Below are 123,050 nucleotides of genomic sequence, written 5' to 3' on the forward strand. Positions count from 1 at the left end.
CCCATTTGCCTGACCCCCACTTACCAGATTGGGAGAAAACCAGCATCCCTGTGCATGGCGGAAGCTTGTGCTTCTCTGCATCTCCAAATCCCCAAAGAAGGAAACGGCCCATCTCCATGATCAACCTGCTCATGGAGTATCATGTGGAAGGGCATTACAGGCACTGAAATATTACAGGAAGCGAAGGATACTCTCCTTTCTGCAGCAGTTTTTCATTGGTGCAATTATTAATCATTCTTGCACCCAGAACTGTGCAAAATGCTCTGTAGATAAATGAAAAAAAAAAAAAAAAAGAAAAAGAGACAGCCTTTGCTTCACACTTTTTTCTTTAAACATCTGCAATACGTTGTATCTAAGCGGCTTTGCAATTGCTACACACATGCAGGATGAACTGGAGAGGTGTCGAGACAATGTTGTCTCACTGTACTGAGTGACTGGGCGATAAAATAGCAGATGAAATGCAGTGGTGGTAAGTGCAAAGTAATGTACATGGGAAAAAATAACCCTAACTATACATACATAGACACTGGTGCGAGCTATCGCTTTTGCTGCAGGAGATCTGGAGGTTGAAGTGGAAAGCTCTCTGAAAATGTTAGTGTGGGGCTAGGAAGTGGTCAGAAGGGGGAACTGAATGGGAATAATTAGTAGTTCCCCCCTTAGAAGAGAAGGAGACCAACAAAGTCATAGGACTTTATTGCTCATATGCTTGGAGTTCTTCTGAATGCCTCGGCCATACAGCTCTTGCCTATTCCAGATCTAGCAAAATCCAATAGTCACTTTAGTAGATTCAGAGTTTTAAAGAAAGTAGTGTTTTCTAGTAAAATTAGAAAGGATAAAGAGGGCGGCGACAAAGTTTCACACTGGAAATAGAGAAAACCATATCAGTTTGAAAGAGGGATAGCTGAAGGGAAATCACGGAATCACGGAATCTTCAGAGTTGGAAGGGACCTCTAGAGATCATCTAGTCCAACTCCCCTGCTAGAGCAGGATTGCCTAAAGCACATCCCTCAGGGCTGCATCCAGGCGGGTCTTGAAAATCTCCAGAGAAGGGGACTCCACAACCTCCCTGGGCAGCCTGTTCCAGTGCTCTGTCACCCTCACTGTAAAGAAGTTTTTCCGTGTATTTGAACGGAACTTCCTATGTTCTGGCTTGTGCCCATTGCCCCTTGTCCTGTCGCTGGGAACCATTGAAAAGAGCCTGGCTCCGTCCTCCTTAAACCCACCCTTTAGATACTTGTAAACATTAATCAGGTCCCCCCTCAGCCTTCTCTTCTCCAGGCTAAAGAGTCCCAGCTCTTTCAGCCTTTCCTCATAAGGGAGGTGCTCCAGTCCCACAATCATCTTGGTTGCCCTTCGCTGGACTCGCTCCAGTAGTTCCCTGTCCCTCTTGAACTGGGGAGCCCAGAACTGGACACAGTACTCCAGTTGTGGCCTCACCAGTGCAGAGTAGAGGGGGAGAATGACCTCCCTCGACCTACTGGCCACAGTCTTCCCTATGCAGCCCAGGATGCCATTGGCCTTCTTGGCGACAAGGGCACACTGCTGGCTCATGGATAATTTGCTGTCTACCAGGACCCCCAGGTCCTTCTCCTCAGAGCTGCTTCCCAGCATGTCCGCCCCTAACCTATACTGGTGTTTGGCATTCTTCCGTCCCAGGTGCAGGACCCTACACTTGCAATTAAAGTCTGGAAAATAACGATGGTGAAAAGATTAAAAAAAATCATTTACTGCCTCTATAACAAAAGAACGCTTAATAAAACAGTTCAGGAAGAGGACTTGAAATTGTGTTTACACAGTGAAGACTTATCACGGCACAGCACACTGTGGAAAGCAAAACCACAAATGGGTTCAAAAAGAGTTAAGACAAACTCGTAGAGAACAGGACCACTGGTAGCTCCTAAGCAGAATAGCTTGGATACAGCCCTGAGTTCCAGAAGTCCCTACCTCTCTAGCTGCTGGAAAATTATAAGGTAAATAGGAGAAGAATACATGGTCTATTTTTACACTGTTTTACTAAGCATCCAGTCTTGGCTGTTGGAGACAAGATGCAGAGCTAGATGGATCCAACTGTGTTTTTATATTCTAAAAAAGTAACAGAAACAATCAAGGGTATGCTAATGCTGATAGAGTCAACATTAATTTCACTTGCTTTATCCACTCTAATCTCCTGACTCAGCCATTTGCAAGAAATCATAATCCATATCTAGCCAAAGAATTTGGGATTATCCCAGCGAGCAGAAATGTAAAAGAAGGAAGGTTCACTTCTTAAGAATCTACAGATTCTGAGCCATTTCTTCTGAAAAGAGAAAACTTTGTCACCAAAGCTCCTACGGAGGCTGCAGGAGTGAGTCAGTGTTTGTATTTTGATGATCAGAAATCAGTATAACACAGGGGGCCAAAGGCTTTTGCTGACAGTACTTTATTTATGTTGAAATTCACTGTGGTTTCTTCAGTACATCCGAGAGGTCACTTTTGCTTACAGATTAAATCTGTAGATAAGAAGCAGGTGCAGACTGAAGATAATGAGTGGCTCAGGATTTGGATGAGATGGGCTAAGCCTGTGCTCTGAGATACCAGTAACAAAACTCCCACTCAGTTCTGCTGGAGCAGGACTACAGCGCTGCTTGCAGATCTTGCAAGTAGCAGCTGTTTTATCACCTCCCTTGGTATCCTTTCCAGAATTTCAGCTTCCTCCAGATTTTGGCACTCTACAACTACTTGGGTTGTGGGAAGATGCCCACGGCATTTAGGAAGCACAGGGTGCCTACTCCGGCTGCGTGGCCTGAATAGCACTGGGGTAAATGGTGCGACTCCAAGAAAGACGTTCTCTCAGCTCTTATTTTTGTAGCACCACTTTTCCATGTCTAAATAACATATTATTTTGTGATCTTCCCTAATAGCAATCTTTAATGCTTACAACAAGGGATATTAAAAACCCTGCAACTGATGCCATTCTCATTATTATCAAATTTGAACGACATTTTTACGGCAACCATTGGAATTTGGGTTTTTTCCCCCCTTCATCTCAGCAATAATGTCTGGATGCATATAAAAGCCAAACTACTGACTTAGGCATTCGTCATTTTTCCTGAACATGGATTTAGCTTGCTTTCATAACCGTAGAGATTCCCATTTTACTACGAGGAAAGCATATGCCAGGGCAACTTCCTGACAGTGAGAATATTCTTCTCAATATGAAAATATGAAAAATAATAAAACTTGAGACTGGCTACTGTGAACAAGACACAGTTAAGAGGTATGGGGATAAGAAGACATGAGGAAATTTTATAACATAAAATGCGGGACAAAAAAAGCACGGTGGATGCTCTTCCTACTCAGAATATTAAAATAAGACATCATGCAAAAGGAATGCATGTCAGTGGAGACAAAGGAAGATATCCCACCAGGTTTAATTCTTAAAACAAAAACCAAAACAAGCATATCATTTGATTTAAAACCTGGTTAGTTTATACTGTGACATCTTTTCTTCCATAGCTTGCTTTCTCTTCTGCGTACCGCCTAAAGCAATAGGATCATGGTCAGGGATTTGTATGTTAGGCACAAGGATAAAATAACACGAAATAATAATTACTACTATCTGTTACCTATTATATATTAAAAAGGTAGAAACAAAGAAGAAAGCCTGGAAGGTGTCTAAACCAGATATGCATCAAGGCATAAGTCAGTCCTTAGTTAATGGGACCAGGAAGAAACTCTTCTGCTGCAAATACAACAATCTACAATGCATTGCTCTTAGGTATTTGCAGAGGTGAGGTGGGATACAGTATTGATCTCATTCATTACAACAGTTTTTTCTGCTGTTATTGGAACATGCTGCTATAAATGGCATACATCTTTTTATATATTTTTATCTAATGGAGAATTATTCCTTCCATGGACTTTTTATAGGGTATTTAATAATTATATAGGAGTCTTCTACTTCTCCGTTATATTCTATAGATTTTCAAAGCCATCTTTACAGAAACCTATTTACATTTCTGTATCATGCTATTGATTAAATCCCTCTGTATTACATTCCAAAGCAAAGAGACCGCAGAAAATCAGCATTAGCCTCTGACGCTTAGCAGTCTCGGATGTACAGCTGGAAGAGAGAAAATAGCCCTTCCTTTAATAAAGCATGCCTTGGGGGCATCTGAATGCTTTCCCTTCTTTTTAAACCCATGACTGCTTTTTTTTAAAAATCATGACCACGGCCTTTTTCCACTGTAACGCTGATGTTCCTTAAGAGTCCTACAGATGCACCTTCTGTAATGGGGAGATACGCCTTATTCATCTGTTAGTCTGAAGAAGAGATGAATGTCAACTGTGTCCATTCCAGATGGAGCTCATTTTAAAGGGCAGTTTGCTTATCGGTGGACAGAAGTGGGAATGGTGGTTGGGAGCTCCATCCCCCAGAGGGAATTAGACCACCTACAAAATCATCATGGGCGGCATTAGGAGGTTTGTCACCAAAACCATGGCTAGGTGTGCTGGCACTTTGTGGGCATCCATCCCACCTCTTCTCTTTGCATCCCATCCCACCTCTTCTCTCTGAATCCCACCCCAGCTCTCTCCATCCCATCCCACCTCTCCCCTACTCCATCCCACCCTTCCTCACTCCCATCTGATCCCCCCCTACCTGTCCCTACCCCATCTTGCCCCATGTCTCCCTCCCCTATCCCATCTCACCCCATCCCATTCCACATCACCTCACCCCATCCCACCTCATGTCTCCTTAACTTATCTCACCTAACTTCACCCCATCCCACATCTCCTCATCCCCCTCCCACTACCCCGTCCCATTTCACCTCACCTCTCTTCACCCCTCCTCACCCCCAACCCATCCCACACCTCCCTATCCCATCCCATTTCACCTTACCTCTCTTCATCCCACCCCATCCCACTTCACCCCATCCCACATCTTCCTAACCCATCTCACCTAACTTCACCCCATCCCATCCCTGCTCACTCCCTCTCCATCCCACATTTCCATACTCCACCCCACTTCACCTCTCCTCTCCTCCTCCTCCTCACCTCTCCTCACCATCCCATCCCATCCCATCCCACCTCACCTCATCCCTCCTCACCTCAGGGCAGGGGGCAGGCACCCTGAGGGAGGGAAGCTTGTCCCGCACTAGTACCGAGGACACAAACAGCTGCCTGGTTCCTAGCGCTCCCTGGGTGCCGGGGAGGACGTGAGGCCCTGCTCCGTCTCACCTGTCCCCACACAGGGCGGAGAGACCGCCACCACCCCCGCCGGTAACCGAGACCCGGCGCGAAGCGGCGGGAGGTGAGGGGCGTGGCCAGGGGGTGGAGGAGGCGGGGCAAGTTTGCTCCTCGCGTTCTTATTGGCGGCTCCCGCCTGCCCGTTTGGGCAGAGGGGTGTGCTGATTGGCTTGCGGCGTCCCCTCAGCCCCCTCCACTCCCGCCTTGTCCTCCACCTTCGCCTCAGCGGCGCGGGCAGGCGAGAGGTGCTGGGTGCTCGCTGAGGAGCCGGTGCGGTCCTCGGGGCTCGGCGGCGACCATCAGGGGAGGAGGGTGGCGAGGCGCAGGGCGAGTGAGCCGCCGCAGGTAAGGGCACGGCCGTCGCCGCCGCTGCCTCCCTGGGGGTTCCTTCCGCGGCGGGGGCCGCGCGGTTGCAGCCCTGCCCCGCCGACCTGGCGCCGTGCGCCCGCCCTGGCGGGGTTATGTAAGCGCCCCGCCGGCTCCCCCTGCGGCCACCGCGGGCCGGGCCCGTGGCTTGTGGGGCGCGGGGGGGATGCGGGGGGCGAGCTTGGGGCTTCCCAGCCGGGGAGAGGTCGGTGCCCACCGTGCAGTCCCGGGCGGGCCGGCTGGCCGTGGGCGGAGGTGGAGGCGTGGGGTGAGGGAGAGCGACGTGGCGGCTCGTCCTGCGGGGCCGGTGGTTCCTTGGCAGGGGGTGTGGAGAGGAGCGTGGGGTGAGGGGAGGGAGGCCCTCCCCCCCCCAGTGTGGGGCACGGGGAGGTGGGATGGGGGCTCTGCAGCCGGGCGGGCAGCGCTGGGTGGAGGTTTGAGGGATGCAGACCTGTCCCAGGGCAGGTCTGAATCTTCTCCTTGGACAACTTAAGGCTTTCCTCCTTGGGCAACTTAAGGCTGGTGAGCAGGAATGCAGTGAAGCCCGTATCCCTGAGGGAGCGTCTTCTTGGGCTGCTTTAAAGTTAGCTGCAGCATCCCACAGCGATGGTATTTGATGCTTACATAGCAGGTAGCTCTCTAGGGTTTTTTTCCCCCTCCACCTCTCCTAGGCTTTTTTGTATCCCTTTAAAAATACTTTAGTCCCTTTTCAACTTGAGTTTGGAGTCTAGTTTCCCAAAAGGAAAACGTGTGATAGGTTTATACAACTGAAAGAAATGAGAATCATCGCTTAATCAGGGGTTATGCTTTACATGAGCTTCTGCGTTAGGCTTTCAAGAACTGCGCTTACAAATTGGTTGCTCTTTGTGTTGTTTAGCTAGCTAGGATGGTTGTCCTGTTGAAAAGGAAAAGTCTCTTTCTATGAAAATACAGAACCATTGTAAAGAAGCTGCTGCATTTGTTGTTGCAGTAAAACTAGATTGCATGGTTACACGTCATTCCTGAATACTGTGAGAATATAAAACAATCAGGAAAAACTACAAACGCATCACAGTAAACAAGGACAGAAGAAGATATTCTGTATCTGGTAACTTTTTCAGTTTTAAGAGCAGGAACTGTACAGGGGAGTCCATTCTCCTTAAACCTCTGAGGAGGAGTTGTCAGCTATGTGATGTAGTTTGTTTGTCCTCTTCAAATTTTGTAGTGTGTGTTCAGGTTGAGTGACTTGTTTTGTCATTGTTGGTATTGAAAATGCTTGTCACAGGACTAGTGTCCTTAATGTTTTTTTAAGTTATAAATTACTTGTTATTACCAGCAGAAAATAATTTTCAAGGGAACTTTGAAACTTTATTCCAAGTCATGGTGGTGTCTTGAGTGTCTTCTAGGAGTTAAACACTGTGAACAGCTCCTGTTGTATGTAGTTCTGACATACATGGTTTTCTTCCTAACAGGGAAAGGGAAAGTAGGTCTTGGTAAGAATTGGGGTATAGTTATGAATTTTACATTACAAGCTAGAGGGCTATTAAATGAATGTTCCATTGACCCCTGTGTGAGGTGACAGATCTGGCTGAAGGCCAGCAACGTTGTAATACTGCGTGCCCCTCATAAAACTGGCTCGCTTTAAATAGAGTAGCATAGAGGCCAAGTGAAGGTAATCAGAAAGCTTGTGCTGGTTTCTTTAGCTTTGGGGAGGGTTTTTTGTTCTTTGCATACCTTAACATTACTGTGGTAACTTTAGTGGTTGATTAATCATAGCCCAGCTATGGTGCGATGACCTTATGAACAGCACACGAAATCTTCAGGCCTGGCATTTGTGGTTCAAAGCATCGTCTTCCTATGGTGGAAGGGGGTTGGACTCTTGGCTTAGTAGGGTTGAGCGCCAATGCCTGCTGGCTTGTTCTCTCCGTGGCTGGAGATACAGATTGCTTAGCAAGCCAATGTCAACTGAGTTCCTTTACTGGCCGTAGGATATGTCCCTGGCATGGGAGGCACAGCTGAGTCTTCTGAGCAATAGGCTGGTCTTGAACTGCTTGAGCTTGCCAGCCCTGCTTTAGATGAATAGAAGTGAATAGTCCCTTTGGATGGTAAAAGCTTCCAAAAATAGTTACAAAGTCTTAGCTATATTTAATACGGCTAGAATGTCAATGGAAAGGATTAGAACATTTGGGATTTGCACCAGTTAGCATTAAAAAAAAAAAAATCCTCTTCCTTATATCTGTCACTCTTATAAGAGGAATAGTGGAGACATGGCACTATTTTTGTGTGGCGCTAACCAAATTGGAGTTAAAAGTGTGAGTGGACTTCACTGTACCAATAACTTTACTGTAAGGGGAATAGTTGTTGTCCAGGTGGGCGATGCAGAGGTGAAGGTTGAGGGAAGGGGTGACTGTAGTCTGTATTGCTTTTAAGACTGCAACAGTTCATTAATCCTGTCATGCGAGGTCCTGTTCTGCTCTTTCTAATTAAGTAAAATGTCTCCATTTAAGTCCATGGGAGCTTTCCATAGTGAAGCATTAGCATCGTATAAAAATAATACTCATTTTCAGTGTTCGTTTTGCAGAATGGAATGAAATTTGACTTCATCAGGAGTTGTATCCTTAGGCTAACACTATAGAAACTGGTGACTCTGCTTTCATTGAGCCAGTAATGAAATTTGAAGTAAAAACTGACTGTTTCAGTGAAATCTTAGTAAGTTTGATTCTTCCCCCCCAATTATGGTAAAACTTGCTGTTTGGGTTATTTTTTGGTGTGGGGTTTTTTCTGTGGTGTTTTTTTTATTTGTCAGTGAGAGAAAAGGTGTAATCCCTACAGTTTTTCTGGAAACTTCTAGAAAAAAAACAAAGTGAGAAAAGTTGTAGTTGTTTTTTCCCCCAAACTTTCTTAATTCCTGCAGATTATGGTTTCCAGGTTTGCACTCAGGACTCAATAATACTTTTAGTTTATAGTGATTATATTTAAAGCTTCTATTTGTAACATTTTGTTTGCTTTATTCTATTTTTAGTCATGTTGTTTGTCATGGCAAGCAGTGTTTAATAAAAAAAAAAGTAAAGTTTCCTAGCAATTTCAAGAGATATGTGCCTGTTTCTTGATCTCCCTCAGGGATTCTTTTACAAAAACTCTTAGGACAGGAAAATGGTCACCAAGGAAATGCCTTATTAGTTTCCGTAAAAGCAGTGAATAAATCTATATGTGCTTGGTGATATATAAGGCACTGATCCATTCAAACGCTTCGTGTGCTCAAGTTGTCTTAATTCAGCAAAATTTCAGCTGAAGTTCTTTGCTCTGTGGGGGTCTAACTTCACAACAAGATGTACATCTTTGCCCTTTCAGTTTTACACTAAAAAGCAATACATTTTGAGAACAATTTTTCAAATAGTAATTTCAGTAAGCTATTGCTATTTGCCAATGAATATAATTTTCTGCTTATCTCTGTTAATTTTAATCAGAGATGTACCATGTCTAAAAATAGTGAGGTAACAGAATGAATAGTTGGCTCCCACCTGGAATCTCTACAGAGCTTTCAGTTGCAGTATCTATGGAGTTGCACACTGACATGACCTAATCTATTCCAGTGGGAAGGGCGTTTGCTTCATGTTTTGAACTATCAAAAATTACAAGCTCTTGCAGCCCTTGACCACAGGGGGAGAAATTTTAAATGTGTTAGGTCAGTGTGAAGTGATGCAAATTGTGCTATGAACTGGACAAAAGAAGTGACAAGGAGATTCCACGTAGGGTCTGGAAGGCTGGTGGCTGGTTTGGTTTTCCAAACTTAATAATAGTACTGCACTCTTGGGGTACTCTATTCTCTGTAATGTATTTTCTGACCTGAAAGTTTAGGGTCAAAACCCTACACCAAATTCAGAAATAACACAGGAACACAGATTACATATGGGTTACCTTTATTTTAAGGGGATAAATGGATGTGGCAAGCAATCAGCATTAGGTGGAGGTTGCATGAACTTGTGCTGAGATTTGTTTATGTCTCAGCATCTCTGCCTTCTAAGGGGAACAATCCTGCTACAGAGTTTACTAGTGTGGTCCCAGTTAAGATCTTGGTGAATTAATTTAACACCAATATTGGTGCTGGATGATGCTTTAGTGTATTATTTTTTTTTATGATATTGCCACTTTTTTGAAATCCTGTATGACAGCTTCTAGGAACTTAAGTATTTGAAAAACTCCCTGATTTGGGAAACGAGAAGCAAATGCACAACTTGTTTTGAACTCATTACATTTTAAAATTGAGTACAGTTTACTCTTATATGGATGCCTTTCTATGTTTTTTTTGATGATATAAAAGGGACCATAAGAGGTGGGAAGTTAACTTATTTTTGTCAGAAGCTGTGGAAAGGAGCTTTAATATAAATTGGAATATGATCCAGTGATTGTAGTATAGTTACATAAAAGATGACTTGTAATTGGATTTATTTTATATGGTGATCCAGTTCATAGATTATATGTTATTTAGAATTAATTGTTTTAAGGGATTTGAAATGTAAATTCTTTTATTCTAAATTAGTAGAATAATTGGAAAGAGAACTTTTTTTGACAAGGACAGCCTGAAGTGGCAAGTAAATTCAAAGAAGCCACAAAACACTATGGAAAAACGAAACACCTGAGCCTTAAGGTGTTTGACAGACATACTAAAGGATATGTAGTTATGATTTGTTTTATATATGTGTGTAACATTATTTCTAATGCAGAAAAAGGTAAGACTTCCTGCTTGTGACTGGCTGAAGATAACTTCTGATATAGTGACTTCTGAAGTTCACGCAGAGCTGTGAAAACTTAAATTATAATCTCATGAATGCTTTAAGTAGGTTAGTTGCTGGAAAGTTCAATCCTAACTCTTGCTGTCACCTGTCCATTCCCAAACTTGGCCCTCTCTTTCTGTTTGCTACGAATATTTATACAGCCATGAAGTGAATCAGGTCAGTTATCTACCTTATGGAGTTAAACCCAAACTTTTTTCCTTGGGCCTGGTCTCTTCCTTTAACTGAATCAGTTTGTGCGTTATGCCAAGACTTGGAGCAGGAGATGCTTTCTCCACTACAAGAGGTAGCATGGGGCCTGTCTCTGTAGGAAGTGACTGGTGTTGGGAGTGAGAAGCCTGAGGTGCGTGATGATTATGTTGCGGTTTTTGGCATAAGTGCTAGTTTGTCCAGTCAGAGTCTGAACTTGCAGCCCAAGGGTTTGAAGTGTGCTAACAAATGTTGATTCAAGTATGTTTGTCACCTCTGATTATCATTGAGCTCAGGCTCATATGCAGTTTATTTCTCTTGGGGGACATACATGTCTTTTATTAGTGAGATTTCTATTTGAATTGAGGTGCTGCACTTGATATTTTGCGGTACATGGCCCTCCTATAGCAAAGTAAAACTTGTGAAACGATAGTTATTCTATACAGATGTTCTTCACTGTGCAGGTCCCATCTTAAATTAGGCAGGGGATTTAACAATTAGCGTATTGTAAGTTGACCTGCTAGTGGAGGGAACACTGATCAGAATTTTGGGAATATCTTAAGTGTAGAAGAGGTGTGTGCATGTATACACACCTACCTACAAGTCTCGAAAAAGTGATGGTCAGAAGGCATGCGAGACAGTGACTTTTTTAAGAAGACTTGGCCAGTACCCGAGTCCCACTGAGCAAATCTTCAGTCAACTCTTGAGACAAAGAGGAGCGAGCTTTTCTTGTTGAAGAGCTCTAGCAGAGCAAAACTGCTGCCACATAATGTAAGAGTATTTATTAATTTCTGATCTCAGATGGAACTTTGAAGCCTGTATATTGTAGCATTGCCTGCTATAGTGTATGCTCACTTCCTTGTTGCCAACGAAGATGGGTTAAAAATCTGAACTTCATCGTTGTAACTTAAAATACTGTTCTGTTTTGTTGATTGTCATAGTGGTTTTCCTTAATGCTTGACTTAAAAGCTTCCTTTCCTTTCTAGTATCTCGTAATATGGCTCTACTGGGAGAAAAAATAAACAGAAGAAAACTGTAGACTTTTCTGACTTCTGTTGATATATTGAGATTCTTTACTTCTCTGCACACCCTAATAGCATTGTTATGCATTGGGGAACAGGATGTATGAAATCTGTTAGCTGCCATGAAGTCATCTTCAACAATACTACCATACTTTATAGTGGAAGCGGAGCTTATTTATTAGTCTAAAAAGTACAGCTTAAGAAATCAACTAATATAAATAGAGATGTGTATAGAAAATAAACCAATGTATTGTATTGCCTCTCTTACTCTTCTTTGCTGGCTGAATGGAACTTAAGAGTCAGATTCCTGTTCCATTATATCCTAGGACATTCTTGTAGATCTTAAAGTTTACTACTCCCAGTTCCATTTAATCTCCCCTCTTCTCAGTAGAATGCTTATTGAGTGTTAATGCGTAATCCAAATTCCTATAGCTTTTGAGTATCAGCTTGTATCATCTTTATCCTCTTGAGTCCATTGTGTAAAGCTGCCTTTGAAACATCCCGCTCTGCTGAGTGGACTCTTCCAGCTTCATGCTTGTGGGGGAAGAAGGGTTTTACTCAGTGTGACTATAAAATAGTCATGATCTTCACTGACTGCAAGTAGTCTGCCTGTTGTGAATGAAATACTTCATACTCGCTGACGAAAGTTTGCTCTGACATGTGAATTGTATTTTGTAACATACTGGGCTTGAGGTTTATTTTCATAAACTTAAAAGCAATGAATCTCATCTTGACATAGGCTAGACATGATGACAAACACATTTATAGATGATTGTGTTTGAAGTAGATGATCTATTAATATTTTCTGCTAGAGCAGTGATACGTTCTGAATTTAAGTTTCTTCCCTAGTGGTGGCTGTTGTAAGGATTTCTTATAGTAGTTATCTGGGTGTTTTTACGCTGAAATGTATAGTAATACCAGGCTTATGTGAGTTGGTTCAAATACCAGAGACAACACTGCTGTGATAATGAGTTCCTACTACAGTAATGTATACTGTTGAAGTTGTAGCCACTCTGCTGTCACCTGTTCAGGCTCTCTTCTTTTCACTTAGAATGAAATTCCTAGAATGAAATTAGTTGGAGATAGTTGTGCTAATGTCAGACTGAGTTGGTGAAAATAGCAGTGTGTATTTGATAGACTGAAAACCTGTCCTCAGGTTGACGCAGTAAAAAGAAGCAGTTGGCCTGATGCTTTCATTCTATACCTGCTTCTTTACAGCACTGCATCCTTGTTTGTTTTAAACCCCTCCCTCATAAATTACGTGCATAGAGGATAGGACTAGGAAGCTTCTGTTTTTAGCTGTGTAACATATTTTAGTACCTGGAAAAGGAGGACAGCTAAGATCCTGTGACCTGCCAGATCTCTGCAGATCACTGTATGCACTATGAGCGGTATTGCTGTACAACACTTACCTCTGGACAAGGTCCTGAATTATCCTGGTCTGACCTTGTGGTTTGGACGGGATGACCTCTGAAGGCCCCTTCCAACCTTAGTTGTCCTGGCTAATAAATCTGTGTCTCTCACGTGATTTGAGTGGTAAGTGTGGACTCAGTGCTCCAAACAGATACTTTTGAGCATGACTTAAACTTATTGCTTGTGGACTTCTGTCATTAGCCCTGAGACTTCAGAAATAACAATTACTGACACTTCCGTAACATAAGGTTATGGAAAGATGTGCTCTGTCATCAGCCAAATGTCATTTCAGAGCAGCAGCAGAAATAATGTTATATGAAAGGCACAGGTGTGGCAAATTAGCTCCATAATTTAGCTTTGCTTTATTGAGATGAAGTGTAATAAGCTCATAGGGTTTAATTTTGGACACTAGTCCTAAATAGTGTATTTGAACTAATATTTACAACTATTTATAGACAATAGCAAGTATGCAGTAGAGCAAGGGCAAATCTGAAACAGATGAGCACACTGTGTTTATGTAACTCCTTATGTTATAAGGAGAAAGAGCAGCCAATTGTTATTGCATAGTGTTATTGAAATAAACAAAAAATATAAGGGAATTAATTATTCCTCTGCATAGTTTCTAGACAGCTTGCTGCGGATGTATAGAGGTTGATGCCTTAATACACCTGTACTAAGGACAGGACTAAGGATAAATACCTGAATTTATGCTAAGTAACACCCTGATAACTAATTGGACCTTTAGTTACTCTGCTTGGCTGGTATGAAATTTACTCTTGTATCAACAGTAGGGATAGTGTTTGATGTATGGGCTTGTTATTTCTGTGTGTCTTAAAATTATCTTTCTACTTTGGATTTGGGGTGAAGGCTCCAAAGTCAGCATGATTTTCCTAAAAGGTGGTGAGAGTCACCTCTTGAGTCTCCTCTTCCCTTAGCTTTTTTTTATTTGCTTCCCAATGTGATTAAGATGCAAACAAAGAAATTGTTAATGGGCATGGAAAAACAGGGTACTTCCTGTCCTTAAACTGTAGGGGGGAAAAAAAAAAGGCTTTATTTGTAATAGTGATGTGTCTTAGTTGTACTGTTTTTCAGTGATTCTGCATTCATGCTACTTCCAACAGGGTCTCTTTTTTCCTTCTTTTTTGTCTTTGAGTTGATGCCTGGTATAACTTTCAAAGTTATTTTCATTTTCTTCTTATCCAGTGTATTACACTTTGCTCTCAAAGCTGAGTGCAGGCTCAGAAGAACCAGCCTGCCTTCCCCGTAACAAATGTGACTCTCTCAAACCCAAATACAACATAGTATTTTCTTTTAGAGTAAGGGACACTTAAGTAATGCCTTGCTTCTGGTTGGGTTCAGCAGCTTGTGCTGATATGGTTGGTTTTCTGTGCTAATAAATCAAACTAAAGCAAAGTCCCTATTTGAGCCTTGGTTAAGCTAGTCTCAGAGCCCTGTTTCAGAGGTCAATTGTTGCCTTAAAATAGTGTGACGTATACTTTCTACAAACTGATCTCCCAAACTAAGATTTTCTGGGTCAACTTGTGTATGTGATATTTTTAAAAGTGTAGTATAACTGTCTCTCTTCTCCATGCTGCCAGGGATGAGGGAAGACTCGTACTTCTTTGGAATGCGAGGCCTCGGTCACTATGGCTGCATCCCGGAGGACGGAGGACAGTTCTTACTCTACTCTATAAATGGAGACAACGATTTAAAGAGGTGTTTTGCAGAGGAAGATTTTCATGAAATAATTGACTTCAACGATCTCCCAAATTCTCTCTTTGCTTGTAACGTTCACCAGTCTGTGTTCGAAGATGAGGACAGTAAGGTACAGTGTCAGTTTCCATATTTTCAATGTAAGAGAAACATATACCTTATGTTTGTGTTTATTGTAGTTTCGATGAAATGGATAGATGGTTTAATCTCTCTTGTACAAAGAAAGTGGATCACAAATAAGACTTCTTTCTATGGTGACAACAACACTCTGCCATGATGTTTATTTCAAGATCTTAAAAGCCTTTTTGTCAACTACAGTAAACAAAAATGTTTTTCTTTTGTTCAGACCCGCAGAATACTGAAATGCAGGTATGTCTTCATAGCAACCATAGTTGCAGTCATGATGGAGGTGGCAAAGTCAAATGTGAAAGTTTCTCCCACTTGCTGATCATGTACCACTGTGATGGAAGACTGCCTTTCTTTTATTTTCTCATAGAATCATTTAGGTTGGAAAAGACCTTAAGATCAAGTCCAACTGTTAATTCAGCACTGCCAAACCCACCACTAAACCATGTCCCTCAGCACCACATTTACATGTCTCTTAAATACCTCCAGGGGTGGTGATTCCACCACTTCCCTGGGCAGCCTGTTCCAATGCTTGATAACCCTTTCAGTGAAGAAATTTTTCCTAATATCCATCCTAAACCTCCTCTCGTGCAACTTGAGGCTGTTTACTTTCGTCCTATTGCTTCTTACTTGGGAGAAAAACTGATACCCACCTTGCTACAACCTCCATTCAGGTAGTTGCAGAGAGCAATAAGGTCTCAAATGTTTAAGTTATCTGAAATATTATTTTATCTGGAAAAAATCTAAAATGAATGATAGTGAGAACAAAGACAAGAGGAACTGTGTGAGGATGTATTATTTTTTTTAACTCTGTAGTTAGTCTAAAATGGAATGTTGAAACAATGTTCTCCTAAAATTAAAGAAAATATTCAACTTTTGCAGGAAGGGTTAATTTCCTGTTTCTTAGCCTAGTATTCTTCCTGATGTAGATGTCAGGAATATAAAACTGACAGCTTGTGACTTTACTGTCTGATGAAATTACTTTAGGCTAATTGTTATAGGCACATCTGAGGCTACCTGAGTCTCTTGCCCAGAATTTTCAATTCAGAAACAATCTGACAGTGGTAAAGTGGGTTTTGGATGGAACTGGCTGATGAGGTGTCCAGATAAAACTACAGATTCATTGGAACCAAAGCTGGCCAGGTTGGACAAAGAGTCTTTAGTGGGGAAAATACCAGATGAAAGGGAGATGAAAGAAGACTTTGAAGGATACAGGCTTCCTGTTAAAGGTACTGAAAGTGTTATCTGAGGCTGCGCAAGTAGAATTGTTTTGTCTTAAATTTTTTAGACATCTTTGTCTTCCATAATGATGTCTTCTGTATGTTTGAGTAATACAAGTTAAAAGAAATTAAAAGTTCATACCACAGCACTAAACAAAATGGTCATACTTAAATATAAATAAAAAAATGTTATACTCAGTTGCAGTCGTGGAAGACAGTGCACCAATTGTATTTCAGTCCTTTTGCTAACAAGCATCTTGCACTTATGTTGTGCCATTTTGTGGTATTTTATAACCATCTGGTAAAGAACTTCACTAAAGTTGAAGTCCAGTTTTAAAGGAAGAAAACAGAAGCCTGGCTAGACCTAGAGACTGACTCTCCATCCTGCGGAGATTCTGTCCCCGCTTGCTCCTGAGCTTTCCCTTTTGAGAGCTGTATTCTACTATTTAGCTGATGCCTTGGAAAATGTAATGAGCGATTCTGTAAATATGTGGGATAGTGATCCCCAGACTTGCAGGACTTAAGGATGTGTCTTAAGAACAGCAGCTGGGTTGTGGAGGTGTGTATTCTGTTCCATGTGCATGTCTGTAAACTATCTGTCAATGACATGGATTGAACAGCTCTGTTTGCAGGTAAGTAGTTACTCCCATAAATCTATATTTAACTGGATGGGATTACCTTCAGATTTCTCATTAAATCCAAGGGGATGGGGATTTAATGGGGAGCTGATTATGATTTTTATTATTCCTGTAGAACATGTACTTGTGTTCCTAGTTGATTAGTACTTGTAATCCTTTTTATTATTAACTCTTGCTACAGGACAAGGGTTCATGAATTCAATATAAAATATTGTCAAGTTACTAAGCTAAAGTTTAAAATCTCACACAACCACGATTAATAAATGCTGTGAACAATCATATCTTCAATTATATATTGATCTAATGTATATGTAGTGGTACACTAAATTTCTTCTTAAAGAACATACTACAGTAATGGTTATATCTATGGTAGTTTCATTGTGTTATCCATTCTACAGAAAGTAAAGTTTTTTAAAGTTTTTTGCAATGTATCTTTGACTTTTATTCCTGACCTACACATTTAGGAGGAAAACGGAGGTATGATTGGTTTGGAAGTTAGAAGTTACCTACCAGAGAAACCTGTCATTGTAAATGGTGGTTTTGATTTGGTGTATGAACTTGCTGCATAAATAATATTTAAACATAAACTTCTGATTGGCTCTGGCATGCAGTAGTATTAATGTAAAGAATTCATGCTGACAGCTCTAGAGTTACTTTACCTGAAGTGTTTAAGAGGCTGAACTGTCAAGTTCAAACTTCTAATGCACAAATATCTAAGCAATGTACTCACTAAAAAATAGGGTTTTAAAAGCAAATGCCTTAAAAAAAATATTTGTTTTGATTTGAAGGCACATAGCTACTTTGTATCAGATATAGGGTAAATTCTGGGTTGTGCTTGAGTGTATATATAGGCTTGCAGCAGCCCTGAGGGAGCACTTAGCTGCGCATACACCTGCACCATGGATGAGCTGACTCCCTTTGTCTGTTCTTACTGTATTCTGTATCAGATAGACCTTTTCACCAATATCATGTGGCTGTACAGCACTTCTTAGAAAGGATTCTCTGTTGCCTACCAAGAGTGATGATGGCATCTGCAGAGAGCCTGAATTTGGACCTTCATTTTCTAAAAATGAGGAACTCTTGTGGCTGAAGGCCATCCTTTACGGATGAAGAAACTGTATCAGGCCGGGCTTGAGTTTTCTCCTGGCTGGCACCCTAAGGTCTCAACGTAGACAGAGTGAGTCTTCATGAAGAGTTGTGGGCATGAAGATGAGTGTTGCCATCTGGCTTAAAGGAAGCTGCTGAGGAATGACTGCCTGATCTTAAACACTGGCAGAAGAAAGGAGGAATATAGATTAGTACTGGCTACATGGATCTGATTTTGCTGCAGTAACAGAGCAGCTGGTCAAAAAATACTTCCCTACCTTTCAGACCTGTGTTCTTAGAAAGACATATCTATTTAGGTCAGGAGAATGCCCTGGATAGCTGGGTTCATAATATGGGCACTTAAGGATTTGCACAGGATGGCTTAGCGGCTTCAGTGCGCTAACAGCTTGCTACAACTGAAGGGAGGTGGTTTTGCTTATCTTGACTCCCATTATGGACAGCCTGCTGCTTCGTGCAGAATATGAAATTGTACCTTCTTAACCATGTGACTAGAAAATACTGAGGTTTTTAGTTCAGGGAAGAACAAAGGTGTGAAGAAGTAGGCCAACAGGCCTTTTGCAAAGCTGGGATCACGTTCAGCTGTGTCCCCCATCATGATCCTGTGTGTGATAACTTGTTTTGGCATATAACATGTTAATGGTGGGGGCAGATTTTTCAGGCTCTTTTTGGAGTGTACAAGACTGACTTTCAGTACTTAAAGGGGGCTTATAAGAAAGATGTGGACAGACTTTTTAGCAGGGCCTGTTGTGATAGGACAAGGGGTAATGGTTTTAAAGTAAAAGAGGGTCGATTTAGACTAGATAGAAGGAAGAAATTTTTTACAATGAGGGTGATGAAACACTGGAACAGGTTGCTCAGGGGGGTGGTAGATGCCCATCCCTGGAAACATTTGAAGTTGAAGATGTCCCTGCTTATTTCAAGGACCTTTAAAGGTCCCTTCCATCCCAAACCAGTCTATCATTCTATGATTCTGTGACTTGCTTGGGTTGTGGAAGTCTTATTGTGAAGAAGCTAAAAATAAAATTACTTCTAAACCCTGGGATTTGCCACAAGTCTCTTGGAAAAACTGATGGGACTACTTAACGTGAGGAAGATATAGCAAAATTGAGACTGTTATTTTTGGCTGATAGCGTGACTGGGACGTGCTGCTCCTCTTATCTTTCCTGATAAACCAATTGTGGTGGCGAGCCAAAGGGCATGACTCTGATTACTCCTAAGGGTGGATATGTGTGTGTTTTAACGGTTAATTGCTATGCACAACCCTCAGGCTTTCTGAATAGTAACCCTTTTGTTGTGCTTTCGTTATGCATATATCACTGTTTTGTAAAACCATCCTTTCTGTAACTGTACTGTTACTGTGACTGTACCTTCCTTCAGGCTGAAACTGGTAAGTACTGTCAAAGGGAAGCAGATACCTTTGTCTTTCAGGATGGTTTCTTCAGATGCTTTAGTGCCTCAGGAGATGCTTACACAAAACTGTCACTATTAGAATATGCTTACGTGGGGGAAGGATGTGTTTCCTCAGGCTGCTTAGAGGTTTTTTCTCCTACTTTAGCTCAAATTGGGAAAGGCATCTATTAAACTTGATGGTTTTATTTCAGATAGAGAATGATGAATCAGTTTCTGAGCATTTTAGTTATGGTAGAGGTGCCTAGGAAATGACAGCCAAAGTCCGTTAAGTGCTTTTTCTTGCCAATGTAATTCAAACCAATAGGAGGTATTATTTCTGCATGAGAAAATACAGTGACCAAACGTGGGTCCAGTTCTGGACTTCCTCGTACAAGGAAGACATGGGCATATTGGAGAGAGTCCAGTGAAGGAACTAAGATGATGGACTGGAGTGCTTCCTATGAGGAAAGGCTGAGAGAGCTGGGACTCTTCAGCCAGGAGAAGAGAAGGCACAGGGGGATCTTATCAGTGTGTATTAACACCTGAAGGTAGGGCACAAAAAAGACAGAGATGGGTTCTTTTCAGTGGTGCCCAGTGACAGGACCAGAGCCCATGGGCACAAACTGAAACACAGGAGGTTCCCCCTGAGCATCAGGAAGCGCTTTTTTACTGTGAGAGTGACTGAGCACTGGCACAGGTTGCCCAGGAAGGTGGTGCGGTCTCCCTCCATGGAGGTATTCAAAAGCTGTTTGGATGTTGTCCTGCTTGAGTAGGGGTGGTTGGACAAGATGACCTCCAGAGGTCCCCTCCAACCTCCACCAGTCTGTGATCCTGTGAACACATGTTGAAGTGTATCCTAATCCTTTGATGAGGAGGGTCAGTGTGTGAATGCAAGATTAGGGAATGAAGGTGATTAAAAAATGCATTTCTTGAACTGTGAGCTTAATGAAGGCAGGGAGGGGAAGGGAAGAGTGAAGAAGTTGAACTAAAGTCAATGGAAAAGATAATCCTACTTTAATGGAAGGACTTTATCATGAAAACTGTTATTTTCATGAGGGATTCTTTCACATTACAACTTAATTTACATATATTGGATCACGACTTGCTTTCACTACAGAAGCCTGTATTAGACTTCCTTTGACTTTTTTTCTTAAGATGCGTTATTGGGCTTGAGCCTCTAAAAAGACTTAAGGCTACCTCAACAGACTGCCGGAATATTTGTCCGAGGATGATGCTTTAAGAGAACTCTGTAGCCTTACTTGGAAAGGCTTTTTTTCCCCTCCTTTGTACTTGCCTTCAGCTTTCTCAACAGAGCACATCTTCATCCTGCTATTTTTATGTTTAAGGTGCAGTAAAAGACACTGGACTGTTCAGTGGCCTGCTGTGTTGTCTTTAACTTTTATATGTTAATTCTGGAACTAAAACTTTCTACTGATGCTTTGACTCTGAAGCATATAATTGAAATGTGTCTGTTCAGTACTCCTTCTAAACAAAGTGGAGCCGGTGAGTCTGCTGCCATGTGTGAAATGTTTCTCTGGTTCCCTTTTCCTAGAGGCTAATTCAAGAAGATGCTCTAGGAGGCAGACTTTGTTTCTGCAGGGGAAGATCTGTTCCTCTTGCCTTCATTTTTAAAAATCTAGATTGTGAAGTCAAAACCTTTTTGGTCATATTACATCACTGATGCCTCTAGGTGTTGAGTCATCATTATATTTAGAGGGTGGCACACTTTTTTTAGTCTAATATTAGTATTCAAGCCTGGACTCAGTGGAAGGTCACCCTAGCAAAGATGAAGTCACTGCTCCAAGGCTGGAAAGGAATGCAGGCTTCATTCTGCCTTCCTGGTACACTTGCTGTTGCTTTGTTTTACTTTCAGTTTTTTTACCTTTTAAGGTTGTTGTCTGTTGATATGATAACATTATCAGAAACTGCCACTTGAAGCAGACCATGCCTTGTGCTGTGGAATCCTTACCTACTTTGTTTTGTTCTTCTTTATAAATGACATTAATGTTCTTCTCTGTCATTCTGTATATATGGAAGTGCCTCTTTACTATACACTATATAGACATCTAGTAAAATAAAAATACAGCGAGTTGCAAAGAAAGGCTCGGGATCAGTGTCCTTTAGCACTTCATGAAACATAACTGCCCTCTAGGAATCCTATCTTGCATTCCTTCCTGGGTGGTGCTTTACAGACATCTAAGAACTACTTTTTTTGCATGATTATGGAAGTACTAAAATATAGCTATAGGAAGCTGTTCTTGCTCTGAGAAGTATGCTGTCTAAAAAATTCATTTTCCATGGCATTTATGTTTTATTCTGTAACTCATTTCAAATACTTTTTCTGTGAACCATATCAATGCATTAGTTATTTCAGCTGAAAATGTCTATGTACTTCCATGCTCTGCATCTGAGATCCCATCTTACTGCTGGAGTGATAATCCCAATGTTTTCAGCCCCATTGTAAGTTCTCTCTACAGCCTAAAAGAGCTGTTGATATTTGGCATTCATAAACCTACCTTAGTTTATTTTCTATGGTATAGCTGCCGGACCTTGTTAGTCGACTATGCGTTGACACGTGGCAAGGATGCTGGTGTAACAGCGCCTCTATATAGTTGATGTTTCTGTGCTTTACTTGCAAGTCAGTTGTGAGTTATGTTGAGAAGCTCAGATAGCAAAACCAGTCACTTCATGAAGCTGGACATGCTGTATCATGTGAACTACCTAAACATGACTGGCACTCAAAGCTCCAAAGCATATGAGTGTCTACAGCTCCCTAGGAGGGGAGAACCACAGTACCAGTGAGGTGCTCAGGCTTTACTAGAGAAAGGGCAGTAGCGAAGTTAACCTTCAGTTGACATTTGGGATCTATTGAATGTTCATTCTGGTTTGGGGGAAGAAAATGAATTAATTTTGTTTGGTGTGATTTGTGTCTTCTGAATTTTAATACACACGTGTGTGTGTACATATATATATACACACACATATAAGGAGTTTATTTAAGGTTGCTGTTGTTGCTGTTAACAGGACAACTTGCTGAGGGTACTAAAGACAACTGATATATCAATGTATGTATATAGGGCCTGATGCTAATATTTTCTGAGGTGCTCTGCAGAATTCCTAATGGAGCTGCAAGGAATGATTAGTCTAGTCTGGTTTAGGCATTCCTTCTGTCTTCTTCCATCTGGCTGTTACTGAAAGGCTTCAGCATTTCTACTGTCTTTCTGGAAAAATACATAAGCTTTATGATTTGATAGCCTTAGAAGAAACACCAAGGGTATAACTGAGATTGTGCAGTTGTAACAGCACGATCAAGTTGAATCTGTGCGTGTGTCCACTACATCCCATGCAAATAGAAGGTATACTTGGCCATGATTATCCTCTTGGCATCGAGGAATTACCAAGCTCCAAATATTCCTCTGTTCAATCAATGTTCAATTCCTGCTCTGAAAATGTGTTGGGTTTTTTAAACAACAAAAAAACTTCAACCAATTAAACAAAGTAACAGGCATTTCTGGGTCTGAAATGCCACTATCTGTAATGTGGATGCTGTCTAATAACTTATACAGTACTTGGGGTTATTTTCCCATCCATGCGCAGGGTGCTTGGTAGCACAAATGCCCTTGTTTCGATGGGAGAACGTGCCTGGCAAAAGACCAACTGGGTTAAAGGTAGGGCTGTATTCGTTGCAGCTGAAACTTGGAGTGGTGCTTCAAAGCATCTAGCTATACTAGTTGTTTGTAAATTACAAAAATAAACGGATTAATGTTCTTTCCAGAACATGCAAGACAGCAGTTACTGTCTGCTTTTTAAATTTGGAAACGTACTTTTTTCCTTAAGAGCAACTATGGAAAAATTCTTCTAGTATTGGCTTTCTGTGGACATGCTCTGCTGTGCAGTCTAGAGGGAACGTGTTATCTCAAGAAACCAGGGTGGGTGGGAAGCCCTTCCTGGGAAAGGACCATTCAGGGCAAGTACTTCAATTATTATTTTTTTTTTGTACAGGAATATCATTTTCTTATCAGTTCTGCTAAAATATACAGCGTTTTGAATAATGAGACATTTTAACAAAGGTGTTGGTAAATCTGTGCTAAGGTTTATGAGGACCTTCTGTTGTGGCATGAGAAAACATAGGTTCTGGGAGCTAGAGGGAATTACAAGGTCTTATCTGTAAGTCGGTAAAGAATCATTCTGTTAATTACTCCTTTCTCTAGGACAATGGACTTTGCAATTGTCTGTCTGCTGTAAAAGGTTGAACTAAATTCCTGGATTCAAATGCCTTTTGATCTTTGAGGAAGTTGGATCTGTCCTGGAACACTGAGGCTAGTATGCTGTTCCTCTGAATTAGCTACCGGTGTTAGCTGGGAAAGGGAGTTCAGCCAAGGACTTATGCTGGTGGAGAAGTTTTGTTGTTGGTTTTTTTTTTTTCCCTTCTGCTTGTCCTGCTTGAAAATATTTGAGAGTTTGACTGCATGTACATGGAATACTGAACCTTTTTTTTTTTTTTCCAGGATGATAGCAGGACATCTTGCTTTCTGGGGTGATAAGCAAGAGAACTTAGCAAGGCTATCTTCATGAAATTTTATACCGTTTCCTATTTACCAAGTTTGAGAGGGCTTGATTTGTTTTAACTGGTGATACTTACTATTCTTGGCTCTTTTTCTTGTCTGGCAACTGAAGGTGTGGCATGTTTTTGTAAAGCAATATAAAGCCAAGAAGATAAAACACCAGGTCACACTTGGAATAAACCATAGCAATGACTTCTACAGGAACTTGCTTGCATCCAATTGAAACTTTTATGTTAGCACAGTGTGTATTAAAGCAAGAAGTCAACCCTTCCAGTGTCTTCTGATGCAAGCAAGAGCTACATCTTTCAAAGGAAAAATGTGTTTTTATGTAGTTTATAGAAGTCTTTGATTTGTTCTACTAAGTAGTTCTTATCAGCTAGTATCTGCTAATAGTCACAGACAGATTTGCCTTTCTCTCTCCAGCAAACTGTCATTCTGAAGCCAACAAAAATACTTTTTTCTAGCTGATAGTAATCAAAAAGTGCAGTAAAGCCATTCTAATGTTGTTAGGGCAGCAGCTGTTCCTTATTTGAATACCATCAGAGGTCCTAATCCATCCATAAGTTCTGATATCAGTTTTCTGGCCCAAGGAAGAGGCTTCTAAATGAAGGTCAGCTTTCATTACCGATGCATAAAGACATTGCATTTACAGAAGCTATATTTTGGCTTAATCCCATTAAACCCAGTAAATTTACAACTCTCCCAGTTATTTTAAGGGAATCTCTCAAATGTTTAATACAGAATATATGTTAAGGACACTGCACTGGTGTTTAATGCAATTAATGTATCAAAGATTAATAGAGGTCGGAAAAAAGTTAATGCTTGAAAAGGAATATAGTCGTGGAAAATGAGGGATACTGGAAGGTGATTTGAGGTAATACAGAGTGGAGGAGAGAGAGACAGCAGCTTTAAGATTGTGGCATGGGTTAAGACAAATTCCACAAATTCTCACAAAGGTGAGAGATCATTGTCAGAGTTGAATCAAGGTGAAATTAAATCTCTCTTACTTCTCTGCACTTGAAAACATTTCTTCCATGCAAGATAAATTCATACTTCTTTGTGGTTGACGGACGTTTTAACATTTGCTGCAGTTGTGTTCTCGGATCCAATCCTCAGGCCACAGATCTGCTGATAAACTAGACTATTCTGTCAGCAGAGGATTTTGTTCAAATTCTTAGCTTCCTGTGTAGTATGAGTGTGTGAATGGTTTTAAAAATAAAGTATGTTGTACTACTTTTATTGTCTTGCTTTAATGTGATTGCTTTTAACTGTAGGTTCTTTTGCTCTAATTTCATTGCATTTTAAGGACACTTTACCCTGCTTAAATTACATGACTTTTGTACTGGGCTTTGAAACTTAATACAGGAGCAGAGGCATTGCAAATATGGTAGATGTAATTTGTGTGTCTCGGAGGGATAAGAAAAACCTTTTCCATGTGATGGAGACTAATGAGCTGGAAGTTAAGACAGCAATAGGATGGGAAAAAGAAATTACAGTATCCTTGGCAAGAGAGTAATGAAGGCATCTATTACACTGCAGCAGGGTGGATTCAAATCAGTATGTCTTGTCCTTAATTGGTTTGGCAGTTAGTCTAAAAAGCATAAAGACGTTGTTAGACTGCTGCATGCAATCACTTAGAAATTTTGCATTTGATGGTACTGGAACTAGTATGGGGAGAAATCTAATAGTTTCATCCCTGTGTTTTCAGGGTGGGGCTGTCTTACAAGGGAAGAACAAAACTGAAAACTTTGTAAGATGCTGAGGAAATGAGGTATCAGCCCCTGGCTGAGTGGGAGCAGACCCCTGTTTTCAGGCCTCAGTAACAGACTGGTGTGTACCGTGGGGCTGGCTTCTGAAAGCCGTAATAAAAGTCAAAGCAGGCATGTCTCTTCTGTTCTTATTCTTCATGACTCTTCTGAATGGTGACTGTATATCTATTTCTGAAGATACTTCTTGTTGAAACCTTTGGGTTTCTTTTTTGTTTAACTGCTGTTAAACCAAAGTTGAAGTGAAGGCAGTGGGTATTTTATGTGACTGAGATTGTGTTGCATCAAGACCCAGGGCTATCTCGATCAGCCTTCTGACAGTTTACCTTCTGACAGTTTAGAAACTAGAGGTCCTTTTATTTGACTTTTTTTTTTCTTTAGTTCCTAAGACTGAGAGCACTGATAGAGCGCAGGCCCTGGTCCAGAGGCTGGCTCCTATGCTGTATCAAACGTATATTAGCAAGTTGACTTTATTTTTACAGTGGTTGCTTTCACTTTCTTGCCTTTGCAAAGCTTTTGTGTGGATTCTCCCAAAAACGTCTCTGTAGGATCATAGAATCTTCATGGTTGGAAAGGACCTTTGGGATCTAGTCCAACCATACACACACAAAAAAACCCCCTACAATCTCTGCCACTAGAGCATGCCCTGAAGTGCCACATCTAGACGTTTCTTAAACACCTCTAGGGATGGTGACTCAACCCCCTCCCTGGGCAGGCTGTTCCAGTGCCTGACCACTCTTGCAGTAAAGGAATTCTTCCCAATATCTAACCTAAACCTCCCCTGCTGCAGCTTCAGACCATTTCCTCTGGTCCTGTCATTATTCACCTGGGAGAAGAGGCCAACACCCACCTCTCTCCAACCTCCTTTCAGGGAGTTGTAGAGGGCAATGAGGTCTCCCCTCAGCCTCCTCTTCTCCAAGCTAAACATGCCCAGCTCCCTCAGCCTCTCCTCATATGCCCTGGTCTCCAGACCCCTCACCAGCCTGGTAGCTCTCCTCTGGACACGCTCCAGCCCTGGAGTGACAAAAGAGAAAATTCAAGTCATATAATGAAATATACTTAAATGAGTGACTTCTAGACCCATTCTGTTCTTATTTACTAGTCATCCTAGTCCTCTGAATAAACGTGTGTGGCTGCTTCTCACCATCTGACTTACAGGTTTCGGTCATGGACAGTTCCCAGCTCCTTTAAGGCCTGCTGCTGTCAACAGGAATTGCAGAAATATACCACAGAACAGTGTTATGCTGTCCTTCCTTTCTGTGTCCTTTGCAAATCCCCTTATCTCTTGTATCAGTAACTACAAATCTTCCTTGTTACTATGCCAGTTCATTTCAGGTGTTTCTTTAAACATAGTGTCCGTTACAGTGTGCTCTGTAGTACAGCTTCTGATATGAGCATTTTAGTTTTGTTTAGCAGTTAGAGGGAGAAACACATAGCACAAATGGTACAGGAGTGCTTCTTAGGAAGATAATCTGTCTTCCTTTTTTATATTCCGATTTCAAATGATTTAAATAAAGCTTATCTTTTAATAAGTATTTCCAAAATAAATTGTTTTATTCATTACTTGTTGTCTTTATCACCCTTACAATTTTGAAACTGAAGTTTTTCTGACTCCCTGCTGTTTCATGACCTACATATAGCAGAGGCAGTGTGTGTTGTGTATGTATTTAAATTTTGACAACTTTTTGTGAAGGTGACTGTCACTTACTGAAGCAGAGTTCAGATTATCTATTCAAAACCCTATGTCTTTTGCAAAACCCTATGTCTTTCTATCGATCTACAATGTACGATCGGATTGACATTATGTAGTGACAATGAAAACAAGCATTTAAAATAGCTTGTCCAAACCATCTATCTGCATTTCATGTATTTACTTCAGGTCTAAAGAATTAAATCCTTATCTGATACTTGTCAGAGTCTTAAATCAGAAAGAGATGGATGTATGCCTTATCAGTGCCTCTCCTGAATACACTACAAAATAAGATGAGATTTTTCTGAAACTCATATCTTCCATTCTCAGTATAGTTCTGTATTTTTTTCCAGCCCACTCTTTTCCCCCCCTCCACTTTAGTACATCTTACACTGATCTGCACTTTGAATAAGAATTATTCCAATGCAAAAAACAAACCACCAACTACTCTCTGGTATTATATCTGAAGGGGGGTGGTTGGAGTTTGAATGCAAACATTAACAGACACTGCATTCTCAGAAAATGCTTTAAAAGCTGAAAGTCATGTGAGGACGGTGACTTGTTTTAGTATTTTACATGTACTGCAAATATGCAGTATACGATTTCTGGATAGGCTGGTCTCCTTGAAATACTTCATACCTACCTTGCTTTTTCTTCTACTTCTGCATTAGGAGTTAATACTCTCCATACCTTACTTCACCTTTGAAGGACCTTCAGCTATCCTTTATCCGTGTTCTTGTAGCGTATGGACTGCTACTAACCGTGGACTTGTAAAACACGAGTTGTGTCAGTGTTCTGTGATACTGATTTTTAGGAAAACTTTAGATCCTGTTAATGCCTTCTGTGTGTTTGAGCTTTCAGGTACACCTGAATCACCATCTATATGTAGGTTGTTTTGGGCTTGTGTGTTGGTGTTTTATTTTTTTTTTTTTAGGTCATATCTTAAGTGTGTATAGGGTGGGGTGAAGGAGAGTATTTCAAACCGGGATTCTCACACAGATACATCACTTCTGACAGCTGCATAAAAGCACCAATATTGTGGAATTTCAGATTAAAATTATGAAAGTGAAACACACTGTTCAACTTTCTGATCTCTCCTTACACCTAATAGTCATGCAGCAAGTCACCTTGATAGTGAAGATAAACTTAATTTATACCCACTTAGACTGTTTACACTGTGTAAAGGAAAATTCTGGCTGGTGCAGTAAAAAACCCACACTTTCTGTGAATAGTCCACTGTGTGTGAGCTGAAGGACATCAGAATGTGTGTGCTCGGGTTGTATCAAGTGCCATGGGTGCCATCTGCTGACTCCTTCGTGTACCACGTAGCTCTTCAGATGTGGGAAGAAGGAAAGATAACATATGTTAAGGAATATAGTTTTAAATAACCTGCCATTCAAATACTAGATATAAAATATAATTTTTAATCCATGTTGGTTTTGTGCAATATGAACAACAGTGTTCACCCTAAAAGTATTTGAGTTTTGTTGTAGCCCTGCAAAATTTTTTAGAGTAATTATATTACTGTCAGTGTTCTCTTGCAGTGTTTTTGATTACAGTGAACCTAGATCTTAATTTTTGCACTATATTGCAGCTCATAGTCTGAACTCAACTTCCAGCAATGTGCTTTTTTTATCTTTTCAACTTTTTTTTACGTTTCTGACTTCTTTCCTACTCGTTATATGCCATCTATGGTATCCTGTGCATAGCTAGGAAGTGAGTGTGAAATAATTTCTTTATGTGCTTGCTTGCAAACCTGATAAAATAGATTCTGTTGTCCTCAGTGAACATACCAGCAGTGCTACCAGGTAAGGTGGTATAAATAGTTGGCTATACCTGATTTAGTAACAAAGCTGAGAGGAGGGGCAAACCAGAGGAGTGCAGACTAGCTAGACCCTAGAGTAGTTTATGGCCTATTTATTAAATTGGATTTAAAGGGAAACTTCTGTCTTGCTTGTCATAGTTTTCTTTTAAACCTAAATTGATGTATTGCTTTGGGTCACTCAACTGAATGTCAGTGAGTATCTACTGAGAAGAAATTCAGTCCTAATCAGCATGAAAATGTAATATCTAATGCTGTAGTCCTAGGCCGTGTTGCTGCTGTAAATCAAATAATGTTCTGGCAAGGGTTCCAGCACTATAATGTGAGATAACGTTTTCAACTGAATTGTTAAAATGGTGCATGACATGCTTTTGGCTGAGGACAAATAGTACTTTCCCTAACAACTTCCAGGCATAGTTTGGGAGTCTATGTGGTCCCTGGGATCATTCCCAATAACCGTTTCAGAAGCTAAGAGTTAACAGTTTCCTTGAAATAATTTAACTTCCACTTAGTAGCACAGATGTGGCCAGCATGTGGCAGCTTGCGTCAGGGCCCCAAGTGCACCAATGGGCTTCAGTTACTGTGACCAATCTCACCTCCTACTTACTGGTCCAGGAGCTCCATTTAACCTTAGGATGGGGCCTTCATTGCTGGCCTGAACAATTATATAGGCCTACCTGTCTCAAGTTCTGTCTTTGGACACACATCGTAGAATTAGACTTACGTTGCAGACTTTCTGATTTTGGCTCTGGTCCCATTTCTTTCTCCTCCTGACTCCCTGAGTAGACCTGGACCTGTTTCCATCACTCTCTGTAGCTAGGGCTGTCGATGGTTGCTGTGACCAGCACCCTGCTCTGCCCACCCTGTTCAGATGCTGCCACATAGGCCCTTGTCCATGGGTCCTGTGGTCACCCTCAGCTTCCAGCTAATCCTCATTCATGGGGCAGTTCTGCTCTTGCTAGTCCATGGCAGTTGGCCTCAGGATTTGGGAATGGCCCTTGACACCACTTAACTTTTTGTCATGTAGAAGTAGCTCTAGTGTCCTGATACCAGTCTAAGCCTGCTGGGTTAACTGGAGATTTTTCATGTGATATCTTGGGGTCATGTGATTGAACATATGGTCGGGGTTTAGGCTAGTTACTCGTGGGAAGCATTGCATATGAAATAGGGACAATAATTCTAGTGGGGGACAAAGAAACGCGTTTTAGCGAGTTGTGTAAAATCAAAGGTTTGGGTGCGCTTTCTTTGAGACCCTAGTGTAAATCAAGTGGTGCTCCAGAAATTCTCGACGTAGCTGAAAGCAGAATGCAAAGGCAGATCCTGATGGAAAGTAGTGTGACTGCAACCTTGATGAACTCAATGCTAGAGATGACATGCTGAAGGTGCTTTGCTAGTGTCTGGACCCACATGTGGCTAGCAGTAATGGGCTGAACTTTGGTTGGAGCAGGTAAGTCAGAAATAGGTGTTGAGAGAAGGTGTTGAGAAACAATCTTTCTTCTTGTTACCTGATCTTCCAAACCACAGTAGAAAATGTAGTATCTACAGAGGAGAATAATAGTTGAAAACCTTGGAATGATACCATCAAGACTTCTGTATTTCTTACCCAGCTTTATTTTCATCTAGCAAAACACTTAATGTTCCAGAGTCTTTTCCTTCCTTGTAAGGACAAGGGCAAAACATTTGGAAGTGCTGTGAAGGTATGTGCCTGGGATACAAGAACAAAGACTCTTTTTTCCAGCTTTTTTGACTCTTTCACAGAACTTGAGGCTTGTTTTTGTGCTTTGTCTTTAGTTCGATGGAGCATGTGGTCTGTCTTTTAAATTCCATGTGAATCTTCCATGCTTGAATGATCATGAAACTAATATTTTTTTCCACAAAGAATTTGGTTCTTGATTACCTGAGGTTTTCTACTGAAACCCATTTTGGCTGAACAAAAAAAAACCAAAAAAACAAAACTCAAACTGTGGAGTTCTCATCATGGCCGCCTCCTCAATACTGGAGATAGATGCCTGCCTACTTTGTCAGAAAGATTAGAGAAAACGTCTGAAATAGGAATTCATACAGTTCCTTTACCTTTGCTTTTTTCCTGTTGCTGTTTGCTTTCCTCTGGATCACAGTCCTGCTTCTTGCAGATTATAAGATCAGAGGGCGCTGCTGTGTGCGTGTTCTGTCTGTCATTTCATGATGGAGGTTCTAATTTTCAAATTACTTTCACTTAAACTAGAACATGCTTCATGAAGATAATATATTTTTTAAAAGCTTGTTTGTAGTATCCGTGGGCATTACCATGATATGTGTGGTGGATGCATGAAACTTGAGTTATGTAGAATTTCAGACGGTTTATACAGGCACTCAGAATCTGAATTAAAACACTGCCAACTCGTACACCGCAGTTGAACTGAAGCTGAGTAGGAATATCTGCAAAGCTTGAACAGAACACTTTATGCAACTGAAATTTAAGTGCTCTGCAGCGCTGAAGGCAGCCTTCCAAAAACCCAGTATTGATATAAGCACCACAGGAAACCGATTGCTTCTCAGTGCTTTACATTAATAAATTGCTTTTAATACTTCTTAATTGTCTGCTGAGCTCAGAATCCTAATGTGTTTTTAAGTATCCAGTGTTTAATCTCTGTGTGTGTGTATATATATACACACACACCTCGCACTTTCATATTTATTCAAGATTTTGAGTGTCCTACTGTGCTAGCTAACTTTTGATGAAATAGCTTCACTGCTGTAGTGATAACAGTAAACTGATTCTAGAAGTGTAAGATTTTTTTTTTTTAGACCAGTACTTAATACTGGGTTACATAGTTGGACTATACGAAGTTAGCAATTTTTCAGCGCCTGAAAAAAGATCTTGTTCCTCTAACTTGAGATGAATGGCTGGTATTTTGTAGCTGATTGCTTTTAAACAGGTAGGTCAATATCTGTGGAAAAAAAATGTCTAGAATGTGTTGGAAGGGTTTAGAATCTGGTCCATGGGGAGTGATGATGGCAATCAGTGCATGAAAACTTGAATTACAAAAAAAGAGGCCTGAGGTGCGCGCACACACACACACAAAAGGCACTTTGAACAAATGCAGATCCTGTTCCTGGAGACTTAGTTTTGCAGTCTTCCAGTGCTCCTAAAAGTGTCACTAATGAGCGTGTTATGTACAACAAGAAAGGTCAACCCTCCACCCCCCACCTTGAAACTGGAAGTTTAAATTTCTTTTGCTTTCTTGCCCTGTGAACATGGCTACTTGGCTGCGTTTAAAATAGTTTCAGTTTCCTGCTTACCTTATGTACTTAGGCTGCACAGAACCTACTGCTTAACTAAGAAAAAGAGAGTAGCTTATTTTTTTTGTGAGGGAAGCTATCTGCTTCTCGACATTGATACTGTAAATGTGAGCTTTTATCTAACTTGTAGGATGTTCTCTCCTTTTCACAGTTGGAATCTCTCATCTGTCTGAATAAACTCACCAGAAGGTGGGGATAAGGACCTTTTTAAAAGCTTGGAAAGGAAACATGGGAGCTTTTCCTTTGCTCTTCTGCTTTTTACTGTTACTTTAAATACTCCACTTGATATGTGCCGGTAATTCAAATCATAATGTTGCATTCATCCCTAAAGAAAAGGACTTGGGGGTGCTGGTGGACGAGAGGCTCAACATGAAGCCGTCAGTGTGCACTAGCAGCCCAGAAAGCCAATCGTATCCTGGGCCACATCAGGAGAAGCGGAGCCAGCAGGTGGAGGGAAGTGATTGTCCCCCTCTATTCCACTCTCGTGAGACCCCACCTGGAGTACTGCGTCCAATTCTGGAGCCCCTACTACAAGAAAGATATGGACGTGCTGGAACGTGTCCAGAGAAGGGCCATGAGGATGATCAGAGGGCTGGAGCACCTCTCCTATGAGGACAGACTGAGAGAGTTGGGGTTGTTCAGTCTGGAGAAAAGAAGGCTCCGAGGAGACCTTATAGCGGCCTACCAGTATCTTAAGGGGGCCTACAAGAAAGCTGGTGAGGGACTTTTTAGGATGTCGGGTAATGGTAGGACTAGAGGGAATGGATTAAAACTAGAGATGGGTTGATTCAGACTGGACGTTAGGAAGAAAGTTCTTCACCATGAGGGTGGTGAGACACTGGAACAGGTTGCCCAGAGAGGTGGTGGATGCCCTGTCCCTGGAAGTTTTTAAGTCCAGGCTGGATGGGGCTCTAAGCACCCTGATCTAGTGGGAGGTGTCCCTGCCCATGGCAGGGGGGTTGGAGCTGGGTGATCTTTAAGGTCCCTTCCCACCCTGACAATTCTATGGTTCTATTCGGATATGATTCAACTTAATCTCTCAACTACCCTCACCATGATTTGAAAAATACCCCAAGATTATGTAGGTAAAATAGCCTTCAAATATCTTTTTCTAGTTCTTGGTTGGGTTTTTTTTCTTAACCCCTGTCTAGTCCCTGTCAGTGTTTGACTCCATCAATCTGTTTAGCTGTGGATTGTACAAGTTCTGTTCTTCATAGCAGCTGACACAAGGATATTTGTACCTCCACCTACAAAGGAAATGATCCAAGATACCAAACTATCCATTCAGGATCTTCTACTTCGCATGTACCTATGCTGTGGAGAGGAAGCACAACGGAATGACTGCAGACCTTTTGGGACTTGGGACCCAAACTGTGTTCACAGGTTTATCTTTCTATCCTGAGCAGGCTGCTTTATATGTGTATCGGAGGACTCCCCTTTACTATGGCAGGGATGGCGTTAGGATAAACGTGTCATGAGAATTACTTCAGGCACTTGCTATTACAGGTAGCCTCTCACCATTTTTTATTTTATTTATATCTTATTTTTAATAAAAGGAGGGAAAGGGAAATACTGTTGCATTAAGATGATTAAAATCTGACCCGTGTTTATGCATATTTGTTATCTCATTTGGCAAAGCCCTACTGAAATATATAGGATTACTTGGAAAGCAAGGTAATGCGTAAGATGGATAAAGTTGTAGCCTGGCTAAGATGAATGGGATCAGCTAAAATATGCAGTAGTAAATTATTTAAATAAATTTACAGTATGTTTTGAATGAAATGGGAGGACTGAATCCCTGTACTGTTCATAGCCCAGCCTCGGTAAGGACACTGGTTTTGTTAAAAATATCTTGATAAAATACTGTAGTTGTAACTCTCTTTGTAACTTCTAATTTAAGAATATTGTGTCCTTTCCACTTGACTGCTTAGGGGGATGGGGAGAAATTTTAGGTATTCTGATTTATGGGGCAGGGAGGATGTCCACCAGACATATACAGAAATACTTAGCAGAGCTAATTGGTAACTAATGGATACAGTCACCATGTAACGCATAAAGATAGTTAAGTAAATGAATGAGCTGAAGAGAATACTTCCTGACACGTTTGAATACATCAGTAGTTTTAAATGCATTGAACATAAAAAAAGTAGATCTATTTCAAACCATGCGAACAAAAGGACTGATCTGTTTGACCTATGATGTGATTATTGAGTTTTACTTACCTGTATCAGAAGATGGTAAGTTCTGCTGTTTTTAATTCCTTCTGCTGTGTGCTCATTTAACTCTAGTGCTGAATGACATAAAAGACCTCTAGATAAGCATGCGTTTTGGGATATGTTCACTTTACAGATGCTGTACAGAAACTGTTTTTATACACTTACTCTGTTTTGTACATGGTCCTGGGAAGAAAAAGAATAATATCACTAATCCCTTGACACTGCACTACTTCCTACATGAGAGCATTTTCTTAAAGAAGGATGTAATTTCTTGATACCAACTTCTGTCTCTTGCAGTTCATTTGATACGAGTTGGGGGAACAACTATTTTTTTTGTTTTTGTAACTCTACTGGGAGCAAAACTTGATCCCTGTATTCATACTAAATGACATTTTTCCTCCAGTAGCAGTAGTCCGCTGCATGAAGCTTTGAGAAGCTTATGCCCGCTTAGCGTGTTAAATAGAAGGTTTACCAACAGAAAAACTTTCTCATGATTTATCAGCTAGAAAGTTACAAGTGCTAAGCTAATGTCTTTCTTTTATTTTCTGATGATTTCATTGTTTCACATGATGGTTTACTTCCCTTATCTGTAACTTTAACTGTATCTTAAGTGTGTTAGGACTGTGGTGGTTGGACTGGATGAATTGAAAGGTCCCTTCCAACCTAGGCGATTCTATGATTCTGTGACGCCTGGTAGTACAGCACCTAATACAATGTACCAGACTCTAGAGGAATAAACACAAACGAAATGAATAATAAAGCCCTAGTGATGCCAGGAACACTTTTTGGGTAGATATGACTCATGTCCCTCTTATGTCATTTATTCAACTTTGACTTTTCAATTAATCCTAAGCCACACCATTTATGAACTTCCTGCTCCAAGGCAGTATTTAAAAATGGTTTTACTGTGTGTAGAAGGAATGAGCTTAATACAGTTACATAAACTCAGTGCAATGATTACTTTTTTCTATATTCTGAATATATAAGGGCAGACCATAAGTCTTCCTACCAGTTTGAATTCTTTTTATTCTGCCTTTTTTTTCTGTGTCGCATGCACATACGCATGTAGCGTGTGTGTGTGCATACCTCAGAAATAATTCTGATACGGAAACTAACTGATTTTCTTGGGCTAGCAGGAAAGTCAGTTAACTTTAAGCAAGCCAGTCGAAAGCGTGCTTGCCAGACTTCAAACAAATGAGTTACTGGAAACTAAAATTGAGTACAAGAAATTGGACAAGTATAGAGCAGCATAGAGGAGATGTCACTGAATATTTTTTTTTTCTTATGTGGAGAGACAGCTCATTACTGCAACAGTTACTGTTTTATTTGCAAAACAACTTGCTCTAACTGGAATTCAGTCCTGCATACATGTTATTTCTGTTGCAATGCTGGAAGAGCCTTTAGGCCAACTAGTAAAAAGATGTCTTTGTATACTCAAAAAGCCACTGTGATGAAGTACACTCTAATTCAAAGTTCGTGTAAATGTGGTGGGGTATTTAAATGTACTTACAATGATATTTAAGTGGCAGTCAAGGAGTCAGCTCGACAGAGAACTGTCAAACGAAAGCAAGGCAGTCTTTTCTAAGCAATAAAAAATATATTGTATTATTACCATATTCAGAATTTGAGTTCTCTCTACTTCAGGTTGGTTTTGAATCTACAAGCAGGCGGACCTCCCTGCTTTTCCTCATGCAAATAATAATTTAAGATACTGTAATGAGAAGGTCTGTAACTAACAAATTCCTTTTTCAGTTTGAGAGTGGGAGCAAGTATCCATTCACCTGAGCAGAATGGCAAGTGTTGTATTTGGTGCATCTGTTTAGTGGACCAATATATGCTCTGTTTTCCCCCAGGAGTGTTTCCCAAATTACCGTTGGTGTCCTGAGCAATTTAGTTCCCGCACTGTATCTGTGGTGAATCAGAGGCATTGGTTGGAACGGATCTCTGGAGGCCATCTGGTCCAACCTTTTGCTCAAAGTAGGACTGTTGCCAACACTAGATAAGGTCAGCTGTGACACTTTTTTTTTAATCAGCCCTTGAAAACCATGACACTCTCTGGGTAGATGGCATCTGTGCTGCATTACCCTTCAAGAGAAGAAATTTTTCTCTGATGTCCAGTCAGGACCTTCCAAGCTGTGACTTAAGGCTTCACCCCTTATTTGACTATCATTCGCGCCTTCAGCAAACTTGTAATTTGTCTCCCTGTCCAGAGCACGTAGGAAAATACTGAACGGTATCTACCCCTATACTGACCCTTGTGATATTCTGCCTGTTACTTGTTGCCAAATGGCTGTCGAGTACTTGATTATTAGCGTTTCAGCCTGTCAGTTCTGCAAGTTTTCAACCCGTTTCAACAGTCCGTTCATGCAGCCCATATTTCCTCAGCTTACAGATGAGATCATTGGGTAAGGATTTTGATAAGTTGGTCTTACTCAAACCTCTTTAAAGTGCTTATGAAACAGGTGATATTTGCATTATATTTGAATGCTTAGTTATTAGCATGTTATTTGTTGTATGTGTGGCTTTGTTTTTTAATGGCTGGGACTGGCCTACAGAGAAAGCTCAGTTTGCCTTCTGTGAACTTCTGGACCCTGAAAGCTGAGCTGCTGGGCAGTCAAAGAGAAGTTATTTCTTCTTCGGAGGCAACTGAGTACTAGGAAAGACTTCCAGAATGCAAAGTAGGAAGGAAGAAAGGTTAAGAGAGGAAGAAACCTGCAGCGCAACAGCGTTTTGGGAAGAGCTGGGAGCAGAAACACAAGCTGCAGAGATAGTGGGAAGAGGCTTCCCAGGGAACCAGGGGGCAATGTGTCGAGTTTCGTGCAGTGCAGGAAGCAGCTTTATTATTGCTGGATGGAAAGCCGCCTGAAGGGTAACCCTTCTATCTGTGAGGATGCAGTAGACAGGGGTAATTTGCTTCCAACTGTGTTTCGTTTCTATTTTCTCACTGTGAGACTTCTGTATTTTAAAATGTTCAAATCCTAGTCTTCAGTCGCAGCCAACTGCATAATGTGCTACATCAGCAAGAGCAGAGCCAGCCAGCTGATGGAGGTGATTTATTTTATTTACTTGTGAAGCAGCATCTGGAATAGCATGTCCTGTTTTGGGGCTCTTCTGTACAAAAAAGGTGCAGACAAACTGGAGAGGGACACTGAAGGAACACACAACACGTGAAGAGGCTGTCTGTGGGGGCTGGGTTTGTTCAGCATAAGGAGGAGAAGACTAAGGTTCAGGAAGGATCTAGTCCTCGTTGTCCTCAACTCTGAATGAGTGTCTGTAGGGAAGAGAGCCAGACCTCTGGTGCACAGTGCACAGGTGCACAATGAAAGGACAGAAGGCAGCAAATACAAGTAGTGATGTGGGAAATTCTGACTGGATATAAGGGAAAAACAGTTTTCACAATGGGTAAGCAGTGAATCAAGCTGCTGAAGGAGGCTGAGAAACCTCCATCCCTGAAGATTTTTTGGAATTTGACTGAACAAGGCCCTGAGCAATCTGATTTAACGTTGAAGCTCTCCCTGCCTTGAGTAGGAGGTTACACTAGTTGACCTCCAGAGGTCCTTTCCAGCCTAGATTGTTCTGCTGTCTCGTAAGTCATACGCTTATATGGCACTTTATTGGTGTATCCTGGAAAGTAATGTGGTTTTATGTACATGGGTATTCATTTGCTCTTTGACTTTTGAAGATCATTCAGCAAAGTCAGTATTTCCTTTGTGCTGTGGTTCTCTTCATAACGGCTTTGTAAAGCATTTAATCTTTACACGCAAACACTGTGGCAAATCTGCTGAAGAAAACTGATTCACTAGATGTGTCTGGTGTCAGCTTTTTTGTTGTCTAATTGGCAAATGTAGAACTCCCTCCCATATAAGCTGCCATAGATGGAACATGGTTGGTTGCAAGGCTTTAAAATCATGCTTTCATTTCGACTGCTTCCTGGCCCTTCTGTGCATTGTTGTTCTCACAGATCAGGAGATCTCATTCTTTGCATTCCTTCCCGCATGACTGTGAAGAGATGGAAAATGGTTAGCATCATTCCAACACCAACCTAATCTTTTTTGTGTTGTTGATAAAATTTTAAATTTTTTGCATGATAGTGGCTAAGTACTGCGTGCTTAAGTTCTTACTTCTTGACAGCCTCTGCTAAACAAAGCTGTCTCTGGATTGAGATCTTGAAGGTGTGGGTCTGTAAAGGGAAACGGTTGTATGTTATGTGTATGGGAATGTGGCATTTCAGACTAGTTTTTAATCTAGTTTAAGTCCTCTGGACTGAGAATGCTCATTGTGGTCCTTGAATGCCTCTTCCACTTCAATTTTGTCCAAAGAAATCCAATTTGCACACTCAGCCTGATCACTGGTATAGAACGAAGTGGGATAGGTGGGGGTTTTCAGGAGGCTCACTTCAAAAGCACAATCCTGATCTCAACTAAATGCAAATACTGTTGTATATGTGAAATGTATTGAAGTTGAGATTTTTCTCACCTTCTTGGGGAAACTTAGAATAATAGAGAATACCTGGAGCCATATTAGCATGATTCTTAGTCATGTAAACTCCCTCAAACTCCTGGCCAGCAGGTCGAAGGAGGTCATCCTCCCCCTCTACTCTGCCTTGGTGAGGCCACATCTGGAGCACTGTGTCCAGTTCTGGGCTCCCTGGTTCAAGAAGGACAGAGAACTGCTGGAGAGGGTGCAGCAAAGGGCTACCAAGATGACGAGGGGACTGGAACACCTCTCTTATGAAGGAAGGCTGAGGGATTTGGGTCTCTTCAGTCTGGAAAAAAGACGGCTGAGGGGGGATCTTATCAACACTTATAAATACTTAAAGGGTGGGTGTCAGGAGGATGGGGCCAGGCTCTTTTCAGTGGTGCCTGGGGACAGGGCAAGAGGTAATGGGCACAAACTTGAGCATAGGAAGTTCCACCTGAACATGAGGAGGAACTTCTTTCCTTTGAGGGTGGCAGAGCCCTGGCACAGGCTGCCCAGAGAGGTGGTGGAGTCTCCGTCTCTGGAGACATTCCAAACCTGCCTGGATGCATTCCTGTGCCACCTGCTCTGGGTGACCCTGCTGTGGCAGGGGGTTGGACTAGATGATCTCCAGAGGTCCCTTCCAGCCCTATGGTTCTAGCGATTCTATGATTCTAAACGTTTTAAAAGAAAAATACATTTTTGGTACCCAAGTGAATATCCCATTACTATGGATTATATTCCGATCTGTGCATATCTGTCTAGTGGAGCTACTGAACAGCCACCCGCAAATAAATGTGCTAGGATATGCTTAGTTGAATTTCAGACATGGAGAGACAGAATAAAAAGCAGAGGGGACAGAAAGGCAACTAACGGGGAGAAAAAAACATGTTAAAGATGGGGTTTGGGTCATTCCTTAAATGATAGTGTAAAATGTTAAATATATGGGAAGTCATGCTTGACCAACCTGATGGTGGTCTGCGATAAGGTGACTAGCTCAATGGATGAGGGGAAGCAGTAGACCTTGTTGAATTTAAGGCCTCTGACACTGTCCACTGTAACATCCTCATACACCAGCTAATGAAGTAGGTTCTAGATGAGTAGACAGTGAAGTGGTTCGAAAAGTGTCTCAGCTGCTGGGCTAAAAGGGTTGTGATCAGCAGCACAAAGTCCAGCTGGAGATAAGTCATTGGTGGTGCGCCCAGGGGTTGCTACTAGTGCAGCATCTTCATTAACGACTTGGATGATGGGAGTGAGTGTACCCTCAGCAAGTTTGAAGACAATGCAAAACCAGGGGGAGTGGCTGATAGACCAGATGGATGTGCTACCATTAAGAGGGACCTCAGCAGGCTGGAGAAATGGGCCAATAGGAACCTCATGAAGTTCAGCAAAGGGAAATACCAAGTCCTGCCCCTGGAGAAGAACAACCCCATCTACCAGGCTGTGTTGTGGACTGACTGGCTGGAAAGAAATGGCCCTTGAATTCCTGGTGGACACCAAGTTGAACGTGAGCCAGCAGTGCAGCCTGGTGGCAAAGAAGGCCAAAGACATTCTGGGCAGTATTCCGTAGAGTGATGGCAGCAGATTGAGGGCAGTGATCCTTTCCCTTTGCTCACTCCTATTTGAGTACTGTGCTCTAGAACTAAGAGTTCTGGGCCCCCCAGTACCAGAGAGACAGACATGCTGGAGAGAGTCCAGAAAAGGGCCATGAAGGTGATTCAGAGACTTGAGCATTGTGTAAGGAGAGGCTGAGAGGACTGGGACACTTCAGCCTCGAGAAGGAAAAGCTCAGGGGGATTTTATCAGGGTGTATAAAGACCTGATGGGAAGGAGTGAAGAAGATGAATCCGGACTCTTCTCGATGGTGTTCAGTGAAAAGAAGTGGTGGGCACAAATTGAAAAAAGGAAATTTCATTTAAATATTACAATAAAAACCATATTTATTACAATTTTTTTAAGGTGGTCAAGTGCTAGCATAGCTTGCCTGGAGAGATTGGATTCAATATTTGAAAACTGACTGGGCATGACCCTGAGCAACCTGCTCTAGTTTGACCTTGCAGAGCGCAGGGGGTTGGACTACGTGATCTCCAGACTTGCCTTCCAGCTGCAACTATTCCCTGATTCTTACTTGTCTTTCTCCCCTTATAGAAAGAGTCACAACTTAAGACTGTTCTTATAAAGCATGCCTAGAAAAGCTCTGTATGAAGTAGAATTTTCTTGGTAGATTCAGGAGTGTTGGTATGCTGACATCAGACTTCTCCTAGTTCATGTTTGCCCACACTTAAATCTGTCATTGCAGACCAATTAATTTAAAATGGTCAATTGCTTGTACTGATTTAAGTCGTTAGAATCATTTTATTGCACAAATTTGGGCACTTCTTTGACGGGCACTTCTTGAAGTTTTTACCCAAATTAAGATCAGGCTCTCTGGAAGTAAAATAGCTTCCAGCATGTCTTCAGTTTAGGTTATTAGTGAGCTCCTCTCAGACTTGGATTTGACACTTTATTTCCAATTTACTGATAAGACTTTGTGCCTCACTGTCTCTTTTGGTAGGAACCATCTTTAAGTTGCCTTGGATCATTGCTCTCTTTTTGCCTGACTTCAGTCACCAGCACAAAAGCTGGAGTTGATTCAGCTTCCCAGTTCTTATCTGGCTCCTTAAATCCAGCTGGCCTGTTTTAATAGATGCTTACGTGTGCTTTGCTGACAATGTAAAAACTCGAATGACTGAAACCAAACTCCTGTTCCTCTTCTGATGTCTTTTTTTGTTCTTTTATGCTGAATATGTCACAGTATCTTTGCCCTGATTCCAGGTGACAGACCCAGACAATCAATCTAATTTTACTTATGCTCAGCAAACTTCAGCTTTAAGAACTATTCTTTCCCCCGGCTTCTATGGCTGAAGGAATGTATCTGCTGTAATAATCTCTCAGCTGAGTTGACCATGTGCTGCTCGGGTTTCATGACTCCCACGCTTTCTCCCATACTAATTCATTATTCAACGTTGCTGTTAGGCGTCTTCCTTATGAATCATTGTGACGGTGATTCTGGTGTGTCGAATGATGCAATGTGGTATGAAATAAGATTGAGCGCAGGCTTCTTTTTTACCCCTCCAGCATTGACACTCTTACATATTCATGCCACTGTTTTACAGTTCTGTTTCAAGTTTATCGCCACCTTTGTTCTGCATTTCTTTCCTCCCATACTTAAAAGACGTTTCAAATTACTCTTATCCTTTTCTTTCCAACAGCAATGCCAATTGTGTTGCCCTGTTAGCAACCCCATAGATATCTTGGAGCGTATTATTTAATGACAAGTGTATATTTGTTTGCTATGCCACTATAACTTTTTTATATATTTTTTTTAAACTCTAATGAGTATTGAGCTGAGGTGTTGTGAAGTGACATAATTTGTCTTTCTTTACCTGGAAGTATACTGCTGCTGAAAGCTGGGATTGCATCGGCTTTTTCCAAATGCTCGTTATATTACCTTACTTGTGCTGCTGGTCTGGGATAAACTTGTAGTCCCAATCTTGATCTTCCTTTAATGACTTTGAGCCATTGGCAGTTTTCATAGAATGCGTTGGGCTGGAGGGGACCTCTAAAGGTCATCTAGTCCAGCCCCCCTGCAGTCAGCAGGGACATCTTCAACTAGATCAGGTTGCTCAGAGCCTCATCAAGCCTGGCCTTGAGTGTCTCTAGGGATGGGGCCTCCACCACCTCTCTGGGCAACCTATTTTTGTGAGAACCTGTCTGTTGCATGGGTTGTGCGTGGGTCGTCATTAATGTGTCAGATAAAATGACTACTAATAATCCATTTCAATAGAAGCGGTATTTATAGCCTTCCACTGGTCTGATAGTTCCTCTGTAGGCACTGGAGGTAGTGCTGTCCTCTGCTACACGTAGAAGTTCCTATACCAATCCTGTCTTCTCTGCGTTAACAAACAGCTTTCTGTCAAGCACTGTGGCAGATGATTTATTGTATGCGATCGCCCATTTATTTCCCTGAAATAAACCATACTAGACAAAATCTATTAAAGATTCCCTTCAGAAAGAGGCTAAATTCAAACTCTTGCTGCCTTTTGTAGCATTTGAGTGGATGGATTGCAATGATCTCTTTCAAAAACTCTTCCAAAAATCTCTCGAAGTTGTGTAGGTTTGTGCTTGCCTATCGCGCTTCTACCTATATTTAAGAAAGCTGTGTTTGTTCTTGGCCTGTCATGTGGGTTTATGACTTGGTGACCCAACCCCAAATTGATCAAATTTGAGGTTGACCTAACCCTCTGCCTTTGATTCGAGGTGAAAGTTTCAGATGTTGAGTTTTGGGTTTTTTTTACAATTTGTAAATAACGCACTAAAACAAGAAAGCACTCAAATAATGAGATACCAGAAGTAATGTAAGAGACAGGATGACGTGGTTAGAAAACTTTACTTTGCATAGACAGGATGTAGAGGGGACACAGGAGTCTCCTTTTCTCGTTCAGCCATTTTCGGTGGCTTCCTGGGTTGCAGCAGATTCTGTGCAGTCATAAATGGAGAAGGTCTGAGACAGTGGAAAGAAAGGAGCTTGGCTTTAATTCTCTGTTATCTACCACTTTGAAATCTCTGTCAGAGATCTGTTTCTGTTCTTTCGTTTGAATTTAGAACTTCATGGACTTCAGATCACTCTTATTTATATAAGCTCTTCTGCAGCGTTCTGTTAGTTAACAAATTCATGTTGAAAATAACAGCACCTCTAGCTACCCATTCACCAAAGGAAATAATACTTCGCTTCCAGGCAAAGCAAATTCTGTACATCTGAATTCTCCATCAGTATTACACATAAAAAAATTACAGTCAGAAATAGAAACTAAAAGAAAAATATTGTGTTAGCTGCAGCATGCAACTATCTGTGGATTGCAAAATCACTGTTTGAGGATACAGATTTTTAAACGGTGGAAAAGATACCGCCTCATTCTTCTGCTTCTTTAAATTTATTCTTTTAAAAAAATATTATTTCTCTGCTCAGCTTTTGCTCTAGAGTGCGTGCTAAACTAGTTCTTAACCTGTAATCCCTTCATCATTTTAGGGGCAGAAGGAACTACTTTTGATTTTGCACATTAAGCTTGCATAAATGTTTTACTTCCAGAAACTTGTATGGTAATAAATAAATCAGTAAAAATAGTTATTCACACTCATGTTTATCTTAACAAAATGAAGACTTTATTTAGCAAATTGAAATACAGCCATTGTCATAACTAGGGAATGGTTCAAAGGCATTAGAGGAAAAGTCAAAGATGCGGGCCATTAAAATTTAAATAATTTTTCCGGATCTTAAATTGGTGTGTTTAATTAAAAAAAACAAACAAACAAACAAAACAACAACACACAAATCCCAAACTGTCAATGCCTTGAAGATTCTTTGTGGCATGATTTTGTACCTGGTAACTAACTACTTTGCCTTCCAGAAAAGCTTTTGTTATCTATGTGTTTTCAAAACACCCCGAGGTATTTGGCCCATCCCTGGAAAGATTCCAGGTCAGGTTGGACGGGGCTATGAGCAACCTCGTCTAGTTGAAGATGTCCCCGCTCATGGCAGGGAGGTTGGACCTTTAGAGGTCCCTTCCAGCGCTTCTGTGATTCTGTGATATTTAGTAGCTTTTGAACATTCATTTTACTGTTTTGCAGCTAGCCCACATACAAGTGGATCTTAATATAGAAACCTTTCTCTCTGTCATCCACCTTCTCTTTTGTATCTTTTCAGAAACAAGGCAGTGAGTTTGGGACTATCTTTATGGATGTCAGAATACGTATCTTTATGAATGAATGTCTTTTAGTCCCTGTTGGTTTATGATGCTGTTAAGGTGGGACTGAGAGACTGTGACTGTACCTTGCCCTTGTTTCCTGACCACTGTGCTTCCTGGCGCGTAGCCAGAGAGCAGACCTGATCAGAACATCTTTCGGTGGTTAGCAAGATGCCCTTTTAATCTTTTATGCGCAGATTTTTTTAGACTGTGGCCATCGCTACACCGAATGTGATGCCTTGAAGATTTCAGTGGCCATCCCTTAGGACAGTCTAATAAGGCGCAGACCTGCCTTGCAACAGTCTGCAACCTGGTATAGGAATTGTTTTGCCGGAGAATTTGTTCTTTTTAAAATTTGCTTACTGTATATGGTCTGGTGCATGTCCCTTCAGAAATCTGGCTGCATTCTTTTGTGTATGTAAAATATTTTGTAAATAGCAACCAGACATTACAATAATATTTTAAAATGCTAAAAGAACATTGACGGAACAGGAAATATATAACTCTCTTCGTCGCTCTGTCCAAAAGATAAGAAATTATTTTTCTGTTCAAGCTCTAATTCAGTTATCTTCAAGGAATGTTTCTTGGCTTGTGACTGTCATCAATTACTTCCTTCTGTCATAGAAACATAAACATGCTTGAGATACGCTTAGTAATTTAGAGTGGAAATAAATCTGTATTAGCTGCAGAGCATATCCTTTCCATGAGAAGTGGTTGCTGTCGCTGGATAGCATCCAGAGTTGCCAGTAATTTTTAGCAGTCTTTTAAGAAGTAATTTAAAGAGTTGTGACCACCTTTGGTTATGGGCATTTTGGAGACTGGGTTTCTTGTTTAAGTTAAGGAAAACAGTGCCATGAAATAAAAGTTCCAAGTATTCCTTTGAGAGCAGGTGGTACATCCAAGATGCCTCTTGCTCTGTGTTGTAGTATTTGAGCCTAATTTTCTCTCTGTGGCCTGAGGAAACTGTAATATAATTGGTGGTATCTCAGGTGAACTGAAGCAGAATTTTGCTTGTCCATCATAAGTTGGAAGGGTGAGTATGAAGTTCTGACTATAAAAACTCAGCTTATGGCTAAAATTTATAGATGCTATTTTAGAGTTGCATATGAAATTATAAATTAATACTCGTATATTTGTCTTTTCAACAATGCGCAAACAACTACCTTTTTGCTTTATGCTGTAAAGAAAAAGATTCCTTTCCAGAGGAAAGCTGTGAAACAAATAGTGATCTCCTAACTAATATGATGTCAAGTTTGTATTTTATGGTAAGCATCAGCACGGAGCGCTTTGCATCCGAGGGCATAGGGTGGAGAGCAGTGTTTTCTTTTAGTGAGACTTTTTTTTCCCTTCAGCTGGGATCCTGTGCCTTATGTGAAAACTGAGGCTGTTGGATTAACGCTCAATGGTTTGAAACTTTTGGATTTTGAATGCTTCTGTGCTGGCATTCTTCCTCTTTCTAGCTTATTTGCATTGTTCTAATATAACTGACTAAAAAGCAAATTAAGTGATCTATAGCTATGTGATAAACTTTAATAATATAAAGGAAAGCTGTAGATTCTGTAGCAGAGCTGTATCAGTAATTGTTCTATGAATTGATTCACATAAGTAGAGCAGAATATTACCTTGAGTTCTTGGTAACAAATTACAAAAATAATCAGCAGATTAAGGTTAAATCATCAATAAATATTCTCAGCTAATTTGAAGAGTTTACTTGTGAAGGAATATAAAATAACTAAATGTACATTGCCTGATGATGAGATGAAGGTGATAAGGTGAGCAAAATTCAGAGGGGAAGATAACTGGGGCGCAAGTGGTTGTGATTAGAAATGCAGAATTGAGTAGTAGGTAAATTCATATTGTCCTAACAGATCATTTTAACTATGGTCTTTGTTAAAGAGAGACTCCTCACTTGGATATCTAAATCTAGCTTGGACAAAATTACAGATGGACTGTGCTATAGAGAACAACTCCACGTCAGATTAATGGGTCTGCATCTTTGCGTCTTCATGAGCAGAAGTTAAAGATAGTTGCTTTGGGATTGAAGTTATGACTTTGTGGAATTTTTGCTTAGCATTTTCTGAGATCTAGCAATTAATTTTCTTTTTCATCTTTGCAATTTGAATGTTTTAACATAGTTTTTTTTTTTTTTTTTCCTTAAATGGTGATTAAACTGGTCCATTGGGCTCTACAAACTATCTTTGACTGTTAAAGTCTGGCTGGGAGCTGGGGCAACTAAGAAGTCTTAAAAATGGCATCTACAACAATAAGTTCAAGTATGCTTGTCTACGTAAACGTGGCTAGTAAATTGTTAGAGCGGCCTGAATCTGGCTGTGCTAAGCAGTATTTTCTCCCAGCAGTTCCTGGGTGCGGGTAGAGCTCCACAGCAGTTGATCTTCCCCGGGGGCTGAAGACAGATTTCTTCTTTTGTAGGCCAAGAGCACCAGCCCAGATGTGGACTGTTGTGTGCTAGTTGGTCGCCAAACGAAGCTTAGAGTATTCCTGGTGGACTTAGTTTGCTGATGTAACTGCAGATACAGTTTAGGAAGCAGTCCTAGCTCCAAATGTATGTAGCCACTGAATTTGAAATCTTCAAAAAGTTAACCAACACATTCCCAAAGTCGAACAAGTTCATAAGCTGGCTTTGCCTGGATGTAAAGCAACAGGAAGACCATAAGAAGCTATAAAATAAATAAATAAAAATCTGAGGCTAAGTGTCTTGTTTCCAAGAAAACAAGAAGCTTCACAGAACTTCATAGAAATGTTTGTTTCTGTTTTTTCAAGTCTTTACAGGGACTCCTGATTAAAATCAAGTTACCTAAAGTTAAACGAAAAAAGCCAAAACAAACAAAACCCAAAAGCTAAAGAACAGCTGAACTGCTTGAGTAGTTGGAGTCAATATTTGGGTTCTCCACTCCTGCCTTTGAAAAAAAGCCTCTTAAAAAGACCCTGTTGTCTAGGATTTTATATATAATTAAGAGGCTTTCCAAAGTAAGGTGGTGAGGAATGGCATGTATGCCTTGAGGTCTCGTCTTAACTGACGGTTTGCATCTGCCACGGATGTTGTATGGCACGTGCAGAACTGCTGCTTCAACTGCAAGTATGGCTGATACCATTGTTCAAAGGTGGGAAAAAGCTGCGCTGACAGACATAGAGGCTTCCTCTGTGTTAGGCATTTTAGTGGTAGGTCTAATTTGGCCAGAATATGTAGTGCAGACAAGACTTCCCAGGGGTCTGGATGACTCGACTCGGAAATACTTTAGGTTTTTTTCTTGAAGACTATCAAAACAAGAATGAGTTAGACTTTTTGTATGGAAACGTTCTTCTACTAGAGAATGTTTTGGTTTGTGTAATAGCATACATTTGGGTTCATTGTTTGCAGCTCCACGTTTCAGAAGGAAGCTGGTTGTTTAAATATAGATAAGTTCCTTTGAAATAAGATCAATTTCCTGTAACTCACTTGTATTTTTTTTAATGTATCTGCTATTTAATTACTGTCAATTTAATATTGACGATGCATTGTAACGCCTTTTTATTAGAGAGTGAACCAATGTGTAGAATGACTAAATGATTTGGAACTGTATTAAAAGCATGTCTTCTGAAACCACTGTACTGATACTTCATGTGTGAGATGACTGTAAGGGAAATATCTGTTTTAATATTCACGGAATCACGGAATCTTCAGAGTTGGAAGGGACCTCTAGAGATCATCTAGTCCAACTCCCCTGCTAGAGCAGGATTGCCTAAAGCACATCCCTCAGGGCTGCATCCAGGCGGGTCTTGAAAATCTCCAGAGAAGGGGACTCCACAACCTCCCTGGGCAGCCTGTTCCAGTGCTCTGTCACCCTCACCGTAAAGAAGTTTTTCCGTGTATTTGAACGGAACTTCCTATGTTCTAGCTTGTGCCCATTGCCCCTTGTCCTGTCGCTGGGAACCATTGAAAAGAGCCTGGCTCCGTCCTCCTTAAACCCACCCTTTAGGTACTTGTAAACATTAATCAGGTCCCCCCTCAACCTTCTCTTCTCCAGGCTAAAGAGTCCCAGCTCTTTCAGCCTTTCCTCATAAGGGAGGTGCTCCAGTCCCATAATCATCTTGGTTGCCCTACGCTGGACTCGCTCCAGTAGTTCCCTGTCCCTCTTGAACTGGGGAGCCCAAAACTGGACACAGTACTCCAGTTGTGGCCTCACCAGTGCAGAGTAGAGGGGGAGGATGACCTCCCTCGACCTACTGGCCACAGTCTTCCCTATGCAGCCCAGGATGCCATTGGCCTTCTTGGCGACAAGGGCACACTGCTGGCTCATGGATAATTTGCTGTCTACCAGGACCCCCAGGTCCTTCTCCTCAGAGCTGCTTCCCAGCATGTCCGCCCCTAACATATACTGGTGTTTGGCATTCTTCCTTCCCAAAAATAAAAATATTTTTTTATTTTTGTTAATATCTGTTTAGAGCTGTATTACACTTTCATAAAAACTACTGAAATATTGAGTAAACTGGGAGTGCAAAGCAGAAGAATGGAAGACTGGTTCTGGTCCTGGGTCAATGGAAGACTATTTCTCAAGTCCTAGTTGGGAAAATAAGCCTGTTCTTTAGGGAGAGGAAAAGAGGGAAACTAAATCTGATCTCTTCTGTCCTCGTATAAGATGCAGGCTCTTAAATAGGCCATCGTGGTTGCTTTCGTCTGTTTGTGAAATCATGAAATCAGCCTTGCAGGGAGCAACTCAGATAAAGACATTTTATAGATACATTACACGTTCACTGATATTTTAAATTACTCAGATTATTGTTTTCCCCGCATTATTAGTTATGTGCTGTAGGGCAAAAAACCACACCTTCCTTAACAGATTTCAAATTTCACTTAACAGCCACTGGAGAAGCTTTATATCTGACTTCTGTGTCCCATATTATCTCATCTCCATCTGTCCTTTGAATGTAAATAAAAAAATAATAGGAGAGAATTTGTCAAAATGGAAGATGCTGTCTTCTGTCTGTAATGAAGACAAGAATGGATATTTGCATATGATAAATTTTAAGTATCAACACTATTTTATTTTTTTTTTTTTGTCTGCAGTTGGATTAAGGGATTAACAGAGGGGACTATCTGGTTTAAAGTGCTGCAGCAAAATAAATACCCCCCCCCTTATAATATTAAGATAAAATAGCAATTATGTAAGAAAGCTATTATTCATTGCTTCATTATTTGCTGCCTGACTGCATGCTGTTTGACAGTTTACTTTTTTCTTTTTTTCCCTCTGAACTGGACTGCTTTCGCTGGCTTGGCAGTAAGCACTGTTCTCTCTCAGCACAGCTATTAAATCTCTCACCTGCGTGTCCTGTGCAGAGCTGCAGTCGAGAGATAAGGTTGGTCTCTCTCGCAGCCGCGAGCATTGGTATTCCAGGCTCTTCTTTCAAGGGCATTTTGCTGTGATGAAGCGTCTCAAATGACAAGGAAAACATACAGGCATGTTAAATACCCTTGCCAGTCTCAGACAAGTAAGGGTAAATGGAAATGATTTAAAAATGCATTTTGAAACTGTTAACAGAGTTCATGAATAACTGTAAATCATGTTTTTTAGGCAGGAGTATTACAGGCCTATCCCAACTGGCATCATCCATTAAATAACATAATGGAGAGTAACTGTTTTGCCCATCTTACACTTAAAATTCAAATAAAATACAAGGGCTCTGAGCCCTTCTGCATGTGTACTCCTGTGTGTTCTTCATCCAAGGTCACAAAGGTTGTTCCGTGAAGAATTAAATCCATCTCTTCAGCGTCTTGCTCCTGTGCCAGCCTATGAGCACCTCCATCTTCCCGATGGGAACTGAGAAGGTGCCTGCGATTTTTGGAGTTTCTTGCAGCTCTCAGAGCATTGGCCTGGCATCCTGTGTGCGTGGCAGTCTGACAGAATCTATGTGTGACCTAGCTTTAATTCTGTTTTCAGGTACTTTAAGAGTAAATATATGTAAGCATGTCACCTGTTTTGCAGTCTTTTATAAAATTAAAGATAACGTAAAAATCTATCGATTAGAAATTTGCCTGGGAAGTCTGTTTTACACGTGCTCGTTAACACTGCCATACATCTACACCATAGGTAAGTATCACCGTTCTTATCTTGCCATTGAAGACATTAAGGCACAGTGGTAACATTACGTGTAGGTTTCGGTTCAATGCTTAAGTTTAAATGTCAGTTTATACATATGTACATATGGACAATGTTTAAGTTTCTGTTGTAGTTGCTGGAAATCTAGTTGGCAACCAGTGGAGGTTAGATAGCAAGTCAGCCTGTCCTAAATGACACATCAAGTGACCGACTGGTCATCAAAATCCCACCCTAGAGTCCGTGGAGTGTATTGAACGAGAAACATTCTCTTGCCCAAACAGAGGTGCTTAGTGCTGATTTAAATATATTAAAGCATCTCAGGGCCTTTGGCTGATGGTTCAGAAGAGAAGGGTCTTCCAGAGGTCCTTTATCACGTTTCCATGCATGTGTCTTGGATACCCTAAGGCATCTCACGTTGCTTCAGCATGGATAGCTGCTACAATGAAATTAAGTCCCGAATCTGTCTCCAGTAACGGCAATGTGTGTACCAGGATGTGGAGATCTATGTTTAGTTCTCTTAAATTAAAACTGAAACCTGGGCGACTTATCTATGATACTGTGTAGATAGACTGCAAATAAATTTAGCTTACGCTGCAGGGTGATGATCCTCTTCTGTTATCAGGGATTCACGTGTGTGTTGTGTATTCTGGGGCATGTCATCTGTTCACCGAATGAATCAAGGACGTCCTGAACTTCTGAACTGTGGCAGCTCATTTTATGAGAGGGTTCTGTAGTCTAGAACTACAGCAGTTCTTTATCCTGCGTGGATCTGGCACGGGGAAGGATCTGTAACCATTTCCAGTCGGCAGAAGACGCATGCACCGATTTCCACCCCCTCACACCTCCCCACGTATACTTGGAAGCTCAGGACTATGAATGATACTCCCACATTAAAAGTAATTGAACGATTCTGACTCAGAGTTGAAACTTGTATGTAGCTAAATGAGGCAGCAAAATTATGTTGGCTAAATGACAAAGTTGCTTATTCAGTCACTGAAGTTTTCTCATGTCATCATACGTGGGTCTTTGAGTTGCTTGATATTTATCTTTAATAAAGGAGGCAGAAATCCTTCATGATGTTTATGATTTGTTTTATTTTCTGACTCCTGAACCCTCAGATTCTGAGATGTATAAGTGTGACTAACAGAAAGTTATTACCTACAGAAAAGCAAAATATCACTTATAATACAGACAAGTTACCTTCCAAAAAATCAAGGCCAGCCACGGCATGGTTCAGCTAGGGATCTTCCAAGCTCTAGAGTTTCTGCACGCATGAGGAACTTATTGATTTAGTGTTATTCTAAGTTTAATTAAACTTCTGTTTTCTTTTTTCTCTGGACAAAATTCTGTGTCTTTAAAAATCCTCAAATCATGGGAGTGATTACTTTTTATTAGAAGGGTGGAATCGGAGTCCTTTTTTTGCCATAGTTATTGGTAATTTAGAATTTGTAGAAACTTTAGCTTGGCAGTCAAAGTCATCTTGGAAAAATGAGTGGTTTTGTAGCTGTTGGATAGTTCATTGTTCCTTATTTATTGTAAATGCTAGTTACATTTTCTATCTGAAAGATGTTTGATGTGTAATTCATCTGTTTATCATCTTTGGGGGGGGTCAAAAATGTTCTGGATGCTCCATTGTATATCTTCAATATTGCTGTGTTCCATAGCCTCAGAAAATTCATGGATTTTTGATAGTAATTTAGGACCTAGGAAAGGATAAGTCGGTGCAGATAGGCTTCCTCTGGCTTAACGCGCTCTTGTTTCATTGTTGACTGTCTTCCTGGAGAAGTTTGCTAATGGATGTTAATGGAATCTCAGGCTTTTTCACGTATTACAAAGGGTATACATCAAGATTTAAAATCCTTACAACATTGTTAAGAGAGGCATAATGTAACAGAGTAACATTTGATGGCCATTCTGTTTGTGAATTAAGAGTGGGAATATTATTTCCAGGTAACGGTGAATTCATCTAGCATGGTGATCCTAGCTCATAGCATCCGGTAATGTGTTTTATCTCGTTTGCGTTCACATCTCCCTTAACTTCAGACATCTCTCTCTGAATTGTGTCCTGTAAGTGCCTTTCACCCTTCAATATATCCCAAGCGTAAACTGCAGCGTAGCTAGAGGCGAGGATCGCTCCTCCCCTTGGTTCCCAGTTCTTGGCCCAGATTCTTCTGGTCTGATGTGTTGCTGGTGTACTCCTCTGGCTGGATTTATCTGTTCCTTCCATCCTTTTGGGGGTAATCTACTTCAGCGCGAGTCAGTGCTCACTGTCGTAAGGAAAAAACCAATTACGCATGTTCTTTTTCCTTCTATGGCTGAGCTGAACCCTACTCAGCCTTCAGTATTCCACTTTCTTTTAATGTCTTTATGAAAGACCTCTTTGAAGGAGCTAACTCTGCTCCTGAAGAATGTGTCTGGCTGGTCTTTCTTATCTTCTGCTGCAGACAGGAACTGGAAGAACTGTCTTTTATCTGGGCTTTTTTTCTCTTACGTTACTAAATTTTTATGGGTTTTTAAAAGAATTTATCTTTTACAATTCCGTTAAAAAATAGGATTATATTTGTAAAAGTATGTTTGCAGCGACAGGTATGCAAAGGAGCTCGGTTTAAATACTTTTGACTTGTGTCGTAGGTTGAAAGAGATTGATAAAGATGCACATCATTAAAAGCATTGGAGTCAGGCATGTGAATCTATTTACAGTGTTCCATTCAAGCCGTCAAAGGGTCACTGATGTAGGGTTTCTTTTTATTGTTCTGGATTCCTACAGCGCCTTAATATGATTTGCACCTGCAAGCAAAGCTGCTACAATCCATCTATAACTAGTAGTAATGAGCACAAACTTCACCCAGTGAGCAAAAAACATCACGTTTGCTTCTGAATTTAGCTGGTATTTATGGTTGCAACGTGACTGATGTTACTGTGAGGTCCAGATACAGTGAAGTTTCCCTCAGGATAAATCCGTTGTAGTTTGCTTGCAGAAGGACGGTCAAGATTTCGTGCAAGTTGTTCTAATGACTTGACAGTTGAACTTGAAAAGTCTTAAATCCGCGGTATTGTTTATGTGTATCAAGCTGAGCCATAGCTGTAGCTCTGGTAGCACTGGAGAAAAACAAAACCTCCACGCACAGGAGCAAAGGTTGTAGAGCAGGACTGCATTATTCCATGCGCTGTACAAATCCAGAATGCAAGATCGTCCCCGGCTGGAACAACAGCGCTTATTTTCCTTCTGATTTGGGGAACTTTTTGTCTTTTTGAAGGGGATTGCTGATTCATGTATAAAACTTGATCATCAAGTGTTAGTCATCAGAGAGCCTAGTGATGCTGTGGGATTACGTTGGTTCTTGTGAAGGAACAATACCACCTGGAGTCACGTTTAATCAGTATTATTCTGAGTTCTAGAACCTGTTTGATGGCTATACATGTAACTGTAAAATCTTGGTATTTCCATACTCAGCCCAGATATACAAGTGGGTCTCAATTGCTCTTAAATTCACTCCCCTGAAACATTCACAGTTAGTGAATAGCACCCGTTTAATTCCATGCACAATTGTTACTATGGACAAAACCTGAGATGAACTGAGAAACTTCTGAATGACTGCTAAAAACTCTCTACGTTCTCCCCATTCTCAGAATTGGTGCCTGTGGCCTTAAGCCCAACGTAAAATTGTTAGGGGATGACAGTCATAGAATCATAGAGTAGTTTGGGTTGGAAGGGACCTTAAAGATCACCCAGTTCCAACCCCCTGCCATGGGCAGGGACACCTCCCACTAGACCAGGCTGCTCAAAGCCTCATCCAGCCTGGCCTTGAACACCTCCAGTGATGGGGCATCCACAGCTTCTCTGGGCAGCCTGTTCCAGTAGAGCTATATACTTTAGGAAGCACTTAGATTAGCATTCTAGCTCAGGCTCTTTTCTTCTGAAGTTGTCTTCCACCTTCTGGGCAGATTGCATAAATCAAAGACTCGATACGCTGGGCTCACTGTGAACGTGGGTTCCCTTCAGATGAACCTAAACCGGAGGATGCCTCCAGGACTGCTTCTACTGGGCTGCTGCTGGGCACCAGCCCACAGGGCGTACTAGAGCCAGCCTAAAATGATCCCTCTTGAAATAGGTATATTGTTCATGTCAGGGCCTCAGCACCAACTGTTCTACTTGAAAAAAAAAAATAAATATCTGCTTGTTTTGGTCAGTATTAGTATTCCATATGTTGTCTAGCCTTTAACTTTCAGGTGAAGCTTTAAGTTTTATATATGATCCATAAATCCTCCGGCTTAGCACCCACCAACAAGAGAGCAGCTTTCCTGCTCCCATGTTTGTACAAAAGCTGTGATTTGTGATGATTGAAAGAGTAGGTTATTCGACTATGCTGAAGTGCATTATGTGTCTATATCAATTTGTGTTTATTAAGTATGAGACTTTAAAATATGCATGAAATATGGCTTTATTTTTTTTTTCTTGTGAGTTTGCTGAATTGAATTTAACCAGACCATTTAAAGCCAGAGTTAAGAATTGTTTTGAAAGAAATTGAAAGGATCTTTCTCTAAATTTCATTGAAAAACATGTCTCCCGATCTGGAGAAAGCAGTCAATATCAATCAATTTTAAGTTATCCGATAATAATAAAAAAAAAAATATTAACATTAGATGGGACTGTAAGGAATTGTAGAGTGCCCTGAAAAAATTCTCACATAGAATTATGTCTTGATTTCAAATGAGAAGTGAGTAGTAACAAACAGAATATGACATATATTGAAAGACAGAAGTTGAAGTACTCAAACTCTCTGTAGAGTTCCTCTGTTAGGTAATCTTTGTTTTCGAGAAGCAAAAACAACTACGTTGTCTCTGCAAAGAGCTCACTAAAATACCCCAGTGAGCTAGAGTGGTTTTTAAGGGGGAAAAAATAGGTTATGCTTAGGAACAGGCAAGAAGAAACAAGAAATAAAAGTAAATGTGATCTCAGTAAGGCTTCCTTACTCAGACGGAGTGGAAAAATTGCAATGATTCTATCTTGAAAGAAGATGAATAGTAGAAGTCCAAGAATAATCATGAAGTGGAACAGGTAAGTTCGCACACCACGTACCAGTTTTCATAAGAAGATTTAAGGAGGTGGGCTATTGAAATTGATAGGTGACAGTTTTAAAAATTCAAAAAGGAAAGTAATTATTATGGAACTATCCAGCGTAGCTCTGTATCGTAAGATCTTTTTTCCGTCGCTGCTATGAAACCACACTCAGGCCAGGCACCACTTCAGATGCTTTTCTAAACCTTAGGGATCAGCACAGTCTTAATTCTTGATCTTTTTCAAATGTTTGTTATGTTTTTTTGTCCTATCGGTCCCCGCTGCTAAAAGTTTCATTAGGCTCAGATATACGTGACTCGTCTTTTCTTTCAGTGTTTCCTTCCAGCTCTTTGGTAACCACTTCCCAACTTCTCAGTTTGCTGATGACGTGATTTTTCCATTGCTGCCTGCTTGGAACCTCAATCAGGCATCTTTATGGCTTCTTTCTGATATCACATATATGATACTCAAATGTATGAATAAAAGTTCCTCTAAACATGCACCAAATTCTTTCAAAAAAGTCTTTTCCTATGGTTTATGAAAAAACTTGACTGATGAAGCGACTGGTGTTCAAGACAATTGATTATCATGATAAACCATATTGATTCATTTGCTGCCTTGTACTACCAAGTACTATCAACATTTGTTGATCGGGATAGGCTTAATTTGGAAAGTCTTTAGTGCTGGGATGTGTTTCTGGCCTGGTTCTGGACCTTCGTTTGTGGTAACTGCTCAAGGGGCTACTATAAATGGAAGTGAAAAACTGGGAAAATACTTTAAAACTTGGAAAAGGATGTTCTGGTAAGACACCTCAGCTTTTCTGTATCGGCATCTAACCTTACTGCCAGCTGATGGGGGTCAAGAGTGGAATTCTCAGCAGAGGTTGTTCTGCCATCGGCTGATCTGGAATTCCCTGCGCTCATCCCATTTACGGTGCTGGCGAAAGTAAACCAGGGTGGTTTGAGTCTAATCTGAAGCTGCTGCTGCTTGTAGGTGTCTGAGTGCACAGTTTTGGTGGGAAGCGCTTGATATATTTTTCCCAGGTGTCTTCATTTTGAGTTTCATTAAGGGTGGGGTAGTCTGAAGGTAAACGGTGGTTCAGCGTACGTGTCTGAGATAGTCTGCTACTGGTATTTAAACTGCGTTGTCTAAAACTATGTGTGGCATCAAGGGAGGTGATGCAAGCTGCAACGCCCGTCAGTGGAAGTGGAGGAGGCAGAACAGTCTCTTACACGGAGCTACGTGCTGCTGCTGCTGGGTTTTTATCGATACTTAAATATTTTATTTCTGCCTGTTAATCTGAGTTAGCCATAAATGTCCTCTCTAGGCCTGCAGCAATTAAAAGTAATTTATGGATCACAAAAATGAAACATTAGAGGAAAAATAATGGTGTGAGTCTGGGATAAAGATCAACTTTAGAAGTCCCAATTTTGTAGGTATTCTTTTTCTATCATTAAAAAATAAACTTGCAAACCATAACCAGACCACCGAGTCAGCAGGTGTAAAACTTCTTCACTTTACTTGAATCTGTTCCTTTCAGTTGAATGCTGTTACATTTGTGAAGGAGTAACCCTGAGGACAGGTGGTATAAAGGTTGCGTCGCGTGAAGTCCTAATTTCAAGGGGGATTTTCGTGTTGTGTTCTTCGGAGGGGTATTGACTTCCAGATCACACACAGGCATCCCTCTGATCTTCCTGAAGATGAGTCGGAACGCGACTCGTGTGTCTGAGCGCTGGGATCAAATTTGCGGGACGTTGGTCGCTCCTGATGATGGGAGTGGATGTTCTCTCTAATCTCACGTGTGGCGTTACGAGGCGTGCTTTATTAAAAAAAGATTTAGAGCTATTAAAAGCAGGATGCTGAGGTTTTCATTGGTTTGGTTTTTGTTAGGGTTTTTTTTTTTTTATTTATTAGTGTTCTGCCGTGGGTTTTAAAGTATAATAAAGTAACGAACGTTACCCTGAGCTTAGTGGCTTTGAATGCTGGGTTAATTCACACGCGGAGTGGAGCTTTCAGTGTCAGGCGATCTTTTTTTTGCCAACATAAGCACTCAGCTGAAACAACAGCTATGACTCAGTTGCCAGCGAACGCTGCTTGAATTGATTCAGTCCGGGTTCAGATTTAGCACATAATCATGTTCAATTTGATCCACTGCGCTGCCTTAGAGATAAAAAGGGTTGAGGGGGGGGGAATAAAAAAAAAAAAAAAAAATAGATTTAGCTTATGTCAGTCTTTGTGGTGATGTCATCGCCGTGCGAGATGGAGCAGCGCTGCTACTGTGCCGTGCCTGCTCAGTCGGGGGGTGTGCGAGGGACAGGCAAGGAGCAACTCCGATAAGTGCAAAGAGCTCGTGTGGGAAGCTGGCAGTTATTGCCAGAATCGAAGCAGAATTTTGGACTGTTCCATTGCAGTACTGAATTGAAGATTTTTTTTTCTTTTTTTTTTTTTTTTTTTCCCCCCCCTTGCAATCATTTGTTACTCTGAGGTTGCCTAACTCTGTGTACAAAAGGGGGGGATGCCAGCCCGTAGCATGGACTGTGATGTCTCCACTCTGGTTGCCTGTGGGGTTGATGTGGAGATTTTTGCCAACCAAGAGGTTAAGGTATGCGCCTACAATTCTTTTGTTACAGATGCTTCTTAGAAAAGCCTTTGGGGAGCAATAGGCGTTTGTATGTAGCAATTCAGAATAAGGAGACAGATGAGATTCTGCTTCAGTAGTAAAAGACAGGCAGTTTAAAAAAAAAAAAAAATCTATTAATTAGGGGAGAGAAATATGGGAGAGAAATGTGCCTGCTTTTTACTGTGTTTTGGTAAGCTGAAAGAATAGGCTAGTGTTTACTCTTTAATGATAAAAGAAATGGGTTATATAACTGACATCTGTGCATATGCATGTTTCATATTCATAACAAATCATTCATTGTTAATTTTCTCGAGGTATTTTTAGTCCCGTGTCACTTTTTAGATCAGCCTTACCGTGCATGTTATTTATCGATGTTGATAATCCTCAGATATTTTTACTCTCTTGAACAGTAGCTGTTTCATTTCTTTGGATCCAAATCATGTGTACGAGTATGAATTTTTTTGGTGAAGGGTTACAAGTTTGTAGCGAGTATTTTGGTGCATCTGCAGTGTAACAGAACACAAAAAGTTGTGCATGTTGCGTATCATACGAATACCTCAAAAACAATGCTTAAATCAAAGGCTCGATATGCTGGGCTCATAGTCTCTTAATTAGACAACTGCTGTAGAAAAATCATTGTCTGTAATTGCTTAGTGTTGAAATCAATTATCTTTTTCATTTATTCTCATATTCCTGCGAGAAAATCACAGCAAATTAAGTTTGAAAGAGGAATTTTAAGTATGCTTTTCACAGATCATCTGAAAGAGCTCATAGGTGTCATACTGATATTCAGCAGTTTATTTAAAGGACAAAGCTACAGACAACATTAGTTTCTAATCTGATTGCTCTGGTCTTAGTATTAAAAGAATGGAACAGGGAAAAAAGGATTTACAAATTGGAGGTTGAATTCTGAACCCCTGTTCTGTTAACTCTGAGTCAAACATTGAAGCCAGTGGAAATATCTGGAAATAAAACCACTTTCATTTGCAAGAAGTCATTATGATTTTTGTATCTCTGTTAGTTTGTTACCAGGTGATATCATGTATACTGCTTTTGTGTTGCCAGCAAGGGATTCGTCTTAATTTAAGGAGCTTTTTTTAACAGTTTAATGCTGGATTTAGAGATGAAATAGGAAATAATTCAGAGGAATGGTTCAGGTGACCAGTCGTGCCTGCATTGGGACATGTTTCCTGTAGCATTTTGAAGTAGTAAAACATTTTGTCTGCTTATTTCTTCTTCTGTTTTTTACTTAAGAACATTTTATTTTATTTTTTAAATTTATGAATTACACCTGCATCGATATGAGTTTGTACCTGGAGCAATTGTCTCTTAGTGTCTGGTCCATGTTCAACATAAGACTGTGCAAGAAATTCAAGTTCTAGTGATCTTCTTGTATCCTTATTCATATAACAATAGCAATGAAAAAGCAGAATTTTTGGCTTCCATAAAATCAGCAGAAAGCTTTCCATTGACTTTGGTCAGACTTAGATTAGCCCGATTTAAGCTGCAGCATCTGGGAAGTGTGGCCCAGGAACACGGGATAAAAGAGAACAAAAGGGTTACAGAGACATTACAGGAATTGTAATCCCTTTCATGTTACTTGGACTGTCTGTACTTTGTTTCCTTTGGTTAAAACTGCCTTTTCTTTTTTTTTTTTCCCTTCCCCGCCCCCCCCCCCCTTTTTTTTTCCGATGTCTGAATTAAAATGTTGAGAGCAAAGACTTTGGGTGTATTTACAATGGAGACTGCACTGCAGACTGCACTGCAGCTTAGAAACGGTAAGTCTACTTTGAAGTTGTCTGGCTTAGATGCCAGAAGCAGCCTGTCCTCAGTGGCCCACGCCTCACTGCAGACCAGTCTGCCCTCGGTTGTCAACAAACTGGGCTGCGGGAGGCCGTGCTGGGCTGCTTCCAGTGCTCGAGCCTGGGGATCTGGGCTGATCCCCAGCCCCTCTCTGCGCTGCAGGCTGCAGTGTAGGCATCCTTCTTGGGAAAGTTTCAGCGCTCCTAATGTTTTAAAGGTGGAGAGACCCCTCCCCCAGCTCTTTGCTCCCAGGAGAATTGCAGCAAAAATAAATAAATAAATAAATATACGGGGGTTTTATCTCCAAAAGGGGTTCACTTCAGGGTGGGTTTTCTTGTTGACAGTATGGTCACTGTGAACATAAAAATGTTTGACTTTGATAGGATGAGGGGAACATCAAGCTTTAAAGTTCAAAAGGAAGGAGGCTGTTCCTGAGAAGAGAAGGATGTGGAGGTTGAAGTTCAAAGAGCAAAAGCAAGCACAGAAATCCTGCCTTCTCCCCTTCCCCTCTTCTCCTTTGGGCACCCCTCTGCCCAGCCCTTCTGCAGGTCAGCTGGAAGGCACAAGGAGTATTGAAAACTGAAGTCTAGGCTATTGTCCTTTAAGTTTTCTTCTGCCATAGACCTTTTCATGTAGGGGAAAGGGTTTTTTTTTTGTAGGGAACCTTCTGGCTGTGTGAAGGGAATGTTCCTTCAGCAGTAAACGGATATATTAAAGATTTCATGATATGCCTAGTGCTTGATGAGACTTATTAAAATGAGCTATTAGTCCTGTAGAAGTAGTTCCCCAACCTCAGCAAGGGTTGTGGTTTAGGTTTTAGGATATGCTTGCAGTGTAGCTCATTTTATTTCAGTTTAGGGTTAGGACTGGAGAAGGCTTTGGAGAAGGCCCCCGGCTGTACTGAGCCATCCTTTGCGGGTTGGACGCGCCTGGGCGGCTGCCTGCAGCCAGCAGGCTGGAGAGAGGGGCGGGCGGGAGTGGAAGAGCTTCTTACGTGTTTGGGCTGTAGAGCAGGAGCTCTCGCAGCAGGTGGTGGCAATGGTGACTCCTGGAGCTGTCACTCCTCCAGAGCAACAGCCCTTCAGTGCTGGGACATTCTTACAGACACGGGCAAAGGCTGGGCTCAGGGCTTGGAGTAGAGGGAGCTGCTTAGCTTATTGCTGCTTTTCCGCCTATGCAAGTGACCTTGTTCTGTAGGCATTATGCTCTTAGCATCTGGCAGACAAGCTCGGAAATACTCTTTTTTCCATTTGGCCTCTGAAACAGGAGAGCGATTACTTAGTACTGAAGGCAAAGCTTTTTAGTTTCAGCGTTTGGAGTGGCTCAGCCTTTCAACAGAGGCTTGTATGGATGCCCTGAAACTGGCAGCCGGCCCACAGCGCTGACACCGTTGGTTTACCATCCGTGAACCCATCCAACAGGCCTTTCGGGTTTGATCAGCTGCTGCTTTGAGTTGTCTTTTATAATCCCAAAATTGGGTCAGGCTAATCAACATGCTACTGACTGTGCAGTGCCTGTATATCAGGAATTAGTAAAGTTGAGAAGGCAACCATAGAAATCACAAAGTGCGGTTCTGCTTTGAAGTTCACCTGGATAATTAAAATTCTTCTTTCAGCGCCTCTACATGATAATTTTATGTAATGATGTTTGTTACATATGCAATTAGCTAATGAATATCTTGTTTATTTCTAATAGAGAAATTCCAGACATTACTGAAACAGTGGAAGAGAATTTAAACTGATACTTCTTCCTCTAAGCACCACATGCTTATATTATTAATTCTTCGTGTTCTCTCTTCAGTTATGTTCACATGCGCCGTTCCGCAAGGCAACGAGGTACGGCTGGGTCCAAGAGGCACTACTGTAGCACAGAAGAAATACTAATGATCAGATTGATCGCATTTGTATCTGAAGACAGTAATGTAAAGTAATGTGGATAGGAACATTATCTTAATGCAGGGGAAAAACCAACGTGGACACAAGCCAGGCGGCAAAGAGAAATAGGAGGAAGAGTTTCACTGTTCTGACCGTATTGCTTTGGGGGATTAATCCCCTTTGGAGCAGGATCTCTGTCAATCCGTAAACTCATTATTCAGTTCAAATGCTCCAGTGAGCACACTGCTCATACTGGTTGTTTGGGATGGATGGTTTGGAGATCAGTCATTGCCCTGCAGTTGCCTTTGAGAGCTTTAGCAGTCTAACATCGTATCTAAACTTCTGAGGTCTAGAGGGCAAAAGCTTACTAGGTTCTTGCGGTTTTTCCTCCCCACTTCACTTCTACATTTGTAGAAGCCGCTCATTCACAGAGATGTTCTGAGATTTAAACTTTAAGTGCTGTAAGATTAGAATCCAGTGAAGAAAGCTGTAGAAAAAGGGCGGAGCGTTGCTGCCCCTGTGGATACCGCCAGCTGCCAATGGCAGAAATCATGCCGTTGGGAGAGTTTGAGTTTCTCTTTTTCAGATTCTTCTCCTTAGCCATGTAAGCTTGATTTGTGGGAAGAGGCTGCGTAAGTCATGGGGCTAGGGCTATAAGAGGAAAACAAACAACATGCCAAAAATGCCCTGGTGGCTTGAAAGGATTGCTTTTGTAACTTCTGTTACTATTTAGAATCACAGAATCATAGAATAGTTTGGGTTCATAAAGTTCTCTAGTCTAACGTTCCCTGCAATGAGCAGGGACATCTTCAACTATATGAGGTTGCTCAGAGCCCCGTCCAACCTGACCTTGATTATTTCCAGGGATGGGGCATCTGCCTCCTCTCTGGGGAACCTGGGCCAGCGTTTCACCCCCTTCATTGTAAAAAAATGCCTTCCTTATATCTAGTCTAAATCTTCCCTCTTTTAGTTTAAAGCCATTACCCCTTGTCCTATCACTGCAGGCCCTGCTAAAAAGTTTGTCCCCATCTTTCCTGTAGGCCCCCTTTGGGTACTGAAAGGCCACAATAAGCTCTTCTCCAGGCTGAACAACCCCAACCCTCTCAGCCTGTCCTCACAGGGGAGGTGCTCCAGCCCTTTCATCGTCTTTGTTGCCTCCTCAGGACCCACTCAAGCTCAGATTGCTCACTTGTCACCCAGTGCTACCGCAGACCAAGGTACGCTGGTAACCTGTGTTACAGAAATAGCTTAAGCTTTGTCTTTGTCCTTCTCATTGCCCCGTGTGAAGGCAGTTGAACCCTTAAGAAGTTTCCGAAGAAGAGATGATACAATGGTAAGACTTCTGAGGGTTGTGATATTGCCCTTTAGGCTTACCTTCAATTATTTGCCCTTGCTTTTTGCTTGTCTCAGGCTGTTACACTGGAGGTCAGTGGCAGCTGCAGGTGCTTGTGCAGCTGTGAATATGGCACGCTTTCCCCTTATCAGTCTTCATTCTTCCGTATTAGCAGAGCGAACAGCAGAACAAGTCAGAGGTTTTTGCATTCTTTTTTGATCCTCCTTTCTGTTGGAATTCACATAAAGATATTTCCTTTTCATAAGGATAATTAGACCAAGAGCAATACGCGGTCAAAAAATATGTAACAGCTAGAATGTGTTGCTAGAAGATGCAGCATTAATCCAAGGTAAGAAGGACCTTGCAATTATACTGATAAATGGCCCAGCATATGTGAGGAACAATGAAGAGATGGTGATTTTCTTTAGCAGATTTGAAGAATTAATCAGTACAGCTATAGATTGAGGTCCTTTTAATACAGATGTGAGTGAGATACTGGTTTTTCATTAAATAATGACTTTGGTTAGAATTCCCAGAAGAACCCAGAGAGGTGACGTACCCAAATTCTTTCTGTTTTTCTCAAAAAATGTTTTTCAAGGGTACGTTGTTTTCAAGTCTCTAGTGATCTAGTCTCATTCTTCTCTGAAAGTACTGCGTATGTGCACTGTTTTGTCTCAAGCTTTATTGATACCGTTTGCTGCTTCTGAGCATGATCTAAGCTTTGATACTGAGAGAAGTTGCAGGTTTTGAGGCAGAGGTCTGCACCAGCTTCTTCTGCACATAGACTAACAGATGTGCTTTATGGTTGGACAGCTCTTCCTTTAGTATTTTCTAGGGGTGATTCTACCAAAGGCGATAAATAATCTACTTAGTTTGTTTTGATCATTCGTGTGCCAAACAGCATATTTGCTTTGGAAGATGTTATCTAATCATGTGCTGGAATGCAAACAACCATGACCGTATGGTCTCGAGCAGTGATTTCTTCCTTGGCAAAGAGATGCTGAACAAGAAGAGTGCCACGGTTTATCAAGCACTTGGCCAACACACAAGCTGCCAAGGGCCAGAAGCTGGCCTAGCTAAGCCTCCACTCAGTGCTCGGTAGCTGCAGGATCTTGGTTTTTCCGTACACACATTTATAGTGGTGCCAGGACTGTGTCCATGGGCTTTTCCTGAAAATTTCCCCCATTCATATGGCTACGTGTCAATAAGCACCTTCTCCTTCTCAATGCCAACAGAATTAAAATTTTCCCCATGGGAGACTTCTGAGACTGTACTGCCTAACCTTCCTCAAAGTGACTATTTATTGACTTCCTAATATTGAGTCTTACAGAATCATAGAATGGTTTGGGTTGGAAGGGACCTTAAAGATCATCCAGTTCCAACCCCCCTGCCCTGGGCAGGGACACCTCCCACCAGACCAGGCTGCTCCAAGCCCCATCCAGCCTGGCCTTGAACCCCTCCAGGGATGGGGCAGCCACAGCTTCTCTGGGCAACATGTTCCAGTGTCTCACCACCCTCACAGTAAAGAATTTCTTCCTTATATCTACCCTAAACCTCCCCTCTTTCAGTTTAAAACCATTACCCCTCATCCTATCGGTCCCTCATAAAGAGTCCCTCCGCAGCTTTCCTGTAGGCCCCTTTAAGTACTTGAAGGCTGCTCTGAGGTCTCCGCGGAGCCTTCTCTTCTCCAGGCTGAACAACCCCAAAGTTTGACTTCTGATTTGGTGTAGATCATACAGATGAGCCTCAACTGCTGCTAGCTTGAGGCATGACAGCTTAGTTGCCCTCAGCACTAACTGTAGTATAGGAAATCATACTTTTTTTTTTTTCCTGGCCAAATAGTTAACTTTCTCCCCCCTTTTTTTTTCTCATTGACAATGCTTCCAAAATGCTCATGCAGCCAATCACCTTCTCGCACCACCAGTGTTCCAGTGATGTGTTTAGCTGCCCCTATTTGGAGTCTCTGAATCAAGGAGCCCTTGGGTGCAGGAGTTCTGGTGCAGTCAACAGCCCCACTGTCCTTGCAGGACGTCCGTGCAGCAAACCACGCGTGGGAGCCAGACAGATGGGCCTGTGCAGAGCTGGGTGCTGCAGTCTAACATCTCCCTGGCACTCTGTTTCTCTTCTGCACTCCTGGAGTTACTGAAAAAACTTCAGAGTGGTCTCATAAAGTTCCAAGTATTTGCAGATGGAAAACTAAGGAATCAGGAAGTAAGTTTTCCCATTAGGAAACTGGATTGGAATGTACCGGATCTGGTGTAATTAATAATCCTTGTTTTTAACAATCTATTTCTGTAAATGTTCAATTTGAAATGCTGTTTGAGCACTAGATGCTTTCCAGAGAGCAAGGAGCATGGCTTAGTTACTAGTTGTTTGGGGTTTTCTGTTTGTTTATTTTAATTAGCCCAAACTTGCTACCTTTCAGAATCTGCCTGAGCTTCTGGAAGCATCTGGACAGAGAGATGGACTTTATCTTGCAGGTCGGCTTCATATTTAGCAGGAGAAATGTGCTGCAGCATGGAAGAGCCTCCAGTTTTGCAGCACCAGATAGTCCTCTCTGTTGAAATAATAGTCACTGAGCTGAGAAACACAATGAACCTGTTGTGCTCAGAGCGGTATCAGCAGGCAGCTGCACACTGTAATTTCTTCAGCTCAATTTGTCACTTGTGGAAGTATCTGTCTGCTTCGTATATTGCAGTGAGCAATCTTGATACGTTGGCCATAAAAGGTGGAGGCATTCAGACAGCTGAATCATGCCACAGGAGTTCTGCTGTGTTACACCCGTGTCGTGGCCAGAGAAGTCGTAACCTTGCAGAAATCTCCTTTGTCCTTTTATTCATGCAGGTCAGGTGTGCTGGTGTGCAGGCAGATGGACAAGTCATGGTAAAAGAACTGCTAATCCTCTCAAGAAATGAAATTCCATTTATGGAGGAAATAGGATTGTTTTATTTGCTGTCTAAGTCTTACTCCAATTTTACCAGCCTGAAGTTTCATCAGCCTTTGCTGCATATTCTGTTGCCTGATGGCAAGGTTCATTCAGTTTTGATTAGTTTTCTATGTTTCTGAGAGAAAACCAGTAAAACCAACAAGAATACAAACTTTTTAATTATCTAAATAATTGAACTATAATGGGAAGTTTGTTTTAACTGCCGCTTGTCTGTAGTGGTTGGTTTGGTGGGGGTGCTTTTGTTTGGGGGTGGGTGTTGTTTGGGGGGGATTATTATTTTGTTTACTAATGCTGATCAAAAAAAACCAAAACCCAAAACAACCCACCGTCAGAAATGGCCCTTACGCCTTTCTCCCTCAAAGAGGAACATGCATTTAAGAGAAGCAAGTATCTTTAAGGAGCAGGTCATAGTTGGAAGTCCTCTGTGCTGTGGTTTTAACCTGAGGGAGGAGGAAACCGGTTGGTTATTCAAAAACATGCTGAAATGAGGAAGGTTTCAGAGGAGGGAGGTCAGTATGATGACAGGAGGGGGTTCTTCCCATCAGAAGTGCCTCTGTGGTGCAAGACCAAGAATGGAGATAACTCTTGCAGAGATAACTTTGGAGATAAAGTATCTCCAAGAATGGAGATAACTCCCTGGGGCAGGGAGGTAGGTCATGGCAGGCCTTCCGATTGAGCGGGTGAGGCAGAGGAGTTTAGGATGGAGGGAGAATTGATGGAGAAAAGAATAATCAATGGAAGACCAAGGTGCGAACAGAGGACTTTGACTTCTCATGGTGTTGCGGAATGATTTAGAGACTTTGAGAGCAGAACCTAACACAAGATGACAGATAAAACCCGGCGATGGTTGAAAAAAGAAGGTCTTTTTGACAAAGCTTTCACCAAGGTGTTTGGATCGTTGAAACCTTCGGTTTCTTGAAAGTTTGTTTGCTTTCCTGAAAGCATCTTCCACTGGCTTCCATTCCGCCTCCAGGTAACAAAATCCCTTTGTGAGCTGCTACTCTGGGCTGCTGCCGCTCTCCTTTTGAGTTTCTTCTCAAAACATTTTGCTATTAAATGTCTTAGAAGGAATTAAGTCATTGAATGTGGCTAGACTAAGCTACATATGCACGCCTGGGACAGAATATATTTTGTAAACCCTACGAAAAAGAATAATCTATTCTCTTTTAACATATCTTATTCCTGCCTTCTCTGTCTTCCTTTCTGCTTCATCCTCCTGGAATGCAATAAGGAATTGTGTGTTTTCCCTTGTTGTTTTTGTCCAATGTGGTAGCGGATACTAGAAATAAATAACAATACTTGCGAAATTGTTGAAAGTACCCCAACGGTAAGTGATACACTAAGACATGATATAGCAAATTATGAGAATGTTCTGGGCACGCTTCTTTTGGCAAATGAAGGTAGATAATTTGTATTTGATTTTCGATTTTGATCTTAGCAATTAAGGAAGAAATTAATAATGGCAAGTACTTTTGGTGAAAATTATTTTGAAGTAAGCTTTTGAAATAAAGAAAGTCTGAGATCAGATGAACAAGAAAAATTATTTTTTTAAAAAGTCGCTTTCAGCAGCCTGATGGAGCTGGTAAATAGTGTCTCCTAAGAAGATTATCTGAGAGACGGAGAAGTGCATGAGAATTAGCAGTTAAGGAGGCACTCTTGAATGCATAATGGCGATTATCTGTCCTGATGCAAAGGACAGATGGGACAGACATTAAGAGACTGTTATGGCTACATCAGATACTCCTTTTGCTTTGCAGCAGTTTAGGGATTTATATAAAAAGTGAAAACCAAGTGCGCAAGATCACAAAATTAATTTCAATTAGCAGAGGATTTAAATAACAATAAGGTAAAGTCTTGTGATGCATAAAATGTACGAGGAAAACAATGTGCAAATCCATGAAGAGCGAGGTACCTACATAACGAACAGTGTGGGCAGGGTTACGGTATGACTGATTTCATGTGTGTTACGTAAAGTGCTTGACAGACAATCAGCTAAATTAATAGCTAAAAAACCCCAACCGTAGGAGTGGCCAGAGCAGAGAAAAACTGCAAAAAATAAACAGGTAAGACAGTTATTCAAGCATACAAGACCTGATAAAATCTACCAAAGAATGCTTTAGGATATACTTGAAATCATCTTTCAACTATTTGAAATGATCTTTGAGAATTCGTAGGTTACAGAGACGCTGCCGAGGATGGGAGATGGAAAGAAACGGCATTTGTGTTTAAAAGCTGGAGGGGGAGAAAGGCCTGGATAATTACAGATTTTTTTATCTAATTTGAATTTTGGAAATAAGTTTGTAAGTACTTTGGAAGTAATTAGGCCTGGGTTGTCTAGAGCCAATCATGTCAAACCAGTATGCCTTCCTTGTTTGACAGGTCAACTGGATAAGTGGGATAAAGGAGATGTGGAAGGTAGATATTTTGACTAAAGCTTTCACACTGTTCACGTCATTTTCATAAGTAATCTAAAGTCTAAATATGATTTCCATAAGGTGAGTGCACAGTTGTTTAAAAAATGTCTAAACCAGAAGTGGTTCATTCTCAAATGGTGAAGGCATTTAAGTAGATAAGATCATGTGTTTCTTCCTGGAACCAGGTTGAAATTAATGACGGTAGTCAACACAGAAAAACCTTAAAAATACAACACGTGGTTGACACCCTGCCTGTGGGGCAGGGTCAAAATTCTCAGCAAACTTTAATTAAGCAACAAGAGTGCAAAGGAGTACACCTGAAAAAAAAAAATCAAAATCACAGCTGTATAAAGAAGTTCACGTGTCTAAGCAGTTGTGTGATGCAAATCTCTTGAGTTCTAGTGAATTGCAATGAGTAATAGTCAGCATTATCATACTTTTGTAATCAACGCAAATGTAGAACCACAAAATAGTTAGAGTTGGAAGGGACCTTAAAGATCATCTACTTCTGACCCCCTGCCATGGGCAGGGACACCTCCCACCAGACCAGGCTGCTCAAAGCCCCATCCCAGCCTGGTCTTGAACACCTCCAGGGATGGGGCAGCCACGGCTTCTCTGGGCAGCGTGGGTCAGGGTCTCACCACCCTCAAACTGAAAAATTTCTTCCTTATGTGCAATCTAAATCTTCCATTGTTCAGTTTAAAACTACCGTCCTGTCACGACAGGCCCTTGTAAAAAGTCCCTCCCCATCTTTCCTGTAGGCCCCCTTCAGGTACTGGAAGGATGCTCTAAGGTCTCCCTGGAGCCTTCTCTTCTCCAGGCTGAACCCCCCCACCTCTCTCAGCCTGTCCTCACAGCAGAGCTGCTCCAGCCCTCTGATCATCTTCATGGCCTGCTCTGGACCCGCACCAACAGGTCCATGTCCTTCTTGTGCTGAGGCCCCAGAGCTGGAGGCAGCACTGCAGGGGGGGTCTCACCAGAGCGGAGCAGAGGGGCAGAACCTCCTCCCTTGCCCTGCTGGCCACGCTGCTGGGGATGCAGCCCAGGATACGATTCCCTGCATGTAATTTCTGGATATACGGAAGACAGTGCATATCTCCATCCCTTACTGGATGCAGGGGGGAAAGTTGCAACCAAGGACGAGGAGAAGGCTGAGATACTGAATGCCTTCTTTGCCTCCGTCTTCAATAGTCACACCAGCTATCCCCAGGGTGCTCAGCCTCCTGAGCTGGAAGATAAGGATGGAGAGCAGAACAACCCACCCATAATCCAGGAGGAAGTAGTCAATGATCTGCTTCTGCACCTAGACGTACATAAGTCTATGGGGCTGGATGGGATTCACCCAAGAGCACTCAGGGAGCTGGCGGGAGAGCTCACCAAGCCTCTCTCCATCAACACTCTTGGTCAACAGGGCAGGTACCAGATGACTGGAGGGTGGCTAATGTGACGCCCATCTACAAGAAGGGTCGGAAGGAGGATCTGGGAAACTACAGGTCTGTCAGCCTGACCTTGGTACCAGGAGAGATCATGGAGAGGATCATCTCGAGTGAGCTCTCACGGCAAGTGCAGGGCAGCCAAGGGATCAGGGCCAGCCAGCATGGGTTTAGGAAGGGGAGATCCTTCTTAACCAACCTGATCTCTTTCTATGACCATGTGACCCACCTTCTGGATGTGGGGAAGGCTGTGGACGTTGTCTATCTGGACTTTGGTAAGGCCTTTGACACCGTCCCCCACAGCGTTCTCCTGGAGAAGCTGGCGCATCATGGCATAGACAAGTGTACTCTTCGCTGGGTTAAAAACTGGCTGGATGGCCGTGCCCAGAGAGTTGTGATTAATGGGGTGAAATCCTCTTGGCGGCCGGTCACCAGTGGTGTCCCTCAGGGCTCAGTTTTGGGGCCGGTTTTGTTTAATATCTTTATCAATGGTCTGGATGAAGGGATCGAATGCACCCTCAGTAAGTTTGCAGATGACACCAAACTAGGTGGGAGAGTTGATCTGCTTGAGGGTAGGAAGGCTCTACAGAGGGACCTGGACAGGCTGGATCGATGGGCCAAGACCAACTGTATGAGGTTTAACAAGGCCAAGTGCCGGGTCCTGCATTTTGGTCACAACAACCCCAAGCAGCGCTACAGGCTTGGGGAAGAGTGGCTGGAAAGCTGCCCAGCAGAAAAGGACCTGGGGGTGCTGGTGGACGGCCAGCTTAACATGAGCCAGCAGTGTGCCCAGGTGGCCAAGAAGGCCTACAGCATCCTGGCTTGTATCAGGAACAGCGTGGCCAGCAGGAGCAGGGAAGTGATGGTGTCTCTGTACTTGGCACTGGTGAGGCCTCACCTCAAGTGCTGTGTTCAGATCTGGGCCCCTCTGTACAAGAGGGACATTGAGGTGCTGGAGCGTGTCCAGAGGAGAGGCTCCAGAGGGGTCTGGAGACCAGGGCATATGAGGAGAGGCTGAGGGAGCTGGGCATGTTTAGCTTGGAGAAGAGGAGGCTCATTGCCCTCTACCACTCCCTGAAAGGAGGTTGGAGAGAGGTGGGTGTTGGCCTCTTCTCCCAGGTGAATAATGACAGGACCAGAGGAAATGGTCTGAAGCTGCAGCAGGGGAGGTTTAGATTAGATATTGGGAAGAATTCCTTTACTGCAAGAGTGGTCAGGCACTGGAACAGCCTGCCCAGGGAGGGGGTTGAGTCACCATCCCTAGAGGTGTTTAAGAAACGTCTAGATGTGGCACTTCAGGGCATGCTCTAGTGGCAGAGATTGTAGGGGTTTGTTTGTGGTTTTTTTTTTTGTTTGGTTTGGTTGTTGTTTTTTTTATTGCGGTGTGTGTGGTTGGATTCAATGATCTCAAAGGTCCTTTCCAACCATGAAGCTTCTATGATTCTATATCGCTTATTCTCTCTCTTTGGTACGCCGATGCTGGGCTATCGGGGCTACTTTTCAGTGTGCCCTAAAGCAAATACAACTGGAGAGAACCTGGCAAATGTTAGAAGCTGAGCACTAACGGGGATGGCAGCCCTTCCAACGGCACCAGCACTGCCTTCACCCTCTTCTGTTACAGCTAGTTATTGGTGGGGGGGAGTTATTCTGCTTCTTGAAGTCGTTACAGAGCCTGGCACTGCGGATAAAGTCTAGTCCCGCTTGGTGCTTGGCTAGTGGTTTGCAAGGGGCAGGTACTTTCTGACGCTGTTGTCAAGCGGACCGAAAGCTCTCGAACCGTGGATAGCATTGCGCTGTTCTTGAGCGCATTAATTCCGTTGAGTTTATTATTTTGGGTTCTGTGCTAATGTCGCCGCTGGTTAGTTTAAGTAAACTCGCTATTGCGGGCGTGCCGTTTGTCTCTTCAGGATGGTTAGACTTTTCAGATGCACATTTTTTTGCCTAAACATGAGATTTCATGTTGCGTTCCTGTTTACAGATCCTAAGAGGAAAACTATTGAAGTGTGAAAGGTGGTACCTTTATCTTTAGAAACAGCTGACTATATTAGAGGAATTCCAGGACTTTGTGACCAGCCAGCTTTCCGCAGGCTACTGCTAGTCCTTGAACCATAATCTGAGAATCGTTGAACGAAAAAAATAATTCTTATTAATCACGACAGCTGGGAGCAAAGCCAAATGCTGGGCCATAACAGAAATACGTGATTTATTGGCATACTTAAAGTTTTAGAGGTTTGGGAAGTTGATGCATTTTTGTCTGATTTTTTTTTTTTTCTTAAATAAATGAATAAAGAGGAAAGATATTTAGATATCTATTTCTTGCTTCTGTAGCAGAAAACTAGACTGAAACTGTTGGAAAACTGTGGCAATGTAAGCTACCTGCCCACAATATTAAGTGCCAAAGTAGTGATGTTTCTTGGGGTGGGGGAGAGAGCTTGGTGTCACTAAGTATTGCTGAATAAAAGCGTTTGCTTGGCTTACGTAGCAGTCCCGAAACAGGAGGATACTCAATGCATGCCGCATCCTAGAAAACAATACAGAATATTTTTGAATGTCATAGGCTTGGTGTTCGCTGGAATTTGCTTCAGCGTTAACTATTTTATATAGTTTTATAGTTTGTGTAGTTTTATAGTGAAACAGAAGCAGGGCAGGTGGAACTTAAGAAAAGGTTTAGAATGTCTTGGATAAAGAGAATTTACTTTGGGAATAAGTAATCGGTATAGGTAAAATGATAATTTTATTGGTAAAATGATAATTAATAGGTGTGTATACATCTGTGTAAAATTAAGTATGTGGTTGATAATAGCTGCAGATTGGTATACATTGAACTACTCTATTTTGAGACCACTTATCTATAGGAGGATAGACTTTCTTTCAGCCTCTTCTAAAGATTTATTCTCCCCTAAATGTTTTCCGTCGAATTTGGGGTTTGTATGTAGCATGTCTAGATCAACTGTGTTTCTGATTTAAATACCCCTTAGAAAGAGCCTGTGGACTGCGCTAAGGGACTCGTAGGATGAACTTGTTTGCTTTTAGTTGATAATTTGCCCGTAATTGAATATTATTAGCATCCCATACTGATTAAGTAAACAGTTCCATTGAAATTGATAAGTGTAAATTCTGTTCTTGAGGCTACAACTGACACCGTGCAGTGCAGTGATTTGCAGCTGGAGGCAGGTACAGTCCATGCACCAGGCTGAGGGGTCTGGGAGACCCTCTGACCTTTGAAGATGTAACCTCAGTAGGGAACAGGTTGCTTCTCTTTATTTTGACTGACGAGTTCCTCTGAAATTGGTAATCCCACATCTTCCATGTCATTTAGAATCCATTTGCACCAAACTTTAGTGCTTTGAAAAATATCGTTAACCTCAACGCCAGACTCCTTGAGTCCACATAGAATCATGGAGTTGCCGTGTTGGAAGGGACCTTTCTGATCATCGAGTCCAGCCATCAGCCTAGCACTGCCAAAGTCCACCACTAAACCATATCTCTGAGCACTATGTCTGCCTGTCTTTTAAATACCTCCAGGGATGGTGACTGAACCACTTCCCTGGGCAGCCCGTTCCAATGCTTGATAACCCTTCCAGTGTAAAAATTTTTTCTAATATCCAATCTAAACCTCCCCTGGCACAACTTGAGGCCGTTTCCTCTTGTCCTATCGCCTGTTACTTGTGAGAAGAGACCGACCCCCCCTGGCTACCGCCTCCTTTCAGGCAGTTGTAGAGAGCGAGAAGGTCTCCCCTCAGCCTCCTTCTCTCCAGGCTGAACACCCCCAGCTCCCTCAGCCGCTCCTCACAAGACTTGTGCTCCAGACCCCTCACCAGCTCCGTTGCCCTTCTCTGGACACGCTCCAGCACCTCAGTGTCTTTCTCGTAGGGAGTTTGTCTCCAGCTCTGCAGATACACACATTATGGACTTAGATAATGGCATTCACAAGGCACGTACCTTTCTTTGACAGTGTGAAAGTGCCACGGGGCAAGAAACTGGACTCTACGGGATGCTAATTATTTTTATATGTACTACTTATTTTTAAAAAAACTTGTTCATAAAAAAGAATAAAATCTACATGTGGGTAATACTCTGCTTGCTAGTCACTGGGCTCGTTGCCTTCGCACTGATTGCTCTGGATACAAGCTTCTGTGAAGAGCGGCTTCAGTTTCATAACGCCAGGCCAGTATCTTTTTAATATCATGCTGTTACTGATATATTTTTTCACATCAGGAAATGAAAATGATTTTGATGAAGAGCAGTGCTGTTTTTAGCTGTAAGATAGGATTAGTCTACTTTCCAATTCTTGTTTCTAAACAAAGTCTGTGCCAACTGGAAATTATCCAGTTGGTTGAAAAATGACATGGGAGCAGTTTGGTCGGGAATATTTGCTTTTTCACCCTGGGGTTTCTTCCATCTGCTTAATAAAACAATTATATCACTGTAAGACCAAAATTCCCTCGTCCGTATCCTGTCTGGTAGCGGACAGTACAGGCGGCTGATGGGGCAGATAGAAACCATTGCTTCTTTTTCTGCCCTCGTGTACCTGATACAGAGCCTGGGTCTGTCATCTCAGGAACTCCTCTGGGGGTGCTGGGGAGCTCCTTACCAAGTCCACCCAAAACCCTTTCTTCTGGCCTACACGAGCCCAATTTTCTGAAATGTGCTAAATTCTTGACTTCGTTGGGTACTATAACACTATAAAGTTCTAGAGGCCAATAAGCATTGTGGTATATATTGGAAATTAAAATATGCTGTTGATTTTTATTTTTTTTTTAATTAGGCGGGTAGACCATTGTGTACAGCATTTCTTTGATATTTCAGCATCTGTACAGCTTGGGATCCCGGAGTCCTCTAAAGACTATGACCTCTGATGGGGGAGAAAACAGCCTCTTAAAGTGTAAAAATATTTCAAGCACTTTTGGTTTGTTTTTTTTTTCACTGAAGTTTATTGAAACTGGAAAGCCTCTTCAGGTTTTTTTGTAGGACAATGCTGAAATAGGTGTTCCAGTGACAATGCAGAAAAAGCGCAGAGGGAAGAAGGTATCGTTTCTGTTTCTGCAGATGCTTGCCATCCATTTTCTGCCGCGATCTGCAAAATCAAGTTCACAGGTAGACTTTGCAGAGTGATAACGGCATTAAGATCAATTATACCCAGCAGACTACAGCTCATCTGAGGCTCCTCTGAGGGCACCAAATCAGTGAATGTAGGAGAATGAAATACTTGCAGTCTTTTATACTTATCTCTTTCAGTGCAATGGACAAATATAATCATTTTAGCCTATAGAATTTTTGCCATTTTAAGTCGAGAGAAACAGACTGTTACTTGTAGTTACCGTCTTTTTTTTCCCCCCGTGTCTTTCCATTTCTGGTAGCACAATTCCTGTTGTGGGGGAATTCTATACCCTGTGTAATAATAAAAGAAGATTTTCTTCCTTTTCAAATAAATGCATCACGCTCAAATGTCTTCTCATAAACGATTAGTGAAGGAAGGACTACAAAGAGCAAAATAGGTTAAAAAGAAAATATACATAAAGAATTAATGACGAAGATGGATTTTCACTGGCAAGCTACAGAAGGAGACTTTAATGAATCATAAAAGTCTTTTCTGGAAATAACTTTGCTTAAAAGATTGCAGCAACTCAACCTATTTTTTCTGTATCTCAATTTAAAAGACATCATCGTTTCTGAACTGTGTTTTAAGGTTGGTTTATTTCACCTTATTTTCCTCTTCCATTATGCATCTTCTTCCACTTAGACCACTTCTCTATTTTAAAGTGAAATTAGGAACTAGAACAAGTTAACGTGTTTTAAGAAAACTATATTGATCTCTGTTGATGTGAAGGGGTTTGCTGTATTAAGCGAGCGCAAAATGCAGAAAGCTGTGCTGTGGTGTGAGCGTCTCTCGTGTGACCCTGGACACTCAAATCCTTAGGCAGCCCATCAGGTAAAATTTGTTTGAATCGTACGTGTCACCCGTTCCGTCACGGTGCGTGGCAGCGTGACCAGTGTGCTCCGGTTCCATCACCTACACTGAGCCGGATGGACGAGAGACAGAACGGGTCAGAATGTGTCTGAAATGGATCCTAGAAAAGCATTCCCATATCCCTCTATTTCACAGAATCACAGAATGGTTCAGGTTGGAAGGGACCTTAAAGATCATCCAGTTCCAACCCCCCTGCCATGGGCAGGGACACCTCCCACTAGACCAGGCTGCTCAAAGCCCCATCCAGCCTGGCCTTGAACACTTCCAGGGATGGGGCATCCACAGCTTCTCTGGGCAACCTGTTCCAGTATCTCACCACCCTCACAGTAAAGAATTTCTTCCTGATATCCAAGCTAAACCTCCCCCCTTTCAGTTTAAAACCGTTACCCCTCGTCCTATCATAACACTCCCTGATAAAGAGCCCCTCCCCATCTTTCCTGTAGGCCCCCTTCAGGTGCTGGGAGGCCGCTATCAGGTCTCCCTGGAGAGAACAGAAAGTTTCTTCTATGTACACCTTTCCTGTTTTCCAGCCCAATGATGATTTTCTTTTCCTTGGTTTTCTTTTTACCTCTTTCTTACATGTTTATTTCTGATAGAAGGTACCTTTATTGAACTTTTTTGTATACTGCTAGTCTTGAAATGTATTCACGTGTAGTTTCTGTAGGTTTGCTACAGACTCCATTCAGTCGCTCAACTGGAGATGGCATTTTATTGTCCTTGATGTATCTTTATTGTACAAAGAGACTCCAGTCTCGGAGGCTGTAGCTTCTAGGAGCTCTTCAAATATACACAGACAACAGACCTGCCTGAGTAATTTGCAAACGAAGTGTAAGACGGCGAATGACAGATGGTCGAGACAGACTGGCAAGAAGGAGGAACAGTCAAATCACACAACCAGAGCGTGAGACGGTGGTCACGGCCCTGCAGATTCTGCCCACTAATTGTGGGCTGCAACGGCGGGGAGAAAGGCGAGGGAGGACAGTAGGAGGCTCTTTGTTTTATGTTTTAGTGCAGAGGTGCAAAGTAAGCCTAATGCCTTGAATGAAAACAGACTTCTACATTTTTGTCTCCAGATAGACTGTTTTTCCTTTGTATTTGAAGCTACACCGCGGCAGAGATTTCCTTCCTAAACTTCTGAGGATGAGTATTGGTGGGTCAATAGTTTTCCCTTGCGCTTTTTTTCAATGGTTAAATAACATTCATGGAGGAGCACGAGATTAGATTCTCTTCCGCTCTCTTACTTGTTTTGTTTTTTAATAGTCACTTTCAAAATTGTCAGTGTCCTTTCTAAATCCAGACAAGTCGAAACTATATTTTTAGTCACGTTAGTGCGGTTTGCAGTTGTTGGGGGAGAGGGAAGGGAAAGAGCATTCTCCGTGACCATGATGAGAAACAGCTGAACTGCTATGGATGTTGATCACTGTAGATGAAATAGTAAATCAGGAATGGGCCAGGCAAGCATTTTATTTGTTTAAACTGTCCCATGGCTTTTTCTTGTTTATTTTTCTAGTTTAACTGGGTTGACAGAGACAGGGAATGAATAGTATGTATTTTACAGTGGTTTTACAACATTACAGCTCCAAGAGTATAAATAAAACAAAGTGCTCGGCTCTTAGTGTTCTCTTTATTATATTTCATTGTTGCATTGAGCATTCTGTTCAGTGAGGTCCTGATTCTGCGTCACCGACAGCGATGGAGGTGTCCGCTGACACTTCGACGGGCTCGGTAACGGATTTTTGAGAGGCTGAGCTTTCTGGATAACTCTGACTGGCTTTTCGTGTGCTTGGAGAAGGAAGATGCTCCTGAACGAGTTACGGAAACACCAGTTCTACTCCCACGGTTGCCCAAAAGTGGGCGCTGTGACTATAAGCGAGTCCGTCTTTGCCTCAGTGTCACCACGCAGAAGAGGACAGTGGTATGACCTCAGAAGGGTTGAGGAGATGAAACTTAAATTGTGAAAAATCAATGAAAAATAGTGTAATAAGAAGATGGGTATTTGTGTAGCTTTCCTTACCGTTCCTAAGTTAACATGGTTAGTATGAATATTTTTCACGCAGCTTCTCGTAATGCATAACCTTCATCCTAGTTTCCCGCACAAGTCGGACTACCAGTCCCTTATTTATTATTGTCCTTAGCACTTTAATATTTTTTTTTATTTCTTTGTGGGTTTTTTTGGCTTTTCCAGGAGTGCTAGCCAGCTATTCTTATGAGAGATACTGCCTTGCGTCTACGTTAGCATTTTTAGTCTGAGCCGGGGATTCTCACGAGGCAACTTCCCTCTCGATCTTCATTAACTGTGCTTTTCGCTCACATCACAGAGCAGTTCATGAACTGGATACCTTTCAGATGAAATTAATACAGGAGATGCACTCCAATAGTGTGCTTAATATGCTCCAACTGCTAATGGGCACGCGGTCCGTGGCGCCTGATCAGAAAGTCCTCAGCACCAACTGTTTAGTTGTCGAGATCTGCTCCTATTGGAACGCCGTTATGGATACAAGCGTAGCAGCTAGTGGTAAAAAAATAATTGAGGTTGTTGTTCTTCCTCAGCTTTGCTAAATTAAGATAACAGGAACTTCAGGAATTACTGAAACAGGCTAAACATGCAGGCAGCAATTTGCTCCTTGTGCTACCAATTAATTGTTGGGCTTAAATGTTTGCAGCAATAAGACAAAACCGATAGCCGGTATTGTACTGTGTACAATCTTAAATCCAATGCAGAGGAGCTCCTTGGGGTTCACTACATATATTATCTACTCGTTTATTGTTTGAATTCTTAAAATCAAACAAACAAAAAAAGGCTTTTCTTCAGGAAAGTCATACTCTTTTCTTTGTGTCTTTGTTACTAGCATTACTTTTATCATGCTAAAGCCAAAATGTAAGGCTGCTATTTGGAAAACAGAAATTGCATTAAATCCTCCACAAACCTGCTCTTCCTTGTTTTTTTTTTTCCCACTGCCGCATATGATGCAAAAAGCAAAAAAAAATAAATAATCGAGTGATGCACAAAATGGTACCCAGCACAGGAATCAAAAGTAGCTTCTGAGAGGACAAAGAATGATGTTCTCTTAACAGAACGCTCCCCAGCACTGGGGGCGAAACTAATAGACCTCGTCATTTAATGTGCACTTGGCCAGCTGGTTTGCAAGAGCGCTTCCAGCGTTTCTGGGAGCATCTGGAACCGGAGCACTTCAAATACGGAGTGCTCAGAAAATCGGGCGCTGGTGATACAGTAAAACAGCCGTGCTCGTATGAGGAAGAAATGTAAAGTGTGGATTTTTGTTTTTTTCTTTTAGCTCAATCGTTGGGTGTGAAATTGAATTGAGAAGTCTCCAAACTCTATTAAATCACCCCCTTGGCATTGCCACAGGAACAATTTATTTCATCTTGAAGGAGCCTTTGGTTTCCAGATCAGTGGAGCTAAGCGGGAGGAATGTGCGTCACATTGAGGTAAACAGGGATGTGAGCTGGTTAAAAACAGAAAAGGCAACGCAGCAAAATTCCGTGCTCCTGACATTTGCCAGCCTCTCCTGAAACCTGAATGCCGCTTCCATTAAGCTTTGGGGCAGATATTATCTCTGTTCCTTTTGGTGTGCTGATGAATTGGAAGCTGAAGGTAAATTTATTTAGTTCGGCTCGTTTTTCAAGAGGCAAGTCTGCCTTGTTCCGCGCCCCAGGAGGTTTGTGGGGCTATCGCAATGCCGTCGCGCCTCGGTGGAGTGTCCTGCGGGAGGACTGGTGGTGAGGGATGGCTCTCACTGCCTCGGTCCCAGTGTGGAATGTGAAATAAAAAAAAAACAACTATCAGAACTTCCAGTTTCCGGGAAACTTCCAGTTTCCTACCTATTCTTGTCATCACAAAGTTTTGTGGTGAATTGCAGGTGTCTGTACGACATTGTGCAACGCCCCTTCTGCTTCCCCAAAGTCTGTCTCTGGAGCATCTGTGAGCAGTAGGCCTTACACCAAATATTTATGGTGTCAGAATGATTTTTGGCACACAACGAAGGCAAAACCCTGGCCGCAGCCTTCGGGATCTACGAGACCTATGCAGATGCCTCCAGAACAGCCCTAGTGTGTAAGGGTAACACGGCAGCACCCGTGAGCCCTGGAGCGGGGCGGCGCGTAGACACGTTTGGTGGCCAATGTGCTTCTGTTTGGGGTTGGGTCAGTGCAAAGAGCAGAGCAATAAGGTCACTTGGCGTCACGTCTGGAATACAAAATGCTTATTCTTTCTGACCGCGTAGTAAGACTTAATGGTATTATTAGGAACCCCTTTAACATTAGTAGGATTGCAGTAGTGCAAGCAAATCAGTCTCCATTTAACTGAAGAGGGCAAGTTTTATTATTATTTTTTTTTAATCTGCCCCTCTCGAAGTCCAACCTCACAATTTAATATTTGTTGTTTCTTATGATTTGTCCTGGTTTATTTCATCTTTGGCTGACAATTGGCCTGAACTCCACCCCTTAAAAACACCAGAAAGCCAAGCATAGATGGAGCTGCATGAACTGCGGTGGCAAACGTGGGTTGGTTTGTTGATGTACCGACACAATTGTGCAATTTAGAAAGACTCTAATTAGTGCTGTGTTTAGTGTAAATAAAAAAAACCCCAAGTTCTTTTCACCGCTGTCTCAGTGCTCAAATCTAAATGCAGTTTTCTATTCAGGAAGAGACAAGCAGAACTTTGCATCGAGTTTCAAGGCGAGAAACACGGTTCTGAGCAGTGCTGTAACCGAGCGGTCATCGCAGAGTACTTGGTAATTCTGGTTACCTCCTGCCCCAGTCTTCCCTGTTTCTTTCCGTTCTTCCGAAATTTCACATTTTTCTACACATGTAGAAATGCTGCCGTCTTAAAATGTACCCTGATGGTGGAAGGACACATTTTTCTATTGTATTTTATTTATGGCTGTATCCATCTATAGGATTGTAGGAGAGATTTCCTTTAACAAACAAAAGAAACTTTCTGCAAGACCAAAATTCAGACAGTAGTATTCGGTCTGAATGTTTTATTGAAATAACATTCCGTCCCCTTGGTAAGGAGGAAGACATCGCACTCTTGACTGCAACCACCTTCAGTGAAAGGTAAAATAAAAAACCCGGAGGCCTGTGCCTTAAGGTGATCTCTGAATGGTAAATTAGTATTTTATCGCCCTGGCAGTTTATAAAGGCACGAGGACAAGATCATGGGAGCTCTTTATTGATCATCATCATCATCGGGTTAAAATATTTCCTCTCTTTTCAGCACTCCTGGAATTTTAACTGAGAATCAATAGTGCTTTTTCATGTGTGCGTTCAAAGTTTCCTGGCAAACGTTACTATTTTAGAACCAGAGAATGTGACAGTTGATTAGGCCATTGTTTACACTGGCTACTTGCAGGAGTTCTGCCACGTTCTGATTTGACAAGTTTTTAGAAATAAGGCCTTCCCCCCCGCCTTTTTTGTGGTTTTGGGTTGGGGTTTTTTTGACTTTCAGAACTACAGAAGTGCATACTGCTGTTCCATCATCTTTCCTTCCTGTCTTTTTCGTTAATTAGACATTTTGCTACATCTGGGCAAGTGGTGCTTTCAAAATTTGTTCCATGCATTATTTCTTTTTCAATGTGTGCCACTTTAGTGACTCATTTATCCCTCTAGAATCAACCATCGTGCCCATCCTCATTGCTGTAAACTGGGAATTGATCTGTTGGTAGGAGGTTTTAGTTACTGGGCTCTTCAGTGCACGGCCTCCCGGCGTTCTGTCCAATTCCATCTTTCCTTTTGTGCCGCACGAGATCCGCGGTGTCGCAGCCGGCGCGGCTACGTGGGAACAGAACACACTGGCCTCTGAGACCTAAGCGTATTTCTCACATGAAAATTTATATCAGGTACAGAACTCATCGCAGGAAAAACGTGTTTCATAATTGTCAATTATGCCTCGGTTTCCCTATTGTATACAATTAGTTACTTGGATTATTTTATGTAAACGAGCAGGAAAAATTGAAATGGGAAAAATGCTGGCTTTATTTGCTTACAAAACTCTAGGAAAAAGGATCAGCCTAAAGTTTTAAATCGCAGCCATCTCCTAAATCAAAAGCGTAACAAGGGTGATAATGAGCGTGAGCACACTGAATAATAAAATGTTAATTTGTGTTCTGAGTTCCAGGGCTCTAATTCAAAGCTCCGTGATGCCTGTGGAAAGACTTCCATTGATTTGAATTAGGCCTTGGCTTTTGTCGGAATGAGCACAATACCAGTGGGGCTATTCATGAGAGAAACGTTTGGAAATAAATCACGGGGAATGCGGAACTGGAAGGGGCTTGCTGGGTCGGAACCCAATTCACTTGCTAATTCAGGCAGTCATGTTTTACAATGCTCCTTGTGTCCACACTTTGTCATAGTCCCTCACGCGAACTAACCAAATTCGGTCTTAAAAAAAAAAATAATCTTTTGCCGCTGCTGCTGCACTTGGAAGGTTGTTTCTGGATCATTACTCTCGTGATTAAAACCTTTAACGTCTAGCCTAAACCTATTTATGCCAATTGTTTCCACTTGTTTTATGCCAACAGAGTCTTCTAGTCTGTACTCTACACAGTTCTGGTTATTGTCCCGTTGTTCTGATGATTATCCCATCTCCTCTCGGGCTTTGCTTTGTTTTGCTAAACAAGCCAAGCGTTTTCACGTCTCATTCAGTAAATTGTTCTTTCCCTGTAGCCTTCATCTGAATTTATTCCCTTGATCTGTCTGGGGTACAGGCAACAAAAGCTGCATTTTTAATGAGGTGTAGTAGTGCTCTGTATAACGTTGTTAATACTTTTCCTTGCTTTACTGGAAATACTTCTCCAGATACGTCCAGTATTTTGTTTGCCTCCTTATAGCTGCGTTTCGCTGATCGCTTTTATCGCGTGACTTACAGGATCTCGGTTCCCAGGTGAGCTCCCGGTTAGTTGTCAGTCCAGGAGGGTGCAGCTCTACCCTCGTACCCTGAGGAATTGGCTGGTGGCTGTTCCTCCAGTGCTCATTTCTTCCTTGGATGGTGCTCCGTTTGTCCCCTGCGTTGGGTGTCGTGAATGATAACAATCAAGCTTGAGTAATCAACAGCCTTAATTAGTATGTTCCTACCTTGTGCTAATTTTGTTAATTAAAATAAAAAAACCAAAACCAAAACAACAAACCCCTATAAACTGCTAGAGATGGTGAGTGATGGGTGATGGGAGCTGAGGTAGGGTGACAGGAAGGAACTGGGGAGAGGTGCCCAGCTCGGCAAAGAAACGGCGAGATGAAGCCCATGGAGCCCGCGATGGAGAAGTGAGAACTTCCGCAGTATTGGTCAAATGAGGGCTACTCGCATTGGGTCTCACAGAGACATGCTGGGGATGATGAAGACATGCCAAAATCCCAGAAATAAATGCATCACTCATGACTTTCTGCATTTTTGATGTTTTAAGAGTAGCAACACTGCTGCTTAACCTTGGATGTTCCTTTATTATTTTCTCTTCAAGAGTTTTCAGAGTATTCTGAAAGTTTAAAGACCTATTTTCTAAAAGCATCTTAAAAATACTGAATCCTAAAAGCGCTTTAAGGGTCCTGAATTGAGGGGATTATGAGTCTTGAATAATTTATCCCCAAAACTTTAAAGGGAGAGAATTTGCTTAGGTGTTTAAAATGTATATGATACATTTTCTTACGGATTGGAAAGACTCTGAAAGACTTTTATCCAGATAAGTGCATTCAGCAGACATTAGGAGTCACAGGCGATAGCAATTAGGGCATAAGGCGTTTCCTGGGAATTAATACCAAGCTGGGAGGAGCTGGGATGGCTCAAGATGCAGCTGAGGGCCATTAACTGCAGTTGGTGATTAATGACCTCTGCTGAGGTCATTATTATTATCAGCTGAAAATGTGGAAAAACTCAGATGTATGAGTCTCTAACGGGAGACGCGGTGTCAGTGGGAGCAGTAGCTGCGGCCAGACTGCCCGGTGCTGCTATCAGAGGGCTCGATTTCCCTCCTCCCCACGGCGTTTTTGGGAGTGTTAATCAAAGCTGGATCTCTAAAGCTGTGCCAGTATCAAATTGAAAAGTAAGCAGAATGAAGTCCATAGCGCTGTAATGTTCTCCCGCTATTATATTTGGCGTCCAGAACTTAATCAGCTTTATTTAGAGATATTCCCATCTGTCCCTTTCAGTGCCTAATGAGAGTGATAAGAGCATCACGGTATTGTCCAGAAATGCGCCCGCAACGTTCCTTGTGCTCCCTGTTCTCGGACCCGCGTTTGAAATCTCGCCCTCTCTTCTTTTTCATCATGCCCCTGACCAAGATCTAGGTTGTGGGTTGTTTTATATTCCGTGCACAGAGGGCCGGCCCTCGCGAGAAAACACTGCCCTGTCGATACAGGGAGAATCAATTTCCTAATGAAGAGTCAGTCGTAACAGATACTTACTTCCCGGTGTCCAGACAAGTCCATGCATGGCTTCTTCCACAGTTGGTGAAATATTTTATTTTTATTTTATTTTATTTTATTTTTAATATGATGAATCATTTCATTGTTGACTTGTGGGGAAACTTAGAGGTAGTACAGGGGACTCGGAAATATTCACCATGCTGCTTATTTTTACCTTGATCATCTCCTCTCTATATAGGTATGTGTGTGTATATATGTATACATGTATATATGTGTATATATATAAAAAAATACCTCGATATCTCTCATACATATATACTTAAGTTTGTTTACTTCAAGGTATTTAAAAAAAAAATATACCGGAGAATCTAAAATAGGTAATATAGGTAACATAAGGATATCTGTCATATATATATATACACACACTTAAGTTTGTTTACTTCAAGGTGCTTTTTAAAAGAAATAACGAAGAAGTCTGGAATAGGTAATATAGGTAACATAAAAACGTAGGCTTTAATTAGTCTCTGTTATCTTTTAGTTAGATTATCCACAGTCCCGCATATTGCTGAACGCTGTGTAAGTCCCGCTTTCTGCATACGCCGATCCCCTGTCCCTTTCTTTCCCTTCGCCTCTTCCCCTGGTCCTTGGGAAGGTTGCAGCGTCAAAATTCCAAGCAGGCCAGGACCGAGATGACTGCTGCTTTTGGCTGACCTTTACACAAATGTCACTGGATGCAGACTTCTGCTCAGGAAAAATGGAATTTTGCAAAATTGTACGCAAAGCAGTAAAAAACCCGTAACGTAGGTGTGAAATGTTGACAATTTGAACGTTAGGTGGTACGGCCAGACCCGTGTCTGCAAACCTATCAACTTCACGCTGTTTGTGGGATTAGTGCGTGCCTTTATTCACCCCCAACCAAACCCCCGAGCTCTCTCCTGGCTTTTTCTTTTCCTTTTTTTCTTTTTTTATTCCTCCAAAGTCTCTCCTGCGGTGAGAGGAAGAGGTGAGTGAGGTCAGGCAAAATGAAATGAAAATCATGAAAGCTTAATAGACCGCGGGGAGGGTTCCTTTGAAAGGGTGCCAGGGATGGAATATCAGTTATGGGGAGGAAGACCACAGAGCTGGCAGTGAATGAAAGGAGATCTGGTACATGCGCGTTAGTGTTTCGTACTCCTTGCCATTGAAACTGGCCTGTTTTCCCAGTTAACTCTTTAAGAACTGTTCCGTGCTGACAGTAGGCACTCCCGCAGGGCTACCAGTGCTCCCCGATGCGGCTTCACCATGCTTCAGGATGTATTTTTCTAGATTCTGGACTCTTTGTCTTGCTTGTAAGATGACCAGATGAGAACTGAAGTATCGATGGGATTACGTAAATTGCATTTTCTATTTCATCTTCTGCAGCCTCTACCAGTTATCCATTCTTAAGGGATAAGAAATTGTTTTCCCGGATGAGAAGAGAAGAAGTTATGTTTTAAAACATGTATAAAACATGCTTACTTGCACATATACCAAAGAAAATGTCAGGTTATTGTAATTACACAAACACCCAACATAACAGTGGATGAAATGGTGTGACCAGTCATCTCAAACACTGCTTTTTTCAGGATAAAGAACTCTTAAAAGAAGGGGCTTTACTCTGGTTGATTCTCCGTCTTCTAAGAATTCAAGTCTTGGTCGCAGTAGTTTAAATGCTGGGGCTTTACGTGAGACCGACTGGATGGCAGTCTAAGATCTGAGTAAAGGCAAAGACTAGGCTAAATGATAACTGCTCCCTTTCAGTCTTAACAATTTACGAGTCTGTGCTTGTGTGAATGAGAAGACCTGAGCAAGTGTGTCAGAACTGATTTAAGGACTTTGGTTTTATTTGATGATGTGAAACTCGGCCTCTGTGTGCCCGTGGTTTACAGAGAAACGGCAGAGAGAGTCTGATCCTCCAGGGATCTCTCTGTTGATCTCTAGGTCCGTAGATGTGGTACATTTCAGACCCTTCTTTTGCAATGTTAAAATACCCGTATTTGTGGCATGTGCTTCTGAACGTGGAGTTCTACAGCTGAATGTTTATAAAACTGAAATTTGTCTTTGGGCCAGGTCACTGTTTTCGGTTACCTGATTTTTTTTCCCTGCTGCTACAGGAACTCTCAAGGAATTGAGTGTATATCTGCGCTAAGTATTTAAATGACAAAACATCCAGAAAAAAAAGGTAACACGCAATACAAAATGACCCTGCAGTGCTGATGTGAACGTAATCCTCTGTCACAGCGGGCCTGACTTTGTCTGCTGACTCCATTGTAATTCAGCACAATGTTTGCTTTTGTGCGGATGAGGCCGCGGTTGTCTGGTGTTTTCAGTCATATGCCCTTTTCAGCTTCATTTCATCCGTCATTGTCGCGGTTTTGCTCAACTTGTACGAGCAGTTCAATAGCTGCTGGGTTCTCAGTTTGAAGACTCCTTCCCCCAAACGTTTTGCAGAGTTCAGCCCTTCCAGACCAGTGCTTTTCCTTGGTGTCTTTTCACGGAGTCTATGGACACCCATCCCCAAAGGCCACAGGCTGAAACCTCCTGGTTAAACACTTGTTGTCACGTTTCAGATCATCCTTCGACACAGGCTGATGGGACCGAGCACAAAGTTAACCTTCAGCTTTCTTTCTTTTTCATTTGCAGGAAAAATTCGAAGGCTTGTTCCGTGCCTACGATGACTGCGTGACATTCCAGCTGTTTAAAAGCTTCAGGCGTGTGCGGATAAATTTTAGTAGTCCCAAATCAGCTGCTCGTGCCAGAATAGAGCTGCACGAAACACAGTTCAGAGGGAAGAAGTTAAAGTTGTATTTTGCACAGGTAATGAAATCTGGAATCTACTTCTATGTTAGCGCATGGCTTTTATAGAAATATTGCGCAGTACCACTGAATAAAAGTAAGAAAGGTTTCTCCCATGCCCAATCTCTCCGCTAAAAGATTACTCAAACGTCCTTACGCTGCCTGAGCTGTACCTGCCCAGTGGGGCTGCAGTAAATTTAAAGGACCAGTTAGGACCCAAGTCGCTCATTCAACACACAGAAATTACATCGCTTAGAACTGATTTACAGCATTGGGTGTTTTCTGTGGGTTACTCTCTAAACTAACCGTAGAAAAAGTGGTAATGTAAAGTATCGTGAGTTCATAAAAAAAAAAGTAGGGCTGAATTACTTACTTATTTGATTGCAACCCTGAGCCACGGTCAGGATCTAGGTGATTACATCCATCTGTTGGAAGTGTCAGATGGGGGTTCAGTTCTTCTTGGCCAAGGGAGAGAGACCCCAGATCTCCCACAGCCTGGGTGGGTGCTAGGCCCCAGCCAGGATACAGAAGGGTGAGGGAGATGGAGAACTCAACCACCACCTCTTGTGAATGTATTTTAGTAAGTTGCTGTGGCCGCTGTGGCTTATGGGATACTCATGAGTGCTTATGAGCAATCTAAGTGTGCTTTGGGCTGCCAGCTCGGTCCTTCAGAGGTCTCAGATTAAGGGCAGGCTCATTTGAAGGTATTGGTGAAACCTAAGAAGCTGTTAAATGTTGAGTCTCTCCAGCCTGGTGAGAACAGGAGCTGTTTTGAGCCAAAGAAGGAGAACCTCAGGAAGATGGGAAACTACAGTTGTGAAAAAACCAATATGCTTAACAGGCTAGATGAGTTCAGAAGATCTTGGAGTTGGATTTAAGTGTTGAAAATCTACTTCAGTCCCGTTTTATGTGCCTTAATCTCATAGATCTGGCTCTGATTTTTTTTTTCTGAAAGGTTTCAAAACCTGCTGTGAAGCATATCTGAGAATCGTTTCACTCTCACTGCATAATCAAGAGGTTAATTGAAACCTTGGGATAATAAAAGAAAAAGGAAAATGAGCATAATAGTGATTAGTCTCCATATCTAAGCTGATTTCCTGCAAAGCCATTTAGGTATCTGCACCATGATGCTCTCCAGTACACGCAGTCTTGAAAGAGCTTATTAGTTGTGTCCAGGGAATGGAGATGTGGAAGCAGCCCAGTGTCTGCAGCAGGGTATATTTATATGGGCCGGAGCCAGATGGAATAAGCACTTCCAGAACTGGAAGTTCTGGGGAACGTGGAGTTGAGGGACCCAAACTGGCTCTTTGCAAAACCCCTTCCGGTGCTGTCTCAGGCCTGCTGTCATGCAAATGCAGTTTATTGCTTCTGGGCCCGAGCTGGTTGTAAACTTGCTCAAGCGTGGCTGCAGCGTAATTCATTTATGTTGAGCCTTCTTTAATATACCAGAGAAAAAGCAGGAATTAAACTAAATAATTCAAGGTGGAAATAAAATGGGAACAATTAGTTACAAATGACTAAGGAACATGATGGATTCCTTTGTCACTTCAGCTGAAGAAATCAAATATTCAGAAACCTTTCTGAAGTTACCGATAAGGCCTTGGTGCAGGAGTTACTGGCCTCTTGTCTACTGTCTGTTTTTATTTAGGAGTTTAGGCCAGTCGATCACAATGGTATCTTTTCAGCCTCAAAAATCTCTGAACTAGCAGCTGTGGATAGCAAAGCTTTGCATTTATCCTCGGAGAGAACATATACAGTAGGCGCAAACATTGTAGTTTTGCTCACGTAACAGCCCCCCCGCAGTGTATTTACTGTAGAGGAGCCACCTGTAAGGCTGAGATGAATTTCATCTCCAGGCCTCCTCTGCTGGGACCGACGCTGAAGCCCTGCCTGGGTGGCATTTGGCGTTAGAAGCGTATGATTCGAGCAATCATTCCGTTTACCCATCTTGTACCAAACAACGTATTTGTTATGCTTTAAAGATTCAGACCTCCGAGACAGATGGAGACAAGCTTCATTTGGCACCGCCACAGCCTGCAAAACAGTTTCTCATCTCGCCTCCGGCCTCCCCACCTGTAGGGTGGCAACCGATAGATGACGCGACACCTGTCATCAACTACGACCTCCTTTACGCAGTCTCGAAGCTAGGACCAGGTAAGCTCGTGGTCCGTGCGTGAAAAGGTGTCAGGAAAAGCAGACGAGAAGTAGCAGCGTAGATGGTAACTGCGGAGAAAGTTGGCGCAAGGCCTGTAAGTTGCATTGCTTCGGATTTAAGTTGACGCCTGTCAGCTGGCTCTTTGCTTAAGAACGAGTTTTACCGTGTGTACGTTCAGAATTGTATCTTATCTGCAGCTCGTGAGCGCTGTCTGACTGAAGAGCAGATCAGAGCTTGTTTACACGATTTCTTGTGCTTGGGTTTGTGCTTAGATGAGACAACTGATGGTTTGCGTGGGGACTGGGCAGATGCTTGTCCGTGAACTTGATGAGTTTTTGCTTTAAATCACATCTGCTCCGTAGCGCATTCCAAGATGCAGAATACCTCGTCGAATGTTTAGGCATCACTGGATCTCCACCAGGGTGGAGAATGTCTCGCCTGAACAAGTCTGTAGAGACAGAACTACCGTTCCCCAGCCCTGGCGGGATCGCTCTGTTGGGACTGTCCCTTTTCTGTTGAAAACTGTGTGCAGAAGGAATGGGGTGAGTTGTAGCCTCTATTCCCATAGGGTAGATGTCAGTGGATAACACAGATAGACTTTCTTCTGTCTTCCCATCTTCAGCTAATGCCAGGAATGGAAGTTAGCTGGGATTAGATGTTAAAGCATCCTCTTTTAAAATTTTCCAAATGGAAAAGGTTCCAGTTTCAGGTCGAAGCAGTATCATTTAGAAATTAGTCTAATTTACATTTGTAAACCGTAAGAAAAAATAGCTACTCGTCAAATTGTTTTCATATTAAAATAAACCACTTTGGTTCCAATCTAATAACAATTCGGGGGGTGAGCTCATGAAAATTTATCAGAGTTTATTTTTGAAATTCTTGTGGGATGAGCGAATTGTTTTCTCCCCAGCTGTACTGAAAACGCTGCTTTCTTGTTCTGAGCTTCCAATTGCAGACATCTTATCACTGGGGCTTTTGCGTAACTGCACCGGAGCGACCCAGAGCTGAAGCGCGTGGGGTGCAGGAAGAGATGTTTCGTGATTCACAGGCTTTGCAGGATCACCTCTTCTCTTTTTCACGCGGGATCTCTCACAGGGGGGAAATACAGAGCAGGCGAACAGCAGAGATTCCTGTGCTTTATTCCCCTTCAGCAGGAAAGCCCATAGGAAAGGGCTGTCAGGTGTAATACTTTGGACTATATTGCATTATTTCCAGAATCCACGCTTTGCTTCTAAACTGCTGAATAAAAGAAAAAACAAAAAACTCCCTTTTTTTTTTTTTTTTTTCTCTTTGATGCAGCAGTGTTATAAATGGAAACATGTAAACGAATTCCCTCGCTAGCTGGGTAATAAATCAATTCCTGTTCTCGAGCAGTGGAATGTGAAATATCACTCATTGTCCCACACTCCGGGACAGCTTTGCGTGAAGGTCATATTCACCCGTATTTAAGGAGCCTGCAGGGAGCAATATGAAAAGTCATTGTGTGCTCTCTTCTTTCTATTTTTAGCGCTTGTTAGAGAGATCAATTTTAGTTAACTGCAGTGGCGGTTTTAAAATAGGGTTGCAGTTCTCAGTTGTGCATTTACTATGTTTAGAATTTCATTGAAAAACAAATCCCACCAAAACTGATTTCTCGGTATCGCATCAGTAAAACTCGCTGCTGTACATCAAATAACATTAGCCTCAGGTAAATTGGATTTTTTTTTTTTTCGTTCAAAAAGCACAATAGAAAAATGTAACTCTGGCTTAACAGCTATCAAAAAATACTCGCTGGCACAGCTGTTTACAGAACTCTGAATGTTAGAGCCTGACTTCTGTGTCATTAACTTGCGAGGAATCTTTGCTATATTAAATACACTTATTTGGGAAGATTAATATCCGAAGACCAGGAAAACTCATTTGAGAATGTAAATAGTGAACAGTTTCTTTGCCTGTCCTCAGTACAAGGTGAGTTTTACCAACCTGCTTCGCTGGGAATGTGAGATACACCGCTTTGACGCAGACCCACGCTACCTTCCTCTCCACGAACTCAGGTCATCTCCTTTCACAGTACACTGCCGTAATCATCAGAGCCACAAAATTAGACTAAAACTGTCCCTGGGAGCAAAGGCTGGGAAACTCGCTCCAGAGTAAAATGAGTCGAGAGGACGCCACAAAGATGATCCAAGGGCTGGAGCAGCTCTGCTGTGAGGACAGGCTGAGAGAGTTGTGGGTGTTCAGCCTGGAGAAGAGAAGGCTCCGGGGACACCTTATAGTGGTCTTTCAGTACCTAAAGGGGGCCTAGAGGACAGACGGGGAGGGACTTGTTATCAGGGAGTGGAGCGATAGGATGAAGGGTAACGGTTTTAAACTGAAGGAGGGGAGATTTAGATCAGATATTAGGAAGAAATTCTTTACTCTGAGGGTGGTGAGACACTGGAACAGGCTGCCCAGGGAAGTTCTGGATGCCCCATCCCTGGAGGTGTTCAGGGCCAGGCTGGATGGGGCTCGGAGCAGCCTGGGCTGGTGGGAGGTGTCCCTGCCCAGGGCAGGGAGGTGGGACTGGATGATCTTTAAGGTCCCTTCCAACCCAAACCGTTCTGTGATTCTGTGATTCTATGAACCGGCCAGAAGGTACTTAACAGATTTGCTGTGTGTTGTCTTTCTCCAGGCTCAGTTTTGGGATGGGTATTATTTGGTTTTTTGCAGCCTTGTGGCTGCAGCAATGCCTGTCTGGCAGCTCAGGGCTCTGACGGGGAAGATTTCTTTTTGCTGTGCACAAAAGGGAGCTGGGTCTTGGTCCTTCGACATTAAATTGAGATCGGTGAGGGTGCATTTATTTCTTAGAGAAGACCGTGGCATATTTAATTAATTTTCTGGTTGATTGATGTGTATTCTCACTTTCTGCAGATGCAGAAACAGAGCTTTAAGCGAGGCATGAACAGAACGCCGTAGACCAGTCAGAGCCAGGAGCTGTGACTGTGCCTGGTTCTGACCACCAGCCTACCGTTTTTTCAATATATTGCAAAAAAAAGAAGTGCGATCATTAATCTCTTTGATGAAAAACACTTTCACTGTCAAGAGAAACTTCCAGTAGTTTAAAATACTGATGAAGATAAAGGCATCGCGCTGAACTAGGGTGGTAGTTTGGCTGTTTGCCTGTGTCTCTGCCTGGCCTGACTCGGACCTAACCTTCCTACAGGAACGCTTGCAACCTGCCAAGCTCTTGTCTAGTCTTAGGCCCTCGCGTCTTCTCCATAACATTTTGTCAGGTCTTAGTTTCATCCCACTGAGGAATGGAGGAAATAATTTTATATGAGAAATGTTTGTAAGGGGGAGGGAGAATCTCTGTGTCTCAGCTCCGCGTATACAGCAGAGCTGCTCCTCTCAAAGCAAAGGCAGCTATGTTTGCTCTGCCATTCGTTAGTGCGGCAGTTTACAAACCATCACCATCTTCCTGGCATTAGAGTTAAGTCCAAATTTTCTGGAAAGCAGTCCTGCCCCCCTCCCTCTCTGCCCCTCAACCTGAATATTTCTTCCCTCCTTCCCCCATTGCCTCTTTCAAACCTGTTACCCCAATTTCTGCTCGACAAACTGCCCTCTACTCCCTCACTTTCTAACTCCTTGCTCTTCAGAGTGCCTTTCCCCAGGTTCCCAAGTGCCGCCTTGACCTTCCCTTGCCAATCTCAACCCCTGCCCGCTGCCCACACAGCAGTTGCCCGGACAAATTGCCTTTCTCCTGTGGCTTTGATTCACGGATCACGGCTCCGCTGTTGAGATCTGCGCTGTACAATAACACGCAATATAGGGCAGGGTCCCGAGCGCTTAACTATGCTCCATGCGCTCCCAGTGTGACTTTGCCCTCTGGCAGTTAGCGCTCGCCCACGCAATTTCAGGCACTATTTGAAAACCAATGCAGGCTGGGCACCATCTCCAGTAGCCCACGTCATAGAACCATAGAATTGCCTAGCTTGGAAGGGACCTTTCAGATCATCGACTCCAACCATCAACCTAACTCTGACAAAACCCATCACTAACCCATATCTCTAAGCGCTGTGTCGACCTGTCTTTTAAACACCTCCAGGGACGGCGCCTCAGACGCTTCCCTGGGCAGCCTGTTCCAATGCTTAATAACACTTTCAGTGTAAAAATTTTACCTAAAATATAGAGAAGTTTGTGCCAGTTTCAGTTCTCTCCACGTTTCCCTGTCCTTCACCAGCATTCCAGCAGCTCCAGGTCACGTGAAATACATTTTTCACATTATGAAAGCACCATTCTGAAGTGTTACGTGCGATGGCTCTTAGGTCCAGAGTGGTACCTCTTGGGACACAAAGGAGACCCTGCAGCAGCCTGTGCCACTTGGCTGCTGGCTCTGCCAATGGTTAGTGGTGAGAGGAGGGGTTGGGTCGGGGTTTCGTTTTTGTCTCTGAGCAATTCAGATGTTCCTGCCGTGCTCTGGCTGGGCTTCTTGAGGAGGATGCGTAGCTCCTGGCGCTGCTCCGCCCTGGGCTTGGCTCACCCTTGCGCTGGGAAGGAGAAAACGGGAAAGAGCGGGACCCTGCCCAGTAAACGCTGCACACGGGGATTTCAAACCATGTCTCCCACGGCAAGTCTTCTGTGCCCGGGTGTTTTCAAACTCTTACATTTGTTCTCACTGATCAGAAGGAAATATTAAATACTTTATAGGACTCACAGAGAGGATTAAAAGGGGGTGGATGGGCAGGCAGATGGGTGATAGAATTTTCCATCTCTGTCCCTCCTCTCCCCTCTGTTCTGTGGCCGCTTCTGCCCTTGCCGGGGGCAGGGTACACGGAGCTGCTGGGTGTAGAAAACTTTCCCTCTGCCTGGTCCCGCTGGCCAGGAGAGATTCTCCTGCAACATCAGTCATGGGCTTCCAGAGAGCAACTGCTCCACCTTGCATCTGGCAGATCCACGCAGCAGAGGTATCATACAGGATGGATTGTGGTATCTCGTCCAGCATAAACACGCACCCAAACAAAGGACCACCCGTTATTTGCACCGTATTATTTGTAAAGCACTTGGATGAGGGGACTGTAAGTGGAAGGTGGTTTTATGATGCTAATGACACGTTTAACGTGGAACGGACAGCTCTGAACCCATTAACCTTTGATCATGAGTCAGAATCAGGGATGAGGTAGCTGCACAGCATCATTAACATTTCTTCATTATTAATTAAGCGTATGACCGTACTCTTTGCTGGACAAAAGAGCCTTATTAGACAAGAGATGCACCATCAGAGAAAGGTCATAGCACTGATTCACAAAGGGCTAGAAAATCACATGCTATTATTTTTAATTCTGACATATCCTCAGTTGCTTTTGTGCCGTTGCTGTGGTCGTCTTCCCTGCGTCACCTGAGGCTGTGGGTTTGCTTGTGGCTCATGCGGTCACCAAGTGACATGATGTGCCAAGTGACATAAAAGCAGCTGGGCCCGTTGTTGAATGGTGAAATTTCACATTCCTGTTTCTTTTCTGATGCGAAGCAACCAGATAGAGGAACGTCGCTGCTATTTTCATGGGTTTGTTAGGAATATTTTCTGACGAATCTATGTGGTGGAGGTGCCGCAGCTTAATTCTTCCCTGCATTATATCCTGGAGGCAGAATTTAGATGTTCGAACATATTTGATAAGCTTGCAGATATTTTTCTGAGTCATTTTATGTGAGTTTCTGTTGTTATCTCAGCTTATTGCGAATGTTTAAACAACTTATTATTGAGGGATAGAGATAGCCCAAAGACTGCTGGAGGAGAAGGACACCTCTCCCCAGGAATCCTTTGGCTCAACCCGTAAGAGCTCTCGGGGCAAGCGGGAGGAGCGGGAGCGGTGGGGCAGTGTAGGGCCTGGGAAGGCACAGGAGGCAGCATCAGAGGCAGCTGAATGAAATAACTGCACAAATGCTGGACTGACATTAACTACAGAAGCTGGTGAGTCTTAACTACGGTAACTCGACTTGCTATTCTTAGCTTGGGCCAGCCTGTGTCTTGTAAACGTAACTTGATTGCAGCGATTCAACCATTACTCCACGAGCTTCACGGCTGCGGATTTAGCTCAGTTTTTTATTTTTTTGAGGTATTGTATAAGAGGAAAGAAAAAAAAACATAGAAAAAAGCAGAAGGGAAGGGGTAATCTGGCTGTATCTGCTGGATTTTCATTTTGTACTTACTACCTTAGTATTTTTCCGCAAACAACCGTCAGATTTAGGAACAAGATACAGCCGTATAAAACCCCCACAGTCACCGCTGTCCTGTTCCTAGCTCAGCCATAAAAAGGTTTTCTGCAGTTTGAGCCACAGTTCTGCAGGCATGAATAATCGTGAGTACAGAACTGAGTCTGCAGCTCATTTATGCTCAGAAATAACTCTGTGCCTTAAAAACCTAATTTATGAGTGCATCACATTTTGATTTGCAAAGTGACATTAATTGCTGTTGCAGTTACTTCTGCTAGAGGCATCTGAATATTTTTTTCCTCGTGTCTGTACTTATTTCCACTGTTCGTTTTCAGTGGAAAGAGTCCTTCTGGGAAGGATTTTGCACGGTAGAAGAATGTGGCATTTGAACCGGGATTATTACCTTTTTAAGAGGGCAGTGAATCTGATTTACTTCGTGGTGCTGGCGTAGGAGGACGGGGCCCGGCGCTGCGTGTGCGCGGGGCTGCGGAGCTGCTCGTAGCTGACAGTGACCAATGTCGCCTTCGGTGCTGGTTGGCAGCATTGACGTCAGCCCGTAGCTGAGAAATTAGCTGAAGCCCACAGGGAAAATAAGCAAAGAAAAACCATATAATTTCTCGATGCAGCACAACCAAGCTATTTCTCCTTTTACATTCTAGCCTATCAGCAGGACCTGTAACGCTTTGCTCAATTTGGATTCAGAGGGAAGGTTGCCAAAAATAGAGCAGTTAAATGTCAACATTAATGGTATCACAGCAGTAAAATATTTCTCACAGCAAGATGCCTGACTTAGAGCTGTTATTCACTAGTTGCCTCCTATTTTTTAGGCAAAAATGCAGCACGTCCTCTAGTCCCAAGCCACCCAGTCTTATTTGGACCAAGAATTTGTCAGCACAAATAGCACGTGATCACAGTCCCAGAACCGCGTGTGCTAACGCAGGGCCGAACCTGCAGCCCCTTCCCCGCATGAATTACTCTGCCGCAAAACTGCTAAGAAATAAAAATCCAAATCAGTAACAGAAGCAAACTGCACGTGCTCTGAGGCAGGGACTGCCATTTCACTGTCATCACACAACACCTACCCCAGCCAGGTTCCGCCTACGATGCGCTTAGGAGCTGCTGCAGCACCAGTAGAGGTCAGCGAGGTATACTGGGACCTCACCTCCCTCGTCTCGCAATATTTTGCAGGCAAAAATGCAGTGGTTCTGGAGCAATCTTACGAACAAAAAACCAAACTATCAGGTGTGCGTGTGGTCACTGCAAGCCTATTTTAATTTAACAGAGATGAGAGTGATGACAAATAGTCCAAAGCGGGGGACAGCGCGTTATCTGGAATGGTTTTTAGTTTCTAGGGCTCCTGATGGGTGTTTGTCACTTCTGAAAGACCAACTCATCCTATCAGAAATGTCACCATTGAGACTTTCTCCCTTTACAGTCTTAAATTAATTCCTTGTAATTTAATATCCAATGCCTATTTACATCCTGCATACGATGCAAAACACATGTAGTGCCAACAGACTGAATGCAGGAGGAAAAGTCCTGTGTCTGGTCCTGATTTTCGTCTGTTTGCTTGTGGACTCTTGCAGGTAATCACCCAGGCCATGCTCATCTTCCTCGCAGGAGCACTGGGTGGAGACTTAAATAAGGAACGTACATCGTTAGAAAATCTAATGTGCTGTTTAAAGGTTTAGCCTGCTAGTGAGCATTTATAGGCTGTTCTCTGTAATCTCATCGGTAGAGGCAGAATTTGTTACAGCCCCAACTAAAGAGCTTTGAGTCTCAAAATCCTTCTGGAGCAGATATATGTTTTGGTTTTGGTTTTGGTTTTTTTTTTTCATTTCTGGAGCAATTGGACCAAGTGTTGATGTCTGGAAGTGACAAGTTGCAAAATCTAGTGGACTTCAAGTGGGACTGGAGCCACCTAGACTGAAAGAAAACAAACAAACAAAAGACTAGCCCCAGCCCAAGAGGTGTGACATGACTTCAGACCAGATGTTTGTTAGGTTGGGTTCCAGTCCCTCTTCTTAACCAGGAACTTGTGTGTTGTCTCTCCTCTTTGTACTCGTTTTTGGTTTTTTAGCACTGCCGGCCACTAGTATTGGTGCAAAACACCATTATAATAGACACCAGTGTATTTTATTCTGCTTTACAGACCAACGGCTGCCCCCGGGGGCAGGATCCCCAGAATCGGTTGTGACAGCTGATGGAGTCTACTCATGCTTGCCTTCACCTTTATTTAGGACCAGGACACACTCATCTGCCCCATCCAGGTGCAGGAGTATTCTGCATCCAAGAGTGCCGTGGTCAGACGGTCATCCTTTGATCTATTTTTTTTCTGCTTCCAGGAGAGAAATACGAGCTGCATGCAGGAACGGAGTCCACTCCCAGTGTGGTGGTGCATGTCTGCGACAGCGACATGGAAGAAGACGAGGACCCAAAGAATTCTCCAAAGCCAAAAATCATTCAAACTCGGCGCCCTGGTCTGCCACCTCCTGTATCTAACTGAGCCTCTCCGGCAGAAGCAGCACTTCTCTCCTCCAGCACAGCTCTTGGTTTTTGTTTGCTTTGTTTTGTTGAAAGGCTGCCATTGCCTTTTGAGTACCAGGACATTAAACTCATTGAAATCCCTTCACAGTAATCAAGCCTATGTGATAAAAGGGCTAGGAAAAAAAAGATCTTTGTATATGTAACCATATCACACACCAACTAATAGATTTTTCTGGCAAGGACAAAACCAGGCTGAAGAAACAAGGGAGGGTTTCAGTCTGAGGGTCTTCTCACAGCTGTAATTTGCATGCTGAAACACCGCTACCAGAGGGGTCGTTCAGGGTGGGCAATTAGGCCGACATCAGGCTTGATATTCAAACTCTCACAATATTTGCTAGCACCCTTCATCAAGCAGCCAGCTCCTCTGCCCTCCTCAGTTCCCCAGAAGACCTTAGTCTTTTTTTTTTTTTCCTTTTCTTTTTTTTTTAAAGCGGGGGCATGTGTTGTTTTTTCTCTACTATAGTAGCTTGGTGGCCTTTTTATTCCCCCTGGAATTTTCTTTCAGGAATACTATCTTTGCAACATTTTCAGAAACAGCAGAAAAAACATCCCCTTCCACCAACAGGTGTAGAGTGCACTGGTCCTTAGTGGTGGCCGGGACGCGAGACAGAGCTCTCTCCGCTGAGGGCAGAGGCGGCACCTTGCTGGAGGGTCTGGTGTCTTTCCATCTTTCTCTCTAAGGAGGAGGGAGCCAGAATATCAGTAGGGTTTGTCATTTTATCTTCCATAAAGGTGTGAGCAGCACTTTCTCTTGAGTCTAAGAAAGAGAAGCTGAAGGACTGCTCATTTAAGATGGGGTTTGTTGCCCTCTGTCCCAGCTGTAAGTTCTAGTGAGGACGCGGGCTGAATGCCTTCCTAGCGGTGTGTTGAATAGCCCTGACACTGTTAGTAGTTACTTGCACATCCCGAATATTCACACCTTTTCCCTCCCCACTTCCTGCGCTTTAAAGCCCTTTTTGAGCTGTATGCAGTTTGGGTTTGTGGAGGTGAGGAGAGGTTACTTGGTGTTCTTTTGTTGTTGGTTTTTTTTTTTTCCTTTTCTTTTTCCTTTTTTTTTTTTTTTGGTAGGCCAAAGAAAACAGGACCATAATTACACACTTGAAATTAGACTGCATGCAACTGAATCCCCTTTTTTCACTCTGTCCCGCATGTTTCTTTCACTTGCAATGTATACTGGGTTACAAAAATTGTTCTGTGTTTTCATCATGGCTGACAGCAGACAGATACCGGGTTCCCTGTCTGGCAGACCGTCCGTGATGATTTTTTTTATGCGTACTTGTCATTTTGAGAACATATTTTCTAGGCATTTGAGCTCAGATTTTGCATATATTTAAGCATGCGCTTAATTTATGCACATGAGTAGTTCCACTGAAATTAATACTGCAGAAAACTGAGCATATGCGTAAGATACGGTGGGATTTTTAAGCTAATTAGCTGCAGCTGTACTCCCAAAAGTGACTATAAAATGGCACAGTGAGATTCCAGAGTTTAAAATCCTTTACAAGTTAAAAATAAGTAAATACCTCTTGGAAGCTCATTCTAGGATCTGAAAAGTCGGCTTAGGTTCTGTAATCGAGATTTTTGTCATAAAACCTAATGATCTGGTTCCTGAGGGAGGGTTCCATTCCACCCTTAGTTAGCAGTGAGGCTACAGGCTTCAGCAGAGTCCAGTCCCCCTTGCTCCGGGGTACCGGCTCTGCGGGAATTCCAGGAAGAAAAGCACGTCGCTTTGTCGGTGAAGATGGGAGATGCCATTCTCAACGTGCTTGGTGAGGACATTCTAAGAATGAGGACTTGCCGTTCTCATATAGTTCATTCCCTGACCACCACTGTCCCCTGATATTCCTGTTGAGACGTAGGGATTTACTTAGCATCTATCTATAACGTGATACTTGTTACTGCATTACTGACATCGTCGTGCACGTGTTACACTAATAGAGGCACGTTAAATACAGCAGAGACTGAACAAAAAACGGGGCTTTCGTATCCTCATGATATCTGTGTAAAGTTGTCTTAAAGTAACTCCTTAGCGGTTTCCCTTCAATCATTTTTTTGAGTGATGCATTTAGAATTGGTTTAAATAAATAAATTGTCATTCACTGCCCTAGGACTGTAACCCGATGTTCCTGTTGAAAGCACCATCATAGGCCACCTACAATGTTTCAGGAGTAACACCATGGTCTTTTTTGAGAAGATACAGAACGCTAAGGTCCATGGCATTTAGACCAGTATAAACAGGGAGGGTAAGATTTAAATGCGTAAGAATTTTGTGGTTGATATCTGCTGTATGAAAGAGATTACTGGCCCCATCCTCAACTGATGTAAGCGATCAGAGATATCTCCAATCAAAGCTGATACTCTGGATTTTTTTTACGTGCAAAAGTGTTGGAGGTCGAGTCTAGTCCTTGTACCCCTGTACTCAAACTTTGGAGAGACTTGAACTATGGAGTTTGGCCTCAAATGATGTAAAACTGTTCTGCAAATTAAAGCATTGGATCTTAAGCGTTCTTTCCTCAAAGTGCATTTTCAGACAGATTTAAAACCAGGCCCCATTCAACAACTACTCTTTGTCTTTATAAAAGTATGCCGTACTTCCCGGGAGGGAATGGAACACAGCTCTAGAGTGCAGAAATAGAAACACAGCTACAAACCTGAAAACTCAGAGAAGCCCGTTGTAACTGTGGGCAAAGCTCATATATCACCTTTATAGGATAAAAGATGGTCATCGTAGAAAAATGTTTCATGTATTATGGAATAATGTCCCTATCGTAAAACTAACAGCATTTGTGACTCTCTTAAGAGAACGTGGCACTTTGCTAAAGGCTGGTTCTTGCCTGGCATGGAAGAAAGGCTTCTTTCAAATAATGCTGGCCATCTGGAAGAGTAACTGTCCTATTTAATGCAGTAATTCACAGGCAGAGCCCCTACTTACTTCCGTGGGAGTTTTCTTTTGTGTAGCATCTCCGAGCTCAGTCCCTCTGCCTTGCCCTGTCACGGGGTGTCCGCAGTGCTAACGTAGAGTCTCTCGTGTTGTAAGACTATAAATAAGAATGAAATCCCTGTGTTACAGTTCAGCTCCTGATGCGCAGTGACATAGATGACGTCCTTTTAATTTCCTTTCCGAGGCAGGAGCTCGTGCGAGCGGCTGGCAGCGATACCCTGGGGCCCTCTGCCGAGTGGACCTTGCTCCTGCTGCTGGTTGGAAATTAAAGAAGGAAATCAGGGGAGGACAGTTGCTGTTCCTGTCGCCCACTGCCTGCTTGTCCTTTCTGACCTCTTGAGATACGAAACCAAAAATTTAATGACTTTCCCAAGTACAGTTAAAAGCATGAAAACATTTACAATGCATGGAGAAAAGGTATTTTGGAATCGGCTCTTTTGGAACAAAAGAACAAAGAATTTCTGTGGCCTTGATTTTTGTAATTAAGACAAGGTAGTACAGACGTCCCCCTCCCTAACATACCCATACGCACTCAAGTACGCTTTGTTTTCAGCAAGAAAACATGGAAGGAGCATCCCTTCCTCAGCCATAACAAGACTACAGACATAGTTATTGTAAAATGCTTTAGATTATAAAAATGTGCCCCATAGATAAATTGTTTGACGCTTATTTGATCCCAAACTGGGTGGGATGGGGTGGGTTGTTTTTATTTTGGTCTTTTTTCCCCCCTCCCTCCCATTCAGCAACAGTGAGAAAGCTTTCTGCAAAAAGAAAGGCTTCTTTGTACAGAGTAACGGACTGAACCATCTTGCAAGACTTGATTATAGTGGTACGTCCGAGCACTGTGACAGGTTATGATGTTAGCATTTCCATTATATTGTACATACTTTTCAAATATTCTATTTAGTCATATTTTATAGGAGTATTAAAAAGCTATTGGCTAATTAATCACTTTTACACTTGTATACTTCAGAGCTTAGTTTAAAAAATAAATACGGCAAACAATATTTTTGTGTTCTGCTTGCGTTAGCGTTTTGAAAAGCAACATTTAAAGAGTTAAACTATATTAATGAACTGACTAGTGTGGTATATACCACGGCTCTCTTAACTGGTAGAACTGAAAATGCTTAAATGCGTGACATAGGCCAAACTCTGTTTCAATAGAAATTAGGGGGGAAACCCAGCCCTCTAATTGGCAGGATCTGCCATGTTCCGTTTTAAATTGCTGCAGTTTTGCAGAGTTGTGTGAACTTGCGGTGGTTTGCGGTGGATTTGGTGAGGTGTGCGCAAAAAAGCCCCATACAGCGCAATCCCTGCTGAGCAAAAGCACGTCCCTGGCAGCTGACGTGGTCCTTACTGCGCTTTTAGAATAATGGGTAAATACGGTGGGCATGAGCGCTTGAACAAAACATTGGCACCCAGCCACCATCCAGGCTGGGGAAAACCTTCCGTTAACATGAATTATTACAAAACCTGAAACTAATTGTTTGTAGCCAATTTGTACTGATCTTGCAAAGGATTGGAAACCAGGCGATGAGTGTGCTGATTAACTGTCTTGTGAAATGCTTATATTTGATCACTCGGATCTGCATTTGGAAATTTTTTTTTTTCTGGGGTGCCTGGCATAAAAGACTGAGTTTCTCAAAGGGGTGATTGTTCGTGATTCTAAAAATTAGATCTGCTTAAGAAGTCTGGTTGCAAATGTAACCTCTTGAGCTCACCAATTCCTATTGAAAAGACAGGCCTTAACCTCTGTGTTTTGGTTAGAAAAAGTAGTAATAGTCATTTTCTTACAGAGTACTAGAGCTAAAACGCACTACAGGAGGCCTGAGTTAGTCTTCACTGTTGAGCACAAATGAGCTTTCCCCAACTACAGTCAGGTTCTTCATCTGATCCGACTGAAACGTGGCATTACCTCCACGCCGATTGTGGCTCTTCCTCTTGCTTGGCGTTGGACGCAGCTCCTGGAAATAAGCTTCGAGGCTTCCATGGTAAATGGCAGGGACCTGCACGTCCCAGAGGATCTCAAACTGGTCTTTGGCTGTGCATATAACTTCAATGCGTGCTTAATTTGCACACACAAATAAGCAATATTGATTTATACTGGGCATTTGTGCATGCAAGTGATAACGTGCAACCTAACCCTGCACGGTACTGAATAATGGGAGTCAGCAGTGTTTCTCCCAGCAGCAGCAGGGGCCCGAGGTTTCCATGGCTCGTGCCTTGGTTACTTACAGCGGAAGCTCTCTATGCTTCGTTACTGATCGGCTGGCTATTGCCGTTCCTTGTGCAGCCTCGGGTTTTTGTCCTAAAGAGCTACAATCAAAGCAAGAGAGGTGGTGATTTAAGAAGGAGGCGTTGGAAAGTGCAGAGCAGAGTCCAGCTCTGCAGCTGGGTCTGTAGTCACCAGCTCACTGCTGGGCGGCCCAGCTTCTTAAAATGGATTCAGCAACTCACAGGGGTCGGGTCTTTCAGTCTTTTACTGCCCAATGATGAAAGCTTGAAACGTCAGTTTGGTGGCATCATAGAGAGACGTCTGGAACAGCGTGCTTGAAGTGAAGGCAATACCTGTCATGGATCTGGGGAGCTGGAACAAGCTTTCTATGGGAGAGGGCATTTAAGCAGGGTATTGTGGATATCCTGATTAAAGTTAGTGCTTTCAGATCGCATCCTCTAAAGAACCTTTACTAAATTTATTTTTGTTCCTTCTTTAGTGGTAAACATTTTACCACTAAACATTTAGCCACTTAAGACTTTCTCTCACGTACCAGTCTGAATTTAAGACCTTTGCCTTTCCTTGGTTTCCCTCTGCCTGTGGAATCATATTTAGTTCTGTTTTACCAAAAAAGCAAAATCAGGTATGGATTTGAGTCCCAGACAGACCCTCATTCATACTCATCCTCATGTAATGCTCTTGAATAACTAGTTATGCTAGCAAAAAAACCACGCAAAAATCCAAAGTCTGCTTTTCCCGTTTTAGCACATCTTCTGGGGGGAGTACAGCGGCTTTCAAATGTTCTAGGCTCCTCTTAAAAGGAGATGTTTTTTCTAATGTGAGCTGTGCTCTTTTTTTAAACACATGTAGACTGCGGCATTCGGGGGAAAATGACGAGGAAGTGTTGTAAAAACTCTTTCCCACACATCTATTTGAAGTGCCGGGTGTATTTGCTTTGGCTTGGAGGGGAGCTTGCACTGTTAGAGGTAGAACAGCAGCAGCACTCCAATGGAAGGGCAAGAACCTCCACTGCAGAGATGCTCAAAGGCATTAAAAAAAAAAAAAAAGAAGCCTTAATTCGTCTCTCCCCTTTTGTCAATTTGTTCAGTCGCTACACAGAGATTCTGGGGCTACAGAGTCAGGGGCATCCTCACTCACCTGCGTAAAAGTATCCGGCAAGAAGGATTAAACTTCTCTATTATTATACACCAGAAAGTCAGCCTTGTTTTAACAAATTATTGTAACTGATCATTTATCTAGTATGAGAAAGTTGTGTCTACATTAGTGTCGCACAGATGTGTTCTCCTCGGTTAACAAAGGTAAATGTTTTGAATTCCATTTTAGAGCAGAGTTCTTGTTCAGAAACTTCTGAAAGAAATGCCATCTGTAATGACTGACGGATCCTTAAGTGTCAACTTGGCAAGTTGTCCTACTGTGGGTAGCTGCAGAAGTATTTCATGTATGTTGTTGTAGATTTAAAAAACATTACTCATGTTTTCATTCAAGTGTCTGCATTTCTGACACAGATGTGACATATCTGTATATATTATAAATCAATACTATTTTTAACCACGTATTTTGTACAAATATTCACATTAGCTCTGTACTTCAGTGAAAATCTATTATGGTATTAAACATTTTGGTGGAATTAGCAAACTCCTTGTCCACGCTTTGTTTTCATTTTATAACTGTTTTAAGGACCCCAGCCATTTCTTACATCCAAGACAAATATTATCATTTCCAGCTATTTAGAACGCTGCCTTAAATCCATATACACCTGTACCCTCTAGTGACCAATTCCAGCCACTGCAGAAGCGTGCAGTTCCCAGATCTCTGCATCTGAGTGACGAGAGGCCAAAATTCCAAGTTGAACCAACAGTAAATAGGAGTGTTGTTTTTCCTAGTTAATCAGAGTAACTATTAGCATGAGACAGCACATTGCATCCAACTACAGATTTCAATACACACAGGTGCAAATTCATAACGCCTTTTCTCTTTTTATCCCTTTCTCCAAGGCTTCTGGTGTGGGTCACTGTCAGGAATCGGATGATGAATTTGGTGCTACAGGGATGGTCTAGTTCAGTTTGCTGTGTACAAAAGCCACATCCATATGGCTTCTACCAGTCGCAGCAGCAATCTGTATTTCCTGTTCTGTACTAGTCTCAGTCTCCTACCTCTAAGAAAACAATTAAGAGAGCCTTGTCCTGTACTATAATTCTTACAGCTGGGGTGAGGGGGAGGAAGGTATCACCCTTGCTTAAAAAATTTAGATACGATGACCAGACATTGCCACTACCCCAGGTTTGAGCAAGTCCCTCACTGCACAAGCCTGGCCAGCTCAGCAATCCTAAATTCATGAAGCCAAGCTGTAACTTTACACAAAAAGAAGGAGAGGGAGCCAGAATCTTACCTAGATTACAGCTTCCACACAGGTTGCGCATAACCCTTTTATATCTACTTACTAATATGCACTATGTCGGAGATATGAAGCGTCCGGTAAATTGGCATCAACAAGAAAGGAGGTTCATCCTGTACGGATTAGGGAAAAAAGAAAAAAGAGAGAGAGGAAAAAACCTCCAAATTTTGTTTTCTTTGCATTGTAATACTTGTTAGCACCAGAAGGACACATAAGTTCGGCAGTGCCAGCTATGAAGTGATTAATAAGTAATCCGATGCACCAGTAAAAGCGTAATGGTTTTCTACACTGCCACAAGGTGGGGTAAGGTTTCCGTACACACACAAGGCATGGGCTTTGGACCTGTATGTAGCACAGATCCTCAACTAGTAAAGGTGGGAAACACAGCTCGGACTTCTGTCCCCTTCAGCAGTTCAGTTTCCAGTGAGATGAGGAGGGATAAATGGATTGTCCTCCTCGTTCCAAGGCATGGCTATGGGTCTTGAACATCGCAACGTGGGGAAAAGTACCTGCCAGGGAAAAAAATGGAAAATTTAGAGCCTCAGAACACAAGAGGAGAAAAAAAGCAGAGAGAAAAACACCCAAATCAAAATAAATTTTCCAGGCAAGTGGTGGAATCGCCATCCCTGGAGGTATTTAACAGACAGGTAGATGTGGTGCTGAGGGACACGGTTTAGTGGTGGTTGTGTCAGTGTTAGGCTGATGGTTGGATTCAATGATCTTAAAAGTCCTGTCCAACCTAGACCACTCCATGATCCTGTAACTTTTTTTTAAACCCAAGAAGCACTTGCCAATATCCAGAAAGTTAATTTTGCTCCTTGCCTTTACTGCCAGGTCAAAGCACAGAAGGCCCAGCCTGCGCCCTGTTTCTCGTCTATTTAAAGCAATTCCACCACACACACCGACACCCTTTACACCTTGCCCATCTTTAGGCCTGCCCAGGCGCCCTACGGCAACCCGGGGCTCTCGCCAAGCTCCTCAAGGCGGCAGATAAACCGCCGGGGCCGCCTCCCTCCAGCGCGGGAGGGACGCGGTGCTTCCCCCGGGAGCTGCCTCGGGGGCACCCGGGAAGAGTCACCCACCGCTCACAGCGTTCGTACGACCGACAACACCGACGCCCGCCGCCACCACAGCGGCCTGAGAAGGCCCATCACGGCCGCCCATCACGACGCCACCGCCCCTCACGGCCACCCCTCGCGGCCGCCCCTCACGGAGGCCCCGCCCCTCACGGAGGCCCCGCCCCTCACGGCCGCCCCTCACGGAGGCCCCGCCCCGCCCTGCCCTGCCGCCCACTCACGGCGGCGCGACCGTTACCCGGCGGTGATTGACAGCCCCGCCGGCCACTCCCAGCGCGGCGTTACGTGCGTCCTGCGTCTCCGCCCCGGTGAGGCGGTCGAGGGGTAGCGTTGCTCCGCCGCTGGCAGGTAACGGCTGAGGTGAGGGAGGGGAGGACGCCGCGGGGCGGCGGGAGCCGGGGCAGCTCGGGCCGAGGGGCTGTGGGGGGATAGGGACAGTTCGCTAGGCCTGCGTGGGCCTCGGTGGGGGATGTTGTGTGTGTCGAGGGGTTCTTCGGTACCTGGGGTTCTTCAGGGCGAGATAAACCCTCCACAGAGATCTCTAGCCGCCGTTGGAGGCGGCTGTGGCGGCCTGGCCTTGGCATTCGTCTGTGTGCTGAGCTCCTCTGGCTGCTGAACGGGTCCCTGGGTACTTGCCTGCCTGCCTGTCTGTCCGCCTGTCTGTCCGTCTGTGTGGCAGCTCCCCGCCTTGGGCAATCGGACACTTTGTCCCACCAGAACCCCCTCAGGACCCCCGAGCTGTGCTCTGTGGGGCTGGGTTTCTGCAGAGACCTGCTCAGCTTGTATCCAGCAAAGACCAATGTAGGAAGGCCTTGAAAAAACCCCATTATTCATTATTTATTAAAAATATGCCATTAAAGGTTTAGGTGATGTTGGCATCGTAAACTGTATAAAATTCGGAGAACCCAAATTCATACTTGTCGCTCCCCAGAAGGGGGCGATTTATGACGCAGCCATGGGCTACGCTTAATTTGGTGGGGGGCGTTCAGATGGGCACAACAGCGTGTTCTGTTCTTCCTTCGGATTCAGCTGAAAGAAATCCCACACTGGGTGAAAGCAAGCAATTCTGTAGCCTTTGGGTATGTGGTGGTTGGTGAAAGAGGAGTTATGCCTCTGGAGTGTCAGTTTGTTCTTAGCAGGGCTGTAGGCCTGGATTTTAATTTTGGGAGACGCAGAGGTTCAGTGCAACGTTTGACTACCTGCAAGTCAGCAATGCTGAACACTGTTTCCCTGTGTGCGTGTATATATGTATGAGAGATCTAGTTGGGGAATCAAAGTAAGAAAAATTCCCATGGAGAATATCTTGTGTTCTATCAAAATGACAAATCCTATTCCATCATTGTAGCGGTATTCAGACGCTTGTTACGCTGTAACTTTTTATATTAGCTAGGATGTTTATGCGCTTCGGATATTAATATGGATTTATTGGTTACACAATCAACTGTTTTCCAGCCAAATTTCAGTAGTGACTGGTTCCAGAGGATTGCAGAAAAATGGGAGCCTAAAGGGAACTGTGTGGAGTGTCAGTACAGCCCACGTGCAGAACTGGATTGAACAGTATCTGGTCTTGTGGTTGACTGATGCTGTTGGGCAAGAAGTGAGGAATATTAGCGTGAAATTTTAGGTCGGTTACAGATGGGAAAATCCTGTGAGAGGGTACTTACAGGCAACTTATTTTGGGTCAGGTAACTGAGTTTTGAACAAGCAAGTGTTTGGGAAGGGCAGAGGGAAGCTGGGGCAGGGGAGTACAACCCAATACAATATGAAGCTATGTGTAATGTGTCATGCTATTGGATAAGGAATGCAAGTTGTAGCTAGGAATAGTAAATATTCCTTGAGTCGAATGACCAGAATTAGTGTTGAATGTTTATCTAGGGAGCAAATGCTTTAGGGTACAGTGTGTAGTGGTCATCATCTCATGCAGTTCATGGATGGGATTTGCATCATATTTCTTGTGTCTTGCATGCTTCATTCTGCTTGCGCTCAGGTAGCAGTAGCATTTGACTTGAAAGATGTAGTTTTTCCAGTGGCTCACAACTGTACCGCGGAATCTTTCAGCCGCTTGTTTCCAGTCCATTCAGAGACTTAAGTAGTTAGTTAGGAGAACTTAAGCTGGACACTGACTTGTATGACTTGTTTGTAAAGCTGTCTGTACACTAGGAGTGACCTTTGGTAGTAAGCATCAGAATTAGTTGATCAATAAGAGGTAGGTTTTGTAGGGAAGTGCGATCAGGTTAGAGATGTGATAAAATGTTGGGAAACTGTTGTTCCTGCTCTTCGTTTGTCTAACTCTTGATCTGACACCTTTTAAGCAGCAAAACCTCGTAGTGGATATAATCCTGTATCTGAAATTCAAAGCTTATTTGTGAGTTTCTCCACTGGATTTTGCCCTCAGCACATTTAGTAATCCCATACCGAGTGTCGGGGCTGAGAAGCTGCGATGGTTTCTAGCTGGTCCCCCCTCCCTGGTGGGAGCTGTGCAGGCGCAGAGTCCTCCAGTTCCAGTGTGTACTTCTGCTCCCATCGGCTGCTCTGCCATGTGACACTAGTGTGTCTGTGCCACGCTTGCGCAGAAGAGAAGTAATGCTCCAGAGAATTTAATGAGGGTTATAAAGTTCTGGTGGGGTTCGACCTTGTTATTATCAAGGTGAGAACTGCCCTTGTTTACATCTTAACCTTTAACAAGCCGAAGCTTTCTCATAGGATGGTTTCTTACAACTTTGAGTACAGAAAATATTTGAAAAGTTGTCAGATTGCAAGAGCAGGAGTTCCTGTGTATTGGGAGCAGGAAGAAAAAAGGAAGAGGTTGGGCAGTGGTGTTCCATAAAGAAGTTGCTTTGCCAGCTGTGTTTCATTCAACAAATTGTAGTGTCTCACTTCCCATCTCTGAAATTGAGATATCAATATAACTGACAAGTAAAAGGTCTCGTTCCTATGTTTGGAGTGCTCAGTATTAGTAAGGCAAACTGTATAAATGCCTAAGGAATTTTTTAGCTACTCATTCTTAAAACTAAGTTATGACTTTGACAAACAGGTTAATGCAAACAAATCTTTTGTCTCTGCTCAACAGATGCCATGTTGCCTCAGAAGAGGGGATGAATACCGTCCAGAATAGCCATGATCTGTTACTGGAAAGTCCTGGCAGTGTTCTTCCTATTTCTTCCAAGTGCATTGTTTCTCCAGCCAGCCCAGTCCAGGGTGTTGCTAGTATCTTTTGATGGATTTCGATGGGATTACATCTACAAAGTCTCAACTCCCAATTTTCATTATGCCATGGAGAATGGTGTTCATGTCAAACAGGTCACTAATGTGTTTATAACAAAAACCTATCCTAATCATTATACAATGGTGACTGGTCTCTATGCAGAAAGCCACGGTATAGTTGCTAATGAGATGTATGATCCTATTCTGAACGAAACTTTCTCTATGAACAAAATGGATGTCTATAACTCCAAGTTCTGGGAAGAAGCCAGCCCAATATGGGTAACGAACCAGAGGGAAGGACATAAAACCGGAGCAGCTATGTGGCCTGGAACAGATGTGAAAATACATGGAGTCTTTCCTACATATTATATGCCCTACAATGAATCCGTTTCCTTTGAAGATAGAGTTGCTAGGCTTATTGACTGGTTTACATCAGAAGAACCCATAAACTTTGGTCTCCTATATTGGGAACAGCCTGATGAGATGGGCCATATTCTGGGCCCAGAAAACCCACTGATGGGACCGATAATTAGTGATGTTGACAAGAAGCTGGGTTATCTTATGTCTGAACTGAAGAAAGCGAAGCTGTGGGATGTGATAAATGTCATAATCACAAGTGATCATGGAATGTCCCAGTCCTCCTCGGAAAGACTCATTGAGCTTGATCAGTATGTGAATAGAGAGCTGTATACAGTCATTGACCATTCTCCTGCAGTAGCTATTTTGCCAAAAGAAGGTAGGAGTTATAGCAGTAAAATTCTCTGAAGAAAATACTTGATTATTGAAGTTTTATAGACTTCGTTCCTTAACTGAAGTGGTGGTCAGTAGAACATCAGCCTTGAACAAGGAGTACTTGCAGGATCACTTCTTTGTTCTTTTTGCTAGCTCTGCGATAAGCCTGCATTAACTTTCTGAAATGAAAACTCAGCAAATCTATCTGTTGTTGACTAATATTGCCAAATATCCTTCACTTCTTATGAGAAGTAAAATAATCTAACGGCACTATCAAGCATGAATGGCGTTCTAGATAGATAACAACTGAATGTTACTTATCTTGCCTTTCATCAAGATGCTAAAGCCATAGTGGAAGAATTAGATTTCTAACAGTAAACTGAAACCAGATGGGAACCTTTGATAAAAAAAAAGCCCGTGTTCGCTATCTCAGTAGCTGACAGCTATTGTAGTTCACTTTATTTTCCCCGTCGTGCTGAACAGCCAGCCAGTTATGTTCATACCAGTTTTATCATGGTAATGATGGGGAAGAATACTATTGGAATCGAAAGCTGAAGTCTGGTTGCAGTCGTTGAAGAGTTCCTTAAGTGTCAGGTGTATGTTTAGTGTCACTGATGTATATGTGCTGCTCTTTATTTTGATTGATATTTATATCGAAAGTTATAACTACTTGGTGCGAGTGCAATAACCTGGAAAATAGCATTTTTTTGTGGGGGCAGGGGTGCTAATTTGGAAGTTGAGTTTTAAGGTGGCCTTCTAAAAAGGTGTTTTTTTAAGATTTCCATGACATTTGCATCACTAATGGATGGCACTGTGTATTTAATGCCGCAGTGGGGAGGGTATTTTGCAGACTTAAGTTACCTTTAAATGTGTAGACAAATGTCTCTTGTCACTTTTAGTTTGAGGAATACTCCAGACTAAAGTGTCAGTGTGCCCAAACTGGGATCGTTTGCTGCCTGAGCACATTCGGCTGCTTGTAGCTGGGCACTGTTTCTCTCAGTGGTGATAGAGGAGCCGAGTTTGGGAGCTCCCACCTAATGAAGACAACCATGGTTGACCAAGAGGTTCTCATTACCAAACAAAGGAGTTGTAAAAGTAAACTTTAGTGCTGAAACATCCCTAACGCAGTAAATGAGAACTTGAAGATGCGTAACCTGATTCTCCTGTCTGTTAAATGCTGAAAAGAAATAGTATCTCTGCAGCAACTAGATGACAGAATAGTAAAAAAGCCATTTTGATGGATTTCAGAAATAGCTTGGATTCAGTTTTGCCCAGAGGTTCAGATATTTATTACGCTACCGGTAAAAAAGAATTAGTTTTCAGCCCAGCTAAAATTCCTTCCTTCTGTGTTACCAGCTGTAATTTTTGTTATGAAACAATGAGCTTCATTCTCAGTGTGTCTATGAAATAACTTAAGTACTATAAGTGTGTTACTATTCATATTCATAAGGAATATGAATTCAATATTATATTATTCATATAATATTAGTGATGAATATAACTAAGTACGTAAGACTGATTCTTCAATGGTTATTCCATTTGTCTTGCTTAAACCAAGGGAATGGTAAAACTTAGGGAGACATTGAGAAAAAGCTTTGAACGTTTAAAAATGCAGCGATTTCTGCTACTTTAACTGTTTGGCTGCATATTTCTTCCCTGAGAGGTGGATTAAAGCCATTATTTAACCATGTGAGTGTATTACTGAGTGCGGAACTAATTATGTGCTCACGAAGATGGTACCTGTAGCACAGCTGGTGATGGTGGCCTTTTTCTTGCGTTTAATGTGATATATTAATTCAAATAATTAATTTAGTGTAAAATCATAGTTTGCTGTATTGGGGGCTTCTCCTCCCTGTTATCCTGTATAAAGAAGTGGCATAACAAAATTAATTTTGTTACTAATATCGGACTAGAAATGTTAGATTGGAGTCCCTTTTCTTGTTGCTGTAACTTTCTCTATCATATCTGCACTTTTGCTGTCTCATCTTGACCTTTATTGTATTTCTTAAGTTTGGTGATTCTTTTTTTTATGCCAATTGGAGTTAAGAAACATTATACATTAATCTATTTCCAGTTTTCCTCCGGAATTTCTATATTGGATTCTAGGAACTGAGGGGGAAATGAAGATGGTTTCTTTCAAGGCATTGGGCACCTCTTCCCAAACTGTTTTTTTTTTCCTAAGGTGTATTCAAAACTCCATGCACGCTGTAAATGGTAGACGGGATTTTATCCTTGGTTTACTTCAGGCAGTGTCTCGAGTCAAATTAAGCACTTGTTCTTGTGGTCCTCAAGGTGACCATTTGTTGGGACAGGCAGTCAGAGAAGAGGTCGCTCGCAGGAACACCCGCTGCAGGATGTACAGCAGGCTGTGAAGGCGGAACTAGCGAGAAACGATAAGTCAAAATGACAGGATGTGCTTTAATCTCACTCGTCTGCTAAAAACGTCGGTGTTGGCCACAAAGAAAATGTCAACATCTTCCAGCTGAGCTTTGTAGTGCTGAAAGTGGCCTGCAGATTAGCTGTGAACTCGGCTGTCTGACTGAATCATGCATGTGTGTGGCACAAAGTACTGAAATAAGTCATGGAGCTGAGTTATTTGGTGCATAACAGAAGTCGGTTATACGCGCTGCATAGCCCTCAATAGGAATCTGTGCTCAAATAGAGCAGGGGGGGATTGAAAAAACCTGCTCAGATGTAGATTCCTGAACTTGCTTTTGTGTTCCTGTCTGTGTGTCCTGTTCCTCCTTTCTGTGCACTGGTGTTGCAGATTGTCCAACTGCTGTCTGGCTGTTCAGTGACTTTTTCTGGAGAGCAAAGCTCAGAAACTGGAAATATGCAAATTAAGAATTGAGGCTGAATAATGCCTATTTATTTGGTAGTGTTAGTACAGCTCTTGAGGGTTTACGCTCACCACGCAGTAGATGATTAGGGAAGGGAAAGCAGTAGACACTAAGAATGCAGAGGAGTTGGTAGTGCTGCTAGTTGTTATTTAATACACAGACTGGCTGATGGTTCTAGACCAAAAGTGCCGTCTCCATCTGCCAGTCCAGCCTGTCCCTTCGTATGTTTGTCATGTGTTCCCTGCTTGGCCTCTGCAATCGTTGTACAGCTCCTAACGTGTTGGTGGCATCTGGACTGTGAACTGAGGGCTTCCATTGAAAGAGTAATGCAAGCTAGTTTTGCTTATCCCTAGGCAATTAATTGCTAATATTGTGATGTTACATGGTGCGTAGCAACAAACTAGCTACCCTTCTAAATTGGCTAAACTTGTCATCAAAATGGTAGGAGATCAAAACTGGGAATTAAATGAGGTCAAATATGTAGCTGTTTACTGGAGCACCTTGTGGGAGGAGAAATAAATAGTTGGGTTCACTCCAAAATAAGTTTCAAGAGATGCCAAGAAACAAAGTGGCTGCCCTCTTTGGCCTTTTAAAGGAGAGCAACTAACAATTAAACTGCTTTAAAATAAATAAAAAGTGTCACTTGTCATCGTAGCCAACTGGGGGAAAGACAGAATATGGCCTTAATGCGCACATTACCTTGTAAACACGTTTAGGAGGTATCTTCTTGCTTTCAGGCTTTGCATGGAGTTAGGAGGAGCTGGTTTCTTTTCTGTGAGACTTAACTGAATGCCTTCTAACTCATTCTTGTGAGAAGCTTACATTCTGATAAGTATGAAATGAGGGGTTTTACTAAAATTAGCGAGGCACTTACTGCTTAGGAATAGGCTGTGAAGTCTGATGCCAGGTGCGAGTGACGCTCTGGATTTCTCACAGTAATCCGCTGTTGTCTCTTACAGCTATAATTAGCTTTTGGGGAAGTGCATTTTGCCTTCTTCTTTCAATGGTATTTGAACTACTGATGAGTTCAGTAAACATATCAGCATGTTTAAGTTTTGTTTTTTTGTTTCTTTGAAGGCAAACTGGATGAAGTATATGAAGCTTTGGCCAATGCTCATCCCAACATGACTGTATATAAAAAGGAGCAGATTCCAGATAGATTACATTACAAACACAACAGTAAAATTCAGCCAATCTTAGCAGTGGCTGATAAAGGATGGGAAATCGTATATAATAAGTCTGACGGTTTTCAATGTAAGTATTCTGTCTTTACAGTGTTTTGCTATGTCTTCCTAGTCAGAGAGCTTACACGGTACTTTCTCTCCCAATCTCAACCAATGTTAATTTTCATTTTACTTTTCTTTTAAGACTGGGAGGGAAAACTCTGAAGCTAACTATGTAGAATTTATAATTATTTTTTTTTCCTGATGGGATGGGAAACATACTACTATTAGGGGAGGGGAACTGGATTTACCGTTGCTAAAAACTACACTTACTGAGATAAGATCATTCACGTGATTTAGTGGCCACATACTTGAGGTCTTCTTGCGAGATCTAGCAAACTGACAAGCACTTCCTGAGACATTAAAAAAGAAAGAAGTGGCGACTGAACTTGTCAAGTAGAGGATGAATAGCCTTGTTTTATCATGTACTGTTTATTTACTGGAGAAGGGTTCTGTTGGAAATACAAGAATGCTTTCTGAAAGTCCTCAACTTCTGTGGATGCCTACACTTACAGTCACCTTGTTCTGTTGCTAGAAATGGTCTTTGAATGTTGTGTCACTGTACACCAGTGATTTTCATTTGCCTTATAGGGTAAGATGTATTCTAGGTGATTTGGAGGAAAAAAACCTGCTCAAGTTCATCGCTTGGCATTTTGAGATTTATTATAGGTAGAATGGAGACAGTAAACTGTAACTTTTGGTTAGTTAGAAGGAAAAATATAGGTGTCGTATGGTCAGTTCTTAAGTTTCTTAATTGAAAACCTTTTAAACTTTGCTGCTGGTTATGAAGCATAAGAGCGTTACCTGCGAGACTTAACAAGTTTTTCAGTTGTTGATAGCTGATGAGAACAGCTTTTTGTGCCTTGATGTTTATTTACTTGTTCAGAATTTTTAGTGCCCCTGTAAGGAAGGGGCACTGGAGACCGTCTAGTGAGACCTGTGAGCTTTTCCCTTGTTCTGGCTGCTATTAGGAGTCAGACAGACATGTTGGTTTTTTGAGGTGGGTGGGTGGGTGGTTGGGGGTTTTTTTGGTTTTGTTTTTTTTTTTTTTTCCTAAGAGATCTGTTCCAGTTGCAAAGTTGGAGTTTGTCCTTGAGGAAGATCAAGGAAAGTTGGATGTAGCCATGCCATTGACAGTGCTGTTACTGCTGCTGTTACAGCTTACCTCTTTTTGTTTTTCCTTTTTCTTTTTTTTTAAATAGTGCTCTCCATTCTTTTTTTTTTTTTTAAGGCATCTTCTCTTTGTAGTTCTGAGACTTGGTATTTGCTAGGAGACATTTGTGCTGTTGATCAAAATGATTCTTCTAAACCTCTGCAAGAATAAATGATGGCTGTTCCTTTTCTGCATTACGCTAATTCTGGGAAAAGGTTCAGTGCTTGTTTTGCAACTTCAGAATATTGACCTCGATCTGTCTTTTATTTCTAGTTGGTAATCATGGATATGACAACATGTTACCAGAAATGCATCCAATTTTGTTGGCTGTTGGGCCTGCTTTCAGAAAGAATGCCACCAAGGAAGTCATGAATGCTACAGACTTGTACCCCTTGTTGTGCCATCTACTTGGTATTAACCCACTGCCAAACAATGGTTCGTTCAACGCTGTGAAAGATGTACTTGCTGAAGAAGTTCCTGTAGCCTCTGGAACAGACACCTATGCTACTGTTACGGGAGTCTTTCTGGGCAGCTTGCTTGTTATGGTTTTTATTGCAGTTTTTGTTAAGCATTTTATCCTCACCCAGGCAAATACCATGCAATTGCAACACACTGAAGCTGCTCAGCCACTGTTGCAAGGTTAATAACACTTGGTACTATTTGATGCTTAAAATAAGGTTATAAAAAAAAATAAATAGAGGTGGATCAGCATATGTGGAGTAAAAGGAAATGGATGCTGATCCATTGGTACGCTGGAGTCCGTATATACTAGGTATGTGGATGAAGAGCACGTTTCTTTTTCACCCTACAACCACTTAATCTTTCTGGGGTTGAAAATATTCTAGGTAAACCTGGAAAGCTGTATACCTATGTAGACATGTAGTGACAATAGGCCTTGAATACCTCATTCTGACCTACTTTTAACATCAACTGAGGTGCACTTCACAGACTATTACATGGTGATTTAATTTGCAACCCACCATTTCTTTTTTCTTTGAGAGATTTTTTTAAGTCTCTTAGATTCTAACAAGTCACTGAATGTGACTACACTTCTTTAGGTTTTTTTCTTCCCTGCCAAGGAAGCTTTTGCATGGATCACCCTTACAGATAGCTTGGTGGGTTAAATCCTGCCGCAAACAACTTTACTGTTAAGATAGGTCGTGCAGTGCTAAGTGTCTAAATTTAGAGTTAGGCATATTTCTTTAAACTACTGTGTTAATTGTAGCCCCTAAATATGAATCTGGGTGGTATTGCCTTTAGCAATCAGCATTAAACTACTTCATTGTTATTTTTTTTAATTCAGGTAAATATAGGTCTTTACAATTTTAGGTATGATTTTATGCAAATGTAAGTCTTTACTTTTTCTATTGTTTCCTCTATGCTGGACTAAATTTTCTAGGAGTTCCACGCGACTGGCAGTTTAAAGACATGTACAAGCACAACACCTGTGTATCCAGATCGAGTCTTTTCTATTTCTGGGGTAAGAGGATTCTTTCGGAGTAAGGCTGATGAATCAGTTAAGGAACAAACATGTACAAGCTGATTTCAGAGCGCTGTCAAGCTTGTCGCTGGGTGTAACGTCAGACCCGTTACCGGAGACTCTTCTCAGGCGTGAGCTTGGCTTGCTGTCTTGTGTTTCATCTGATACATCTGGGTGGACCGTAGAATTTGATGAGTAGGCTAAGACACGCAATTAAAGGAACAGCCATATACACCTTAAGTCATATATACTCTTAAATCTGAAAAAGCAAATATGAAAAAAGGTGTACGGCTGGACTTTGTTCTTCCAGAGGAAAGTCTCTATCAGGGAAAATTATTAATTCTCAGTCAACAAAGCTGTGTATTACTCTGATTCTTTTTTGTGGGGCAATAAATCTTCTTGCTGTTGTGGTTTTTTTTGATGAGCTCACATAAATGGCAGGTAAGAAGCTGCTGACTAATGTTGGTATGAAAAACATGGTATGAAGTGAGAGAAGTTGTCTAGTTGTCAGACTTGTTTAAAAGCTGAATTTTTTTTTTCCCCTCTCTGTGTGAGTATTTCTCTGCACTTTGTCTCTGAGTACAATGCCTGAAGGAGAAAGAAACTCCTTCAGAATTCACACAAATACGCAGTCTGGTATTTCTGTGAAGGGCAATTTAGTGCCTTATCCACAGCACCCAGCGGAGGGCAAAGATGGGAACATCTTGGACTTCATTGTGCTCTGTCAAACTAAAGGTGTGACTAACCGTCCAGTCCTGCAGCTGGGAGGGTTGCTAGCAGACTTCGCAAGGAGCTGCAACAAGCTGACTAACTGGTGTACAAAACTCATTTTGCTGAACTTAATTCCAAACTTAATGAACAGCTAGGCGAGTTCAGGAGTGACCTTACTTCTCGCTGCTTTGGTGGTGACTCTGCAGTGCTATGTCACGCGCTGGCTGCTGCTCCCTGCGGCAGAAGTAATCGGTCAGATTCCTCCGTGATGGCAGGGACACTTGCCTGGCATTAAGCTGACTTGCAAACAGATGTGGAAAGTTTTCAGAGACCACAGCTAAGTGCAGTGAACGCTTGAGAGGGAAGGCAATGAAGTACTCCAACTTAAGGTCTATGCTGAAAGTCTAGCTGTAAGAGTAGGTTCAGGAAGGCAGGAAACCAGCAGATTTGTTGGAGGACAGCCCCTTAATTTGAGGGTATGTGTGAAGTCCTGTGTAACTTAATCTGACTCATCTCTGCCACCCTGCTGTTTGTGTACTGCCTTGTTTTCCTACATTGACATTTTCTTCAAAAACACTGAAGGAAAGCGTGTGCGTAGACGTGCCTGACACTGCAAAGCTGATTCTTAGCGGAGCTGACCATTAGGTGGGTCTTAAGTTTAATTTGCTGGTGCCAGCTACAACTGAATGCTGCAGGGGCTTTTCAACCTGAAAGCAGTAATAATGTTCACGGTAGTTTCTAGAGAGGCTGGGGAAGTCGAAGTAGAAAACGTAAACGTCTAAGTTGTTACTAGTCGCTTCCCTAGTTACCTTCCAAAAAGTGGCTGGCACATAGCAAATGGATGCATTGAGCCCACCTTTTCTTGCTTATTTGCAACTTACTTAAAAACGATTTGCAGCCCAAACTTAGTGTGTGTTTAAAGAAAGATCTAGAGGCTTGGTAAAGGGAGTAACAGTGCAAAGTGGAGATGCAATAATCCTCACCTGTAGCTACTTCAGTTACACACTTTCTCACTTTGGAACATTCTGCTTTAATAGAAATTCTTCTTATTGCAGTAATTTCATTGCAACGCTTATGGCGGATGTAAAACTAACTGGATTGTCATCTCAGAGGTGTTCATTAAACTCCTGGTTTTTTAATTGTGACAGGTGTAGTTCTATCATCAGCCAAAGTGACCCCTGATTTTAAGGAGGGGCCAAAGTTGGTCAGTGTTGTTCGGTCATCCTGGGAATTAGACTTACCTGCCCAAACATGCCAAAGGGGAAGAGCAATAGGTTTCCCCTAACAAAGGGTTTGGGAAGAATAGTATTCAAACCAGATTGGGAACATGAACATGAGAACTCTTCTCAGTGTCATAGTTCTGTATTGCACTGTAAGGCCCTTCTTTGAGGAGGGTAAAACGAAACTGTAGAAAACTGAAGGGAATCTTTCAGCATTCGGGTGTTTCAGTTTAGGTGTAAACATGTTTATTGCCTAGGTGTGTTTGCAGGTACCTCTTGGGTAGTTACCTTGTCAGGATATTTGCCTAGCCAGTGTTAATTTTAAGTTGTTGGGTGTATGCTTAATGAAATTGAAAGCACATACGATGCCACTGGAGAAGAATGTCAACTTTTTCCCTGATGTGAGATTTATTCAGACTACCTTTTGGCTTGGGGAGGATGTGGGATTTGGTTTCTGTGTGTGTGATACTTTTAATAATGTATGAACAAGTTTATTGGAAAGTGGATTCGAGCACACTGTGTACTACTTGTAACTTAAGCTTGGAAACAGAAGCTTGCATGATTTGTCTTTTGTTGTCGACCTGTGAAGCGCACTGCGAGATGTCAAACGTTTTCTTTGTTTCCTCCTGTTCGGAAATGCTGAAGTTGAAATATATCTTTGCTATAGCGCTATCAAGCACCGAGTGTTTGCTTCATTTAAAAATGCTTCTGGGAAAAAAGCTTGAATTGTGAGGGAATGGCTGGGGGAGGAATGGCCTTAACTCCTGTGCATCCCAGGTGTTTCTTGTACTCTGCATAGTGTATGCCTTTATTAAAAATAACTGGAAGTGGGATAGAACTTAAGCATTTTAGATCAAAGTTCTTATAAAAGACCTCTTGTTTCCCACCTTGCTGCTGTATATGGAAATAACAGCTATCTGTTACCAACAATGGTAATATAGTTTCTTTTATCAAAAAAATCTTCCAGAATTTCTTGGTAAAGAGCTGAAGTAATGCTGTTTACAATAAATGTGGTCTCAAAAAAAAAAAATAAAACAAAACACCCCAAAGGCACAAAAACGCCTATTATAATATGAAGGATTGTGCAGCGTGACTTTTCAGAAGTGTGGAACAACAGAGTCTTGAACCGTATGTGGGAAGAATGACAAACATGCAGTTGTTGAGTCCTGCTGTTTTCTAAAATGCAAATATAAGAGGCTGACTTCCAGATCTCCTTCCCTGCTTAAATAACGGCTGTGGATCCTGTCTTGACCCTACCTGTGCTGCTGTACCTACCTTTCAAGAAATGGCATGTTTGTACTACAGTAAAGGTAACGTAAGCATTTATTAGATGTTAGACTACAAAAAATCGTTGCAAGCACATGAAAATGGTAAGCTCAAGAGCGGTATCTGCAGCATTGCCAATGGACGGCCTTTCCATAATGAAATCCTGATCTGAGTCGTATTCATAGAATCATAGGGTTGGAAGGGACCTCTGGAGATCATCTAGTCCAACCCCCTGCCACAGCAGGGTCACCCAGAGCAGGTGGCACAGGAACGCATCCAGGCGGGTTTGGAACGTCTCCAGAGACGGAGACTCCACCACCTCTCTGGGCAGCCTGTGCCAGGGCTCTGCCACCCTCAAAGTCAAGAAGTTCCTCCTCACGTTTAGGTGGAACTCCCTATGCTCAAGTTTGTGCCCGTTACCTCTTGTCCTGTCACTGGGCACCACTGAAAAGATCCTGGCCCCATCCTCCTGACACCCACCCTTTCAGTATTGATAAGTGTTGATAAGATCCCCCCTCAGCCGTCTCTTTTCCAGACTGAAGAGACCCAAATCCCTCAGCCTTTCTTCATAAGAGAGGTGTTCCAGTCCCCTAATCATCTTGGTAGGCCTCAAGTTATTTAAGTAGATTAAGTTAACAAATCTCTATTTTTTGCAATAAAGGGTACCATGTATATTAGAGCAAAAATCTGTCCCTGTGGTCTCATCCTTGGAGGTACATGGTGATGTTGGTGTATTTTCATAGGCAGTACATTCTTTTCAATTTATAGCAAGTTAAACTTTCCCCCTGAAACAAGTGGTTTGGCCCCATAGTTGAAATGAGCTCAATTCTGGAACTGTTTCCTTGGTGCTAATGGACAAAAACCATATAAACCCAGAGGGGGTGAATGTTTTAAGGTTTCTTTACCCAGTGTTGAGAGTTCCTTTATGGAGGCAATCAATGTAACGAAACATTGCTCTTTACTGCTGGGAAGTGGTGATAGAAACTTCCCCTGTTCCCTTCTAAACTTCAGTGATAGCTTAAGTGTCAAGAACTTCTTCCCCCAAATTAATATGCCTTGTATGAACGTTGCAGAGTTGCGTATATTTAGAAAGTCATGAAATGTCACAAACTATTGTAGGGTATCTGTCTGCTTTTATCACTGCTTTGAGGAAGGGGGAAGCCACAGCTTCTCATGTTCCTGTTTTGAATTACTTATTCAAAAGGAAATCAGCCACTGACTTTCACAAGCAATAATTCAAACAAACCGTAATTAGGTATAAGGAACATTTCATCATGTTTGAGGCACTAACGCTTTTTAAAACAATCAATCATCTTTAAATATATCAACTTTGTCTCTAAGGAGAAAAAGGTGTTTTTCTAGATTCTCTTGATTTGCACCTGATCTGTATGAAATCCTGGATGTTCAAGAGCGACTTTGAAACCCTCCCTGCCAGCAGCAAAGAATTGTGCCAGAACGAATACTCAGCACTCTTCCAGACCATAGCGCAGTCTTTGGAATTGAAAATAATTAGCAGTGCAACTAAACTATAGTTATTAATACTTAATAACTTGAAATACTTAAATTTATTAAAATTAAATTATTGAATTAAAATTATTAAAATTAATGCTTAAAACTTTCTCTTTAAACCCTTCCCACAAGAGCACTGTTCAGTCTCAACGCTAAAGGGAGGAGGAGTAGAGGGTAATAAGGATTTCTGCTAGACGCCACCACTCACGTTCTGGGTTCAGAGGAGCTCAGCTGCCTGTAGCAATTCTTATCAGAAGGGGCTACCTAGAGCTAGAAGGAGAAATGCATTTTGACCTAAATTTCCCTATCTATCTGTAAGAATATTCATATTTGAATGTACATTGCACTTCAGTCAACATTTACATTTCTGGTAATTAAAATCATCGTGGTAACCTTGACAGCTGGCCTGCTGATGTACAGAGGAACTGAAATCACATCAATCACGCGCTGTTACGACAACTACTCAGGGGAAGGAGGAAGGGAAGAATAGTGGAGCATATACTGTGCTAATCAGTTTTAGCATCTTGGAAAAAAACCCTCACAGGTCAAGGACAGGACAGTTCAGTCTTACCAAGTCCACCAGAACGATAACTCAGTTGAGTCGAGCCTTTCCATGTTAAGGATGACGCAAAGCACCTCCCAGCAAGTCTGACACCCTCTGAGGATGGCAGCCTTGATTAGTAAAATTACAAAA

The 123,050-nt window shown here is 42.3% G+C and overlaps 2 protein-coding genes and 1 long non-coding RNA gene across 4 annotated transcripts; 2 read left to right on the forward strand and 1 right to left on the reverse strand.

Moving 5' to 3' along the window:
* The first annotated feature begins 5,435 nt into the window (after positions 1-5,435).
* On the forward strand, positions 5,436-101,218 carry RCAN2 (regulator of calcineurin 2). Its single transcript, XM_054195583.1, has 5 exons — positions 5,436-5,571; positions 14,587-14,813; positions 87,351-87,524; positions 89,486-89,657; positions 98,169-101,218. Exons 2-5 carry the CDS (start codon positions 14,589-14,591, stop codon positions 98,327-98,329), a joined length of 732 nt encoding a protein of 243 aa, XP_054051558.1. The 5' UTR covers positions 5,436-5,571; positions 14,587-14,588; the 3' UTR covers positions 98,330-101,218.
* A 2,557-nt stretch (positions 101,219-103,775) lies between these two features.
* LOC128907127 (uncharacterized) lies at positions 103,776-107,141 on the reverse strand. Its single transcript, XR_008465478.1, has 3 exons — positions 107,025-107,141; positions 105,937-106,451; positions 103,776-103,912 (listed from the first exon to the last, which is right to left on the reverse strand). It is a non-coding gene; the product is annotated as an uncharacterized LOC128907127 (long non-coding RNA).
* Positions 107,142-107,250: 109 nt separating this feature from the next.
* On the forward strand, positions 107,251-120,257 carry ENPP5 (ectonucleotide pyrophosphatase/phosphodiesterase family member 5). 2 transcript variants are annotated; one of them, XM_054196056.1, is made up of 4 exons: positions 107,251-107,366; positions 110,089-110,958; positions 114,872-115,048; positions 116,444-120,257. In XM_054196056.1, exons 2-4 carry the CDS (start codon positions 110,136-110,138, stop codon positions 116,812-116,814), a joined length of 1,371 nt encoding a protein of 456 aa, XP_054052031.1. In that variant the 5' UTR covers positions 107,251-107,366; positions 110,089-110,135; the 3' UTR covers positions 116,815-120,257. The 2 variants fall into 2 exon arrangements, with proteins under 2 accessions (XP_054052031.1, XP_054052030.1); XM_054196055.1 differs by having other exon boundaries at positions 107,298-107,378.
* The last annotated feature ends 2,793 nt before the right edge of the window (positions 120,258-123,050 follow it).

This window comes from Rissa tridactyla, chromosome 3 (genome assembly GCF_028500815.1).
Source record: "Rissa tridactyla isolate bRisTri1 chromosome 3, bRisTri1.patW.cur.20221130, whole genome shotgun sequence".
NCBI classification, from domain to species: Eukaryota; Metazoa; Chordata; class Aves; order Charadriiformes; family Laridae; genus Rissa; species Rissa tridactyla.

What these genes read in the sequence shown, in the direction of transcription:
- RCAN2 (XM_054195583.1), top strand. Translation starts at nt 14,589, where the DNA reads ATGAGGGAAGACTCGTACTTCTTTGGAATGCGAGGCCTCGGTCACTAT. An exon ending in TCGAAGATGAGGACAGTAAG is followed by an intron (nt 14,814 to 87,350) that starts GTACAGTGTCAG and finishes TTTCATTTGCAG; the next exon opens with GAAAAATTCGAAGGCTTGTT. An exon ending in TAAAGTTGTATTTTGCACAG is followed by an intron (nt 87,525 to 89,485) that starts GTAATGAAATCT and finishes TATGCTTTAAAG; the next exon opens with ATTCAGACCTCCGAGACAGA.
- ENPP5 (XM_054196056.1), top strand. Translation starts at nt 110,136, where the DNA reads ATGATCTGTTACTGGAAAGTCCTGGCAGTGTTCTTCCTATTTCTTCCA. An exon ending in AGCTATTTTGCCAAAAGAAG is followed by an intron (nt 110,959 to 114,871) that starts GTAGGAGTTATA and finishes GTTTCTTTGAAG; the next exon opens with GCAAACTGGATGAAGTATAT. An exon ending in TAAGTCTGACGGTTTTCAAT is followed by an intron (nt 115,049 to 116,443) that starts GTAAGTATTCTG and finishes TTTTATTTCTAG; the next exon opens with TTGGTAATCATGGATATGAC.